This window comes from Clavelina lepadiformis, chromosome 1 (genome assembly GCF_947623445.1).
Source record: "Clavelina lepadiformis chromosome 1, kaClaLepa1.1, whole genome shotgun sequence".
Lineage (NCBI taxonomy): Eukaryota > Metazoa > Chordata > Ascidiacea > Aplousobranchia > Clavelinidae > Clavelina > Clavelina lepadiformis.
This window is the reverse complement of record NC_135240.1, coordinates 21,328,456-21,467,242: the sequence shown is the minus strand read 5'-3', so window position 1 is coordinate 21,467,242 and position 138,787 is coordinate 21,328,456. Positions and strand designations below refer to the sequence as shown.

At 35.6% G+C, this 138,787-nt stretch overlaps 19 protein-coding genes across 32 annotated transcripts in view; 11 read left to right on the top strand and 8 right to left on the bottom strand.

Annotated features, from left to right (window-relative positions):
• LOC143444221 (uncharacterized) overlaps nt 1–3,364 on the top strand; it is a 4,752-nt gene extending 1,388 nt beyond the window's left edge. For 2 of the 3 annotated variants that reach the window (XM_076943383.1, XM_076943382.1), the window contains exons 2-4: nt 448–569; nt 743–831; nt 1,108–3,364. In XM_076943383.1, the coding sequence (XP_076799498.1) occupies nt 500–569; nt 743–831; nt 1,108–1,257 (309 nt within the window). In that variant the 5' untranslated portion in view covers nt 448–499 and the 3' untranslated portion in view covers nt 1,258–3,364. Of the gene's footprint in view, nt 10–447; nt 570–742; nt 832–1,107 lie in introns of all 3 variants that reach the window. The other variant, XM_076943381.1, reaches the window with a different exon arrangement.
• A 1,698-nt stretch (nt 3,365–5,062) lies between these two features.
• On the bottom strand, nt 5,063–29,180 carry LOC143447572 (uncharacterized). Its single transcript, XM_076947758.1, has 16 exons — nt 25,608–29,180; nt 25,359–25,474; nt 19,992–20,108; nt 19,210–19,400; nt 18,914–19,016; nt 18,495–18,540; nt 16,649–16,753; nt 15,401–15,590; nt 14,853–14,929; nt 14,167–14,308; nt 13,055–13,232; nt 12,801–12,903; nt 12,468–12,650; nt 11,896–12,081; nt 10,782–10,905; nt 5,063–10,335 (listed from the first exon to the last, which is right to left on the bottom strand). Exons 2-16 carry the CDS (start codon nt 25,445–25,447, stop codon nt 6,398–6,400), a joined length of 5,772 nt encoding a protein of 1,923 aa, XP_076803873.1. The 5' UTR covers nt 25,448–25,474; nt 25,608–29,180; the 3' UTR covers nt 5,063–6,397.
• Nucleotides 28,157–28,552, bottom strand: LOC143449501 (protein FAM200C-like). Its single transcript, XM_076949735.1, has one exon. It carries the CDS (start codon nt 28,550–28,552, stop codon nt 28,157–28,159), a length of 396 nt encoding a protein of 131 aa, XP_076805850.1.
• A 3,798-nt stretch (nt 29,181–32,978) lies between the features above and the next one.
• Nucleotides 32,979–33,487, top strand: LOC143468438 (large ribosomal subunit protein eL14-like). Its single transcript, XM_076965655.1, has one exon. The coding sequence runs from the start codon at nt 33,021–33,023 to the stop codon at nt 33,432–33,434; it is 414 nt and encodes a 137-aa protein (XP_076821770.1). The 5' UTR covers nt 32,979–33,020; the 3' UTR covers nt 33,435–33,487.
• Nucleotides 33,488–37,189: 3,702 nt separating this feature from the next.
• Nucleotides 37,190–40,344, top strand: LOC143460147 (uncharacterized). Of its 2 annotated transcripts, none has more exons than XM_076957559.1 (7): nt 37,190–37,852; nt 38,233–38,328; nt 38,423–38,601; nt 38,724–38,827; nt 38,984–39,173; nt 39,359–39,590; nt 39,975–40,344. In XM_076957559.1, exons 1-7 carry the CDS (start codon nt 37,601–37,603, stop codon nt 40,110–40,112), a joined length of 1,191 nt encoding a protein of 396 aa, XP_076813674.1. In that variant the 5' UTR covers nt 37,190–37,600; the 3' UTR covers nt 40,113–40,344. The 2 variants fall into 2 exon arrangements, with proteins under 2 accessions (XP_076813674.1, XP_076813665.1); XM_076957550.1 differs by having other exon boundaries at nt 37,199–37,852; nt 38,191–38,328.
• Nucleotides 40,345–41,913: 1,569 nt separating this feature from the next.
• LOC143461728 (uncharacterized) lies at nt 41,914–44,645 on the top strand. Of its 2 annotated transcripts, none has more exons than XM_076959578.1 (4): nt 41,914–42,824; nt 43,368–43,584; nt 43,705–43,886; nt 44,028–44,645. In XM_076959578.1, the coding sequence occupies exons 1-4, from the start codon at nt 41,928–41,930 to the stop codon at nt 44,082–44,084; spliced, it is 1,353 nt and encodes a 450-aa protein (XP_076815693.1). In that variant the 5' UTR covers nt 41,914–41,927; the 3' UTR covers nt 44,085–44,645. The 2 variants fall into 2 exon arrangements, with proteins under 2 accessions (XP_076815693.1, XP_076815685.1); XM_076959570.1 differs by having other exon boundaries at nt 44,021–44,645.
• Nucleotides 44,646–45,763: 1,118 nt separating this feature from the next.
• Nucleotides 45,764–53,359, bottom strand: LOC143468461 (acyl-CoA dehydrogenase family member 10-like). Of its 2 annotated transcripts, XM_076965693.1 has the most exons (21): nt 53,166–53,359; nt 52,818–52,966; nt 52,270–52,461; nt 52,037–52,195; nt 51,609–51,743; nt 51,320–51,492; nt 51,012–51,135; nt 50,570–50,696; nt 50,267–50,417; nt 49,867–50,012; nt 49,254–49,427; nt 48,919–49,104; nt 48,497–48,663; nt 48,229–48,369; nt 47,845–47,982; nt 47,608–47,755; nt 47,219–47,409; nt 47,057–47,140; nt 46,742–46,885; nt 46,316–46,409; nt 45,764–46,210 (listed from the first exon to the last, which is right to left on the bottom strand). In XM_076965693.1, exons 1-21 carry the CDS (start codon nt 53,320–53,322, stop codon nt 46,092–46,094), a joined length of 3,099 nt encoding a protein of 1,032 aa, XP_076821808.1. In that variant the 5' UTR covers nt 53,323–53,359; the 3' UTR covers nt 45,764–46,091. The 2 variants fall into 2 exon arrangements, with proteins under 2 accessions (XP_076821808.1, XP_076821817.1); XM_076965702.1 differs by lacking the exon at nt 45,764–46,210 and having other exon boundaries at nt 46,316–46,421.
• Nucleotides 53,360–54,566: 1,207 nt separating this feature from the next.
• LOC143451341 (radial spoke head 14 homolog) lies at nt 54,567–56,521 on the top strand. The gene is made up of 6 exons (XM_076951822.1): nt 54,567–54,846; nt 55,072–55,217; nt 55,315–55,390; nt 55,496–55,656; nt 55,778–55,982; nt 56,114–56,521. The coding sequence occupies exons 1-6, from the start codon at nt 54,648–54,650 to the stop codon at nt 56,353–56,355; spliced, it is 1,029 nt and encodes a 342-aa protein (XP_076807937.1). The 5' UTR covers nt 54,567–54,647; the 3' UTR covers nt 56,356–56,521.
• On the bottom strand, nt 56,517–77,087 carry LOC143451317 (von Willebrand factor A domain-containing protein 3B-like). 3 transcript variants are annotated; one of them, XM_076951778.1, is made up of 41 exons: nt 76,919–77,087; nt 75,986–76,243; nt 75,720–75,811; nt 75,354–75,476; nt 75,057–75,184; nt 74,508–74,667; nt 74,212–74,381; nt 73,831–74,084; nt 70,773–70,972; nt 70,467–70,621; nt 70,196–70,334; nt 69,928–70,051; nt 69,602–69,708; nt 69,455–69,484; nt 68,126–68,308; nt 67,632–67,751; nt 66,683–66,813; nt 65,520–65,680; nt 65,285–65,419; nt 65,156–65,216; nt 64,879–65,035; nt 64,531–64,703; nt 64,161–64,282; nt 63,017–63,261; nt 62,401–62,510; nt 62,037–62,190; nt 61,732–61,824; nt 61,424–61,566; nt 61,116–61,254; nt 60,854–60,949; nt 60,659–60,748; nt 60,486–60,532; nt 59,611–59,792; nt 59,413–59,484; nt 59,125–59,242; nt 58,828–58,951; nt 58,577–58,714; nt 58,281–58,401; nt 58,037–58,162; nt 57,675–57,783; nt 56,517–57,557 (listed from the first exon to the last, which is right to left on the bottom strand). In XM_076951778.1, the coding sequence occupies exons 1-41, from the start codon at nt 76,992–76,994 to the stop codon at nt 57,458–57,460; spliced, it is 5,466 nt and encodes a 1,821-aa protein (XP_076807893.1). In that variant the 5' UTR covers nt 76,995–77,087; the 3' UTR covers nt 56,517–57,457. The 3 variants fall into 3 exon arrangements, with proteins under 3 accessions (XP_076807893.1, XP_076807909.1, XP_076807901.1); XM_076951794.1 differs by lacking the exon at nt 59,413–59,484; XM_076951786.1 differs by lacking the exon at nt 69,455–69,484.
• On the bottom strand, nt 77,038–78,583 carry LOC143451336 (dynein regulatory complex protein 9-like). Its single transcript, XM_076951808.1, has one exon. It carries the CDS (start codon nt 78,507–78,509, stop codon nt 77,379–77,381), a length of 1,131 nt encoding a protein of 376 aa, XP_076807923.1. The 5' UTR covers nt 78,510–78,583; the 3' UTR covers nt 77,038–77,378.
• A 2,785-nt stretch (nt 78,584–81,368) lies between these two features.
• Nucleotides 81,369–85,152, top strand: LOC143470445 (vesicle-associated membrane protein 7-like). The gene is made up of 6 exons (XM_076968588.1): nt 81,369–81,752; nt 83,097–83,273; nt 83,359–83,471; nt 84,049–84,116; nt 84,271–84,363; nt 84,620–85,152. The coding sequence occupies exons 1-6, from the start codon at nt 81,607–81,609 to the stop codon at nt 84,716–84,718; spliced, it is 696 nt and encodes a 231-aa protein (XP_076824703.1). The 5' UTR covers nt 81,369–81,606; the 3' UTR covers nt 84,719–85,152.
• Nucleotides 85,153–86,565: 1,413 nt separating this feature from the next.
• LOC143463231 (4-galactosyl-N-acetylglucosaminide 3-alpha-L-fucosyltransferase FUT6-like) lies at nt 86,566–88,518 on the top strand. The gene is made up of 2 exons (XM_076961663.1): nt 86,566–87,346; nt 87,556–88,518. Exons 1-2 carry the CDS (start codon nt 86,901–86,903, stop codon nt 88,397–88,399), a joined length of 1,290 nt encoding a protein of 429 aa, XP_076817778.1. The 5' UTR covers nt 86,566–86,900; the 3' UTR covers nt 88,400–88,518.
• Nucleotides 88,519–93,608: 5,090 nt separating this feature from the next.
• Nucleotides 93,609–98,107, top strand: LOC143456609 (4-galactosyl-N-acetylglucosaminide 3-alpha-L-fucosyltransferase 9-like). The gene is made up of 3 exons (XM_076955182.1): nt 93,609–93,734; nt 96,580–97,069; nt 97,173–98,107. The coding sequence occupies exons 2-3, from the start codon at nt 96,609–96,611 to the stop codon at nt 98,008–98,010; spliced, it is 1,299 nt and encodes a 432-aa protein (XP_076811297.1). The 5' UTR covers nt 93,609–93,734; nt 96,580–96,608; the 3' UTR covers nt 98,011–98,107.
• A 2,148-nt stretch (nt 98,108–100,255) lies between these two features.
• LOC143458909 (uncharacterized) lies at nt 100,256–103,942 on the top strand. The gene is made up of 5 exons (XM_076955818.1): nt 100,256–102,008; nt 102,200–102,294; nt 102,697–103,165; nt 103,401–103,477; nt 103,568–103,942. The coding sequence occupies exons 1-5, from the start codon at nt 100,312–100,314 to the stop codon at nt 103,663–103,665; spliced, it is 2,436 nt and encodes an 811-aa protein (XP_076811933.1). The 5' UTR covers nt 100,256–100,311; the 3' UTR covers nt 103,666–103,942.
• Nucleotides 103,943–104,170: 228 nt separating this feature from the next.
• LOC143471874 (uncharacterized) lies at nt 104,171–106,085 on the top strand. The gene is made up of 3 exons (XM_076969923.1): nt 104,171–104,887; nt 105,057–105,210; nt 105,358–106,085. The coding sequence occupies exons 1-3, from the start codon at nt 104,208–104,210 to the stop codon at nt 105,847–105,849; spliced, it is 1,326 nt and encodes a 441-aa protein (XP_076826038.1). The 5' UTR covers nt 104,171–104,207; the 3' UTR covers nt 105,850–106,085.
• On the bottom strand, nt 105,986–111,341 carry LOC143471837 (PDZ and LIM domain protein 3-like). 3 transcript variants are annotated; one of them, XM_076969920.1, is made up of 12 exons: nt 111,134–111,341; nt 110,931–110,998; nt 110,566–110,717; nt 108,864–108,932; nt 108,583–108,621; nt 108,452–108,487; nt 108,125–108,346; nt 107,624–107,839; nt 107,399–107,495; nt 107,060–107,097; nt 106,750–106,953; nt 105,986–106,427 (listed from the first exon to the last, which is right to left on the bottom strand). In XM_076969920.1, the coding sequence occupies exons 1-12, from the start codon at nt 111,198–111,200 to the stop codon at nt 106,274–106,276; spliced, it is 1,362 nt and encodes a 453-aa protein (XP_076826035.1). In that variant the 5' UTR covers nt 111,201–111,341; the 3' UTR covers nt 105,986–106,273. The 3 variants fall into 3 exon arrangements, with proteins under 3 accessions (XP_076826035.1, XP_076826037.1, XP_076826036.1); XM_076969922.1 differs by lacking the exon at nt 108,125–108,346; XM_076969921.1 differs by lacking the exon at nt 111,134–111,341 and having other exon boundaries at nt 110,931–111,097.
• Nucleotides 111,342–113,120: 1,779 nt separating this feature from the next.
• LOC143469736 (synaptotagmin-15-like) lies at nt 113,121–124,349 on the top strand. Of its 4 annotated transcripts, XM_076967545.1 has the most exons (11): nt 113,121–113,344; nt 113,509–113,653; nt 120,214–120,412; nt 120,520–120,631; nt 120,802–120,943; nt 121,663–121,771; nt 122,196–122,345; nt 122,544–122,711; nt 122,877–123,003; nt 123,168–123,323; nt 123,535–124,349. In XM_076967545.1, exons 1-11 carry the CDS (start codon nt 113,176–113,178, stop codon nt 123,762–123,764), a joined length of 1,707 nt encoding a protein of 568 aa, XP_076823660.1. In that variant the 5' UTR covers nt 113,121–113,175; the 3' UTR covers nt 123,765–124,349. The 4 variants fall into 4 exon arrangements, with proteins under 4 accessions (XP_076823660.1, XP_076823675.1, XP_076823668.1 ...); XM_076967560.1 differs by lacking the exons at nt 113,121–113,344; nt 113,509–113,653 and adding an exon at nt 118,310–118,449 and having other exon boundaries at nt 123,535–124,344; XM_076967553.1 differs by lacking the exons at nt 113,121–113,344; nt 113,509–113,653 and adding an exon at nt 118,522–119,620 and having other exon boundaries at nt 123,535–124,344.
• A 63-nt stretch (nt 124,350–124,412) lies between these two features.
• On the bottom strand, nt 124,413–127,989 carry LOC143469760 (QRFP-like peptide receptor). Of its 2 annotated transcripts, XM_076967579.1 has the most exons (4): nt 127,530–127,989; nt 126,592–127,018; nt 126,144–126,298; nt 124,413–125,893 (listed from the first exon to the last, which is right to left on the bottom strand). In XM_076967579.1, the coding sequence occupies exons 2-4, from the start codon at nt 126,986–126,988 to the stop codon at nt 125,057–125,059; spliced, it is 1,389 nt and encodes a 462-aa protein (XP_076823694.1). In that variant the 5' UTR covers nt 126,989–127,018; nt 127,530–127,989; the 3' UTR covers nt 124,413–125,056. The 2 variants fall into 2 exon arrangements, with proteins under 2 accessions (XP_076823694.1, XP_076823686.1); XM_076967571.1 differs by lacking the exon at nt 127,530–127,989 and having other exon boundaries at nt 126,592–127,068.
• An 815-nt stretch (nt 127,990–128,804) lies between these two features.
• On the bottom strand, nt 128,805–137,270 carry LOC143461820 (very long chain fatty acid elongase 6-like). The gene is made up of 7 exons (XM_076959713.1): nt 136,386–137,270; nt 136,009–136,156; nt 135,690–135,895; nt 135,483–135,593; nt 133,968–134,089; nt 131,476–131,658; nt 128,805–130,381 (listed from the first exon to the last, which is right to left on the bottom strand). Exons 1-7 carry the CDS (start codon nt 136,405–136,407, stop codon nt 130,259–130,261), a joined length of 915 nt encoding a protein of 304 aa, XP_076815828.1. The 5' UTR covers nt 136,408–137,270; the 3' UTR covers nt 128,805–130,258.
• Between the last annotated feature and the right edge of the window lie 1,517 nt (nt 137,271–138,787).

Here is a 138,787-nt window from a genome sequence, read left to right as displayed (position 1 = left end):
CGATCGCAGGTGACAATTGTTCTTTTTCCGACAACTCCGATAAAACACATTGCTTCTGTCACTTGCAGGTTTCAAAACATCAGCGGAATACTTCACTTGCTTCTCCAGCACAAACCGTTCACACTGCGTGTCTTTTTCATTTACCACCACAGTGGTAACAATCCTACTTCCCTGACGTCCCAAACATTTTGTAGAATCGACATTAAAGATCTTAAAACATTGTGGTAGACGACCCGGTATAGATTCTTGCACGTTCCATGCTTTGCATTCGTATTCAGTACAATTCCATAATCCTTTCCCGGCCCCTTTTTCACTCTCCGACAGAGCCTTAAGAATCACTCTATCATTTTCATCCATTACTAAAAAATTTCCCCATATACCTGCTTCGCCAATCTTGATCCTACAATTAAAAGTCATTTGCTCATTTGCTGATCGCTTTACTTTCAGGTTTGTCGGCTCATCTTTGACGTCTCCACGAGGTGCGGAGTCGATCACACTAATGCACAGAGCTGCTATCGCCAACCACATCATAGTCGCTGCCATATTTTTGGATACAGATATCGTTTTCTGTAAGGATCAATATAATCTTTATATAAGTGTTCTTGGTGTATCTTTGCTAACTTATAACACTGTATAATTAATCAAGCAAACCCTTACTAATGATAGCGAAGATTGCAAGCCGTATTTATATATTGTTATTTTCATACGCATATTCTTTTTTTTGTTGCAACAATTACGCAAGTGAAACTCTCGATCTCTATCCCAATGAAGAAAACTTCATCATCGACGGTTACCGCAACTGAAGATTTTAATTTTTCGAAGATATGGCAAGTAAGTACGCTATTAATCGTATAACTCTCATTCTGTAAATTTGCAGCCTACATGAAAAGTGAAGCAAGCTGGAAATTCTTTATTATCGTTATAACAGAGAGTGCAAATGCCTTATTGATTATGGAATGATTATGTACTTCCTTCATGACTTTTCAAAATCAAAATTATTAAATATTTCGCATTTAATGCTCTTTTCCAAACATGTGATTAAGAATTTTCTATAAATTTACAAATATTGAATATTTTATAAATTCTCGTTAATTCATTTTTTCCAAGATCTCGTGCAAATTCGCACACATGAGAAAAATGTTGCACTCTATCACATCCCATGGCAGTCATCCGACATGTGTTGAAATAAAGCACAAAAAAGTTTGTGGCAATAATGTCCAGCAACAAAGAGACGGACAAATACGTCAAGAAATGTGACGGCATTGTATTTCAACGATTTTGCAAAACTGGTCAAGTGCAACTCCTTTTACAAGACCCTTCAGGAAGATGGCGATTACAAACTCTGCATACTGCAAGTAAAACAAATTTTTCATGGGGCATAATAATTGCATTATGCAAAGAAAAATATTTTCGATGATGTATAGTGGACCCCTTGGTTATGGATCTTAAGCCTATAGTGTATAGACCTTTTCCGCGCCTGACATAGCCTACTATACTCGGTCAAAATCTCGATCAGTCCATATACAAATTGGTAAATTTTAGTGTCAAAATTATGTACAAAAGGCTGTTACCCCAAACGTTTTATCTTGATTGTTATATGTTTGATGTTTGCCGTAACTTTATGGGCTTAGTGGCTATGCTAGTTGTTACCAGCAATTATTACCTTATAATCACTTTTGAGCATGTTTTAAGGCTTCTCGGCTTTATCACTCTTTCCCCGTTCATTAGCGCATGCTAATAACAACTGGCTTGATTTTTCGTCCCCGCCGCGCTTTTGACGAAAAATAAAATAATTCATTGATCCACATTGTTTAACATAAGAATGAAAATGTTCGAATAATGTTCCGTTGTGCAGATTTTTAATTAACAAAATTTGTAACAAAACTTATGATCGCAGAAAAAAAGTAACCACGAAACACAGCAAGACGATAGTTACCGTCGGACTATCATAAGTTCAGTTAAGCATTTATTACCACCGGGTTTGATATTTGCCAGGGCGTCAGTTTTAACCGGCGACTGCGGGTGATCTGTTGCCAATCAATGCCCAAAGAGCTACCGCAAAAATAAAAACAACAATACAGATGATATTTCGATGACCATTCGTGCGAAATCGTTTTTTTTTTCAGAGAAAAATTGCAACCTTTAGCGTTTCATCATACAAACGTATGGCAGTAAAGGCTTTTTGAAAAATTGCAACAACTAATGTTGATAAATAAGCTTTAGGGACGCCTTATTTAGGATTTTTGTACTGTGTTCTAAAGGGTCGTTTGATTTCTTGAAGAAGTAATTTAATATCATCGTGTTTTAACGCCCATGATGCTTGTCGGAGCCATTGCTTTATACTTAATGCCTTATTGGTTAAGTCACATTTTCTTGTGCGTTACTTTAATTATATTTCACACAGAATTGCAGCTATGCAAACCTACTCATTGTATGATAAATCACCGAACAAAACTGCAGCAATTTATCTCGAGCTGCAACACCACGTAAAACTCAAACTTCCTGCTGCTTAGACATTCTTGCGCCATTTAAATTAAATTAAATTTTTTTGAATTAAAAATTGTAGTCAAGAATCAATATGCCTAAAACCTGTACGAGATTATTTTTTTAAAGACCCAGTAGAATGTGATATTGAATCGACAGGGCTGTTTGAAAACATAAAAGTATTATAAACCCGACTAATTATTTATAGAGTAACTTCATCTATCGGGAAACGCTTTTGAAAACCACAAAGCGCGGTTTATTTATTCATAAACTGAATTGTGAACTTGCCATACAGTCTATATGAAACGACTATAATAAAAGCATTTATAACGATTCTCGCTTGCACTGGAAACTGGCATTTACAAACTTGCTTCTGTCACAGCGCGGCTTTGCTATGCTTTTTCGATTGTTCAAAACCGAGTTTTATATGCAAGATATATTTATAACGAAGTTTATTTATATTGTGCGTGATTTATGCTTACGTAAATTGTTTCATTCATTTTCCCGCTAACGGACCACCTACATAATGCAAAAAATATTCGGAAACGCTGGTTCCTGCAGCTGTTTTTTCCCAAAAAGCGTGGCGTCGAAATATTGCACAAACGCTTTACATTTTGAAAACGCCTTTACGTGGTGTCTGTAGTCTATTGATAAATCACTGAAAAGTTGTTGAATGGCCTAGCCTAGAGGTGGGGACAACTAGGCTGGGTCACTTCTTAATTGTGCATTGCTTGTTGTACTAAAATTATGGACTGATTACACATTCACATAAGCTCGAAATATATTAGTTTTTACGTAAATTGGTTAAATTTAGCGCTCTGATACCTTTATGGACTGGGCGTCTATAAGTAAATCATCTGCTTCATAAAAACTGCTTAGGTGTATGATAAACCCTCACATGTAACCGGTGATTTATTTAAAACAAGCGTTTACGTTTGGCCCCTAGAAAATTTACGGCATGTGATTGTATTTGCTTTCTTAAAACCGCTCTTTTATTTAACATGTAGCATTCAAGCAAACAAGATATTAAGAATGTCTCAGAATTACTCGATATAGGACCCAGAACCTTGCATGCCCCTAAAATAAATATAGCTCAGTTGGTCCATAAATAGCTTTGCCAGTGCTTTAAATTAGTAAGTGTGCGACCGATTGGTCACTCCTTTTAGCAATATGTGTCATATACGTGATTGAAAGGAAACTTACGTATTTCTGAAACCGAAGCATAGCTATATCATGAAACATCTTTACGTAAAGGGTGAATGTGACGTCACGATCATAGGCCTACGGCTGGTTACATGGAAGAAAGAATAATTAAATTTGAATCATAAAGGAACTGGATCAGTTTTATTTTGAAAAGTTCATGCTCTTATAATTGCACTTTTTCACGAGAAATTTCTGAGAAAAAATGCAAAAGATATCTTGACAAATCTTGCAGATTTTACATCCAAAATTTGATTAACCCTTGTTTAGGCCTATGATGCAATCGAAATTGGATTAAAGAGAACTTAACCATTGATGGTGTGATTATAAGTTACAACTTAGCTGAAACAAATCGACGATTTTTTTACCACGACGACGAACACGCACTGCTGGGATTCAACTTTTCTTTAAATAACGACACAAATAATAACGAAATGTGTGAAAGTGAAAAAAAACGTTTTTATAACTTTTAACGTTTTTGAAAAAAAATAACTTTTTCAAAAAAGTTTTCAAAGATATATTAAAAACTATTTGGCTATACAAAGCTTTAAAGTTTAAGATTTTTTTGACGCGGTTTTAAACAAAATCCTGGTTAATTCAAATACCATAGACGCATGTAAAATAGGAAGGACATGCGTGTTCTCATTACAGTAAATTAGCGCCAAAATATCTCCAGACAAAACTGACGCGGAAGTCAAACAACATTATTGGATGCGTAAGCCTACTTTAACAACTCACTTGAGGAACATGAGAAAATAAATTGAACAGTAGTAAATTATATAAGCTATAACGTATAAGTTTACGCAAATATGTAATAATATAATATATATGTAATAATACAATCACCATGCCATTACTCACCTGGTATACAATACTCATAAATGACAAAAACGGCAACTAACTTGACTCAATTTATAATCATACGCAAGCTAATTAACATACGTCCGACATTGGTCATAATCATAACACTGTAAATAATGCTTGACCAGCGGTTAAACCTTTAATTCTGGGGAATTAAATTTAGGATCGCCCCAGGATTTTCCCTACAGGGCAGTTTCATCGAAAAACTTAAGAAGCAGGGAATGAAGAATCCAGGGTGTAAACAAACATCGTGATGTCTTAACTTGCATCGGCGTGAATGAGCGAAATGTAACCGATGCGACAGTCTTAATGAATGTAGACCTACTGTAATAGAAGCGGGGCTGTCTCAGACAATGCAGAATAACTTTTGTCACCGCTTACACCACACAACTACTGTGGTAGGTAGTAGGTTATGTCGCAAGACCAGTTAAAAAATTTCCAATTTTTCGGGAAGGTTCAGCATAGGCCTACTTCTTATGGGAATCGAACTACCTACTTGGTGAGGATTATACCGACATATTTGGAAGCATTGGTTTATTTCGTCATATAACAATTTAATCACAATATTTATTCTGCAAACGAAAAACTTAAGCGGAGGTATTAGTAAACATAGATGACATTTTCATGGTCATAGGGGAGGGACCACTTGATCCTACGCAATAAGATGGCGAAACGTTTCTATACGGGCAAGTCAGAATACTGTAAAGAATGCAAAAATAATGGTTAAATATGATAGGTAAATTAAAGTGATTAACGAAAACGATATAAACGCTGTTTATCAAACTGTAATTCAGGAAATATTTATGTACACGACGCAAAGAAACACATTCACGGACATTAGCGATGGAGCTGTATGTGTAATAATAAAGGGTCCTTTCTATTTTATATACAGGCAAAATATGATCAATTGATCACGTAACTGCATATTGAATTTCAGCACACAGTAAACATTCCATTTACACGAAAAATACGCTTCGGTTACAAAGTGCAACTATTAGTCCAGCCTTTTCAAGTTCATTTTTGGCTTCAAACGGCAACAATGGAATTACAAAGAAGTTCTAGTGCAAGATTGGTGGCAAACGAGATGAAATAAACTAAGTCAAAAAACATTGTAACGCAAAAGCCGACATTCCATAAGCATTTCCTTGCGAGGTATTTCGACAAAGTTTTATTTAAATTAGTACCGTCTATGACAGATAAATAACAGCATTCTCAAGAAACTCAGTGCCAACACAAAACACACTTATAGCTTAATGCTTTGAAAGAATTGTTAGGCGATGTGCATACCTGTAAAACTGTAAATACACAGAAACCAAAAAGAATTTATACGATTGAAATAATGACATATAATTATTTATGAAGAAAGTTTGCCTGTTGACAATAAACAAGACTTTAGAAATTATGTTTTCTGTACCAAGGCCGGCGATTACCACGCGATTACTAAATGAAGAAACTTTCACAACAGCATTGGATGCATAATTAATTAGGTAACTGAAGAGGGCCTGCAACGCAAAAAGAACAAAATTGAAGGTAAATTACAATAACACAATGTATTTCAAATACAAAAATGAAGGACATGGTAAGAAACCTGATGACAAGACCACTAGCACCGGTCAATACTATTATCACGTTGAAGAAATTTACAGTTTGTAAAGAATGGAGAGATTCCAAAGCGACGTAATACACACTTCGGCCTAAACTGTCTGTAATTATTGTATGGCGACAATGAACTAACGAGATATGAACATTATCTATAGATCTCACAATATAGCTCAATTGTGAGTTGGAATGAAATGGGGCAATATGTTTTCAACACTTTAAGCGAAAAAAAAAACGAATAGGATAAGTTTTCTTACGAAGTTAATATCGGTTTCGATGGAACGGGCGGACGAACCGAGCGGAAATTTGACGTAGGCCGTTGATATTTTGCATTCGAATTTTGTCCGTTTTTATCTTCGAAGTCCGTTTTACGGTTAACCCCGTCTGACGGCAAACTTTGTGGCGTGTTTCCATTTGTTTTGCTTGCAATGTTTGATGGAAGTTTTATCTTGGAGAAGGACTTCACTTCTCTCTGGTGGTCAAATAGTCTTGGCGTAATCAATGAGTGATAAGCCGTTTTGTTTGGACTGACAACTTGGTTCAAAGCCTTATCACTTTCCAAGCAAGGTTCAGGCACATTTGCTTGAATCCCTTGATTGGCTTCAATATCCATTTTCCGTTTTTGGCTTCCACACTCCGACTCCAACGACTCTTGCTCAAGTAAGCAACATTCGTCTTCTAAAAAGCCGGCTGCTTCTTTGAAGATTTTGTCATTTGTCCTTGCGTGAGGCAAAACATCCGGATGTCCATTTACTGAAGTATTATCATCGCATTGCCTTGATGGTTCGTGAAACTCGTCTGGTGGGGGTGGAAAATCGGTGAAATCCAGCTCGGTTTTATTGGTCGTTGTAATCGGAACTATGCGACTTACGTCAGGTATGGTAACATGCCCGTCTTTTTCCAGGTCAACTTTGCCGGGAATTTCTCCCTGAAGGACCCGGTTCATAATTGCTTCAAGCGTGTTGCCTTCTGTCGGGGAGGATTTATCTGCTTCCACTGTGCTGCAAAAGTGGCTTGATGAATCAGGAAAGGATGAAATACTTTCGGTTTTGGAAAATTTTGCATCATTGTCGTGATATGCAGTGTCGGCTTCCATGTGATCAACTGCATCGTTCGTATCATCGGAATCAATCACCTCTACATCCCTTATGCTGGAGAATTCGCTCTGGTTGATTTTGTCTGCAAGTGTTTCCACCTCCTCTTCATATTTCGTTGATGATGCTTTATCACTTTCTTCTTGTACAACATCTGCAAACTCCGCAGGTATCTCTGAAACAATGGTGTCCAAATTGACGATTTTAGCAGATGGTGGAACAGAATTAGCACTTGGCTCTTCCTGGTAAAAACTTTGCTCATTGTAGAAAATGTCGTTTTTATTTGTGCCATCAGGATGATCTACTCCTTTAGATAAGGCAACAACTTCAGTAAAAGTCGCACCCTTCTCTTCAGCAACTTCTTTCACTGTAAGCTCTCCATCATCAGATGCTTGTTGTGCAGATGAATCATTTTTTGTGTTAGCTTTCATATCTTCACCTTCTTCTGTGGACTCAGCTAGAATATGGAATTTATCAGGAACTTTTTCCACTGGAAGTTCGCTACTCTTAGAAAATTTTTGCTCTGGTACATCTTCTTTTATCTCCAATACATCATGTTTACCTTCCTCCTCCAATGAGGGCTCTGCATTATTCTTAAGTTTATCATTGCGAAAAACATCACTAATGGATAAAGCAACGCCCTCCTTCCCAGTACCAACATCATCATCTTCGTGAATAAAATTGCATTCCTTTACTTTTTCTGTTGAATCGCTTTCATTCATTTTGTGCAAGACTTTATCTTCTTGACATTCGTGTTCCTTCAATGACAGCTCGTCACCATCTATATCCTGCACATGTTCTTCTTCATTATAAAGTGTGACATCTTCTGCTTCACCAACTGCTTCAATCACTTCTTCCACTTTGCTGGTTGATTCTGCAGAAACCAGTGAAACATCCATAGCTGGACCGTCAGTAACTGATACATCTTCCAATTTATCCATGTCCAGGGATCGTTTCCTGGGTGACGGTATCGGCCTGATTTCAGTAGAGATGCTGTCTTCCTCTGTTAAAGAACCATCTTCTTCTTTACTATGTTTTTCTACCAGAATATCAGCAACAGCCACGTCATTAAGGCTAGAACAAGTTGAAGATGATGTACGAAGATGTTGGCGTATCGGCTTTGTTGGGCGAGTTGCTTTTGAAGGAGTACCATCAGATGTTGTACTGCTTTTACGACTGGATGATGGAAGTTCAGTTTCAGATAAACGAGTGATGAACGTTGACACTGTGTCCTCCACTTCTTTATCATTTTTAGAAACTGTTGAAACCAAGGGTGGATGAATTTCTGCATCAATCGGGAGATTGGGCATGCGTAACTTTCCAGGAGTGTTTTCGATTGATTTCGGACTTTTGCCTGGTGAAAGCTGAGGTTGAAAACCACTGGGTAATCGCTGGAACGTCGAAAAACTCACTGGTCTCAGATTATCAGTCTTATCTCGTGTTCTCATCTGTACATTGCCTAAAGAACTTTGGATAGCAGTAGGATTGGGGTTTATTTGGATCTCTAGTTTATCATTATCAGAATCAAGGGTTGAGTACACACCAGCTGGCATTGAATCACTGACCACTGGAGGACTGACATTACCAGGAGATGAAAAATCGTGACTTCGTTTTCTCCGACTGAAACGTTTAAAAAAGGAAAAACCTGAATTTTTTGAAGAGTTAGATCCTGTGGGAGATCTTAAAAAACTGATAAATTTCCACCGGCTGCTTGATTCCGGAACTGATTCTGGAAGAGGCTCGGGATTGCTTAAAGCAAACACAGATGTGCTCTTTTCCTTGCCCACGTTATAGCTACGTGAAGTCGAAAAGAAGCGAAAGAAAGATCGCGACTTTGGACTTGGTGCCGACTTCCCCAAACCTTTGTCCAAGCTAACACTACGTGATAATGTGGATCCTCCAAACCATGACATTCTATTTTTCTGCTTTTTATCTTTAAGGCTTTTATGTCCCCTTGCAAGGTCAGTAACAGGAAGAGGACTTGCGACAATCTCTTCTTCCTTATCCTCCTCTTCAGCTCCTAACTGAGATGCAGCAACATCCAGCTTCAAAGGCTCTTTTCCCAAATTAGCAGAGAGTTCTTCACTCGTGATACCATTACCGCTGCTAGGGTTAGGAACATCAAAACGATCTGCATCTTGTGCAGCGGGAACATCAGTTTCTTCATTGGGATCAAGAGGTTTAAAGGAGGAAAATCGAGGTCTTTGGGAAGAATGCAATTGTGTGGATGAGGAGGCGTTAGAGCTGCTGTCAACTTCAGTTTGTGATCTTTTTTCTTGTTGTACTGATCCAGATTCTCTTTCATCTACTGTATCAGTACTTTTGTTGTCCGCATGTTTATTAGCACTACTTTCATTTTCACTAACAATGCTGCCTGTCTCATAAACATCACTTCGAAACTCTTTTATGTCTTCTGTTGCATTGCTTTCCTCATCCGTTTTAGTATCATCAAGGACTTCTTCAACTGCATCGTCGGAGGCCTTTTTTTCGTCAATTTTGTTGGAATCTCCTTCCTGATTGGTATGGGGACCTTTATCAGATTCTTTGCTATTCCTTGATGAATTGTCAAAGACCTTATCGTTAATATGAGCAAGATCATCATTATTATACACAGCAACCATGAGCTCATTCCAATGGTCTTCTTCTTCTGGACTACTATTTTTAACATTTTCTTCGGCAAAGATATCTTTAAAATGTTTTCCATCCTGTTGTGATAAGACAGAACCAATACCGGAAGATGGCGATGTTGACGTCGTGGATGCAACCGATGGTAAAGGTGACAGATTATCCAGTATTACAGCAACTCCCTCATCGTCTGTTGTTGTTGATGATGAGGGTTTCGAAGACTGTGATTCTTCCACGCCTGCCGTTTCACTTGCAGAAGAATGATGGCGACTCAATTCATCTTCGTTCATCTTGCTCTGCTGATACATTGCTCTCACAGATGCAGGAATTTGGTGTGACAACATGGAAGAGCCGACAACCTCAGAAAAATCACAATAAAAGAAAGATGGGGAAACTGAAAGATCAGACTTGTCTTCAGGTGGATAATTCCAATGAGAAGCGCGGACTTTATGTAGTCCAGAATAATCTGGAGCTAAAATACAAAAGCTACAATTAAAACCAATTCCAATTCATTAATCCAAGTTTCACTTAACCTTAATTAATTACTTTATCCAACTAACCTGATCAAGAACCAATCATGCATTTTTTAATGAATAGACCATTATAAGATTTATGATACATTGACGTAGTTAAGCCTGTGCTTGTTTATATATATTCTGGTCGAAACTTTAGCTTTCAACACGAATTCCGCAGTGCGACTATTTCAGCACGAGTCGCAAATATTTATGAGCAAGGGTTCAGTGATTTTAATTAAAAAATATACTTATACTGTATTTGTATAAACCAGTTCGGGCTTCAAAAAGCGTTAGACTGGTCATTGCTAATAAGCCTGACAAAAGTCAGAATTAAAACACAACGCGGCTGTTTTAGGTTAAAACGGGTATGGTATATGGTGAAATGGTAAACTCAAAAATTTACCTGTAGCTGAGTCAGCAAATGGTAAAGTAAGCATCATATCGTTGTTGTCCTGAACGCGGCAATAACCGGATATCATGAAGGCGAAGTTCTGAGCAGAAAGTGGATGCATGGACAGCACCAAGGGCTGAAACCAAAACAGGACACCAGTTCATGTTGAGAAATTTTACCATCGTTAATATTTTGGGGGGAATTAATGTGGAAATTTTCACTCTTTCAAGACAAAATTACCTGTCTAAACGCTTATAAATACAGGATTGAGCATCAAATAATATTGTTAAATTATTTAAAAAAAAACAATTGCAATCGAAATCCTTTTTTAATTTTTCCCATGACACCCAAAAATTTATCTTGCAAAGTTCCAATTTACAAAAACTCGAAACAACATAATTTATTTCTGGAAAATGACGATATGTTGCTATTGTTTGTGAAGTTTGCATTCTATTTAAGTCAAGTGATAGATATGCAAATTAGGTGACGTACCAACATTTTATAGAAGTTTGAAGAAATGTTGTTGATCAAAATATGTGTCACATGAAGCAGCTGTTCATGTATTACACAAACAGCTGAAACTTGACGCAATTTTCGTGCGAATCAATTTCGCCTCCAATAATTACGCCACAAAGCAAATTTATGCAAGTGACGTCAAACTTTTGGTGTCTATTCACAAGTTTCTGGCAAATCGTTTCCACATAATTCCCAGGCTGGGTTGAAATTTTTCTACTTGCGCAAGAAAACCTGGGCGAAACCGATTGTTAAGCTAGACGAGAGACCGCCAAACTCAAGAAATGTAGGAGTAGAGATTGCATACAATACACGCAGCATCCCTCAAAAGCTATTGCGATCCTATGTAGTATGCCAGTGGTGGTTAAGCGGTTAAACAAAAAACAGGGTTTTTCTTTAAAAAATAAATAAACCATGAAAAACTAAACGAAACTAAAGCTCTTCTTGGAAAGTTTCCGTACACACAAACGCCCGGATATTTCCAGATCAAACGCAATTCGGTTAGTCTGCAATTTGCATGGCGCCGATAATGATGTTCTATCCAAGCAAGTAAGGAGAATTAACAAACGCGCAAGTGTGATGATCAGGAAATAACTATTTATAAACCACTTACCGCCATGTCCTTGAAGTCAACCCTCACATTGGTTTTGATTGCGTTCGGCTGGAAAGGGGCAACTTCGACCGATTGCACCAGCGGAAAGTCAGAAAAAATCGAGGCCATTTTTGTCTTGCTGTTAATTAGCTGACTCACGCCATAGTGGTATCCGACTATTAGGGTGACGTCAGATTCTATCAACGCCTGAATAAAAACAAGCGACGAATTGAAAATATTTTTGTATGACGTAATAACCGAATATGTAAAAAGCAACCAAAACGTGCGCAAGGAAAGACGAGAAGAAAATGTAAATTAGCATATCTATGAACGGCATCAGATCATGGATATATGCCAGCATTTGACATGCTCAGTGGAAGTAATAATAATAATATAAAATGGATGTGGACTTTCCGTTTCAAATTCCTAACAACAAGCAACCTTCTGAGAACGTTGCCTTTAAATATATCTGTCGTCTGTTGGACCAACTCAAGATAGCGTATTAAAGCATGTAAAACAGTCAAAAAAGTCAGACGACGTAGCATTAACGTATCCTGCCAGAATCGATCCAAGTCACGCACGCGATTACTGACCAAAATAGTCGCCTCGAAATAGCGACCTCCGTAAAGGTGGTGTGGCGACAAAAGCTTGATGTACTGCATTTGGAGCTTCATCGAGAGCTCTTGGGAATCTCTGCTGGAGTTGGGACTCACGGGGGGCGCCGAAGCAGAGCTTGAACTCCCGTTTGCATTCAACACAAAATTAGTGTAGTTGGTCTGAAATAAAAAAAAGATTAAATGCAACAAACTGTAAGTCAAGGGAACAAACTTTGCAAGGTCAATGGAAAACCGAGGAGAATGGACACTGGACAGTCCGTTTAAGAACAACCGGCAATTTAATTTAATGTATGTTGGTTTAGTAATTACCTTCAGAAATTGCTGTAATATCTTTCTATGTTCTTTTAAATGATTATCCTGGACCAGTTTCAAGACGTGTGCTGGTAGAAAGCATGCTAACCCGTAATCTTTTCTGGAATAAAATACTAATACAATAATACTGCAATTCCGCGCGGATGTTTTTGCATAAATATAACTAGTACGAGAAAGATAAACCGCACACGGTAAAATACCTTAACAGAAATGTGTAAAAGTTAAAAGTAAAAAGCTCTAACTGAACTTACTCGATTTGTTTGAGGTTAACTTTATTCGAAACTTGAAAGGAGTTTTTCTTGCTAACGCGTGGGCCGATTTGCTCTGTCGATCCACTGCCACTAGAGTGCACTAGAGTCGTGACCAACATCTGAAAACTGGCCAGTCGAAGAAAATCGTCCGTGGATAAATCGTCGTCATACAAACCATCTAAAGTGTAATATTTATTCATTTTAATATTTAATTTCTTAATACTTAATTTGTAGATTACGTTACGGTATTTTACTCATTGCAACCTGGATCCTTGAAATTAGATAACACAGATCAATATCAAAATTTTTTGGGGGTACAGGATGAATACTTTTTAACGTTTTAATTTAGAAAACAGTATCGGTGATACGCAACCAATTCTACAAATACAACAACTTCAATGGTCTCTGTTTCCTGTATACGTCGTCCGTATATACGTTAGGATTTTCAAAATATAGCGTTTTGTCTGAATTTTAATTTACCTTCTGGCATTCCCTTTCGTTATTCGCCGAAAAATAGTAGAACTTATACCAATGGGTTAAACTAATGGGTACAGCACAAAATAACAGCAAGACCATATATCACGTATTATGTGTAAATAAGACAGGTAATATTTGGAAAATACACGCACGAATACTTGGTGACATAATGTACTGACATAAGGTTTCAGTTTGCCCACGCTTTAAAACGTCTTAAACGAATTCGATTATTTTTAACGGGATTTCTGATAAAGGTTTGAAAAAGTCAAAAATTCTTTTTAAAAAATTCAAATCAAGTATGCAAATGTTGTTGCGCTAATCATGCGTTGCGATAAAATGCATTTTGCACAGATATCAGTATCTTGAAGGTATAGTTATTATCTCATAAATAAATATTCACAACAACGAAGAAACCTTTGACCTTTTAATTCCCTGGCAAAATAAAACTTACTTCAAAAAGATCGTTTTTTGACGTTCAGTGTTATCAAAATAAATTTAGATTTGGCTATTGTAACTTTCCTCCGCTTTATCAGCGCCGCGCCAATCTTTATTTGAATGCTTACAATACATATATAATTACACAAATACATTCTTTGCACGTTACATCACGTTTAATTACATTTAAAAGCTCTTACTCGTCACGACGTCGTTTAAGCATTGCTGGTAATGGTAAGTAAAAGAGACAAAGTCCTCTCGCGCCAACTTGTGGACGTCTTTTGGCACAAACGTTAGCCTGAAGTGGCATTGGTGATGCTTTAGAGCTGGGTTACTTAAAGTCTGGAAAAGAACGATAAAAAATGACTTTAATAACAACAAATAATGGTAATAAGAAAATACTTTAGTGTTCTATGTAGTGTTTGTAGGAGCAATCGTATCGTTTGTATTTTCAACCTAAAGTAATTAGGCGAACCATATGTACATTGTACAATGTACATCAGTCTTGGTTTCAAGTTCCTTTGAACTCTGTTCTTGTTGTACGAAGCAAATGGAGAGAAAGTATTGCAGTGGCAACTTAATACGCAAGCAATGGATAAAATAATCCATTTAAAATGAATACGAACATATGTCTTGCGACAGCCTAACTTAAAATGGGAATAATTACTACTTTTAGCTGTCCAGACTCGGTCTTTGTATAAGGCCTTCTATTATTGTGACATCATATAGTACGTGTAATCATACTTGGAAATCGCTGATATACAGGTGTATAAAATAAGTTAATAAATGAAAGTTTTGTAGTTGTATGTACAGTAAACTACATGTTTGGATAAAATATAAATAAAAACACTGAACGATGGCAAGTTTTGGAATATATAGCACCCACCTTCCCAATACAGTCCCAAGGTGCGATTAAAACTTCATCTGATGTCTTGCGTTTTGATGTTTCTCTCTCGTTAGGTGCTAAAATTAAAAAAAATTAAAAGTGAAAAACAAAACACAAGAGATTGTCATGGCAAACAACACCAGGTGACTTATTTGAAGACTTGGCCTGCAGAACATTCTTGTGATAATTACAATCGTCTAGGATTTACAGTAATTTAATCGCTATAAATAAATTGAACCGATTAACATAACACTTCAACGAAATGATGACAACATAAATTTTAACTATAGACATTCCGTCGTGACAATAATAAAAAATTATCCACTTTTCACTTAAGCATAACACAAACCAGGAAGCTAACAGGGTAAGAAATGATATTTGGAGCAGGAGGAATTATATATCAAACAATTATAACCAGAGCAAAAAGGATACCCCGACATTAAACAGGTCAAAAGATATGTTTTCTAATGTTTCGCCTCTCCGGTTTGTTTCAAAATAACTACACTTTCTGAAAACGTATGGTAACTGAGAAAGAGTTATGGACTTACATTTATCCTTGGCGGGAACGAAAACGAGAGAGTAGAACTTCGAATCTTTGATGTCTAATTTGTCGCAGAGAGCAGACACGATGTCCCCAGCAGTCGTCTCCGGATTAAACTGGAACGAGCGGGATTGCCCTTCTTCCAGAAAAACACGGAGTACTCCGGGAACAACAAGAAGACGACTGGATCCAGCAGACTGAGTGGAGATATAAAATGAATGACAACTTTACCCTAAGCATTGATAAAATTTTACAAAACAAAAATACACATTTCATCACAAATTAGTTTGTAAGTGCCAAGCTATAAGCTCATAAAACGATGTCATTCTTTAGCATATAATGACGCAATGCTGGTAAATAACCAAAACTGATTTTGGAGCCATATCTAGTCAGCAAACATTACAACTATACCTTGCACACACCAACCATTGCAAACACGGTTTGCGATCTTTATTTGACTGCCCAGATAACAACAAATAAATGCAGGTCGACTTGTTTGCGAATAAAATGGGCCGAGAATCACAAACAACAAAGACAGATATGCTGCAGCTTGCGGGCATATTAAGCTCGGGGTGCTTTCCATATCCATTAACTATAGTCATGGGCCATGGCACTAGATTACTGATTCTCGAGTTTTTCATTTTTTTATCGGTTTGCTCAATAAATTTTACACTTCACTTATTTCGTGAGAAGCGCCGAGTGAAATCGAAATTAAGGAATATTTGAAGTATGCAGCATATGCGAAAAACTAGCTTAAGCAGTATCGAATGATAAAAAGTATCAGCGAAGCTTTAATTTTTCAACTTTAGATACAGAGAAAAACGTGCAGCGTTTTGAGTTTCCCTTTATAATCAATTGCCAACAGCCAGTGAAATTCATAAAATATTCATCTAAGTGAGAAGTTAATACATGAGTTATCCAAAACGCATTTTCATTGTGGCAGCAGCACGCAATAAAAATAAATAAAAGACAATAAAAGCCATTCTGCTGCGAACTTGTAGGAAGCTGCAATAAGCTGATGCGCACTTTGCTATTATTTTGAATTTGAAACAAGTTTAAACACCAGTATGAAAAGCTTAAAAAATGTTAGTTTTATGTGCAAATCCCATTACAACTAAACTGTGATATTTAAAATGTATCCTACTGTGTAACTGTACCAACTGTGCACTCTTTTTCAAAATATAAATGAATAGCAACATGATTATTCGCCAAGACAAAAGTGTACAGAAACAACAAGAACTTCTATGCATCTTACCTTGTCCTCGACGTCAAATGTGTTGTCATCTGCAAACCTCACTCTTGGCCTGTTCATCCCTTTTATTAATTTCTTGCCAGGCTTCAGGAATGAAGAACTAGCGACCTAAGCCAACAGCAATATTACCAACAGAGCTACAGTAAAATACGGGTTAAGTAAGTCTGCAAAGGTACGAAGTGGTAAGGTTCTGTAAAGCGTTCAAGTTTAAACGGTAGCACAAAAAGCTATCGATCTTGTGGTATATACGTGATGGTTTCTAAAAATAGACAAGCTTTTCGAAAATAAATTTTAAAGCCCAGACTTTCGAAATCTGACTAAAAGTAAACTTAATTTTGACGAAAGTGTGTCACCATTCATAAATAAACGCAACTACCCATCCCTTTTAAATCTTTTCTCGCCACCTAATCTAACACAACACTACCACAAGCTACTCCATGTTGCACCATTGGAGACAAAGAAATATTGAATACAGGATCATAAAAGATAAAAGGTTCTTTCTAATCTGAGTGTCACGCATGAGTAGACAATCGAAAATCGCATCAACTCGGACGCACAAGTAATTTTTTTAATCGTTGACCTGCTTGATTGCTCTGATGATCATAATGCAATTTGCTCATGTGCTTGCTTAGTTCACAACGACAAGCCAACACATCAATAGTGATGAAATATTTATAACTAAGCGTTGTATTCACAGCAATACAATTATCAGATCTTTGCAAGATTATGTCCTTCTAATCTAAAAGAACACGCATTCAAAAATTTACTTCAAACATTACAAGTAACACGAAAACTGCAATCTTTATGACATAAGGGCACACCGATAAGCTGATCGAGACTGGCATAGGCAGCTCGTGATATTATATCGCGTTAAACATTAACGTGTGCTGCAAGGGCCTGGCACTTGACGAGGCATTTAACTGGTGCCTCTGGACGCACATAACGAAACTGTAAAAACCCGAAAGGAATGTTAACTCAATTCATAGAAAACTCGATGGCAGCAAACAAACTCTTTTCCATGAGCAACTTTTCAAGATAGCGGGGGGCAGTTAACAAGCAAGTCGGTATGTCGTTGTTAACATTGTTTAAAATACACCCAAGTGACGAAGGAGAAGTTTAAAGGATTCCCGACGAGTTATTTGTTATACTTTCGGTCCTTTTTCTTCAACCGACCGTCCAAAGAAAACAAACAAATCCAAACTACAATATTCGTCCTAATACGACGACAGATGTTAAAAGGTAGGACTATCTGCCCAATCGTCATATGTAGCAATTAGCAAATCATTACACCTTTAAATGTATTAAATTGCACACTTACAATTGCGAGCTGCATGTTAACTTCACCTTCCATGTATTTAGCGCATTAAAACAGATGTACGCAGACAAACAACTTCAAATGTAAAAAAACTGAAGTACTACATCCACAAACACGAAGTGTAAACAAGTCGGGCGAAATATTAAAAAAAGGACCTGTCAAGTGAATGTATGACCTTCGTTCAGTTCAAAGGAATAGGTTAACTGCAGGCGAAATGGTCACATCAACTTGTATCATTCGCGTAGGTATGTGCATATCATAAAATATCGTACAGGATGTAGATCTAACAGGCTTATTCGAAGTATGCTGAGAGTCAATACAAGTAAACACGGACCTTAACACTGGTTACTGTTACATGGCGCAATAAACTGTCGTAAACGCGGTTGTTAAATTCTTTTTCTAATGACACTGTCAGCTATTAATGTCTAGTAAATATCTTTCAACATAGTTCTACATGTTCATGACTTGCTATTTAAAATGAAAACTTCAATTTGACGTGGATATTATTTCATGAAATTAGAATACAGTACTTACCCTACGTGGTTGAAGAACGGTCATTGTAACGCTTTTGGTACATCCCCTGCAAACAAAACAATGGAATTGATGCAACAAATACATAAAAGCCTACCCTGTTCTATAATGGAAAACTACGTTTGCAGCAGTTAGTAGCGATTATGTAGATTGTACAAAATACACGAATCAACAAGAATTCAAAAAACGCGTTTTTTTCATTTATGTCAACATTCAACCCTACCAAGGTTGTAAGTAGGATAACACACGAAAACCCAAAAGACAGTGCTTAAGAGGCCGAACAAAACGCAATGTGCGAAAGCAACACGCTCTGGCAAACAGACGCATTTTGTAAAGAATTGAATACGCTTCGGTGGACAGGAATGCCAAGGAGTTGGGATGTCTACCAAACTCATGCTACGAATCGCAACCGGTTTCGTTACCTGATGAGATCTATCACCCGTTCCCTGGGAGCGTTCTTCACATCTTCATCGCCGATCTTTATGATCTGATCCCCAGGAAGCAATCGGTTTTCAGAAGGACCTCCTGTTCAAAAACAGCACAAAAGTTTGCTAGAAAAGCACATACAACAAAAATTTAAAGCTCCATGGTCTGCTACCCGCAGATAATTGCTATGAGCTATACTTGCATTGTGGTTTTGGAAAATACTTACCACTTAGGTTTAATGAATTGCAAATTACCTATTAACTACGATAACACAAGTTTTTTCAGCAAGTACCTGGTGACACTGTTCGTATTATTACTGGTTTTTCACTACCAGCTATAAAACCAAATCCAAGCCTTTCGTGTCGAACTATCTCGTATTGTCGGGGAACAGGCGGGTCCTGTTCGCAAGATGTGGTTTCAGAGCCGCTTGTGCCACACTCAATCATTCTAGGATCTTCGTACGTCACTTGCTGCATGATATGACTGTAAAACGGATGAACTAAGGTTAATCACCTGGAATAGTAAGACCGCGCCCGCAAGCGATTACACACCACGGAAAATTTCTAACAGTAGCTGGCGCAAAAGTCTGCACTTCACCCAGAAGGTATTTGTAAACAATTGGATGGAATTGACATGGGTGTTCATTTGCCGAACAACATTAAAAAGCCTATCATCGCCATCCCAAAGAATGCGATTAGTAATATTGACATAGCGTACTTGCGAAAAACTTCCTGTTCTACAATAATGATAAAATCAAGCGCTTAATCTAATAATTCTTTCCATACCAAAACAATTAATTACTGGGTAATGATATACAGTATCACAGTATACGATCAGTTAATCACAGGTAAGTAAACAATCCTTAAATTGTCAACGAAAGGTTAATTGATAAAAGAGGTTGAAAAAAGCAACTTGCCACAACTCATAAACAACAAGCACCACACGCGGTCCTTTTGACAAAGCGTTTGTCAATGCGAAATGCAATATCAATCTTAACTGTTAATTCAAACTTTTAAAGGGTGTAGAAAATACCCACTAAGCTATAGAGCAGCTAATAAAAGTAAAACCTCTCACTTTAAGTAATAAGGCTTATCGGCGTGATCTATGGCACATTCCCAACCGTAAGGAAGATCGAAGGCACATGACCAGCTTTCCGGTGGCGGAAGAATTTGAACCGTTTTACTGTGGTGGCTGAAACAAAAATATTCGTAATTACAGTTATATTTTATGCATATTTTGAAACTTAAATTCTCAAAAAAGAACAGACATTTATAATCCAACTTGGTATTGACATTCAATACGCATATCGGCACATGCTATTATGATAATAACAACAATGCAGATTTACACGCATGATAAAAAATAAGATATAATTCATTTCTACGTCACTAAATATTTCAGCAGTTGTTAACAGGCATTGCCTGTTGTATATACTTCAGGCGGAGCGCTGAATTCTCACAAAAATGTACACACAGACCAACATTAAACTCGAAATTCTAAGAGGATTTTCTCAGGTACAATAGCAAAAATTTACAATGATTATTACCTTCTCACCTAAATAAATATTAATTTCGCACTGACCACAATTCACATGGTTACAACACATGACGAAAAACAAAAAAAAATCGAAAATCCATTCCATTCGGCCTCTATTCCGTGAACTTTATACGTTTATCACGTTCATGACATGATAAAACTCCGTAAAAACTTACACAACAAAATTTATGCCCTAACTTTAGAAACCAGAAGTCCATTCTAAGAACCCAAAATGAAAGTTTTTTTGATAAAAAAATGAGTGTATTCAGACGTCTTTGCATGTTCGGTAAGATTAAAATCTCTTAAACCTAATTATCAGAGAACATAACACACAGTCTTCTAGTACCTTTAACTGAATACGCGAATATTTGCAAATTGGACGACCATTAAATGTATCCAAATCGATGTTACCTTATCAGCACTTCGCTGTTTTATCACGTTTGTGGTTTGGCATTTAATTTTTTGTGCGGCAGTCTAACAAATCATGTCTAACTTCTATGTATAATGAAAACAGCCGTAAATGACATAGCAAATTGTTTTTCCTTACTTCCTAGAAATGAGTAACTAATGACGAAATCTATGCAATTGCATTGCATACATTGTACAAAATGTTTTAAAAAAATGTAAATAGGTGTGTATGCAATAAGTAAATTAAAAGAACTCTATTCATCGTAATAAGCTAGAGCGCAAGACGCAATACAAATTCTTTAACACAAGAAAGCTTCGTTTGGTAAGGTTTATATGAGATTGGTTGACTGCTTGACACGTGAAAGTCAATCATATTTAAAATAAAGATTCGATAGTCTATTCTTAAATTTAATTATTCTAACCAGATTTTGGATCATAACAATCTGAAGTATTTCGGTAAGGGCGTCCCTATACCGCTGCAACCAACTGAAATACAGTATAGGCCGTTTTAAGAACAAAAACTCTTGAAAAAGTTTTACAAAAAAGATAGTAAAGTGTCAAGTGTTTGAATAAAATCGATTCTAGAAATATGGGGAGATGGCAAAACAGCGAACAACTATTACTCGCTGATATTAAAACTATAGCCTACAAAGCAACGTATCTACCAAAACAAATTTTAAAGTATATATGCATAACAGTTCGAAAAAAGCTTCATATACCAGGAGTTATTTTCACACAATATTACAGAACCAATGCCGACCTGTATCTAAAAACATTTTTGGACAAATTGAAAATTAAACCTAAACGGCTGGAGAGAAAAATTGAGCGATGTATTTTATATTTATGCAAAACGAATGACAAAAAATTTTGTCAAATGTTACGATCAAATGTTACCAAAAATTGTAACATAACATGCCCTAAAATACTACAAAGCCATAAAGCATGATAAAAGGCTAAACCTTCAGTCGATTTTAAACTGATGTTGGGACAATTTCACACTTTGAACCAGTAACGCAAGTGCACGCCTATGTTCGTGCGAACGGATCGATAGCCCTTTGCTCGATACGCTTGAAGAAAATCTTACGTGTTGGTCGTACGATGTCAGCTTTTGTAGCATATGACTGAAATTCTATGGCAGAACTGTGGCAGAAGTTCGAAAAACTGAACAATGTGTACAAAACGGCTATAATACAACACAAGTGTTTGCATCCACAATTTATGCAATCACAATTTATACGATCCAATTATTTAGAGACATCTAACTTGCACTGTATTTTGGTATATTACTTTGAAAATTGAAATACAACGTTTTAAAAACATATTGCATGGACTGTGGAGACAGTCAATGATAAATAGTCTTTCATTATTAAGTACAGTACTCTATTTCATCAAATCCCATGCGGCCACATAAGATTGCGAAAATAAGTGTGTTGTTCACTGTAAATTGCGGAACGGCGAATGCACGGTTTTGATCAATCAAAAATTGATTGATTAAAACAAAGGTTCCACGTCTGTCAAATCTAATTTACAAATTGCCTTCAGCTTGGTCGACAATTAAATCATAGTTTTCATAGGCCTAATGACTTAGACGCCATTGTGCAATGGAAGCTTTATGTACAATCATTCTAGCTTTATAACAAACGGAAGTAATTTGTAATGAAGGCAAAATATTTCGAAAAGTATGAATTAGTGAATGTACAGGTTTTGCAATGCAACAACACTCCACACTTGCAAGAGTCTAGAAAAACAAACAATCTTGATTCTAGATAATAAGGCAGCACGAGAGGAATACTGTAGTAAGTGGCCGTTAAAAATGTTTTTCAACCCAGTTCAGTCATAATCAACTCAAGCGTTGAATATCGTAACTATAAATGTATTGACATTAGTTCGAAATTACACCAGACAGAACGCCGCGGTCCTTCTGTTTCATGCGCAGTTACACATTAAACTTAAAAACTCTTCTGCCCATGATAAGTCACGACATTATCTGCTGCTTTACTGCGCGGCTGCGGACATTGCATAATTATATAGTTTTTTTTTACATTTAATTGTTTCTGTATACAACAATTGAACGCATTGTTTTATTCATAACAATTTGCGGGTCTAGTTCACTTAATCACGCCAATATCAAGACCGAGTATTGAGAGATTATGACGTCATAAATTCCTTCCCTTCAGTCCTTCATAATAATTGGCAAGCATAAGTGAACTAGCTCAATCACTCGACCCTAGTTTGTTTTTTGTTGTAGGAAAAGGCGTCAAATATGTTAAGGGCCAGTTTGATCACTCTGCACAGCAATTTTCAACTTAAGCCACTTGAAGTAATTTAGCACTTTTCCGTAACAAAAGTATGAATAATAAACTGTACAACATTAAACTTAAAACATACTACAATAGGCCTATAAGCTTCTGCAAAGATCATTTAAGTTGTGGATTACATAGCCACATCGTTACCGTGCAAAACCAAATGTTTACAATGGGCATCAACTCCGAGGTAAACTAAATGGTCTCGTTCAGAAATTTGTTGTCAATAATTATAGTAAACGAACCTAATCTTTTACGCTTCATGCAATAGAAATGTCCAAATTAGAAATTAAACGCTAATTTAAAATTAGTTAGGTACAGATTATGGTATGGAGTAAAGCAAAAGCTGATTTAAACGTATTTGAGACTTGGGGGCTAACTTCGCCCAATACAAAGTAATAAACAAAGATTCCTGGATTTTATTCGGAAAGCTGTCTACTAACATGACTTCCACGCGAAATACGAAGAGAAAGAATGTGATAAATGAATTTCACATAACGTCAAAAATAAAGTATATATTTATATATATATTGTATAACAGACAAAAGTAACATTCAATTGTAAAATCCTTCAGTTCGCTCGGCTGTATACAGGCAACTTTTAACCAGCCAAAAAGAAATTCACTTTCAAACTAATGTGTGCACATGCAAGAACGGTTTGCTAACACACGTGCATGCATACAGGGGAATTTACCAACGACAGGAGCAGCGCTCTTACGTCAAAAAAGCGCATTGGCGGTAATGTAGGCCATTAATATTTTATATTAGATCGTTTGAAGGCTTGTAAAGTATCTGGGAAACCTGTAGGATAACCTTCATAAGAGTATATTGGTTTGTACGCAAGGTATAAAAAAGTAGTCTACATTACCAACGTTCAAAAAGGGCGAATTGTAGCGCATGAGATGCTTCATGCATGTACATATTACTGAAAAGACGCGGTTCGCAAAAGGTCTGCTTTTCTGAAGGCGAAACAATAAAAAAATTTGCTTTCCGATGTAAGTCTGTGAAAGCACATCGCGCATACCCTGTCGGATTCAAACCAAATCGCTCCGTTTCTGAAATCCTACGCGATTACGCGAACAACCACGCAGATACAACATTATTTCCTACTAGTTTCAAAATTTCTCCGCAAAGAAGATATGCACATAAATCAGTACAACACCTTTTAAGTTTTCCCGTAAGATATCCAACGAGTTATAGTTTTTCGAAACAAATTTCAGTACTAGTAACCCGTATGTTTGCATTCAAAAAACGATGAGCACATGCACTTCGAATAATGAAAGATGTATCAGAACGTGTCGTTATAGGAAAACTAATTTTGAAGTTACCACAAAAGTTTTATAACGTTGAGTTTGTAAAACCCATTCCAAACAAGCGTAAGACCAGAATAGTGATCGATAAACTGTTACAAGTGTTGGTGCAAAGACGTGTTGGTCGCGTATAAAGCCGTGCAATGTCAAAGTACATTTTTTTGGATTAGTTAAGTCTGTATCTAACTCCAAAATACGATTAATTCATTTAGACAAGACTTTTTTACTAACACGCTACTTGTCAAACACACCTCGTCAATACGTAACTTGCCATTGTGTAGGTTACGCTACATTCAGTTTTCGTATCGAATTGCACAGTCGTTGGCGATTTCGAATAAATGGTAGATGTTCTTATGAAGAAATAAGAACGTCTTATTTGGGTTGGTAAATACATGGCTAACCGAGCAAAAAGCCTTCAATTCACGGACAGGTTACTGACAAAAACGCTGTTGATAAATCATTTACGCCCCAGTGATTCGTTTGTTGAGGTTTCTTTGACGCAGACAAGACAAAATCAAACTTGCTCTTCAAAAACATTAGATAGACAATCCAAGAGACTCTTTGCTACAAAAATATCTAGTCTGATATGACAATGGAATGTGTGGAATATTTAATTCTGAGTCGTCACTGGACGCATAAACTTTCCAGAATGGCAACTTGCATGCAAATAATAAAATTTGATGAGTAATAAAAATAACCAAAAAATGAATAGAGGAGAGCTATTGCTGCATAAACCTAAGTATCCTGTAACGTCGGTAAAAACGTGGCTTTATTACATACACTGTATTTTCTCGACTAGTGAAGTTACCAGTACACGCACTTCGCTCTTTATATTAACATCATAAGTACTATCAATTGTTATTTGTAGATAGCTACTGAGGATACCTGATATAATAAACTCTCCCGTTTAACCCCAGTCTTGCTTCCCAGCCATGTGGCAATGTTTTAATATCTTGTCTGCATGTAGTAGCCATAACCTCCGTTCACTAATCTTGCGATCACTACAGAAAAGCAAGCCAAAATTTGTAATGTTATTACAAATAAATTTATTATAACAAGATCATCAATAAACTAAGCATTGAAAGCATTGTGTAAAAATAAGTAAACATACAGAAATATGAAAACATTCTATACCAAATATCTTGAAAGACAGCTACTTGCGACTATTCCTATTAACAGGTGAAGTTGTTTTGATGCTAACTGAGTAAAACAATAAATCCATTGTATTGCAGTTTCAATTGTAAAGAAGCTTCAAATGCCATTGGAAAACAAATTCAGAGAATCATAATATCATACTTTCATTACATTTTATTCCACACAACCGTACACTTCTTTTCACAACAAAACAAAAAACACTTCCTGTCAGGAAAAAATGTCAATTGCACTTGTTAACAGCAAATTTTTGGAAGATAATGAAACCTCTGAAGGGAAAGAGGTCTTTATAGTAAGTTGACAAGATGGTATTATGTACATGTACTCATGTAATGTACTTCTTTACTATTATTATCAGATATCAGTTATAAATATATTCACAACCACAATCATAATGCAGCAGAGGTTGGTCACGGATATGCCGACTCATGTATTTTGGATCTAGATATTTATATTTCGCCTAAACGCCATCACCAGTATCCTATTCAAATAGAATACTGATTCATTCATTCGAATAAAATCATGATTCATTCATAACTAAGCAAATTTGCTTTTTATGTTAATTAGGTAGAGCCATAAGTAATATTACTGTAAGGATTCAATTTTTCATGTGTATACTTTCCACAAAATTCAGCTAAGATCAATACTTGTAAAAAAACTCAAATGCTATGAAATTTGCAGAAAACAAGTTGCACTATTATTCGTGATTTTAGAAGAAACTAATTTCAATTAAAAAATGACAAACCACATGGTTTCGGGTTTCCCTTACTTAGTAGTCGCCAGTTCTTCCACCAGTAGTAATAAAAAATAATCTCGGCATTTTTCAACAAAGATTTAAAAATTTGTACTGGTGGAACTAATTGCGGACAAGACAATTTAAATTGTCAGTAGTGGAGCAGCCGGTAATAATTTAAATTGTCAAGTTCAAAAAGGACAATAATACTTCATCACGTAACGTAGGTTTATTAATCAATCTAAAAGATCATTTTCAATTTAGAAGCAAGATAGGCCTATACAGTTCTACTCATCCGTGGTTAAACTAACTACAGTATAAACATGAGCAAAACTAAGCAGTGTAGCTCAAAAGACGACAATAAACTAACTAACTTCACTCCAGAGCTGTTTTCTTCTTTGTCTGCATGTCAGGACAATGGCTGTTACTGTTAAAAGCTCTTCCTTGCTGCATGAGGATTTATAACTTCTTTCTATCTATGACTCCGAATAATCTATTCTGGTTGTTGCAACTTTTATGAAAACAACCTTTTGTGAGCTAACAATTGTACATGGCTCTACCAGTGACAAAATTGAATTTTTACTTTTTGATACAATAATTTTTTAGCTTAAGAGCTCACTGGTGGAGCCACTTTTAAAACACCAGTAATTAACCAGCTCCACCATAAGTAATTTACGGTAAAAAAATTGTCTCTGCGAAAATTATCACTGAAGGTGATATGAATGCTTCCAAAATACATAAGTATGTATACCGGATCACTTAAACCAGTGGTTCCCAACACGTTTTTAAGGCGAGCATTTTTTGAAAAAACTCAGATTTTTAAAATCTTGCGACCCAAGTAAATTGTTGTAAGATTTTAAAAGTTACACAAGATTGCGTTGCAAACACACAGCACTTCAAAAGCAGCAATTTTTTCTGAAAATAATATGTTTATCAAATCACTTCATATATCACACTAATGAGATAACTGTGCTCGCTTGCTGTCATTGAGTTTTTGAAATCGAGGCTTTATTTTACTTAAGCATAGCCGCATACCGGCTTCAACTTCCAGCCAGGTTTCGCTGTTTAGTTTTCAATGCACATATGGCACTAAATCCAGTCTCACAAAGCCAAGTTGTTGCAAATGGAAGCAGTTTTTGAATCACAAATTTTGAAACTGTGGGATACACTTTGTGCATGGAAGCCCAAAAGTGGATATTTGCAAAATATTTAGGGTATTTGTCTTTAAAGGACGCAAAAGAAATACGATTTGCTGCTTCTGTCGTCATGTGCATAAACTGTTCTGCTACATGGATGGGAAGTTGAGGCAGGTCCTTTCCAGCAAATGGATCAATTATCCAATCATTTTGGCTATTAGGTGTGTCACAAATATATTGCGTTAGCTCAGGAAACATATTGTACTCATCTCTAGTGACATAACTTTTCCAGAGTATGAGTTTTTTGTGGTAAACAGAAACTTTGGCGGCGTGATCAATCACCGTAAAACAATTGCCTTGCATAGATAAACTTGGAGAATTCAGAGAGTCAAATATATCGGCAAGGTAAGCAACTTTTGTGTTGAAATCTTCTTGCAAAAACTTCTCGGCTAATCCTACATAGTTCTGTTGCTTCAGGAAGATAGCAATCTCCTCCCGCAAACTACAAACTCGCTTTAGGACACGACCTCATGACAACCATCGCACTTCCGTGTGCAGCAGCAGAGCTTGATAATCCGCATCCATGTCAGTGCACAAAGACGAAAACAAACGCTGATTTAGTGGCCTTGCTTTGATGAAGTTTACATACTACACTACATCATTCAACACTTCGTGCAGCTCTTGAGACAGTTTTCTTGCAGCAAGCAATGAGTCCACACAGCATTTGGGGCTTTGTCTTTGATTCGTTTTACCACACCAGACTTGATGCCAGTACAAGCTGCTGCACCATCGGTGCAAATGCCAGCACATTTATCCCAAGGAATGGAATACTCCGTAAAGAAATCATCCAACAATTGAAAAATATCTTCACCTTTGGTGTGCAGTTTTAGTGGTTTGCAAAGTAGCTTATCTTCTGATACAGCCTCATTGTTGATAAAGCGGATAAAGACGGAAAGTTGGGGCAAATATTCAATGTCGGTAGATTCATCTAACTGAATGGAATAAAAGGGAGACTTCTTCACTTGGATAAGAATCTGCTCGAGAACATCATCAGCCATGTCTACTATGCGTCTTTTCACTGTATTGTTGGATAAAGAAATCACATTTAACTTTTCACTTTCTTTCTCAGCAATCATTATTTTTACTACTTCTTTCATAACTGGCATTAACAAATTCTCACCATCTGTGTGAGGTTTTTTTCAGCTTAGCAATTTGATAGGACGCAACATACCAAGAGTAAACAGCTAATTCATTATGTGCTGTAAATGCTGTCATAATATTTTTTAGATCTTGAATCGATTTCAACTTTTCAACAAAGTTCAACAGGCTTATTCACAAAGTTTGAATGATTTTTCTCTAAGTGTCGTTCCAATTTGTTCTTTTTCATTGATTCTGCCGAGAGAACTTTCAGACATACTATACATTTTGGTTTCCTGTCTAGTTCTGTGAAACCAAGTTTTAAAAACGCTTCATTGAATCATTGTATGATCGTTTTGCCATTCGTAAACATAAAAATTAACAAAAATATAGTTCACTCTGCAATACCTAATGCAAACAATAACTGTCAAAAGTTCTTATACTACGAACATGCTACAAAGGTTTATAGCGAGCTGCTGAAGCTAGCAAGGCAAAATTGCATGCAACTTGGCTATTAACTATTTTCCCAACGAGTCTACCTTCATGAAATAAGTCTGCGGTTTTCAGTGTTCACACGACGCGCTCAAAACCTTTTCACTGCGGGAGCTCTTTGTACGACAAAATGAAACTGATGCGAAATTACTCAAGCGTTACGCAGAACAGCTTTCTGATGTCTCGACATGAAACGCTTCATGACTTGCAGTTTATATTTTCAAGTTTTCAATTTTTTTTCTTTTAATTTTTCGCCCAAGATGCAATATGCCTGAAAAACTAGAGACCCAAAAAAATAATCTGGCGACCCAACTTTGGGTCGCAACCCATGCGTTGGGAACCACGGACTTAAACTACTGCTTCTCAAACTACCTTGAGTTTCCAAGATTATACGGATAGGTCACAAGTAGAATTAGTCTATGTTTTACCTAAGTTATTGGCTATCAAAGTTATTTTAGCTGCTATAGAAAAGGAGAGATAAACATACATACTCGAAGTTTTCACATTACTCCAAGGCTAATAGCTAGACTGCACAAAATCATTATTTTGGGGTCACAGTCGCAGTGTCAAACTGTTCTAGAAATGATTATTATGGGTCATGAAACAATTTGGTGAAGAAACGCTGGCTTAGACCACTGATATAATCATATAGATCATTTGGAACACTTAGAATGCAAGGGCACCAACAATTACTTTGCTCTATTATCCTAACCTAACAAAAGGTCTGCAAAGGGTCTAAACAATCCAACTGGTATTCAGCCCAGATTAAAAAGTTTTTATTTTGGAGGAAAGTCTACCACAATGCAAGCAAAAGTAGTATGTATTATTTAAGTCCCTAACATAGGCTAGTTTGTAAATTTTCAAATCTGAAACTTGACTATATTGATTCCTGCTTGTGTTCGTACCAGTTTATGTGTCTTGGAGGTACCCTAGTAGATCAGCATAAATGCACTTCAGTGCTATTCACTTATTCGAAGTCATTATTTCACCGTATGTAAGTCACGCACCCTGTTATTAAACATAAGTGGTTAGGTTGTGAGAATGGGTATGCAAAAAGTTACTTTCAGCTATTTCAGGTTTTATTGGAGTTAGGTTTAGATTAAAAACTAGATTAGGGTTAGGTTCAGGTTACTCTCATATATTATGAAATTTAAGTTAGTTTAACACGAAGCTGTAAAAAACAGCTTTAAATGGACAATTTTTCCAGTGAAATAGTGGCAGTCTAACTTTTTTATCAATAAATCAATGAAGCGGCCATTTTACTGGAAAACTGTGTTGCTTCCCCAGCCTAAAATAAAATCCCAGGGAACGAGATCTCATTTTTGTGACCTGGAATCCTGGATGAGGGCGTGTTATTGAAACCCTTAGTAGCTGAAAAACATATAAACAAATGAAACTAAGCAACCTAAAACGAAATTCCGGGAGCAAGCATCACCATCGTTTAAGTCTCACCCTTGCCCAAGTCTGCAAGCGAATCACTGTTAATAATGTATTACTGTACAGCAGTACAGAAGTAAAACCGTAGGCCTGGGCCCTGCTGGGGTAGCCTAGTACCGTCGACTATAGGCATAGTTCTTTACAACAACATTCAGACGTTACCGGACTTTACATTTACCACTATTACCAAGACCAAGACTTTCACATTTAACAATATTACCACCGTGGATCACGGTAGGCTACGCCTATACAAAAAGTGAAAAAATCTAGTCTAGCCTAGTTCCCATGCAGCATGAGGAATTGGGAGATTTCTTGTTGTCTTTCTAAAGTTTCGAAAAGTGCGGGGATCTAGCGAAAGCAAATATTACGCAAAAAAACAAAATATGATACTAAATCATACAAACGAATCAGCAATTCGTTTCTTATTTCAGTACAAATGGTTCAATTAATTATAATTAATTTATATATAATTAATTTTTTTATTAGTCTATTTGTAAATTAAAATTAGAGCATAAGCACGTAGAGTTGAAGTATATATGGCTGGAATAGATGGTATTTTTTGCCAATTTTATTAACTATTTATCGAATTTAATTTAAATTTTATGGCATTTGGTTTAATCGCTAGGCCACAACCATACCGGTAGCCTTGATTTTCTGGTAATTGTCCCAAGAATTTTCAAATAGGCTAGTCTTGCCGATATCAAATAACTTATAATAATATATTTTTTATATAATTTAATAATAATATAAACATATTTAATAATATAAATAATAGTAATATATTTTTATGCGTAGTGCCGTATTGGTACTCTGCAGTTAGCGTTGTATCTACATCTCTTTTTTAACCTTTACAATAAGCAATTCATTTGGGGCTTGGTTGGCAGCCAGAATTGCATATATTAAGCGTACCAGTTGAATACTTTTATTGTAAGTAAAATAATATTAATAACCTAAGCCAAATAAAAACTTTGTGCAAATCGCTCTTTCTTCAACTAAATATTTTTGGTTAGTTGCCAAACGGCCAAGACTATGTTAAACTTATTCTTTTGGTGAAATTTATACGTGCCTATATAGACAACCATACACTAATAAGAAATTCGCAAAGCGGTAAATATTAGTAATGAATTGAACACTTTAAAACTTCATACGAGTTCTTATTTTTTAATAAAAATGGTTTAATAAAGGCTTGCTTGAAATGCAAAGTAACGGTTTCTGGCTGTAAAAAAATCTGTGGAATCCAATAAAATGAGGAATAAGTTTATTTGGCAGTGCTCTTTTGAAAACATTATATTTCGGTAATGTGTCGTTTTTTGTTGTTTGCATTCGTCTACGGAACTTATCGCAATTATATTTTGTTCATTAAAACTAAATAGCTTATTTCGTGTGTATTTTGCGTTCCATTTAATATTTCTTAAGTTTTGTGTGGTATCAGACTATCTATCCTCGGACGAAGGAAACTATTTGCGCAACTTTAAATCGGCGATTATTTCTCATCGTTCGAAACCCAGTTCCTGAAACGCATAACGAAATGACATATCGCTATATCTTAAGCTGTTCCTGGTTTATAACTGAAGCTAACTTGAACTTATTCTATCGGCAGAAAACATAAGAACATACATAACTAATAACTTAATGTGAATTAAGAAACGTCTCCGAAGAGCATCTGTGCGCCCCCATGTTTATAACCGATGACTTTTAAAGGTTTTAATACAAAATCTAAACTGTAAAAAATCAAAAATAGGTCTACAACAAACGTATTATCTTGCTGCTTCCTAGCAATCAATATGTTCAAAGCTAGAACTGACTGGTCTCTATACAAGTTTTGATAATGCTAGACAAGGCCGGAAAAATAAATTTTGGGAAATTTAAAAAAACTTTGATATTCTAACCACTCCGTAGCCTCCGCCACCGGACTGAGCGTTCAATATTGTATATTTGTATGTTTGTTGAATATAACCATAGTTTAATATGATCAAATGCAAAATGTTTAAAACTAGGAAGTAGCTACTATTGTAATATTGTCAACTTGTACACTTATTTCGTTAAAGTTTTGCCGCTTTTTCACCTTTTCTGCCTGTTCATGAAAAAAAATAAAAATATTAAACTTATTGATTCTGTAAGTTTAACAAAACAAATCATATTCATCATTTAAACTATATCAAACAGCTAAAACGAAAAAATTAAACTTAGACAACTATACATTCAATTTAAGTACCATAAATTCCTTTTTATGGTAAAATTAAAAGTTTTGCTGTTTATCAACACAGAGAAAATAATATATAACATTCAAAGTTCAGAATTCAGATTTATGTAATATTATTTCATAAAAAAATACTATCCTTCAAGCGTAGAAATAAATTTTACTTGAACAATTGTGAGAATATTTTTCCATGCAAGCAGCTGACGCGGAACGACTGTATGGGTCTTTTCAGAACGGAGGTGTGCTAGAAACAGACAAAAATGGTTTACAAAAAGTTTGTTGAGATTGGTACTGTTGTTTACATTACCCTTGGTCCAAATTCGGGAAAACTCGCTGCGATTGTAAATGTTGTTGATCAAAATCGACTTTTGGTTGATGGCCCCTGCAGTTCGGTGCCTAGATGTGTTGTAAACTTGAAGCAGATTCAACTTACAAAGTTTCGCATCACTATCCCGTTCGGTTCCCGTACTGGCACTGTAAAGAAAGCCTGGGAGAAGGAAAATGTGAATGCTCAATGGGAAGAAACAACATGGGCAAAGAAGATCGCGCTCAAGCAGAAGAAAGCATCTTTAAGCGATTTTGATCGGTTCAAGGTGATGAAACTCAAGCAAAAGCGTAGTAGAATCATTTCAGCTGAAGTTGCAAAGCTGAAGAAGCAACAGAAGTCTACCTAAAAGCGTTGTGACTTCATTTGCCTTACTGAGCTCAATACAGTAACATCATTGAATATTTTTTGTGCTTTCTTCGGCAGTTTACCAAACTAAAGTTTTGTATAGCTTCGTAGTTCTGCCCAGAAACCAGATTGGAAAGTTTCCGGCTTTTGCGTGAGAAATTCCTCGCGCAACAAGATGAAACAATAACTAATAGGCCTATACACACAATTTTTAACCACTGCACACTAAGCAAACTTTCCAATCTGGCACTGGAAATGCAGTTGTCTTCACATAAAAATTGTGCGCAATGGAGTTTTTTAAGTTAAAGATACATAGTGTTAAAAATTTAATATCGATAATATCACTTAGCTATGTTTATGATCTCCAAAGGCTTTAAAACATGTTAAACTTTTCTTTGAGCTAGAAAACAGCTTAGGTGGTTTTGGTTAATAAGTTTTTTGTGTGAAGGCTGTATTACCCTTAGAGAAAAAATTAACATCTGAACATTTTACTGGTATTTGTTTTGCAGGACTTTTGCCAAATTGCAATGAAATGAGATGCAAAGAATGAATGTAATATAAAGTGCACAATGCTTTTACATATTACACTATTAAGAAAACTAAGGGACATATACAACACTAATTTACGGAGGGTGAAGAAATGTCAAAATAATAGTTATTTCGACCTTTGCAGTGATTGATATTGGTATATACCTTGCAACCATAATGAAATCAGCAAACTTTGTCTGCCGAAAATGTATGCCAGTTGGCAAAATTGTTTTAAGCCATCATCAATACATCGAAGTAGTTTATTTTAAAAATCTGCCCACTTAAAAATACACATGTACACTGAAAAGTTACATATGCCCAAAACTGCTGGCGTAGGAAGTGCATTTGATTTCCGCTGTAGATCTTTGGCGGAAAGGCCCTAGATTTCAGTCTAGTCTTGCAATATTAAGCATAAATTGGTAACTTTGAAAATTTTTTGTTTCGTTGCTTGTCACTTGTTCAGTTGGCTACAAACACTAAATTAGCTCTGTTTGTCAGTACAATGCATTAGTAGACTGTAGACATACACTATACAGCACTGAAAATATGCAATATCAGCCACTGCAAAGTTTGAAATGCTAAAATTGGTTACTATACAGCATTAATATCAGTCTTCCTTGGTTTTTCTAAATTAGTGTTGCTTTCTTTGTAATGGAATGATCAGTTTTCGGTTTCTGTCAAGTGGTGTTGCTAATTCAGACCTGTAGACTGTGTTAAAATAACATAGCCTATGTAAAACAAGAAGCAGGTTTGTAATGAAGTCAATACTTTTTTTCTGATTCGAGTCAATATGAGTTGTGACTTGCTTTGACCTCAAAAATTTTTCTGATATCACTATGTAGTCGTTAAATTAGTTATCTTAGCGTCTTGGTTGTCCCCAAATAAGTGTGGTTGGTTCTTTCAGAGAAAAATATCTGTGTTTGTTACCTAACGCTAAATTCTTGTCTTTGCAGCTATCATACTGTGATTCGAGTCATTTTAAGTCATTGGAAAATGTGAGCCACTACAACACTAACAAAAAGTTTGGTACTTCATAAAATTAACACCATTAGTGATCAATTAGTTCTTTATTCCTTGCTCAGATATAGGATGCATAGATATGGTCTAGTGATAAGCTTTAATCAATTTCCTATGATGTAAGAGTGGATAACATAGCCTTGGAACTGGTTTATGGTTTATGTTTTAAATTTTGTGTGCTGGATGTTAGAAAAAAGCTTTGTGGACATGAATGCTTGTAAAATTTAGAAGTTTTTAATTAATGGGAATGTGATTGGGTAGCTCATGAAATGAATGCTTGAGTTTTTGTTGTGTTGCAACAATATTTGAATCAATGTACAATTGTACATACTGTCTCATTAGTGTAAACAAGGAATCAGCAATATCAAGTTAAAAACATTGACCTGACTTGACTTATGTCATAGTTTAAAAACTTTAAATTGACTCGAGTCAGAAAAAAATGAATTCATTTCAAACCTGATATAATGTCCTTTAAAAATTGTGAAACATCCAAAATTTGCCACCATTGTATCGAAATGCCTGCACCTTTTTTTCTAAAATTGTATCAAAATACTTTGTCAGTATAAAATTATGGTAATGCAGCCACTTAACCAATTTATGGTTATCAACCCTTGTCCACTAGCTTAATGTTAATTAAATCTATTGTTTAAAGTTCTTATGAATGCATTAAAATTCCACAAGATCACTGCAAGCAAGACATTCGTTTAAAGAAATTATTTATGCAATGTTATATTATATCCCAAGGCCTAGAGCCCTAGACCATGACCAGATATCACGCAAACTCTTACGCATTTTACATCACATGCTACGCTGACCACGTAACGTGACTTCGTATTGAACTAGTTCAGTGCGTAGGATTCAAACCACTGTAAAACATAAACTAGGCAACATATTTTTTAATTTTTTTTTATCGCATAAAGAAGTTGTATTGCAACTCACCTGTACGAGATCTTTCCAATGCCCAGAACGCTTGTAATTTAAAAAAGAATCAAATTTTCTATTGTTAAGTTTAGGCGATCGAAGAAATCTTGCCACGCATACAGCAACTCGGAAAGGGTGTATTATGGTGGGACAGGTAGAATACAGTATATGCAACCTTTGCAAATCCATGTGAATTGAATTTTTCGTAGCACATTCTAAGCCTAAAAACTTGACTTAGAAATTCAAAAATATCAAAACATGGTACTGTAACAACTATTTTCTTCTACCCTAGATTTTCGCTAATGTTAAATGTATCTGCAATAGGCCTTCAGTCTAAAAGTCATTTGTGTATGAACCTAAATTTTTCTTCAATAGTTAGCTACAGCAGATCTAAATAATGCTATACTACGAAAGAACAAAATATGTATCGATAAAGCATGGTGTGGTATGGCAATTTTGGATGATTGCTCATCGCTCGAGCACCGGTTACAGAGCTTGTCCATGGTGAAAGATCTGATTGATACGCATTTTTATTTCATTTATTGTTGTGTTGCCCGAATTTGAAACTGTTCAACGGAAGCTAGCATCGTTCATACCTTACTGAAAGGTAATACAACGGTAGCGCAATTGAGATTCTGACCCGGCTCGCAAATTTACGAGCCAGGCATAACAACCGATCCAGTTAATAAAGCAGATGAAAGAAAAAAATTTTATTTTGACTGTTGATGGAGCTAGAGCGCTTTTATAACAGCTAAAGTTAATTGAGAAAAAATTGGCAAGTTACTATCAAACTGAGATAAAAATAGGCCTACGTCAAATTTCGAAAAATGCACGTAACGTTTCGCCTGTAGGAACGTTGTTGGTATTGTAGCAGAGATGATTCTCGTCTGGCGCTGGCAAGTTAAAGTAATGTGTCTCATGCCTTTAGGAGGGTCATAACCAATGTGATTATGAATTGACCTTTGGAAATAACTTTGGTTTGTGGTACCAATTATAGAGCCTATACTGTACTTGTAGAGACAAGCTAAGCGCTACAGTACAATACTACAAAAATGCAGGCTATCTACGGCAGAGTGCCATTATTAGGATGACATTACAAGAAATCATATGAAACCATTTCGAAATTATGTAAACAAATAAGCCGAAATTAATTGCGAACAAAAATTAAGAGAATAAAAAATACTGTATAACCAAACCAAGATAATCGTAATTTTGCTGAAGTTGCCCGCAGAAAGTCCCTGTAGGAACGAACACCCAACAACACAAGTGTCCATAACAACGTTGTTTATGTCCTGATCAGCGACAAGTGGCAATGAGCCTAATGACAACCACCAATTTACGTCAGCAAAAGCACTGTCCAATTGTAACTGCAAGACGGATCACGTGAAAATGACCGGAGGTCCAAAAAACAAAGATAAATTTCAAGTGATGCCTTTTGAACCCACTTGGGTAAAGTGTTTTCTTGAAAACTATTTTGTTTCTTACCTCAAGTGGCCAGACTTGGCACGAAGAACTTCCTTCGTTAGCACTGAAGTATACATAACAAATAGCATTACACGCAAAGCGTAGTATAGCTGATTAGTCCAGTAAAGTATTGCAACAAAAGTTTCGTGCTAAAATGAAGAAGTAAAAGCTAAACACACACAAAAGTGCACTTGTTTGCTGCATAGCGTTTAAGTGGAAATAAACTTCCAATAAAAAATGTCCCGCGTTGATAATGCAAGCACTCGTGCGCCGTCAGTTATTAGTAAGTTTGAAAGTTGTGAAATAGAAGTCGAAAATACGGATGATGTTGGCAAGCCTCGCATGGGTCTCGGCTCAACAGCAAATGAAAATATCGCCCTGCGGAGAAACTACAGAGAAATGGAAATGTTGTGGAGAACGCAGAAGATATTAGGCGATGAACAAGTTTGGGTCCTAAAACTTATTGATCTTTACGAAAAAAGTGTGCAGGTAGGACAAAACGTAATTGCGTTCGAAAGCAAAGCTATACATTTAAATATTTGCAATGATACAATAGAAAGTTTTTTTCAAGCATCCAATTAAATTCCGCATTAATGCAAGGTTGGCTAATAAGTTACAATTTTGAAAGTGTTTTATATGAATATCATTTCTGTGCAAATAACTTTGTTACGTCTTCAGAGTGTAAAATGCATTTGATATCAAAAAGCTTAATTAATTATTGTCAGCTTAAAGTCATTGGAATATTTATTCAGTGAATAACACGCTGAGTTAGGCTGAAATTTTGCTTAACTTTGCCAAACAAATTACTCTGAGTTTGCTCAATTTAGGTAAACTACAAAAGGTTAACTAAACGTGTCAATCGAATTCAGTCTCACTTGACAGAAGAAGAAATTATTGAAATGGAAAACGATCTGAAAAAGAAGGAATTTGCAAACAAATACAGGATGATTCTACACAACCAGCAGGTAACAAAGAAAACCTGTAACAAAGCGTCAGTACATGGAAACTTTGCAAACATAATCATAACCGGTAATTATTGGATTTCTGTCGTCACAAAAGCATACTGAAAACGAAAACTCAAGCAACAAAACGAAGCGCGCGTGTCCTATGGATGTTATACGCGAAGATACGGAAGAAATCGTAAAGGACAAGGTTGTAGAAGCTTCTGTGCAAAAAGTAGACAGCCAAGAGCTTTCACAAAACATCAATTCGTCGCAGACAAATACCATTAAGCAAAAGTAAGTTATGCGTCAATTTCTACACAGCGTAACTTGCAAATGTTTTAGTTAGTATAATAAATACATAGGTTAAACATGTTCGTATCGAACTTACGGAATTTCTTAAATTCTTAAAACTACAGTTTGACACAACCGATTCGAAGTCAAACTTGTCAACCTCACTCGTCAAGAATTAACTCGATGTCCAACAGCAATAAACGACGGCCAGAAACGTCGCCCGATCTTGGTGGGGTCAAACATTTTTCATATTTCAAACAAGTTTTGATATTTCAGCAACATATTTTACAAACTATTAAAAAAATGTACATTTATAAATAAGTCTGTCAATAAGCAAACGTATATGAACACGTATATGTTTACGAACAAGTGATTATGTTTAAAGAATCTAGTGAGGCAATGAGCGATATCATTCCGAGTCTAGAAGGTCTGCTGGATCAGTTGCATAATATCAAACCCCAACAATTTTATGACAACCAACGAAAGCTCAAGTTGTACGACATAAGGTTACTCGGAGAAGAACTGGAAGCCCGAAAAAAGAATTTTTACAAAACTGTGGACAGGATAGTAAACTGGTGAGAATATTCAATTTGGTAATTGCTTATTCTACTTTCTTTATATGAGTATTATTATCTAAATTATTGGTGTACTCATGTTTTCTCATTATAGTAACATTTCATTAGCTTTATTGTTGTAAAAATGAGTATAGATCGCTAAAAGTTTATTTGTAAAAGTTATATTCGTTTATCGTCATTTGTAGGGATAAAAAAGAGCCGGAAGAGAAACCAGAGGAAGAAAAAGAAGAGAAGCCACGAGAGCGCAAGACTTCTTTCATGCGATCCGTTTTACGAAATTTTTCGATGGAACTTATGATGAAGACCATGCAGTACGGATGGGCGGATCTAGGACAATGCCGGTACTTACGAAACAGGGGAGGTGAAGATGATATCGATCCGTCCGGCGTAAACACCTTGGCTAAAGATACGATGAAGGTGAGTCGTTCTTGGTGAGTTGTAACCAGTAGTGGGATTAAAATATTTTAACATCCGGTTCTCTCACTAGCAGCATGCCATATTGACCGGGGGCCTATACATACGCTTGTTAACAACCGGTTCGCGGAAGTCATTAAAATTCCAAGAACCGGTTTGCACGAACCGGTGAGAACCGGCTGAATCCCTCCACTGGTTGTAATCAACGTCCAACAACCGTAACATAAATAACATTAACCAACCTAAATTTGAAGTCTATATATAAGCTATAGTCTGTTAGATGATTTTCGTATTAAAGTATGGGTCTCCTACATTTAATATTGGATGTTTTATTAATATTGGATTGTTTTATTTTTATTTACAATTAATATAAAAGATTATTTACAGATAAGGCTTGACCCAGAAGCAAAAGCGAAAGCTGAGACGGAGTTATCGTCAGGTGGCGCTGCAAATAAGCAAATTCAACCCGGATTTGACGAAAACGGCAAAATGATTCGAACTGCAGATTTGCTCGGCTTGAAATGACCTTTAAAACGTGTGAAATAGTTTTATGAAATTTTTGCACGGAAATTGCTATTCCAGTGTACAGTTACGTATCAACAAAAAAGAGTCAAAGGAAGTGTCAACAAAGGCATGAATCCTAGTGTCATATCCTAGATTGTTTGGATGTTTTTGTTCGCTTGACTAACTTTAATTTCATACAAATACGCGTGTCGACGTGATGTTTATAATACCTGAATTAAATAAAATCAAATCCAAAAGATCTACAAAGATATTTCAGAAAATGTATACAGATTTATTAACTGAAACACCGCAACGCTAAAAAACTTCAGACAAATATATTAAAATTTTAAAAATCTTTAATCATATATTTAGTTCAAAAAGTTCGTTATTTACATTAAAAAGATGTGTTCCTTTTCTCTTGACGAATTACAAATGCGTATTACCTGCCAAAAAGAGAGAAAATATAAGCAGGCCGATAGCGAAGAGTTATTAAAATAAATGAAAGGGCAATAACGACTCATTAGTGGGCTTTATGTCACATAGTTAAGAGAATAATGAAGTGAGATGACTTGAGGGTCGCTGGGAGATTCTGACAAAGTGTACCTTGGAAAAATCGACGATCGATTATCCGATTAGACGACATCAGAACGCGAGAATAAAGTATTGTTTAACGAAAAAATAATAAAACCATTTTTTCCCAGCGAAAACTGTGAGTAGAAGTTAGCAGTGCTGATATAGCTTTAATGTAGCAAATTTTAAAATATTACGCTTAAATACTTTCGTACATTCGTATTGAAGAAAAATGGAAGCATATAGCCTATAACCTATTATTTAAATTTACATTTTTCTACAATAACGCAATAGAATAGGTCAACAACGTTGCCAAAATATTCACTTAATGGCGTGCGGAGTTTTGTGCTTTGAACTTTTTTAAATGCGAAAAAATTTCTTCACAGTGCGCTAATTAGCATTTAAAAAATCGTGCCTTTTGACCAATCCGCTTCCTTTCACCACCCCAATGGTGGCATCACAAAGCGCATATGTCCGACACTGTTTGTTACGTCGTGGCGTCAACGTAATATTTTTTCTCTAAATCCAGCCCTAAAAGAAGTCTTCTTTGAGTTTTAGGGTGTGCTGAATGCGATTTCCGGCGTTAATCACAAAAGTAAGATTTTATTCGTTCAGCTAGGAAAAGAAAGTTCTTATGTATAGCGTTATTTTAGCAGTTAGTAAAACCTTCAGAGATTATTAGTTTTACTTAATTACTTAATTTAGAATTAATTTGTGTTAAACAATCATATACCGGTAATGGATTTTAAACAAGCAATAAACCCTCTTATAGATGATTGAAGTAGAAAAACTTGAAACATTATCTATTATTTCAGACAAAAAATCCATTTTAAAAATCCAGCAAGTGTAATGATGTTTTGTCAAAATAGTAAAGTCCTTTTGGCCATAGAAAGAGTATAAAGATTACATTTACCTACAAAAAGAACAAACTGTATAAAAGCAAGATAATTATAATTTATTTCTTCTTTAAAATATTGGTCCCTCGTAAATTTCAGCTTTTGCTTCGACCAGTGAGGTTCGTGTGAGCAAGGCAGGAATTCTTTTCACAAGCCTGAATTTACGAGATACGGGGCAAAATATAAATTATCTAATTCTGTTGCCATATAACTAAAAACTTGTTCGATATAAAATCAATGGAAAAAATGAGAGTGCGCCTATTTTGAAATGCTACGATTGTGTGAAGTCGCACCGTGAAAAACTAAACAATCACCATCGTGTAGAAAGTAAATATTTTTAAGATTTATAGCTTTTTTGTAGTCAGTAGAAATGTGCAAAGCTGGAGTTACCTCTGGTCAATCGCACGAGAGTAACTCCGCTTGTAATGAAAAGTCTTTTTGCTACGGAAACCGAGTAAACAGCCAAAATTGGCCGAAGCCAGTACTGTCTGAACACGGAGAGGTGGAACCAAGCGGTCAGAACAGATCTTGCAAACATATTGACTTTTATAATCTTGCTTACCAAAGTTGTTCATGGAAGCAGGATACCACAAACTCAAGCTCAACGTCATCATCGAATGATGTCACTCAAATACCTTCTGACTATTACGGACTTGACGAAAATTGTGGAAGAAGCTTTGATCCTAACTTCGTGGAGGCATCCACAAGTTTGACTGCGATTGATCGGGGATCAGCTCAACTTGAGCAGATACCGCTACCGGCCAACTTTGACAGATATGATTCTAAACTCCGCAGCTTGCAGAAGATTGTAGAAAGATGTGGAAAAGAGACCAGTAATAAATGGTGCAACTCCGAATACACCTGGGCAGACGACACTAGCTTACATGGAGTGCCAAAATTTTACGAAAAGCATCAGATCCAAAATGCCAAGTCCAAAGCCGAAGATAAAACGTCACCGGGCAATGAGAAGTGTGAAGTCAAAACTCGGAGTCTAAAGTATCAAAAAGAACAAAAGAAATCATTGGTCAAAAAGTCTAAAGATGGAAAGCAGGACAGAGAGGATGACGAAACAAAGGAAGTATCCAATAATAAATCAGACGATAATTCCGGAAGCTGTACTACTCCGAAAACCAAACGCCACCGTACACGATTTGCTCCTTCGCAGCTAACAGAACTAGAAAGAAGTTTCGCTTCCACGCATTATCCGGACATTTTTATGAGAGAAGAATTGGCTTTGAGGATTGGTCTCTCTGAGTCCCGCGTCCAGGTGTAAATTTTGTGGCTTTTGATAATAATGTTTAAATAATTTATAGTCACTTTTAATCAAAACATTTAGACTCTTAAGAGTAAATAATTTAACAATAGAACTGGTTTTAATCCGTACCAAATCCTATTTAAATTTCCCACTTCCCCATTCGGCTTTGAAACTTACAAGTTATTATTTTTTTTAAATACGACGCAAAAAATTCGCAGTAAATGTTACTTAGTATAGATCAGGGGATCGGTAATGGGAATCTTATATTAACGTCAACATTGATTTGTTATTATTCAAGTCGGGAGGCTATCCATTACTAACCAACCTGTCAGGCAGGACTGTTTCCTGTCACAGATGATGCGTTCATTTTAACTAAAACGGACTGGAGTAGATGTTACGAGATCAACAGCCCAATTAATAATTCATAAAACATTGTGGTTTTCCAATGTTTACTGTATGCTATTAGAAAGTAACGTAAAAATAATCTACTTAAGCCATTTGACTGAAAATTTACCTCATGAAGTTAAATACTGTTTTGTTTCAACTTCAATTCAGGTATGGTTTCAAAATCGAAGAGCAAAATGGAAAAAGCGTAAAATCGCTGATACTTCAAGCAACCCTTGGCCGTTCCAATCGCCATCGACCGCATCCGCGTTCAATTTTTCCGGTCAAATTTATCCGAGTACCCCGAACGTGAACTTGCTTGGTTGCGAGGGATTTTATTCTCTCCCAGAAGGCAACACGAATAACCATTGGCCTAATTCTATGTCAGGTTTGTGGAAAAGAAATTTGAAAACAATAATACTTCAATCCAAGATTGCTATATAAGAGAGCATAAAGCAAAAAAACATTTCCAAAACATGTTAAGTTATAACAATTTTTTATCTCTCAGGAATGGGAAGAGAATTCTCTTCAACGGTAGAGCCCTATGCAAATAGCTATATGACGTCGTCAACATATTCAGCGAACCCGCATCACGGCGACACGACGTCACGAATGTCAAACAGTCTGACCCCGAACGGTTTACAACAATCATCTTATCAGGAAAATTACGTTGAAAAAACGCACAGTTGTGTGAGTACAACATGTCCTGAGATAGTATATATAAAAACATTATAATTAAGGCAAAAAAGTATTGAGAAGAAGTTACAGTAGATATAGGCCTACTACAAACCCTTTCGTGGTCTTAATGCAACGTACATTTTCAGAACACAGCTCCTTTGTCATGCTTTCAGATGGACGCAAGTCAATCTGCTAGTTCAAGCCATGTGACCAGAAATTCCTTCAGCGGTTTTATTCCCTCTAATATATCTGGATACAATGTAAAGCCGATGTGATCCTTGTTTACTGCAGGCCAAAATACAATAAAGTACGAAAAAATCACATTTAAATGATTTGAAGCCATAAGCCGTTTAAACCTTTATTTGCAGATAGCGCTTGCAGTTTATGAGACTAAATATTATTAAGCGTTTCAAACGTATAAACCTTGCGTATTGTACTGTATGCTGTTCAAAATTTGTATATTTAAATTTTATTTGTACGCATCTCCGTCTCTACTAAATCTCCGTAGTCAATGTCAATTGTCAATGAAAAATCAAATTTATCTTCTAAAATTTTATTGGTAAAATGCAAAGGTATTTAAAGTGATTAAAAGTGTTTAGTGTACACCACAGATTCTTTTGGAGATTTTCGTTTTTTACCAGATCTTCTTCACACACAATAGCGCTTTTTATTGCCAACTGGAGACCTTGTGTTTTGTGGCATATGTGTGTTTGTGATTTATTTACATTATTTTAGACTTGCACGGTAGGTTTTATGTGCAAAGCAAGAAATTACCTTGTACGACGTACATGTTTCAAATTTGATGTCTTATACAAACAAAAAACCATGTTAGCAATAAAGTTTTGTAAATTTGCAATTAATTGTAAAATAGTTAAAATTGAAAACGCAAGTTACAAATTAAGAAGCATGACTTGATTGTTACAAATCACCCTTCTAGAGCCGAGCAATTTCGTGTCTGTGTGAAGAGGTTCCAAATTTGGCTTAATTTTAACTACAGCTCACCCGCAGAGTTGTTTTTCGCATCAAAACCGCTAAGTGCAACGTACTTATCTTCGCCTTCCCTAAATACGCACGATTGTGATAAAAAGAGGTTTCTACCATCGCCTTTAATTAGGAAAAGTCGCGCCCGAAGAAATAATGCAAAGAAGAAAGGTGAGAAAAAGTTCCGTTTTTTACATTTTTCCGCGTTGTGTCTATGAAAGTGTAAATGTAATATTATTATTAATATACATTTACGTATACAATCAACTTATGATAAAATACAATTATGGGCAGGTGAAGAAGATCCTAAAATTTTGAATTTTTATAAATTAACTGATTTAAAAAAAATGAATAATCGATGATATTATAAAGCAATGCAATACAGCAATATATTTTTTTGCAAACTCTAATTCAGATCATGTGCATCATAGTTCGTTCTTCAGTCAAACTAAACTATTCGTTCCAGATAATAATAATACAAACCGTGGTTCCGTCAACTTCTACGACGCAATAAACAACGTACTTGAGCGTAGCCGAGCGAAGCGATGCATCGTTTCATAATTAAAAGATGTCGCTTATTTGATTGGGTTTAATTGATGGATAAGCGATTTTTTGATAGCTGAAGATTTACCCAATATGCCATGTTTACACGTTGCAAATGCTTTTGATAATCCGGTTATCCGCTCCGCTACATCAAAAATTAAAGTAAACCGGTCAACTTAAACCACCAGCGCCAATCCTGTGACATATTATTACCTTCATAATATTAATATGTACTAATAGCAGGCATTTACTTTTACTGTAAAATATCCTGATGCGATAGCAACCCACATTTAGTCATACAAATTTACTCAAGGTAATATCTAGGCTACTAACTCACTTTCTCCGCTATAAATCATCGCAAGCTGTGGCATCAGGAAGAAGTTTAATTCAAGTCACATTGCACAGATATATAATTAGGAGTACCAAAAGCAATTATCAAACTTAAGCTATATTCTAAAAATCATACGACACGCGATAGGGAGCGTTTGAAATGTCATAATTGATATAAACGCACGTGTATATTTCTCAAACAATTTGCAACCGGTAGCATTTGACGAGGCTGAAGGGGAAATGTAAAAGTTCACTGGACACAGAATCCGGACCAACAGGGTTGGCAGAAGGTTTTCGTCATAAATTCATAAGTAAGTTTAGAAATACTGTATTACGGCGGTTATCAATCAAAAATCGCACTCTTCACTTCGTTAGCTCTAATTTCGCCAGTGTCCTCTCGTGGACTTCGTCAGGTCCATCTGCTATCCGAAGGGCGCGCGACCAAGCATAGAAACCAGCCATTGGAAAATCTCCGCACAAGCCTGGAAAAAATTTAACCGTTACTGTACCAGGCGTGGCAACATTACATCTGGAGTGACAAAATTGGCTATTGTCAAAACGAGAGCCTGAACTAGTTCAGTAACTACCTGCAGCACCAAACGCTTGCATAGATCTGTCAATAACACGACTCACAGTCTGTGGAACCGCAATCTTTATCATTGCTATCTCCTTTCTTGCCTCCTGAAAACATCACTTTAAAAACAGTTTGCTTTTAGAGAAATAATAGAAACACTAGGAAGAAAAGAGCTTGCTTTCAAATACCTTGACGTAACCTTTGCTATACATCAGTTGCAGTTAAAAATATTTCTTAAATGTTAATAAATAATCAGTAATGTAACTAAAGTATGTTTTAGCTGCAACTGTCGTATCCAATGTTACTTCATCATATATGAAATAGTACTAGTTCAATATGACTCGAAAAACAACAGTAAATATACCACACGTCGATAACAACGTGCAAGTATTTCAATAACTACAAAATTAGACAATAATTAGTTCTAACAAAACCGTACCTTATTTCCAACCGTGTCCATCATATGGGCAGTTTTCAGAACAAGCAAACGAGATTGTTCTATTTCAATCCGCGAGGTGGCGATATCGCGCAGAATAGTATCGCGTTCAACGAGTGGTCGGCCGAAAGTGACGCGCGTTTTAATCTGTATTTTGTCAAAGTACAGCGTGAAACTATTCAAAAGCGACAAATACTTGACGGCCGACGCCAAATTAAGAGGAGGCAGTAAAACTTTATGTTGGCTTTGCCTTAATTAACGTACTAAAAGATTTGAAGCCCAGATCCAAAAATAATTTACCAGTTACAACTCACTTACTCTTTCTTTCATCAAATCCAAGCAACGCTCAGCAGAACCGATCAACCTCATGCAATGATGAATTCTTCCTGGACCCAAACGGGCCTAAAGTAATAACATTTATGTTGGCATCGCATCTACAAACAACTAGAGGGAACGTAAATGCAATGTCGGACCCCTTACCTGTGCAATTTGGAACCCCGCGCCTGGGGCAAGTATGACGTTGTCTTTGGGGACTCTGACATCATCAAATATGAGTTCACCGTGACCAACTGGAGCGTCATCAAAGCCGAAAACGGAGAGTGGACGAAGAATCTTGATACCGGGCGTATGGGCAGGTACAATGACCATGGATTGTTGTTTGTGACGAGGTGCTGCGAATTTTAATAATGATGTTAAAATCGAGATATGTTTTACATATTAGACCGCTCATGAAATCCGTACTCGGATCTAAAGATCTGTTACATATAAACCCAATCAACTTGAAAAAGATATAATTGTAGTTGTATACAAATCGGTTTGATAAAACTTGTCATGTAGCAATACAATATGGATTAAAAAACATAAAAAACCTCCAACATCAGTTTTTCCCATAAAGATGATCACTTTCATCCTCGGGTCGAGAGCTCCCGATGTCCACCACTTTCTTCCATTAATCACGTATTCATCACCATCGCTACGGATCTCAGATGTAATGTTGCTTGCATCCGAAGATGCGACCTAATTGAAGAAGAATTCTCAATGAAGCAATGCACCCCAGATTAGACGGTATAGCAATCAGATCCCGGACATAATATGCAAACACTAACATCGGGCTCTGTCATTGCAAAACAGCTTCTTATCTCGCCATCCAAAAGCGGTTCAAGCCATTTCTGTTTTTGTTCTGTTGTCCCAAACTGTGCAAGGACTTCCATGTTTCCTGTGTCTGGAGCAGAGCAGTTGAAGACCTTGAAAGCAATTTACATGAAGAAAGACAAAAACAATTTCCAGTAAAAACAATACTTCCAGGAAATAACAGAATTATTGACAAATATGAACACAAACTTAAAAGCAGCAATGTTCTTTCCATTTCAACTTGAAGCAACTATGCAGCGTACAAAATTTTGAAAAATATCTAACATTTAGTTTTTCAAAGTTTAGATTTCGTCCATAAAGCGTTAAATACTGATGATGGGTAAGAAAACATAAGGTACCTCAGGCGCATAAAGCGATCTTCCCATAATCTCACACAGATAAGTATATTCAGTATTGGTTAGTCCAGCACCATAGTGCTCCTCGGAATGATCTCCTGGAGGAAGGAACAAGTTCCAAAGTCCAGCGTCTTTCGCTTTATTCTAGAAGATGAGAAATTAATCAAACGCAATGAAGAATTAGTAATATAAAGGTTACTGATAAAACAAATGTAGGAGTTATATCTAATAGGTATTTTTGAAAACTTTGCACAATCAAAAGCACCATTACTTTTATGTCTTCAAGATCAGGATGAGGTGTCCACCTATGTTGTGACTGATAATGGTCCCGGAATTTTTCTTCAGAAGGATAAATATGATCATCCATAAAAGCAAGCAACTTTGGATGAAGTTCTTGCACCTCATCACGTAGTGATTTAATATGGATCGGAAGCAAGCCTAAATTGGCAACAGAGAAAAAAATTGACAGCTAACTTAATTGTATTCATCATGCAGGCAATATACTACATTAAAACAAAAAATTGGCATGAAGTGCGCAATATGTGGAGCTTTTGATTAAAAACAGCACGACTATAATGGCAAACTGTTTACGACAGTCATATTTTCCGAATGTTAAGGTAATTAAGTTTTACTACTCAATAAACATTGTCAACAAAGCAACAATCAGAAGTCATGTATGATGTTAAAGTTTACCTTGATATGCTCGCGTACTGTAACTGCGTTTTGATCCGCTTGGTACCCCAGGAACATCTTGTAAAGGGTTTGGATTGACTTTGTTGAAAAGTCGGAATCCTTCTTTTGAAGCAAATGTCCATCCAATATCAGCCATACTCTCTGCTAATTTGCCGGCTTGTGATGCTTTATGTGAACTTGCTTGGCCTTAATCACAGGTGAAAATGCAAAGATTGCAAAAGATTTTTTTGTTATACATTGCTACAAATAACAATGTTACATAAGATCTGAGTTTTAACTGGTTATTATCTTACGGTAATTTTCGAATAGCTTAATTTTAAAATTTTAATTCTTACCCTGGGTAGATCGCTTATAAACACCTTGCAAAATAGCAGCAACTCTAAAGAATGAAAAAGCCATGTAAAAGTCAAAATTATCAATCGACTCAATCCCCATCTCGCGGCAATATTTTGACACAAGTTCATCTTGAGAAGGAATTCCAAGCTCATGAATGTTCACTCCTTTTAAGCCTTTAAAAAATCAGAAAACATAAAATACTATGTTTAAACTTCATTCTCTTAGTCACAAAACATTTGTAGAAGAAATGTGTTATCTAAGAAAGCAGTAGCTTAAAAGTAATAAATGCTAAGCAAAGAAAAATAGAAAAATAGAAAAAAAATGAATAGAGTGTAAAATAGTTAGATAGTAGAATGTAGATGTTTAATCTAGAAAACTTGCAATTGTAAACACTTCAAATAGCTAGTCAACTGATCCGCAAACAAAATTGATGCATTTGTTATGTCATTTTAGTGAATTCCAAAATATACCATTTCGTCAATTACTTGGATCCACAAGTTACAACTAGATCAAGAAACATTTTTTAGGTTAAAGCAGGTGTTCTAAACTGCGGGTAAACTTACCCTTTTAAAGTATATTTTTATCTATCTGAGCGGTAAATTGTTCATTTACCTGCTAGAATCGGAAAATGTTGTGGTAAAGAATATGGCAGGCAGCAATACGCAAGATCAGAAATGGGATCCCCAAGTGTCGATAACTCCCAATCTAAAACTGCCAAAACTTCAGGTCTATCACGACGATAAATAAGGTTGTCAACTCTGCAAAATAACAATGTGATCGCTCTGCAAAAGCTACAGAATATTTTGCTTTAAAAATTCAACCATGTGCAGAAACAGAAGAAGTAGATGTTCTGTACATAAATTAACAAATATGTAACATTACAAATGAAAAAATGCAGAAGTTGGTTGCATTTTATGTTGTATATCATTATTACGTCAGTTTAAAAACTGTACCCTGTTCATGAAAGAAACAAATATGGAAACCTGCTTAATTGTTTAACTATAAGCAAAACCTGAAATCCCCATGAACCACTGATGTTGTTTCATTTTGTGGAATATGGATTGGAAGCCATTCCATCAACCTATCCATGCTTGGTATGTTGTGTGTCTCACTTGCATTGTACTGTTTACTCCAGGTTGAAACTTGGCGTTGAACATAGTTACCTTGGAAAGCAATCATACTTTTTTATTATTTTTGAAAGCACTTATGCAATTCCTGTTGCAACCCAAAAAAACAACACATTTGCAAAAAGGATTTGCAAATCAAATTGCAAGAGGTGTCATTCTCAATTGCAAGTAAGTAAAATTATGCTCACCTATTTTGCCATAGTTGCTCAAACCAGCTCTGTCAATGTCCACTTGGTGAATTGCACAAAGTGTTTCCATCATCCTGTCATAGATTTGACTCCGCATTGCAGGAGACATCCCTGGCAAAGAGGGGTTCTACAAAAAGTCAATTATAAAGAATAAATCAATTCAATAATTTATTTACCATAAGGTGGGAAAAGTTGAAGTTGTGCAATTGTTACCATGATTGCAACCAAGCGGTATTTATTTATTCAAATTTCAACGCCAATTTCCGAACCACAAAACCTCTTTACAGAAGAATTAAAAATAGACCATAAAAGTTAAAGTTTAAACAAAACTAAGTCATGTGGAAAAACAGGTTACGTTATAAAAACTAATCATTATCCACATGACAAGAAACACCAATTAATGGAAAAAACACTGAACTAAATTTCACAGCTACAGTATTACAGTGTATGTGTTGCCCTCAACAAATTCCATAACATAGAATGGAGTCCCAATAATGCTGCTGTCTTCACAGAGATCGAGAAGAGGAGGAACAGGAACTCCATGTTTTCCAAGTGCATCCATGACTCTATTTAATGTACAGAAATATGGTAACTTTGTGTAACAAAAACTTTAGAAGTTTAAAATCAAAACAATTTGCATTAAAATCAAAAAAACGTTCCTCTGAAACTTTTAAATTTTAATTTGGCGTTAAGATATATCTTTACAGTCTTACTGCAGTGTATTACAGAAAAATGTTATAAAAACTGAACCTGTACTCCCTTTCTACTGCATGTGCAGAAGGTAAGAGTTTGCCTGGTGGCTTCTTTCTCAAAACAAGTTTCTTTTTATGTGGACCAGGGTCAATCAGATAGGTGGGGTTTGATTGTCCATGACTAAATTGCCTGATTTCAGGTTCATGGGTCAAGTTTAAGCTTAGCTTATCCTTCATGCAAAAAACACAGTAATTCAAACCAACAATGCCAACTTAATACTTCAATAAAACAACATGAATGTGAATACACATTAACATATATAGACCATAAACAAAAAATTACTAACATTCAGGTATTTGGTTAAACTTTTTAGTGGAATCTCCATATCTTTTTTGACAGATTTTGTCCCTTTTCTAGTACTATTGAGAGGTATTTTAAGAAGTTCTTCCAGTTCATTGATAGCAACATAAGCATCTTCAACCTGAAAGAGTATGAAAAAAGCAATCACTCATTTTTCTCAAACTGCACCTTTTGTATATTTGACGAGTTTATAAAACGTGAAGAATAAAAACCCATGTTCTTGACATTGTTCTTACCGACAATTTGAAATTTTGGTTTAAATTGTATATGCAGCGTTAGGTTTTTTGTGTTAGTAGTCAATTAGGTGTTATAGCTCAGAGTAGGGTTTAGTTTGATGGAAACGAGACCAAATGGCTCTGTCAATGCTAAAGGTTGCCGACACCTGCTCTAAGTGGTAGCCTAAGTTGCGCTTACCTTAATGCAATAAATTCCAAGGCTCTTAGCGGCAGTCAGATTTGGCTGCATGTCATCCAAGAAAATACTTTCTTCGGGCTTCACTTGCAGCTTATTCAAGCACAAATTATAAATAGGATAGTTCGGTTTATTTACGCCAGCCAAGGCAGACTCAATAACCTGCCAGAAACAAAATTTCAATTTGAATAATAAGTCATGTTAAAATAAAGGCGACAATTTGAGGCAACACTTACAACATCAAATCTGTTTTTTTCAAATGGCAACAGTGTCTCCCCACTTGCAGTTTTCCAGTTATTTGTCAATAATGCTGTTTTGTACCCATATTGTCGAAGACAATCCACAGCATCTAAGACTTCAGGAATGGGAGATTTCATGCCATCTTCTAAATATTGCAGAAAATCCTTTACATCAATTGGCCTTCCAGCCTGCAAGGAAACAAAAAGTTGATCAAGTATAACACCAATAAGCTTCTCTTTTAGAAAAAGCACTCTTGTGAACATAGCACATTTAACCAACAGCAGATATACATCTTTTATGATATAACTGGGTTGCAACATATATACATACTACACACGATAAATGCACAATATGAACACAAGAGCCAAAACAACAGAAAACATACTTAATATCTTTTCTAAACGTTTGTATAATAAATAAGTTTTCTATTGTTTAGCTATAGTGTGTGTTCAGCGTATGAGTCATAACGACCAACACTTTCTCCTTTCTGATACACATTGTTAAATGATTTCTCTGTAAATATCATGCACAAAAAAAGGCTTACTGTAATTGTACATTCTTCACTAAAAACTTCACCAAACCGAGCTGAATTCAGCACACCAATTTCCAACTTAGGCCATGCTCCCTTTTCACCATAATCTTTGATGGCTTTCCATATGGTACCAGCAGGAATGTTTTTTACAGATTCGTATTCTGGGAGAATGCACACAAGTTAGTTATATCCAAAGTAAAACAAAATGTTTAAAACGAAAATGAATCAACCGTGACTGTAAAAATCACAAAGATACCTCCAAAGTGTTCTAAAGGTTAAAATTAATGTAGAAATAGTTTGGAACAAAAAAATCATGCAAAGAATGTTCCTTGATAAATAATTTAATGTAAAAAATCTAACCCTTTGTCATAGGAAAGGGACTTGGAAGCACGACACCACCCATGTCGAAGATGACTGCTCGAAATTTGCATCTTACGGATTGAACAGAATGGCTGTACAAAACACGACTAAGAATGCTCTTGTTGCCAACTGTAAACACATGCCGACTTATACTCATAGTCACCACAGTTTATATCCACAACAATTTAGTTTCAGTTTCTATAAAAACAGATAAAAAAATACAAAAATAAAACAACTACAAACACCAACGCTACATGCAGATGTAACCAAAATATTCCATTCACATGGGTAAGACAAGGATAAACAAAGAAAAACTGCAATATATAATAGCTGATACTTTTATCACTTTTTTGTCTAAACATCCATTACAAATTAACAAACAAAATTTGACATCCACCCATAAACAATCAAGAATTTTGTATAAATTTTTTACTTTTGCATTGTCAGTTTTCGTCAAAAGCAATCATGCTTATGGATGGATTGTAAGAACAATGAGTGCGCAGACAAATCAAGTCTCTGTTTGTTATTAACTAATGTAAGATGTTTATGAATACAAGAAAAGCGCTAACGGGACTTACCCATTGTTAAGAAAATTTTAATCAGCTGTTTTAAAAAAGAAATTAGGTGAAAAATTGTTTAATTCCGTTATATTTAACCTGGGCAAAAAATGTTGGACTCAAGTTGAAACTCAGCATTACAAAAAAATTTTTTAAATCTTTTTACTTGCTCACAAAAACAAGTGGCTTGTAATACGTATTTCTATTTATTGATATCTAATATAATATTTCACCTTTAAAGAAAACAGTATTTGTATTCATAATTACAGTTTTTCCATCTAAAAACTTTTTCAACTACGCAAAATAAATATAAATTTTTAAAATCTTGCAACATTTCAGATTATTTTTATTAGCTATTGATAATATTAATATGAAACGCATTCAACCATGATGGCTACCGCTTCATATAATGTTTTATATTGTTATAGCAACAGCATAGCTTTTGTGTTACAAAATGTTTTTAACTTGGTTGGGTCGTGAGGAGGTAAATTGATCATTGTTTTCTAATTTTATCAGAATTTAATGGTTATTTACATACTTTGCAGTAAAATTTGTAGGTGTAAGAAATTTAAAAGGTTTTATTTTAACAAGCTAGAATTTTTTTATGTCAATACACGGCGCAATTTTACTTTTTCGCTTTGGAGCTTTTAATCGGTTTATGCCTTGGCCTCCATTAACATTAGACATGGCCTACAATGCTAGTCTACCGTATTATTTTGAAATAGATCCTTAAATGTAAATATCTCTCATATCTTGTATCAAACTCTCGTTCTTTGTAATAAAGTTGTATGATAGTTTATAAATATTAGCCTAAATGAGCGTGTCTGTAGATTGTTACTGTAGTTTAATTTGTGTGAATTCTTGCTTAAACATTTCGGACTAATAAACACTGTTTTATCATATAATTACAGAAATTTTTAAAATAATGGCAACAACTAGGATTTCGTATTCCTTGCCTCCCAACATTGATGCTACCAAAGCACCTTTAGCTTTTGGAAGTCGAGCTTTGCCAAAACTAAACCGTGAGCTATGTGATGAAAATCTTGTTACTCGACAAAGGGCTTTGATGTCACTTTGTGATCTTGTACATGATCCCGAAAAGGTTTACGAAGCAATAAGAGTAGGTTAGTTGCTGTTGCTTCAACTTAGTTGTAATTGGTGGGTTTCATGGAATGGTTTTTAAATATATTTAAGTCATTGTGATTAGGCACAACAAGGAAAACTAAATTCATGAGATGTGAAGTGAAATTGATGCGTTTCATAACATTTAGAAGTTCATTTTGTCTTCTGTGAACAAACTTGAAGAAATATGTTCTAAGCAAAAATAAATTTTACTGTTTCTGTTTTAGGATGCATTGACAGTTTAAAAAAACTTTTAACTGATGCGGACAGCACAGTCAGACACAAAGCAACAGAAGTTCTCTATATAGTTGCAACACACAACATAGGAAGAAATGCTTTTCTTGATTTTAAAGTTATTTTACCTGTTTCAAATGTAAGTTAATCACAATGTTCAGTACTATTCAAATGAAGGTTTTTTTGTATATTGATTAAGCAAGATATCAACTTTGATTTGCTGTTAATTTTTACAGTTATTTGATGATGATGTTGAAATTGTACGAAAAAATGCCCATCAAGCTATTAAAATGGTGTCAGAAATCCCATCAGGTATCTATAAAAGTCTCAAGGATTCTAAAGCCATTGAACTGCATTATTCATGCAAAACGTTAAATAATTGACTGTGGGCAAGCACACAAATCTTGTCTTGTTTAGGCGCATTGGGAATCGTAGATGGTAAGCTCATACCATGTCTGGTAGAAAAACTCAAGCAGGAATTGGATGAAATTAAGCACTTCATTTTAGACACTCTGCACTTTTGCATGCGTGTAGATGCTGAAAGTGCACTAAATTCTGGTATAATGCCAGTCCTCAAGGTAGACTTTAACCATTCAACCAACTTTACTTTTAAGTTGATCGGGTATATGAGTAGAAATGTTGATATTATCCAAACCTAACCGAAGTCAAATAATAATTAATAAATGCTGGTACCTCTAGGCTCTGTTGGGACATGACAGCCCCCAAGTCAGAAGTGCAGCTGCACGAGATCTTATGGATGTTAGTGTCCCATTCAGCGGAAAAGAAGCGGCATGCGATGATGTGGAGATTGTGCCATTGCTGGTTAGGCTTCTCTCTGACCCAGACTATGATGTAAAAGCAAATGCTGCAGGAGCGTTAATGACTATCGCAATCACAACAAAAGGTAGTAAAGTTGAAAACAATGAGCATTAGGTCAATTGGTGTAAGCGTTTTAATATCCACAGGCTAAACACATAATGTTGCTTATCACACACTTGAAAATATTTGTCTAATTCTGTAATAAAATTAATTCAGGGAAATATGCCGCTTTGAAAGCTAATGCAATTCCATCTTTGTTACGACTTGTTAACGCAACCACCACGGAAACAAGGTTGTATGCAATAAAAGCGCTCACAATGCTGTCTGAAGCACCAGAGGGTAGAAAAACGTTGGAGAGATTTGTTGATGATGTAAAGGAATGTGAAAGAGATCCACAAAGTTTGGCCGTTTCCAGAGCTGCCCAAATTGCATTAAAAGTCATCACATGGAAACCCTGATTGTTTTTCTAATGAAATTTTCACCATTTATTGTTATTGTGTTACTGCAAATTATGAATCTTTTTCATGATGGACGTATTTATACTGCTAATGTGTTCTTGTCATTGGTTACATATTTTCTGTTGCACTTCTTTTCATAAACCACAAACATGTATAGAATAACACGCATGGTTTGTCTAAATATTTAATGACAAGCGATATACAATTAACGTGATCAAAACAGAACGTTTTAGAAAAGGAGTGAACAAGAAAGAGCTAGCTTTTTTATTACTGGAAAGAGTCAAAACGAAATATGAGAATGTGACGATGACATCTACAGGGTTGATATCTAATAATATCATTAAAGATAAACTATTAAGCAAGAACATAAAGATGTAGGAAACTACAAAATTTTCCGATCGGTAATACAAATGCTAAAACTTTGGAGCTCTCAAAATCATGCACTTTGTTTTATAATAATTTTAAGCTGTATCAGTTTTTGCTTTGAAACAACGAGGTCAAACAAAAGTAAAAAACTTAAGTGCAAAGTATCAACATGCAGTGAAACATAAATTAAAACACAACCAAGCCCTGTAGAAGTGTAAATTAACTAGACGATTTTTACACATAAGATGACAAACATTCGTCAATTCTTTAATTCAAATTCCAATGTATACGGATCAAAACAAAATATACCGCCGACGCACAAAATTAAAACAATGACATAAGCAACAAAGCAGTCATATATCTACAACATTTTTTTCTAAGGTACAATCAACTGATAAGGTAACTGGAATAAAAATTCCATTAAGACTTTAGGACAGTGAACAACACACTAGATTGGTTTTAGCAAGTTTAGCAATGCATGCCCTTACATATAAACCTAAAAGACAGTGACAATTACTTAAAAAGAACAAATATGCTTATACCTAGATTAAAACAATGAAACCTACAAACGGGTTAATAATTTAATTAAGTACTTTATTTTCCTACCACTGCCATTTTAGCCTGTGTAACACATATACTACATGAAAAGTATCTGCCAACGAAAAATGAATAGTAAAACAAACAGTTTTTTGCAAACAGCAGAATGATTACATTTACCAATACGCTTTAAACTTGGCTAATTCTGATGAACTTGTTTACTGTTATAAAATGCAACAGATAGGTCATAATACTGCCTTGATATCCAGTAGCATTGGTTTGGAAGTACATGATGTGATCTAAAACATAAATTGATGATAAGCAAAAAGAATATGCCAGGTTCAAAAGTAGAACTTCATAAATTTGAGCACACAAAAAAGTCATAGAAGAACAAGCAGGCAATCTTTGATACAGACCTTTTCTTGTTGCAAAAATTGACAACCAATTTGTCACCGTTTTCTGCCATCACACGTCCAGGCAAATAGATAAGATTTTCAACATCATGTATTGCAAGCACAAAATCTCCTGACATAATGTAAAATAAAATATAAATTTTTCGACAACTATACCATTGACAACATACCATTTATTACTTTAACATTGATAAATTCAGATTTACTTCGTACTCATACAAATACCCAAACCTATTATTTGCATTTAAACCTAACCAAATGTTTTCCAATTTTGCACATCCCTAACATGTTCATCATGACATTACTGACATCAATAAACCTAAAACGCAATACACATTTATATTTTATATTCTGATATTACAAACCAATATTTTTGGGCCTTTGCTTGGTATATTTGCCAAAAATACACGACAATTGTTGTACACTTGTGCTTCCATCTGCCCACTGCAAGGCATACTCATGTCCAGTTCCAATTTTTCTCCGACAGGAAGCTGTAAAAATTCATTAGTATTTGAAGAAAAGAAAGACCTTACTTGGCCAATACTAACAACGTGAGGTTATATAATCCAACCTACAGAAAATTTAATGATCATTTTACTCGTCATTCACCTAAGTGATACTGTCCATCCATATCACTGCGTGCCACAACTGCTTGTCCAACCCATCTATTTTCATACTCGCTGATATAATCAATATCTTTTTTGAACTTTTCCATGTGAATTAAATAGACCTATAAAAATGTGAAGAACTAAATAAATAACAAAATTTTTTTTTTAAATGTGAATAATATACAAAATAATTCCGGGTAAATAAATTAACAATGCTTTTATTAACTGAAGTGTAGGTAGATTTTTCGGAAAATATTCACTAATTATCAGGCGTCATCAATTAAAACACATGTTCACCTCTTCACGTGGGATGCTTGTAACAGAGTTGTCATAAAAACGCACGCTGAACCAGTTATTTGGTTGACATTCGAGTGTATAGGCTGGTGCGTAGCTGTTTGGATAGTTGGGGTGCAAAGCAATTAAAGTGCTATTGACCTGTACAATACAAAACAAAATCAAATACTGTAAAGTGACAATACAATTATAAAAATAATCAACATATTAAGAAATCCAATTAGCTAAGAAAAGTGGTAGTGATGTAGCAATACAGTGATAATGTTATTGGCATCATCTTCGTCAGTAATGATATCCTCTCTGAAGGTATTCTGAATAAGGTCAGTGCAGTCCAGAATGTCATAGCTGTCATTGGGGTAAGTTGCATGGACAGTACCCCTGTAACAGCGACAAAAGTAAGATCTATCATAACATATACAATTATACATAATAACAGGGATACAATATTATACGTATAAGTTCATTATTGCCAATCTATGAAATAATGGTAGGTATGTTAAGCTTTATATTGTTCAAGGGGGCCTTTTCTCTTGTTTCCTTGAAAATCTTACCTGTAATACCATCCATCATCAGTGTTCCTGTATAGAACTTCCTGTCCAACATCCAGCTTAGGAGATAGCTCTCGAACAAGAGCGCTGCCTGGTGATATGATTTCTGGTAGTTTACGGGCTGCAAAACGCAGAGAAATACAGCATATTAAATATTTCAATAAATGCTTTCGACACCATACTCTTATCATTCTACTAAATGATACAAATTCTGAAATATATGGAAGGCAGTTGGGATAGTGTGGTGTTAGGCCAGACCATGTTAAGTGCACAAATTGAATTGCTACATACAGACAAGCACTCCTTTGTCCTCTTTGGTAATCATTACGGAATCATTTTTTTCATCAACTGATACAATCGTTCCTATAACAGAAAGTACTATGAACAGAAACGGTTCTGAAGACAAGCTTGATCTTTACAAAAGTTTGAGAGAGAAAACAGAGAAAAAGCATGTGGAAGTATCCATCACGGTTTGTATCAAATACTTACTGTTAGTGTCGGGGTCAGGGTCATCACTGCTACTACTAACACTAGATGATCTTCTTGATTCACTGCTAGTTGAACTAGAAGGTTCCGGAACTGGAGTAACTTCAGTCATGGTGCTGGCGCTCTGTACTGGTGTTGTGGGTGAAACTTCTGTCATTGTACTGGCACTGTGCATTGGTGTAGTACTGGAAATGGGCATTTAATCTTTAGTTCCAAAAGTAATGAAGAACGAATAAATGGTCCATAACAGGAGCAACAAAAAGAAACTCAAAATATTCTGCTTATTTAATTTAATATGTTAAATTTCATACCACAAAAAATTCAATAAAATTGCAAAGAATTTAGAGTCAAACTACACCAAGACGAAAAAAAATTTCATTGCAAACATTGTAGCAAGTCAGTTAAACAGAATCAAATGCAAATTGAAAAAGAAGAAATGGAAAAATAAAGGAATCACATGCAAGCTGGTATCAAATAGCTACAAAGACGTTAAACTTATGCACACTATACACATCATTAATGAATAATAAGTAGTAAATTCAATAGAGAAAACGGTTGGCAAAAATCACTCAGTCAAACGCCTCTGGATGTCTTTACCATTATCCAATTGGCAGTGACTATGTTTATTAAAGGTAGCATGCAAATGAAATCAATGTCTTAGCAACACATGCAAAGGAAAATCGATTAAGAAAGATTATGATTTTGTCATTAAGTCTGCAAAAGTTAGTTTAAAATTCAGCTCTTATTTTCTGAAGAAGAAATGATTGCAAAAAATGCAGGGTAAAATTACTTGTTACTGTGAAACAAATATGTGAATTTTAGCAACTACTGATTGTTGTGCAGTTAGTTAATGAAATTAATTCATCAGGGACACTTACGTAACAGGAGTAACAGGTTCAGGTGGTATAGATAAACGCAGAGCTTCCTAACATATTGCATAAGAAGTTTAACGTTTACAATAATACCTTTACACTTTGTACTGCCGAAAATGTTTCTTTAGTTGAGTATAGTGTTACAACTCTAAAAGTCACATATATGGCTGAAAACAAACCAGGTCCTTCTGTTGCTTTTCTTCAGCGAGCGCAATATCTTTTATTTCCTTCCTTGCATCTTCAAGATCAAATTTGTGTTGGTTTAAAATCTAAAAATACACCACAGAGAAACAATAATCATCACTGAACAACATACAACTAACTTTTCACCAGCAAATTTCACGGCGGCTAATGAGAACTCTCAAGATCCTTACCAGCAAAAGATCCTGTTTTGTTTCTGTAGCTCCGCTGTGTTCATCTTTAATTTCTTTTTTCACATTTTCAATTTCTCGACATTGTTGCTCCAAGATCTGCAGACAATAATTGAATAGAAAGATAAAAATTTAATTAATGAATTCATAAATAAAGATTTATTAAATTTCTAACTAATAAATTATTTAATAGCAAAACAAAAATAAAATAAAAAATTTATTACTCAATCATTAGGAAGCGACTGAGTACTCCGAATAACCTCACCTCCCGTTGCTCTTGTTGTTCCCTGGAGCTATCGTCAAGTGTCGTCTGTAAACCTTGCAGTGTTCCCCTGATCTCTTCTACGTCTTCTTTAGTGATTGGTTGCTCACGCCTTTCTGGTCGCACGAAATCAACCGGTGGACTGCAAACATGAATCATTTTAAAATAAACCTAAAAAACTTCACAATGAAAACTTCACTCATACATACCAATTATGTTAAGCTGAAGCCACAAAATTGTAGCATTTATAAAAATAAAAACTCAAGGTATGAAACATACTAAAATTGTAGAAATATTACATAAATACTTACACACTAAAGTCGATTTGTGAAGCGTGTTCTATGTATCTCACAATGAGTGAATATCTTTCTGGACTTATTTTGACCATTTTATTTCGCAGCAGTGCGGTCTTTGTGTTGCTATATTTCAATATGGTGTAGAACTTGTCACGGACCTTGCAAAACATGTAACGATTGAGGGCGATGCAAAGATTTACCCAAACATCCACAAAACCTATAACTTATCAGTGCAAGTTGGAATGGCCAAATATGTGTTATACATTATACAAGATAATGGTTGCATCATAGCCATAGCTGTGCGCCTGGAAATATTTCATCACCTGTGATCTCCTCGGGGTTCCTATTACAATACCGGGTACATAGCAACTCACATTGCTGTCCTTTCTACTGAAAGCCAATACATTGTCCCCAATCTAATGTTACAAATAAATCATTACAAGCATTCATACAATTCAAACACAGAATGGTTCTCATAAATATTTTACATAACAAAAATATAAGTAAATAAAACAGTTGATAAAACATGTAAACAAAAATACATAAAACAGTTTATAAGAAAAGTACAACCTTTGGCTCAAACAGAAATTAAACAGGCCTAACATAAAAATTACAAATTTTTTCTTACTTTAAGCGGAGGGCAAGATACTGCACCAGATCTTTGAATTACAAATCTGGTTGGGATATTTGCCTCATCACCATGCTTGAATAAAACTTGTGCATGTCTTGCATCAGTGGATTTCACAACAACACCGGTGTAATAAAATCCATCAATTTCATCCCTGTTAAACATAAAGCAAAATCATAGCTACACATGTGAAAACCATAACATTACTATAACAAAAACAGTTCTAGTAAAAATTTCTGCATACATCGCAAATATGATAGAATCAGTTAACTGCAGTGACAGTAACAATAAACAAGAAATCTTTAATATAGAACCCTAAAAAGTTCTGTGGCAATTTACAAGTAAAATAAATGAAACAGTTTACCTGGCAATCACTTTCTGGCCTTTTAAACGATCAATGTTATTACGTTTAATAAGTTTATGTTTCTCTGGTTTATCTTCTTTTTCTTTAACTTCATTTTCACTTTCTGAACTCTAAACCACAAAGGCAACAATGGTTAACAGACTTATAGTGCAAATATGTTAGTAGGTAATGTAACTAGAAACATAACACAGAGTAAACATCATTTAAGGCAGGGGCGGGCAACTTCTTCGGTCGGCGGGCCTGATATGAGAAAATGAAGTACTTGGCGGGCCGGATTCCTGAATAGATTGGAACGCAGCTTTGTTTTATTAATGTTCATGGTCGAAAATGTTTGCTCACAAATGTATGTAGACCCGAACAGAACAAGTAGATTCATGGCCATCTTTCTCAGGTTGGCAAACTTGGACTTATTCAGTGAAGCAATACAGGGATTGCGGCAGAATTTGGCCGCAGGCCACATTATCATGTAAGACCGGAAACTGTCTGCGGGCCGCTCAAAATCCCGTCGCGGGCCGGATCTGGCCCGTGGGCCGTATGTTGCCCGCCCCTGATTTAAGGTAATTCATTTCCCTGCTAAAGTTAATAGTGTTCAAAAAACAAAAAATTACAAAATTACATTTTCCGATGAATATGTCGATTGCGTTGAACGTGTTGTTACAGTTGATTCATCAGTTGCTCTATTCTTCTTTGGTTTACTTTGCCTTATGCGGTTTGGTTTTCTATTCTTAGCTGATTGAACCTTTTTCGGACTAGAATTTCGTTTTGAGCAAACAGAACCATCTTCGCTGGACTTTCTTCTGCCCATGGCAACCTTCTTTGCCGTTCTCTGTAGGTCCTTAGATTGTTGCAGGTACTTTTCACCTGCAATGTGATAACAACAATAACACCATGAACGTGCATCACAAGAATTATACGAATTTAAAATAAAGCTATAGGACAATGCGAACTTGCAAAGGCACTCCCCAAAATAAAGTTGTCATACTTGTTGAACAACTATTATTAGGTGAAGTAATGAATATTTCATTCATGAAACATATTCAATGATAATACCAATAATGGTATTGGTAGTAACCTGATGATGCTATCACTTATAATACAAATACTGCACCAAATAACGTATTGCACTGATGCCACATAAAATCTTGCACAGCTTTTATTAAGAGGAAAATCAACTTTAAACACGACCCCAAAACAAATAACACAACACTATCCAAGCATATAAGTGAGAACCAGAGGTAAATCGTAAATTAAAGGCTGGTTACAGAGAGTGCAGTATGAATGTAGTGTTGGTTTATGTAGTTATTCCTTGAGCAATCCGTGTTGGTGGTAAATGCAAGCATTGAGCAAAAGTTTACATTGTTGAAGTTTAAGCAAATGCAAAATATATATAACCCATATAATCGGTAAATATATCTATATCTAGTAAAATAAAAAAGCAGCATGGTACTCTAGGGTTAACTTTTGTTTTTAACTGCTCTACACAAGCTTTTGCAAGCATCAGATTGATTGATCAGGTGTACTTAGAGATGGAAAAAAATTACTTCAAAGTTGCTAGGTTAAAGTCTGCTTAAAAACAACAAACGCAACAGTGATGTCATGTCTACATGCATTCAAGCAATCACCAATATAGCTGTATATAATCAATAACCATATATACTGTTTATATAGATACATATAATATAATAAATAACTAGAAATAACTAAATAATCATAGAAAACTAGAGGCTAAATGAGAATTAGCAAAAATTTATCACACTTACCTAAATGAATTTCATCAGCCAATATCAGAAGATCAGTTTCTTCGATGGGCCAGCCTAAATTATCTAAGGCTTGGTGGATAGCAACAGTGTTATTCATATATGAAACAGGTCCATTATCAAACCTGAAAATTTGTAAAAAGATGCATATTATTGTAAAAAGATGACAAACTTCAGTAAATTTTTAAATTAAACTGAAGTTTGTCATAATGCATGTTTGTCTAAATGTCCATGTACAAAATTGACAAAAATCATTTTTTCCCGCAAACTATATTGATCATGGGAAATATATGGGAACACATTGACTCGAAGGCAAGTGAATCTTTAGCTTGTGCACTTTAAAAGTCATCGGACTTGTTATAAACAAACTTACTTGTCTCTTTCTTCCTGTGACAGCTTTCTCCAGACTTGGAGATCGAGTCTTTGATGATATTCATCGATTGCAGCTCTTAACCTATTGTCATAGCCTGGAAGGTCAACAGCTGCTGGATTAACAAGTCTGACCTCGCGGCGACTTCGAGGTGAAACATGAGCAATGGGAAGAACCTGTGGTAGGTTAGATTTATTTCACCATTCAAGCAGTGAATGGTTGTCCTTGATTGCAAAGAGCTAGGTTTATCTTGTTTAACAGTCACTTTAAAATTGATAACTTTAATGATTAAGCCACAAATCAAGCATTTTGAAATAGCTGTGTGCACGTTTTGTGTGAGAAAGAACTCACTTCATCGAAGACCTTCGACACAACATGCGAATCAAGCACTGGTATATACTTTGGTGTCACTTTCACAGCAGTTGGGGTGAGAATGTCCATTATTGATAGCTTCCTTGGAACAAGACCATTTTTCTTCAACCATACTGAATTTGGAACATCCAAAGGACTGAAAACACACAAAAAAAACAGAAATAACAGTGACAGTTCTTAAGATTACAGCACATACAACATATAACTTTCTTAAAGAAAATACATACCGTATGTTTACATAAGTAAACAAACATACTTTACTACTTTCTTCTTCCTTTTAGGCTTTTTCTTTGCTTCCACCTTCATTCTCATGATGTCTGTAACACAAAGTGTAAAAGAGAATTTCATTGATATTGATAACGTACAAAACAAGAAAAAAAAAAACCTTGATATGCCTCCATGGACTTATTAATCTGACGACTCATGAAATCTTGTGTTTCTGGAAGCAACCAACCGTGAGTTTCACCCTGATTAGCCAACCGTAACACACTTGTTTTGGTATGTCCGGCTTGATGCTGACCTATCATTTACATACACAAACAAATAACATGGGACCTTGTATCTGATATAAACCACAAAAAAAACAATAAAATATCATAGATTTGAATAGGTTCTAATACCTTGGTTATGCGATTTTGACCTTCTATGCAAAATAGCAGAATCGTTAACACCAGATGTGCCTCGATGACTTTTATGGGCCACTGCTAAAAGTGGGCTAGTAGGTGGGGAAGGGCGTTTGTAGTATCCAAGGCTTGAATGAGGCCGTTTGAAAGAACTATCACTATACAGAAAACAATAATTATTATTAGAATTTGAAACTCAAACTCAACTTCTCATATTCTTTGCTTGAGCAATAGCAAGTGTGTATTTCCAATTTCAACTGACATGTGTTATGACAATAATGAGACTGTCATGAAATAATAACACTGCTATCCCCTGCATACACCTCAACATAGCTTGAGTGTAGGTAAGAATGGGTATTTCAAAGTCAGGATATTTAACAGGAATTAATATATCCATGATTTGGTCTTGTACAAATTTTGTATCAGCAACCAGATAATAACTGATATAATCTATTGTACTAATTGTTTACTTCCCTTTTTCAACTGATTAAAAACAGCCTAGTCTCAAAGTGCATGCTTATTACAAAATTATAGTTAAAGCAATTTCTTTGTTTAGTAACACTTTTGACCATACATTACTTAGAAACCAAATGCAGAAACTAAGTCCATATGCTAAGGATCCTTCAATTACTTCCTTTCCTAGCTGTATACTGAATTTTCAAGTATGTTAATTGTTTGAATAATTCGAAAGTGGATCTACTTCCACCTTTCTCAAACATTTACTTTCAATAAATGCCAATATAATCAGACAAGGCTACAATTGCTTGAAGTTTCAATCTTCCCTCAAGGCAATGAACAATGTTAATAAAGACAGGTAAACACCGCGTTGCTCTTCAATTGTGTGAATACAATATTACTAAAGCTTTATCTGAGCAGGATAACAATGCCATACAATTCGAACAGAAACATAAGGTTATTAAAAGGGTGCTTTGAAATCAATTCAAGTGTGGAAACAAATGGAAGATTTGTTGGAAAGAAAATATAAAGGTATATATAAAAACAATGTTAAGCTTTTGAACATCTCAGTCAATTGTGATTTTACCCAAAAGGCTTTCAAACACGTATTTATATTCAAGACATAGTGATTGGTAGGCATTACTGGTTACTATGGAAACACATAAACAATGTCGCTGACAACAACCAAGTGCATCATATCTTACCTGTCATATGTATTTTCTCTTTTCACACCGGCACTTTTGGGTCTATGAGCATAAGTCAGGGATCTTGTACGACTTCTTGATGATCGTGATGACACCCCAGATGAAGTTGACAAAGTATCAAGACTGGTGTTCTGGGCAAGAAACGCTACGTTATGCTGTTTGTGATGAGATAAAAACCAAAACCAGCCAACGTTAAAAATAATGCTCTTGAGAAAAACAAGTCTATAGTTTTATTCCCAACAAAAATAATAACTGCCAAAAACTGACTTAGTTTGGAACTTATAACGCAATATCACAAAAACAATCTTAGTATGCATTTTGCTTTGAAACATTATCTACAATCAACATAATGGTTTATCCACATTTTAGTTCAAGTTGGGTCACCAGAATTAGATAAAAAATTAATTTGAATTGTCTGTGCCTGGGTTTACTTAGAATTAAAAAATTCATAATTGTCTATATACCGGTACCTACAAAGTGCCCAATGTTCAGCTACAAAATGGCAGTTTAGTCCTGGAGCTATTCAAATTATGACAACAACTAACTTAAGTCCACTTAGTTACGAGTACTTCGTGAAATTGACCATTTAACTTCCAAGGGAAAGTTGAAATAATTTTGTCGTATCAAAATGTTGTAATTAATACAACGGATGCAGAGATATTCATAGTGCATCGACTAGAATATCTCTACATTTGTTGTAATGTTTGCAACATATTGGTAATTAACTATTTATGATAAGTGCCAAGTTTCTTATGGCACATTATTGTTTGGAGAATGAGTTTTAATTGACCCGACAATATTCAGTGATTGGTATTAGTTGAACAAATTTTTAAGAAAATTTGACATGAATGTTATTCCTATCAACCCTTATAGGAAATTCTGAATTTAATTATTTTTAAAGGGGTTACATATAAAAATAAGTCTACTTACTACTGTTACATCATTTTACCTTGTGTTTTTTATTGTGGTACCAGTCCAACATAACACATCTTGCACGTAACTTTGACACTTTTTCCAAGTCACGTTTCCCATTTTGCAACTCCTTTCTCAATAAGCTAACATCTTCACTCTAAAAATGACAAAAAATTAATGCAAAAAAATATTAATATAAAGCTAAAACTAAAAACAAAACATGAGTAATGTTTTAGTGCAAAGTGTCACGACCTTTGTTACAAGCAAAAACTACATTTACACACAGTACAAAGATCGGTTATAACTTTATAAGTACAAATAGAAAGATTTCAAAATATGTTTTTCCCTCTACTATCAAAACTAGTTGTTCATTAGGTTTCATTGTTAAATTTAAAAACTGATTATTGCTTTTTTAAACATTATTCAAAGCAAAACTATTTCTGAAAAATTTTCAATAGTCATATCAATCATTGGACAATATTTAAAAATACAATGCGAAATTCAACTCCAGGTAAATTGTGAAACAACTACCTCAAAAGGTGGAGGTGCATCGGGCATGCTTCCATTGCTTGTAAAATTGTGATATCGTCCACCAGTGTCACTTGATAGTTGATGAAGAAATTTATTCGCTTCAAGGTCATTGCAGTTGAATGCAATTGTATGAATCGGTACTGGGTGTTGCAACTGGACTTGTGCCAATATTGATCGGGGTTGCTAGAAAAATAACCAGAAAATAAGATCTTATTCATAAACTTAACAATTATGCAGTTACTATACATAGACAATATGTGATTAATATGAATAAAAAACAACTTCACCAAAATAAATGACAAAAATTATACCAACAAAATATGTGACGGCTTGGTGCACAAACACATGCCAAGAAAACAATCTTGCTCGCAAAAAGAAACAAAGTTTAATAAATATAACTAAGCATGGGAAAATGCATAGTTTATCATCAATAGAACCTATAGGCTTGGCTGTCAACAAGGTGTGCAATAGAACCAACAACCAATGGCTGCAATTTGTTATGCTCAGATGTAAAATGAAAGATTTTATGAAATATATTGAGTAATAAGTTAAATTGCATTTGGCATAATATGGTTAAATGCGCATAAAATGGAAGGTTATTAACTCAAATGAAAAGGACCAATTCAATCACATCAACCTATCCGAACCAGGTAAAAATGAGTTTTTTTATACTGTTGCTGAGTCTCTACAATCTTTTCAACTACAGGATCATGACTGCCATGCTGCTATTATGTTAAACACTGTAGTCCAAATGAGAGTTTTGAAGTGATGATTTTAAATGTATGAAATCATACAACACAAAACTAACGTTTTATCATCCTAGCTTATAAAATCCCATTAAAGAAGCAAACTACGATAGTGTTTACATCGCAACGAATAATTTATCAACTTAAGTCGAGATAACAGGCACTAGTTCTGTCATGAGCACTACAAAAACAGTTTGAATTGCTGAAATTTAGAGCTAAAAAGCTTTGAGTTATCATTAGTTAGTTACATACATTTTAAAAAGGATTCCCCAAGTGCAACTATTTATTTGAAAATATGTATAACACGAAGTTGAGTTAACAAGCTTTCATTATAAATATCCTAAAACTTAAAAGCATATATCAATTTATCATATTGTGTTTGTTCAACACATTCTTCAAGTATCTAACCAAGCAAAATAAAAAACAAATTTAATTGTTTTGATGACAATGAGCATAAAATGTGATGAACTAATATACGATGTACAAAGCGTTGAATTAAATGTATGCAAAACATGAAATTCATGAAGGAATAAAATGCTACTAAGGGATGACAAAACAACAACATGCAATCATGCAAACAAACCTGAAGAAACTTCCAAATCATCTGATGGGACTTAAAATTGAAAACTTATTAGATCAAACCACCAAACGTAACAACTACAGTAGTTACTAAATTAATCACAAATGCAACAACAGCCCAATTTCCCCACACTATACTACACACAATTACCTGATCTGGTCTACCATCCGTTAGCAGGTAAATTGCATGAGTATGTGGATCAGATAAGGCAATTCTCAAAGCAGCCAAAGTGTTGGTGCTACCACCAACGCCTATGTCTGTAAATGAAAACGTAAAAAGATATTCTAGTAAAACTTTGTAAACTATCGAAAGGTATTTAAAGAAAACAACAAATTAATTTGCATATAGTTCATAAAAGCGCACCATAACACAAAAATTGTTGGTAGTTTGATAACATATATCACAAACTTCTCAATAAGCAAACGTTATTCAGTAAAAAGTAATATCTTGTCATAAAAATATCTAATTTCTTTAACCTTTTATCCAACTCCAAGCATTTAGAAGGTTTTGTTCAGTGACATCACATGCTCTGTCTTTCCAGGCAACAGCTTTTGTGTCAAATTTTACGACATTAAACTTGCTTTTGTGCCGCAGCTGTTCCTATGTTATTAATTTAAGACCTCACTTAGCACATGTTTACAATAGGAAGTGTGCAGTGGCATGATAAAAATATGCAATATTAAAGCAAATAAAAATGTTTAAGTTTCCTAAAACGTAATGTAATCCATGAAAAGGTCCATTTACTTGCATTAACTGGAATAATTTTTCTTTGACCATTGAAAGTTTGTCCTTCATGGACTGTGACGTGTCAATCAAAATATAAACCTGTTCTTCCAAAATCGTTCCGAAGACCTCTCGGCTACCTTGTTGTAACCAGTCAATCCTGCAATAAAACAGAAACATTACAAAGCATTATCATAAGAGCTAGTATTAACTAAACACAAACTTACAGTTTTAAGCAGGTTAACGTTTAGACCGAAAGCAAAATACGATAGCATACAAATATAAACCAAACCTTTGTTGAATTGCATTTAGAGCAGTGGTCATTCGCTTTTCATAAATTTTATGCTGTTCAGCAGTAATATGCACATGCACAAGTGTTCCATCTTTCCACTGAGTATGTGCAAAGTGTTCACAATATTTGGCATTTACCAGCTTCCTGACATTCTCCTAAAATAAGCAGTTCAACTTTTCAAATCAATAATAGTTAAAAAATTTCTCATTCACCTATTTACAAGTACTACCACCACAAATGCAAAATCACAGAGTTTACCACACTTTAGAATATTCACTACCACTAAACTAAATAAAGTAAATTTACAGCGTCAGATGAGTCATTATTACGGCCAGGTTTTCCTTTCAGATCAACAACACCATCCACGTGTTTAAATGAGCAGCTTGCAAGGGCGTGAAATGCTGTGAGTTTCAAAGCTTCAAGTCCATGACGATGTAGCCATTCCTTTGAACTCATATACTGCTCAGGTCTTGCACCATCAGTTATAGCTGGGCGATCCACAGAAGCTACAAAACGTAGTACATAAAAAACCATATAAACAAGATAATAAGCCGGATTAATTTACATAGGGCAGCAACTGCAAGGCAATCAATAGGGTGTTAAATGAATCAAAATTCGCTTAATAATATTAAGTAATAACAATGAAAAATTCACCAAGTCATGAAAAATTAGAAAAAACTAAATGTCTCATATATAGGGCCATTTTTATTTTGACCTAAAAAAAATTTTTTTTGACTTTATTTTTATCAAATTTTGACTTTATTTTGACCTAACGAAATTGCTTATTTGTAGAGGCCACAGTTCTTCCTCCAGTTACCCAAACATAACATTTTGTCGATTTCAGACCCAAACGTAATATTTTGTCGAAAAGTCATGGTGTTTTATGGATTATAAAAAGTGCGTCGTGTTTTTTGGCGATAGATTTAGGTAGCTTGTGTTATTTTGTCCTTGTGAAAAAGGCACTTTGCCTCGATTTTCTCTGCATGGTAAATTCTAATAAACAGCAGATTAAACAATTAATCAGAAAAATCTCGACAAATCTGTCTAACTTTTGCTGAAAACGATTTAGCTTGCTTAGGCATTTTTGTAGCCTAATACGGAATGTCAGTAGGCTATTCCTAAAATCCAAACTGTTGATCTTCGAAAAGACCACGTTTATGAAGAGGAAGTGTTTTATAAGAATTATTTAAATACGCAACAATAAATAAACAATGGACAATTTGCGATAAAAGTTACTGCTGATCCAAGTGGGCATTGTGACTTATTTCCTGTTTTTATGGGTTATATGGTTTAATTGTGTCGCAGTTCCTGATTTACAATGCTTCCACGAGGATTTTTACAAAAATTATTCTCAAGAAACACAAAAACTTTGTCAAAAGCCATAATTTGACAAATTTTGACTTTATTTTGACCTATAAACTTCTTAGTAACAATCCCCTAGGTGCTGAAAACAACTTTATTCTTTGATTCGTGGTCAGACGAGGTCCTTAAAAAATTTTGACTTTATTGACTTTTGCGGGCCCTACTCATATAGTTTTCTACTTATTTCAAAAAGACAAGCCCTTGAACATACAGTTACTACCCAGTTAAGTAATCAACTTGAATGTTACCGGTAGATGCTTCATGCATTGACTGCCAAGTGACTAGCTGCAGTGTAACACACTGTATTTTGAATTAGGTGTTGCAAAATATGCCACTGTATCGCAGTGCACTTTATTTTAATCTGCATTTGTAAGTTCAGTGTTTCTAGGCAAGACTAGATTCTCTGGTATTTGGGACCTTAGTTATCTCAGGTATTTTGCACTTCTGACTTCAAGCTTGTTTTGGGGTCAAAATTTACAATTTTATTAAAATTATTTTTATCATGTTCAGGATTACTGAAAAAAATTTAGATTAGAAAATACAAATTTTGTTTACGTTTATCATACTAACTTATTTGTACCACTGATTGTACAGCAACATCAGATATACCTTAAATACTAATAATAGAAATTATGAAATGTAAAATTGCTATGTAAAGTGCAAAGTAAAGTTAAACTGCGTGACATACCAGTGGGCCACACAGAAAACGAGTGATCTTGTATCAAAGTGAACCCAGGTGACACACCGGCCAACACAGCAATTTCAGTGAAACATGATTTAGTACAGCATCATGTCAAAAATAATGTAGCAAAATAATTTCAATTTAAATTTTTATTGAAAGTGTTCCAGTGTCAATGACACATAAAGTGTAAAAATATCCTTCGGCAGTCAATGTGTTGACTTTTAACAGTTATCTGTCATATTATAGTTAAGTTACACTGATAACAGAACTTGTAAATGGCAAAGTTCTCAGACTTTTGTTTCAAGTATAGTATAGTATAGCCTGACTGTACGCTGTCTTATACAGTCAGGCCTCATTTATCTGCAACCAAAGACGGAAATCCTGAATTCCATCGACTGTCAAAAAAGTGTATCGAGCTTGTAGTTTACAATACTTCAATTGCATTATTTCTGAATAGGAATTGAAACAAATTTTGTGTATGGTTAAAAAATGGTGCAGTTAGGTTAAAACTTCAAGCAAATAGGTTTAAAACTTGGCCCTGCTAACCTACAGTACTAATCTTTTTGTTTTTTTTGGTGGGGGGGGAGGGGGGGCAAGATTACAAGGAAATATAACTTACTCAAAAATTGCATCTTTGTGATGGTGAGCGAGGCCCAGGAAAAATCTCAAAAATTTAAGCTTAAGTAGTGATAAGTATTGCCATGTTTAAAGGATTTTCCAATGGTCTGGGAATAAGCATTTGGATACAATACAATATCAAGAATTGTTGGAGTGTGAATTGCTCACCTTTCTTTTTTAGGAATATACAACTGCTTAAATGCACATTATCTTGCAAAACTTGATTCAATACCAGTACAAATTATGTGTGTTTTGTTTCTCAAAGTCGGATATTTCATCTGTTTTGTTTTGTGTCTTGTCTAAGGAAAGTTCTTCCTTATTCAGCTCATCATAACGCTTTGTGGAGAATTTTACAGTAATATTCTTCCAATTTTTATATCTTACTAAACTAACATTTTATGGATTGTATACTGTACTACACATAAAAAAATTAGAGTACAGTACAGAACTGCAACAGAACCAGTTGGCAAGAAACCACAAAAGTGCACTTTTTCTACTTGCACAAAAGCAAAAGTAATATTTTAATCTCCATTGATGACTTATTGCCCTGTTGTAATGTCCATTACAAACAACTTGCTTACAATCTTAAAATTAGAATTTGTGAAAATTTTTTTACATACTTATGGAACATGTTTCTTGTTTCTGAATAGGTTCATATAATTGGGAGGTCCCTGTAGTAAAAGATTTTATGTAACCACACACCTGCTTCAGTTTTAGGATCAGGTATTTCTGTTAATAAAGTTTCGATTTGTGCGTGAGTGTTGCGACATTCTTCCAGCTCCATCCAGACTTTAAAAACGTCTTCGCGTACACCTGCACCTGGTGGGAGTCCACCACGAGCTTTTTGAGCATAACGAACCGATATTCGACTACCATCACCACCGGGAGGTGCTGCCGAAGCTGGTAGTGCCTCAGCATCTTCTTCGTAAACGTTTTTCACCACAAATGCGTGGAACCTAAGAAGAAATTTAATTTACAAAAACATTTGGACCTCTTTTTTCAATTTAAAGCTTTTAACTTTAACAACACATTTTATTCTTGAATACTTAATATTGATTAATATAATTAGGAGTGTGCTACAACCTTCCAGAAGTTTGAGCTGCAAGTTCTTTCAAAAAAGTAATCGTGGCTGATTTAGCTGCATTAAAGGAGATAGTGTGAAGTGGGTGGGGCGATTCTGCCAACTTCTGTCGAAGCAGTTCTTTTGACATTTCACAGGAATCCCCCTCAGCAAATAGATAGACACTTTCAAGCTGCAAACATGAGTTATGACTAAGAAGTAAATACCCACATCAATTGCAAGCAGGAATAAAATCGCATCGACAAGGAGATGTAAACATTGTAGAGCTTAACATTTAAAAAAAGATTGTTGAAATTACCGAATCATCTTCCATTGCTTTTAAAAGAGCTTCAGTACAACCTGTTCGAGAACTTTCTGCCATTCTGTCCAATTTATTTACCCACTCAATGGCATTTCTGATGGTCAGTTCAGTAACCGGCATGGCTTGCTCATGCCACATTTCCATATTTGCTTGAGCTCTGAATGACGATAAGTATGATGAATAACAAAATACTTTTTGGGGATAAATTAAAATTTATCATGTAAGTACCAGACAATGAAAATCTTTTCAACTATCTGTTAGCGATCTCAGACTAACAACTACAATGGTTTATAAATATTTTACTATTTCAATGATAGCAACTTATCGTTGGCCATGACAGATACAAATATTTGGTCTTTTGCAATTTTCAAAATAAAAGTAATTTATAATTTGCACAAAAGTGGTTGGCAAATTCACCTCCAGTTGAATAAAGCAATAGTTTGTCTAATTGGCTAAGGGTTTATTTGACCAGATATGGATTGACAAGAAACTATTCTTGAAATTATTTTGCTGTAAAGAAACGTTATATCTAATTATATACATTACTTGATCATATTAAACTTTGCAAGCTGTGAAACTTGATTTCTGATTACGTCGCACAAGCATTCCCGGTATAAGTCAAACTGTGTTTGTGACATCGTAGTTACATCAATAACAATACAAATGCAATGTTCCTAAAATATAATACCAGGATAAATAAGGGCTACTGATAATTCAAATTAACAAGCAATTACATAAAATATATGAAGCTATTTGCTGAATACTTCATAGAAAAATTATGTGAAACAATAAGAGTAGAATAAACAGACATACAAGCAATCAATATGGATTTAAACAATAAACCTGAATGACACCAAACACTCTTCGGCTTCCAGTTGTCAGCCACTGAAGACGTCGTTTAAACAAATGGGATGCCCGCAACAAACTTTCTTCAACCTTTTTCAGTTTTTCTCGGCCAACTGTAATCTGAACATGACATCAGGAAAAGTGGAACATCGATGAATTTACAAATAATTTTAACACAAAAACAAACGAAACACAACTTCATATTAAAGAAATCCTTAAAAAGTTAACACAACAATTATACAAACTACATAACATTTAATACACAAAAAACAAGAAGAAAGACAATATATTTGCAATCTATTGATTGTTAAATTGTAAATTTGAACAGCTCATCAACTGCAACTAGCAAAGATGCACATTTACATTGTAAAGCTGACCATCCTTTCTTTTAAATTGTTGGTATAAGCTATGACCATAAAACGATCCAACTGGTCTTCCAAGTGTCTGAACGTATTCTAAACATATTCAAGAAAAAATTTGCAGATAAAAAACATTTTATTAACTCAATATTGCTTGACTATACCATATAAGACTTTAACTTATTCTAAAATTTGTATCTTGGTACCAGTGTTTTATGTTGGGCAATTGTTTAAAATGAGTAAAACAAACATAACTCTAACAAAGCCAACCTTCTGCATGCTTAAAACCAATGGAAGACAAGATTTGTTGCATTGTTAATCTATTTCTCTTCAAACCATGCACTTGCAACCATTTTATGGAGCTTATCAATGGCTTTACATCAAGTTCCCATTGTTCACCACTGGCATTCCCTTCAGCTCCAATCATTTCATACGTGACATTCTTTCCTCTTTCTTTATCGGCCCAACCAAATAAATCAACAGGTGGTTTTTCATGTAGATGCCCAATATGAAATTTCGGTGATCCCTCTGCAACATAAAAATGCAAAATTAGCTTTATTTCATTTTATGGTCTCTTGATTTAACAAAGGATCTTTAATGCAATAAAAAACATATCTTGCATTGTTTTCCATAAATACAAAAACTTCTAAATATTTTCAAAATAAAAAACAAAATTTAGTAGGCTATACATCATACCCTAACATGTCAAGGCATCTTTTTTGTTAACACTTTAATAATGAAAAATTCCAAACCCTTAAAAAAACAATGATATCCAGCTAATGGTTACAAGCCATTTACAAAGCTATCACATTTAGTTAAAAATCAGAATAAATAAATAGTGGCTGAAGTCATAGTTACTTGACCAACCCCTGTATTGTTATCTTTTTAACTAATTACTTTTGCTAAACAAACATTTAAATGTCTGATAACAAAAGGCCATTGTAAAAAATACACTGGCACTGAAAGTCACCATTGTTTCAAAAATAGCAAAGCGTAATTTAGTTACTTGATAGGAGTGACGCGTGTTTTGAGCCAGAAATATTTCAACCACAAAGTAATATAATTTTTAACTATATTAAAAAATGACAATACATTCTAAAATCCTTCTTCTTCAATCCTACATTTTTAAATTGCAAACGTATTGCTACAAAAAATAAACAACAATTCTTACATTGTTTAACAAAAGGGGAATTTTACACTTACCTTCATCATACACAGCCTTTCTTATAGGATCAATGTTGCGAAGCAAATCAGGATTGCTCAAGTCCACTTGAGCCATATTTAAGAATTATGTTACAAAGTATGATTCTATTATCAACATCTCTAAAACAACCATAAATTTCATTGAGAACATCCATTCAGTCATTCAACCAAGTGCTAAACAAACAATATATCATACTAGTTATGTTGAAAATTGACAACTCAGCACAAAAAAATGAGTAAAAAGCAATTGTATTACTATTGTATACTATATAAACAAAAGCTAGTAAAAGTTGAATCAGAAAAAGTTGGTTTCATGAAAGGTTTATATAAAAAATTGTGTCTGCAAACATTGGAGTACATAGTCAAAATATTTAAATCACACAACGCCAGCACAGGTATATTGGTAAACAACAAAGCAAACAAGTGAATAAAAGCTTTTTGAAAGTCGCATTGATCCTTTTTACTTTTTCTTTTTCCCTTTCTTGCCTTTTTTTCCTTTGCCTCCCTTCTTCTTTTTCTTGTTAAATGGTCCCATTTGCTTGACAACCATTGTACCACGCCACCATGCCTGCAACCGAACAGCAGAATTAAGTTCGAGTTCCTCCTGTTCTTTCTTCCTTCTCTCCTTTTCTTTTTCGATGCGATCCTCAACAACAACTTTTTCGTACTCAGCATATTTTCGAGTTAGCTCTTGCAGTCGCTCAAGATCATTCGCCTTAGAGGTTTTAAGAACGCTGAGCTCATGCTGTTTCGCTTCCACGTCCTTGTCATATTTATCCATCCAGTACTCAACCTTCTCCTCCAAAAGCTTTTGATGGTTCTTCAAATAATTTTCAATTTCGTGATGAGTGCGCACTTCTTCATCCAAGGTTGTTTTTAAGGTATCCAATTCTTCTTTCAACTTTTGTTCTGAGAGTACGCATCGCTGTTGATTTTGGTGCACTTGATTTTCTGCATTCTTCTTCACATATTTTCCCTCCATGTTGCTCTTTGCTTTCATTTCCTGAAGTTGATCTTTAAGATGTGCAATCATCTCATTCCTCTGTTGTATTTCCTGCTCCTTTTCCTTACGAATATCTTGAACCTGACGCTGCAGTTGCTTTATTTTTCTTCGCCCATGCTCTTCCTTGATAATAGTTTGCTGTAGGTCAAATTTCTTCTTGCATTCAGCATCCACTGCATTCACTAAAGATGAAAATCCATGGGAGACAAGCAATTCTTTGTGTGTTTCAACCAAGACATCTTCACAGAACTGACGGTCCTCCTGAACTTTAAAGAGGTTGTCCTTTGTCAGCGGACTTTGTCTCATGGATTGATCAACAAATCGATTACTTGATGCTAGCGATTCAATTAAATCTTGAACACCTGAGCGACCTTTGCCTTCGCTTCTAGCTGTCAATGCCTCATCCAGCTTAGATTCCACCATCTTTTGGCTGTTTAAAACCGTACCAATATCTCCCGACACAAGCTGTGATGCCTCCGGTTTTCCTTGAAAAGAGACAGGCATTATTTTGCCAAGAATGGAAAGCTGATTGATGCAGTCTTCATAAATGGCAGCTAAATGGACAGCAGTTGAATGGCTGAAAGCCATGATGAACCTAGCTCGAAAACACAGCTAAATAATTGTTCTAACTGAACTTAGTACCGCTAAAAAGAGTAGATGTTGTAATCATAATAAGGAAACAACAAGCAGGTTGTTCTTGTTGGCTCCTTATCCTTTTTGTATGTAACAAATGATAGACTAAGGCATATTCATATCAACTTTCTGTGCCCAAATGTATCTCATGTATCACATAAATTCTTCAGTAAGAACACATCTCCAATGTAATATTTTAAAGTGTACTCAGTTTTATGAATTCAACATTAGCTGTGCCTATATGGCATTGATATATTTCTCTTCGCATGGAGGAAAGTCTTTGCATGCCTTAAACTTAGTGACGATTCCTCATTGATTCAGTCCCAGTTACCGAGATCTTTGTGTGTTTCAAAGATGATGTGTTTATTTGTTTTTTTAATTTTGTGTTGTGTTATCTAAATTGGGAGCTGTTCACCAGGGCCACTAAACAGGAAAACTGGTTGTTAATGCCAAAGTGCCTTGCTACAACCCAGACTGTATTCTTTGCATACGGTGCAGCAGAGATAAAGTTGGAATTTTTGCTATGTGGGGTTGAGGGTTGACCAATTTGTTTATTGGTCTTGGGATAAAATTGTCTGGATATGACTTTGGTGTAATATATTTCTGGTTCCTTTTTCTGCTGAGCATTATTTTGCGCGGCTGAGATTTTAGGTAAAAGTCACTGGTGTAAATATTAGCTTCGGCCTCTCTGACATGGTGTCACAAAATCATATCACGAGAAACACGCATGCAAAGTTCTCTTGAATATAATCTCTTGACAGTTGTTACTCAACAGTGGCAGTGCCACGGATGAGCAGGACAAAGCCAAAGGTTTTAGAATCGACTCAACTTTTTAAAATAAGGAATTAGTTGCAGCAGAAAATAATTACAGTTTTAATACTGGGGTGGCATAAACACAGACCCGAATTATTTCAGATTAAATCACCCAGTGATAAAAAGCGAGCTTTCCATACAAGGATGCTAATGTTGCCTACTGGCAGACTGGTACTTTTTGCAAACAGATTAAATACAAAAACAATATTAAGCTGTGCTCCGTAGTGGAAAGTGTGGCACCTACATGCACGAGATTCACCAACATACATGCCGAATATTTTACTCATCACACCAATTTATAGGCTAATAAACAGAAAAAGAAGACCTGGCTGCTTGAACGCAAATTTTAATAAATAAACAAACAATTGAGTCAGTGGATGCCATCACGCCAAAACTTGCGTGTTTGCATGCACGATTTCTCATCAAAAACTGCCGTATTTTTCTGTCCGGGCCATGCTGTCCACTCTGTTTCTAGGCTTTACAATCTGAATTAGCAACTTATGGTGTCAGCCTGTCAGAAGTATGGTGTTATTCTTTTGGAAGGCTGCACATAAAGCAAGTATTTATTAGTAGTTAGTATCAGATTTTCGACGGCCAGACCTGTAGACTGATGGCTAGCCCCTAGCCTGATGTGCATTGGTGCACTAAAAAAAGGAATCTAGCATACAAACGTACAACCACAAGATGCCTTTGTATACTAGATCGCAACTGCACAAATTGTGACGTCACCAGTTTGTGCATTTGTATACTAGACCCAAACAAAGAAAGTATGCCATAAGTATGGTATACCATAAGCTTAGAAAACTTGTATGGTTACGTATCTTAGTAAGTCTACATAGATAATAGTTGATACAAATTTTAAAACGGAATCGTCTTCATGTTAAACGACCAAAGGAAATAGTTTGGCAAAATCATATATTTTGATCGGATACTGCGAAGCTGCGCGCCTTTCCTGTATACTCAAAGCTATTTATGTTGCCGTACCAACAAAACTAGGTGGCAGCATATAGCCAAAAGTTTGACCACACGCTGACTACAGTGCATTGTTGAAATGGCAATTTCTACTAAGATGATGCAAAATAACGCAAATTTAAAAAAAACGCCGTTTTACAACTTAATGCGTCCCTTTGGCATTACAATAATAAAATTTCTGTTTAGAAAATATAACAGTTTTACTTCTGCTAATTTATGGAATATCGGGAAAGAGGAACTAATAATGCTTACTGTAGTCATTAGATTATGTAATGTGGAAAATAAGTAAAGAAAAGGTGATATCACAATAGTTGTAGTGAATGATTTTTAACATAAATTGGTACAACTCTTAGAATAAGCGCTTACCTCGCAATTACGCCGCTCGTGTTCTGTGTTCCATACCCACTGGGGCTACAGTTATATTACCATTTGGCAAGGTATTAACGACGCTTGCTCCTGGTGAACAGTTCTAAAATTCGGGCAATGCAATACAAAATATAAAAAAAAAACAGATGAAAATGTGTGACAATCGGAATTTATACAAAAGTTAGCTTGGTCACCGACCCTATTTGGTAATGAGAAATCGGAGCCGGGCTTAATTCACACAAAAGGCTTTGCTCAGCCCGAGGATAAAGATTATCATACGACACCAAACTATAAACTAAAACATACACCGTGTAATTTAATTTTTCTAAAAAAATGTCTTCGTTTAAGAATGGAGTTAAGACGGATAAAATTTGCTTTTATTTGAAAAATATATTTTTGCCAGGAGATGTTTTGCTTTATTTTTAACTTTTGAAATTGTTTTATCTGAAAAAATATTAAACCAGATTATTTAGTAATGTTTGCTAAACAAAGCTGTTGATATGCTTTACGATTTCTCATCAATCACTGCAAAGATTAAAGTAAGATTTCCCGCAATTCCTCACTCTTATACCTAATGTAAAATCCCGTAAACTGGCACGCTTTGCACTGTTTTGCTCCGTCTAGTGTCAAGGATTCGAATCTCTATTATGTTTTCCCTTTTATTGCTGATATGGTAGTGTTAATGTGTGCAGTGTAACTTTCACGTGACAAGGAAATCGAAAAACAACATAGGCGTAATTGGTCTAATTTATATCTATTTTGAGCTGTGGGCTTGTTTGAAGGTTAGTTGACAGGTTTTTCAGATGAAACTCATCGAACTGGAGTTTCTCTTGTGACATTAAATCAACTAGAGATCAGGTTGATTGTTATATGTGAATTCAGTGGCACATATTCCTTTGTTATGGCCATTTTATACACAGTTATTGCAAGAGGAACAACAGTTCTTACAAGATATGCTTCTTGTGCTGGAAATTTTCAGCAAGTGGCTGAACAAATCTTGGAAAAAATTTCCAGCGGTGATGCCAAGTTGACATACTCTCATGGAAAGTAAGATTTTTATCACCATTTAAAATGTTAACTTTATTATGGTATTGCATATTTACGGTATCTTGCAAATACTGAAACATTCTTTACACTGTCATATAACTTGTGCAGAGATCATAATTTAAATTATGTGTAGTCTGTGAAACTAGGCTATATTTTGACAATTTTATATCTGTGTTTTGTATTGAAATTTACTGTTATTAAATGCACTCATTTGTCTTGCTATTTATTGATTGAAATATAGTCTAAATAAGCTTTTCAGCTGTTATTAGGTTCGTGGTTTAATAACTGTAGCAATAAAAACATCGGAAAAAATATACAAGCGTTTGCTCCTACTGGAAAGTTTGCTGTCAGTGCACTTAATAAATGCGCCAATAAATGCAATGCCAAAATTTGCGCCATAACAAAGTATTTTATAACTGAAAATATAGGGCAAAACGGCAATTCTATGGCAGAAAATTAACGCAGAAGCCAACTTTCTCTAGTGCAGTGGTTCTCAAAGTTTTTTTTTGATTCCTCCCTTACCAACCAAAACATCGTCAATTCCTCCCCCCCCAAAAATCACAAAAAATAATTTCCAAAATTTTACACTACCTGAATATTGTCCCTGGATGATGTCTTTTGAAGATTTATCTCAGGAATAAAATTCAAAATTGCAAAAGAATGCTCTTACAAAATAACCAAACAAATCGTTGCTCATTGTTAGTGAGAACCGTGAGCCTCATGTTGACAAGTTAGTAAAGAAAATCGAGGAGAAAAGCGTGTGAGTTTTGCTCAAAGGTCTCCGCAAATATCGTGTGTTCCTCTTTTTTTCATCACTAGCTTACTAGCTAGTTCTATAAGTACCTTACTAACAATAAAGAGAAAACAATAGCCATTATGAACCAAACAGGCACGTTTATAACGTCAGTCACTTAAGGAGCTTGTCCTCGCGCACTATTATAGACATCTAAACAACCTCTTCGAGAGGATTTTTCTGTTACAAATAAAATTAAAGTTTTTTTCATATACAGTTTTTCCTCCCTGGAATTAAAAATTCCCCCTTTAGTGAGCCAAGTGGCCCGGTTTGAGAACCACTGCTCTAGCGCATCATACAAACTTTCCAGTATAGGAGCGCTTGTTCACTATGAAAGTCACATTAAGCATTTCGACCAGCATTCACATCATAATTACGATAAAAGCATGTCATGCAAAACTAACCATTGTTTCCAGATGTGCATACAACAAATGAAAGTCGATTCCATTTGAATTATACCCGTATACATTTATACTAACATTATCAGGTTATAGATTCGGTTTGAAATTTTGTTTTTATTCATATTTAATTGTTACAAAGTACCTTTTCAGTTTTTTATTTCACTATGTGTGTGAGGATCGCATCGTGTACATGACAATTACTGAAGATGACTTTGAAAGGTCCAAAGCATTCAGATATTTATCAGACATCAAGAAACGTTTCCAGATAAGTTATGGCAAGCATGCTCACACAGCTTTGCCTTATTCAATGGACACTGAGTTCTCCAGGTAAAAGTAACTGAAAGAAACTCGATAAACACACCAATGTCATGTCAGAGGTAAAGTTTACTCTAATGTATTTGTTTTATCGAAGTGTTCTAATGGTTCAAATGAGAAAATACAGCAAATCAGAAGAAGAATATGGCAAGATTGATCAGGTCCAAGGTCAACTTGATGAATTAAAAGATATAATGGTGAAAAATATCGGTATGCATCCTTGCAAACTCTCATTATAATGACAGTGATGGAACAAATGATACCTAAATTAAGAACTCATGTGGTGACTTAAATTTAAAACATGAGTCAAATAAGAACTTTAACCTCTGTGGTTTGGTGGTATGGATTGAAATGGTATTATGGTAATTTTTATTTCCGTACTGAGAAAAGTCTTTGCACGACATAAGCCTGGTGATGATTCCTCGTCGCTCGGGCCCTGCTTACAGAGCTAGCCTTTTTGATGTTTTGTTATTTATCTTGAATTTAAACTGTTCACTAGGTCCACTGAACCAAAGCAAGCATTTTTAATGCCTTGCCCAGTGGCATTACAACAGTAGCGCTACTGGATATCTAACACGAGTTGCATTATTGCGAGGCCTGCACCTGCCTGTAGAAAAAAGATGGTCATTTCCCAGAATTTTGTGATAACCAAAAACTATTTGCACTAAATTGTGTAGTATTGTTTCATTGGTTTGTGTTTAATGAGTAATGGTGTTTATTATTGCAGATGTTTAGTTTGTAGCTTGTTACTGTCATCATACTCTGAAATGTTATTTCCACTTTGTAGATAGTATTGCAACACGTGGTGAGAGTTTGAATTTACTTGTTGACAAGACTGAAGGATTATCAGAGTCTGTAAGTGCCTCGTTTTGCATAATAGAAAAGCCGCTTTAGTTCCAAAGTATGGATTTTTTTACCTCATTGCTTGCTGATAAATTTGGATTCCTTTGCCATGTAAAACTTTACAGTTAACTTTTGTTGCATTTTTTAACATGGGAAAACTTTTTAGGCGGTTACCTTTAAGAAGCGAAGCACAAACCTGGCTCGTGCACTTTGGTGGAAGAATTGCAGGTGGAAAATATTTCTTTGTATAGGTGGAGTGGTAAGTGAAGTACCAGATGAATAATAACTTCCCAATTCAATGAAACAAAAACTGGTTGTGTATAATGCATTTAAAATAATATAATATGTGAAGTAAAGACTGATGAGGGATGTGTGTATGAAGAGATTTATCTCAATGAGAACAAATTATAAAACTGTTGCAGTGCCTAATCTTGCACTAATTACACATTGATGGTTACATTATCCCATTGCATCTTGTACCTATTAGCAAGCTCACTGAAATAATATAATTTCAGGTTATCTTATACTTTCTCATTTCTGCTGGCTGTGGTGGTCTCAACTGGCCAAAGTGCATTCACACAAATGCCAACAAGAATGGCACCAAGACGCCATGATAGTGTGGATTTATATTTCATGGTAGTATTATCATGATTGCTTTCACAGATAGATTCGCACTTCTTCAGCCTGACCACGTTATGACAAGATAGCTTAACTGCAGTGTTACACCTAGGTTAAATAGGCCTATATGTCTGCTTGCTGGATTCATCAACATGCATCGCAATACGTTTGCATAAACGCTTATTTTACCTAACATGAGAATCAGACATTACTGCGTGATCCTTAATGCAAATTTCACAAGCTTTAGTTTTCATTGACCTGATAATCATTTAACGTAAATGACATAATCCCGCCCTTTTCATTTTTCTGTTTTAAGTTTTCTTGTAATATTCTCAATCGATTGCAGCAGTTGGCGAGCTTGGAGAGGTCGTTCAAAGTGCAATTGTATATTTTTTCAACTTGTATTTCTATTAAAGTGTTATTCGTTGAAGCAGGGTGCAGTTTATGTCGTTATTAGATTGAAGAGTATTAACGGCTATTAAGAGTATTAACGGTATTGAATTAGTATACCCAATATTTTGTGGATAACTGAAACAACAACCAATATAAGTTTTCCCAAATATTATACCGTATTTCTACAGTATTAATGTAGTGTATTCAGGGCTGCCATCGGTCTCAACTCCGAAATATGGACGACTAGGAAACGAAAGACGAATACCACCTTAAACAGTGCACAACAGGAGAAAGCAACCAATGTTCCTAAAAAATAACAAGACATTATCTGTTCTTAATTTTGGTATCTCTTTTGTACAAAATGGTATAGCCTACTATAAAGGTGTCAAAATGCCCAAAATACGAACCTCTGCCCTGAAAATAAGGTAATTTCTTTAAAAAAAAAGGACAAACGTATTTTCTATGACACGTCGGACCTTTAAAATAAGGACAAATCTTAGAAATAAGACGGTATGGCAACCTTGAGTATATTAGCTGTTTCAGTAAAAATAAAGGAAGGTTTGTAACTTTGACTCAGATGCATCAGAGATATGTTGAGTTGTATAAAAGAATTATTTCATGCGTTATTCGTACATTTGCTCAGTCACGTTCAAACAGATTGCTTAGTGAAGGATTCGTAGGCAGGGAATTCCATTTCGGAGTATCGAATCAAAAAAGGTTATCTAATTATTGAGAATATTTTTTTATGGAAAAACTATTAGAAATTTAAATACTTTGTTTTTGAAACAAAATGCTGTAGTTCAGACCTCAAAGTGAATAGAACGGTAAAAAGTTTACAAACGAAAACGCTCGAACTGATTCCAGCATGACGTTAGTGCATTTACCAAGGTCAAACTTCGACCAGTGGCCACGCACGTTCAGCGCTTGATATGATTGACTGACAGATATGTTCCAAATTAAGTAAATAGATATCTTTATTTCTAAGCATTTTGGAAGAAGTAAGCTAGAATTTAACAATATTTTGACTGTATCATGGCTTCTTCTTTCGTATGAGGTCGGCTCAAGTATATTCAGCTACCAATTGCAGTCATTTCTTCGTCAGGGGTCTTCAGGTCCTCTTGGCCTATGGGTGGGTGTAGGACACGACAGTCGAAGATGATGTGTTCTGCTGTTTGTGATTCTGCACCGCAAATGCATGATGGTGATGTTTTGAGGCCCCAGCGGTGCATGCATTCGCCAAAACGGCCTACTCCAGTTCTGAGGCGGTTCAGGGTTGTCCAGACCTTTCGAGGAAGGTCTGCGTCATGGCTGCTGTAGTATAAGTCTGGTGAATGTAGATTCAAAAATAAACCGATTGGAAATTTTTGCCTTCAGGCGCCAGGCAATTACGTTAGAATGTTGTTCGACGCGTATTTCGTGTTAGTAAGGAATAGGCCTATGACACACAGTATGCTGATTAAGTTAAACTTTGGAGATATTTCATCAAACCGTTTGGTATAGGCTATTTAGCGGTATACCTGGTACCGAAAAGAGTTTAGATGTGACTTAGTTTTGTTTATTTAGTAATGAATCGGTTTATGACGAAAAACTGATGTTTTCCTGAGCTTGGATGTTAGACAACCGATAGCCTAAGTAATACAGTTTCATCAAAATGTAACCGACCAGGTTTTGACAAATTTTGATTTTTACTAATAGGCTACTCGTTATGTACGGAATGTCGTTTTAACCGACAAGGAAAGATATAGCAACGATGATCACTTCGTTTTGACACCTGAAGTCGAATTTATGATGGTGCTACGTAAAGGAATAAGGTGCATCAAAAAGCTCCTTTACTGCCTGCTTTGTTTCCTTGTCTTACACACATTCTTATGGCTTATGAGTGAACACTCGTCAAGAACACTCGGTGGATTAAGATCAAACATACAAGTCGTTGATGAAGATAATAGCTTAGTTCCCCAAACGAGATTTGCAAATAAATTTAAAGCATACCGTCTTAAAGAGCTGCCGAACGATGTAACTTTTGATAAAGAAGATATGCTTGATGCAAATGGAAAACCTTATAAGATTATACTATGGACAAATCGTAACCTTGGTGAATATACTGCTAATCCAGAAGTGTGTTTTGCAAATGTAAGTTGTGTGATTACTTATGACAAAGAACTCTTAAACACGTCGCACGCTATAGTGTTTCGAGCTGGAAAATTTAGTGGCCGCCATATGCCGCTAGAAAGGTAAGTTTATAAAGCTTGGAGCATAGCAAATGTTTTGCCCCAAGACAAGAAACGTGAACATTCCCTTGACAGTTTTGGTGTTCATTTTATCCTTATTTTGTTTGCCATTTAAAACGCCGCAATACGATGCTCAGGGAGCATTAAATATCAAGGATTATCGTAATTTAATATCATACTTGCAGTTACATAAGAATCGTTATTATTTTTAGAAAATCTTATCAATTGTTCGTTTGGTGGACAGTAGAAACTCCTCTTCATACTCCGGCAACAAATGGAATGAATAACTTTTTTAACTTGACATTTCACTATCGTACTGACGCCGATGTTTACGCGCCTTACGGGAGTACTCAACTTATATTAAGAGAACTTGAAGCAAGAGGAGAAACTGACCTGGAAGAGTTGTTAGCAAGAAAATGGAGAGCAAATAAAACGGTGATTTGGGCAGTCAGTAATTGTTATGAAAAGAGAATGATCTATGCCAAGTCGTTGATGGCGGCAGGATTGGAAGTGGATGTTTATGGAAGCTGTTTTGGGAGGAGAAAAGAATTGGGAGAGGGACGTTATAGTCCACAAATGTACGAAACAATAAGCCAATATAAATTTTACTTCTCATTTGAAAATTCAATCAATTGTAAAGATTACATTACCGAAAAGTTTTGGTTCAATGGTCTCAGGTCCGGGGCTGTCCCTGTTGTTTGGGGCCCTCGTAAGTTGGATGTACTTAAAGTCGCACCGACAAAGTCTTTTATCCACACTGACGACTTCAGCTCGCCGGTAGAACTGGTGAGGTATCTTCAGTATTTGGCAAACAACCAAACAGCGTATGCTGAGTATTTACAGTGGAGAACCTGGGTGAAACACCCTGAAAATATCGAGAAACACTTGCAGGAACTTGCTACGGAGAGAAACGATTTAAGAAGTTTTTGCCCTCTCTGTAGTATTATTCAAGCGAACGAAAGAAGGCGTAAGTATAATCTGAAATCACCTCACAAAATTATTAAATCTCTCAAAGAAGCTTGGAATGGGCCAGAGAATGGAGAGTGCCACCAATAACACTGTAATTAATCCATGTGCTGATGCTTCTACCTTTATAATGTCAAAAGATATAATACTTCGAAGTGCTTTAAAATCTTTAAATTTCATTTGCAATAACTTACATGAGACAATTGTGATCGGCGACTCTAACTGGTCCACTTATTTTATTTTAGGCCTACTAACCATATTTCCCGATTTCTTAGAGACTTATAACTAGGGCCATTTTTATATGACCTTAAAAAATCAATAATATGACTTTATTTTTTGGAAAACATGACTTTATATGACTTTATGTGAAAATCGTGTATTTTTACATGCGAACAACGTCACTCACGGAACTAAAGAGTAAAACATACGCAACATAACAGTAATACACATCCATTTTTATTTTAAACCACTGTTGTAGTACAGTTTCATGTAGTGTGGAATGTTAGAGTCTTTGAAGTTACGATTTGGACGTAAAAATGACTTTAGTAAGGAAAATGAGCGCTCCACAGACGCTGATGTGTTTTTGCATAAAGCGCTGGTGAAATGTCTTGTCTTTGTAGCTCCATAATTTGTTTCACATCGTTTTTGTCAAATCGCTTCTTAATGTAATTTTTGAGCTCAAGCGGATCTTTTCCGAAATCAAAGGCATTTAGATCAGCATGGGCCTCTTTGATGGTGTACGTACAACTTTCCATTTTGAGTATTAAGTTTGAAATATTGTTGTAGTGGAGGCATATTTCTGTTAACTGACTAGTCAACTTTGGATCGTTGACTGAATTTTTGACGCTCTTTACAATAACTCCTTCACCTTCCCATGCATTGACTATTTCTTTCACTTGTTGCCTCTTAAATCTGTTTCATCCATCACAAAAAACAATTCTTTTTCACTCAATTTATCCAGCAGTTTTTGATTGTCTGCTTCACTCAATTCAAATACTTTTTGGCGACAGGCTGATTCAGAGGGTACAGTTTTTCCCAAATCTACAAACAGCTTTCTAATTGATGGATGTTGTACTTTTACCAATGGAATGTCACTTGATGCAAATGCCCGAACAAGTTGACTGGTAAAATCGTTTAGTTGCACCTGGTGAATGAATGCTTGTTGCAGAGCTGAGGAGCGGGTCGTTCTTGCTTCAATCCCTTTCTTATGCTTGAGTGTTGCAAGATGCTGTTCAACAAAAAAACGTTTCTCATGCTTCACAATGCAACTGCATACCTGACAGAACAGTTTCTCTGTAGGGGAGATTGTGAAGTCCTTAAATTCATTTACAATCGCTTTGACTTTCGCTGCATTTGATTCTTTCACTTTTGGCATGCTGAACCAGATATTCTCTCTATGTCTAAGTCTCTGTATATATTTAACTGTTATATTCTTCAGTTTGCTACTAGTTGTACTGTATTTGTATATAACTAGTTACTAGACCAAGGTTGAGCTTTTTAGCTTGCCTACCCACTGACTGAACTTCACATGACGTCCCACTTCAATGCACAGAAGTAGAACAGATTGTGTTGCAACACAATGCAATGTGTGAGTGTGACCTCATAATGCAATCTGTGACCTCATAAAATATAGGTCTGTGACTGTAAGTGTTATGTTCAGGGGTGGGCAACATACGGCCCGCGGGCCGGATCCGGCCCGCGACGGGATTTTGAGCGGCCCGCAGACAGTTTCCGGTCTTACATGATAATGTGGCCTGCGGCCACATTCTGCCGCAATCCCTGTATTGCGTCACTGAATAAGTCCAAGTTTGCCAACCTGAGAAAGATGGCCATAAATCTACTTGTTCTGTTCGGGTCTACATACATTTATGAGCAAACATTTTCGACCATGAACATTAATAAGACAAAGCTGCGTTCCAATCTATTCAGGAATCCGGCCCGCCAAGTACTTCATTTTCTCATATCAGGCCCGCCGACCGAAGAAGTTGCCCGCCCCTGGTTATGTTCAATCAGAAATTGCCTTACTTTCTTAGTGCTTCATTGCTTCACCGCTTAAATTGGTACTTTTTATTTAAAGTATACAACGATATGACTTTATAACTCAAAAATATGACTATATAACTTAAAAAGCTGATTTATGACCTAACCAGGAAAATATGACTTCATAACTTTTTTAATATACCTCATAGGGATGCGATTTTTGCGTTAAAGTTGATTTCACGACTTACTGATGCATAGAAAAAAATATGACTTTAATGACTTTAAATGGCCCTACTTATAACTCAGAGACGGTTTATGGTATTGTTATTACAGTAAATGGGGCAGATCAAGTGTGTCAATAAAAAGGGTATTTGCGAAAGTTTTTAACAGCCAACGCGACGTCGTATTCTATATATCATAAAAATATATTCTATATTCTGAATAAGTGAATGGTTAAGTTGTTGTTTAATTCTAAGAAGTACTTTGCTAAAAGATATCTTGCTGTGTTGTACTGCTATAAAGTGTTTCAGTGCAAGATATTGGCATTCATAAACTTCCGACATTAGTTGAATAGCAAGTCGTGATTGTCAACAGCAGACGTGTTTACGTATACTAAGCAGTTTTTAATAACACGACTAAAGCAGAAAGGTTCATAACTCATTTATTTACAGATAAAAAACATGGACTAGTTTCGGGCTGGCATAACGAAACGACTATACTATACTGTATATAAGTACTGTGATACTGTAGGTCTATATACATACGAGAAAAGTAGAAAATAATTAAGAATTTTTCTCGTATACGTATACACTAGTACTTAATTACGTATTTACAGTCACTTTTCGTTCTACTACACAGTACAGTATATTATTATTCGGAAGAAGGTGATGTCAATCTTAAAGAACGATGTCAGCTTGAAATTAGTCAATATTTCTTTTTCCTGCAAATAAATGAGTTTTTAGCCTTTCTAGTTTAGTTGTGCTATTAGTAACATAGGCAACTTGGAACTTAAAGTCAATTGCGTCTCTATCTAAACTAGATGTGGTTATAGTTTTGTGCATTTGTTAACCTAAGACCTTAGCTAAAAGTAAGCCGAAACGCATATTTCAAAAGTTTTAAGTTACAAAAGAGTCGTAAGTCATTTTTGTGATTGCAGACAAATTGTTAATACGGGTAACAGTATTAGCAAGGAAAACATAAACCGATTTATCCTTATATTTTATTTCGCGAACCGTCATGTTGCGTTTTTGCTTGTGGTTGCTGCGGTCATGGTCTTTATTATTGCTGCCTGGCCATGAATACTGAGCATCATATACGAAATATAGGCTATATACTGTATCTTTCTATGAATATCCTTCACGCTATTACTTACAAATAAGCTTGTCAGGAGAACTGAGCAGAATGTTTCAAACATTCTTCTGATGGGTTTTCCAATCTAATGTGATATTTCTTGTAGAGAAAACGTTTTGGCGCAAGTTTCAGTTTTCGTGTGAAAATTATTCGTAATGTTTTTAGTTATGTATAAGGTGTTAGTACCCAAGAAATCCTTTAGAAGTTTGAGAAAGTAGAAATTGATTTGTCAAGTAAATTAGTGGTGAAATAGTCCTATGCTGTGTTATGAACTATATTGTTTTAACGTCATAAGCAAAATAGTTGGAAAGAGCATAAGACTTTGTTCTGGTGCTGTGATAATGAATCACGTTGACTTCCTGTAATAAAAACTACAGCCCTTAACGGAAGCAACAGCCAAGCTTAGCTAAGTTAAGCAACAGCGCACTTATTCCTGACCCAAGTCTAATTACAACGAGTTTTTGTACTGTATATAGCTGCATGGAAAAATTTGGTCGTTAAAGTTACATTGCTATAAATTGTATGATATGTTAAAATTAATCTTACGATATTAGCAAGCGTATATATGTTGGTTTGTCTAAAGACTCTTGGAAACCAATAAATGAAATTTGCTTGAATTCATTTATTTCCTCCATTGATCAATTTATACGTATGAACAGTGAAAGCTCATCATGTCGTGATTGACGGGGTCCATCAAATGGCAGCACAAAGATGCTGGGTCTCGTTTTGTCAGGGTGGAGAGCATAACCATCTGAGGGCAAAGTGCTATGATTAGCAACCCATACAAATCCAAGAGTTGAGAAACGCATTGATAATAACTATCCCGACGTGTCGGCCGATATTAGAGTACACTGCTACCATTTCAAGGCAAGCACTTCGCGATCTTGTTTGCGCTCTATCGCTTTGTCACCTTATATTCTATTTCAGTCCAATACCGGTCGAATTTCATCGAGATTTCACAGCTTATTTAGTTCTACAAAAACCTGTCGTGCATAACCGTGAAAATGATGACCACTCCCAGTGGTAAATAAAAATGTAAAAATCATTGGGTGTACACAGATGTAAAAGTCATTGGGCTTGACAAGTGTGTGCTAAAATCTAGTCAAGCATGACAGTGTGGCTTTAATCGGGGTTATTTCAAACTTTGCGTTTTTCCATCTAAAGGCGAAAGCTTTGTATGTGTCAGCAAATTTCTTCAACGTTTACTTCGCTTAATCAGTTTAATAATAAATCTTTGATTTATTTTCTTCGTTTTTCTTTTGCAAACAGTGCAAACGGTTTATGCATTGTCAAAAAGCAAAGCATGTAGAGGTGTTCAACAAAAGCGTTTTAGTAATTTTTGCGCACAAAGATAAAGCTTTTCCAGTTTTGAGTGCCTTTGCAGTGAATACGATAGTTAAGCGGAAAACGTAGGAAATTGTTCCCAAAAACTTGTGAAAGCAGTTCAAAATCTAGCACTTATAAGAGTAGGTGAATTCCGAAGGTTTTATTTATTCTGTAGTTTATTGGGAGTGCTATTTATCAGAGATACGTCTGGCGGTCGAAATAATCACAACCAACAACTTAATTTCGATTTTTCCTTTCAAGAAGCTCATGTTTCATCAGTTGGCTTTATTTCAGAATGTTCTTTGGTGAAACCATATCGTATACCATTAGGCTGTGCTGTATAATTTTATGTTGACAACAAAACCCCACGGACCAGTGGCTCCCAAACCAGGCTACGATAAGTGAAGATCTTCCAGGTGGTATGGAAGACACTTATTTAGGTTTACAATAAATCAGTCAGAATAACAGTACATGAACGTAAATGATCATCTAGTAATCTAGTAAACGTCGTTAGCAACATTTTACTAAAGTGACTATTTTACCATAAGTAAAAAACACGCAGCCCGTTGTTGAGGATAGGTGGTTAAGTTAAGAGAATGGGTATGCGAAAATGATTTGAGCCATTTAGGGTTTAACTGAATTTGTTTTTATAGATTAGAAGGTAGATTTAGGTTAGGTTTGAGTTAATATATTACTGGTATACCGTTGCATTTAAGTTAGGCTAGCAAGAAACTGTGAAAGATAACTTCAAACGTATACAATTTTTCAGGTAAATAGTGACAGCCTGGTTTTAATTGACATAGCGCGTTGTCTTTTATGATTGAACAAATTTCAGCTTCTTCCATGGCGTATTCGATGTAGGCTACTGGATTGTAATGATAGTACTGGATTGTATTTTCTTTGTCACGTCATATTTTCGCAGTTTATTACTGGAATAGTTTTGCAATTAGTTAGTGACATTGCAGCATCGAAATTAAGTAGGTCTATTGGCAGACTTTGATTAATGAAACCTCAGAATAAAACAATAAATAACTAAATTTTTCAAAGTTAATGATAGTACGACAACTCATATTTTCTTTGATATAGTCAAGTGCATTTTTTAACATGCCAAATTATAGCCCGGCTTGCATAAAGTAAAACCATGGCCTCAAAGCTATCGAAAACAAATGAGAATCTCTGTCGCAACGTGTAGTTAGCACCAATCTCATTCAAACTAAGGTTTTTGTTTTTTTTCTTATTTTTCATTTGGAGGCTTTCAACCCTTGGCTGTTATCTCTTTCAAAAGTATTTATTCAATATCTTTGCTTGTGGTGGAGTATTTGTCATTTGTGAGTTTTCTAAATGTATATATGGGGACATATGTGGTATAGTACAAGAACAGAGTGTTTGTACTAAACGAAAAACACGGTAGATCTAACTAAAGTAGAAAACGTTTAGGAGCCACTGCCATAGACTATTGTTATTTGGCAAACAATAGTTCTTTTCATCAGAGTGGGTTTAGTGCCTTGATCTCTGGACTATTTGGCTTCGATGAATGACTGCGTACTTACCTTGGATGCTTTAACCGAGCATTGGGCAATTGATATGTCATTGTCATGAAGTGTATTTGGGCGTCTTCGGATGTGCTGCCTTTTACTGGTTCAAAACCTTAAAATCCTAAATTGTGCTAGTACCCCAATATTACATACTACTTGTCTGTACTATAGTTGTAAAATGTTTTCTGCAGTAGAATCTCATGCAGGAGTAATTAGCGGCGGTTTGTGATATAGCTAGATATTACTGCTGGGTAATAAAGGTTGGTTTTCTGAGATCTGAAAGGTTGTTGCTTAGTTTTTGCAATAGATCAATCAAAGGCCTTTGGTGGCCTCAGTCCCATAGTAAACCATTTAGTTCTTAAGCTGGGTTCGACAGAGGTCTCCTAAACTGCAAAAAAATAGCAAACGCTTTTTGTATTTCACTTGCAAGAAGTGAAATAAAACGAGTTTTAGTCTCGTGGAACCCTGTTTTAATAAGAAGGGTGACATTTGGATATTCCCCCGGGTGTGACCGACCCAGCACGGTAGTTTGCAATCGCTAATTACTATAGAGTAGGTTTTTTTCAATAAAGCAAATTTTTGGAGGTAAAAGAGAATGGCGAGAAAACCGTATATTGTTCGAAGTTTGGTGGTGGTATAGAATAAAAATATAAATTCAATAAAAGGTTAATTTATTATCTTCAGGTAATATCGTCAATTTTTTATTTTAAATACGATTGGCGAAACTACTGGTGATAACAAATGTTTTTCTGTTCTTTGCGGAGTACAGATTGGTACTTAGTGTCACTATTAAATAATTGTGGAGCAATATAATCAACAAAGTCAGACAAAGTTATCTGTGACAGTGTTGCAATCGAATAGTAGCGATAAGAAGTCTAAACACTTTACTTCGCTTAAAGGCAAGTTTTTTTTCATGAAAATGTTTGAAGCACAACGCAATATCATCTCATGTTAGTTTATACCGACCTTTGGTTGATTTAGTGTTTTTTTAATAAAAATACTCAAGAAACATTAAATTATTTTGTCAAATTTTTTGTTAAGTCAATAAAGTCAACTTTTTTAAATTCTTAAATCAATTCTTTGGATTTTTATATTTTTTTATTTTATAAAAACATATACAAAAATTTGCTCTATACTAGTCACTCAAAAACTAGTTGTCGTAAAGTTATCGGACTTTCAAAAGTTAGACAAAAACTATTTTTGGCTTTCGGTTATTGAAATAATATTTATGTTCGAAAAAGCATATATTTAATGCAACACTCTTATTTTGGCAACTTATACACAGATATATAATGTACCCATTCACGTGACCAACTTGACTTCCTAAACGCTATACGATAATTTTGAAAAGTTGCGCGTATGAATGCGAAACATTTCGTTTTTCTTTCAAAAAAGCATATTGTCTAAGAATTAATTTGCCAAAATTTGCTACATTTTTGTATCACTTTTGCACAACTTGACTACATCTCTTTGAGTGTCTTAGAGATTGTGGCATATATGACATTTTTATAGCGACGTATTTCATAGATATGACACATATTTCAAACTGTCATATGAAATATATGACAGTTGGTCACCCTATAGACATATGTCAATGATTTTTGACATGCTGTCACTCCCGCTGTACCGAACTGACCTAAATAAATACCGACAAGGAAAAGGGAAAGCGCGCCTGCGTAGAATACACTAAAGTAACAAACAATCGATAATCGCGGAAACAATATGCTAATATAATATATCTAAAAACTTACAAAGTCAAATTTTATAAAACAAATATTGACCGATAGCTGAAACCTTTGTAGGAAGCGTCAAGAAACATCAGGTTTCTACATTGTAAAATGCAATTAACAGCAGCGTTCTGGTTTGACTGAGTGCAAGGTTGCAACAGCCAGAAAAGATTGTTCTTAATGTAACCTATAATAGTCTAAGCCTATATCTAAATTTTATTGCATTTCCCATATTTTGGTTAATATATTCGTTGTTTGCAAGAGTGTCTTCATTTCCAAAAATTACGAGGTTTAATTCCCCATAAATAACACATTGTTGTATTACTCCTAAAATATGGTTATTTATTTACAGTACTAAGTTGAACGCATACCTGCTCAGGAATGATTAGAAAAACTTGGCGTTTTGCAAAGAAGGCATTGGGTCTAGGCCTAATCTCAACTGTTATTTTTACGTGCGTGCAGTTTTCTTACCACGAAAAACCTGATTACTTCCAAGAAGAAAGGCGTCTTCTCGTCAATGTTCAAAAGCTTGGTAATGCCGCTGAAAATGGCGTTTTTCTGTCGCCGCGAAGCAAAGTTACAGTTCGCGCCGAAAAGAATGCTCCAATTATCCCAGAAGACATAATTTTTAATGAAGAAGACATGCTTGATGAACATGGCCGTCGATACACAATTATTATATGGGTCAATAGTGCAGGCAAACCCGGATATGCAGCAAACCCGTTGGAATGTTTGGCCAACATAAGCTGTCAAATCACATACGACAAAAGTCTGCTAAACAAAGCACACGCCGTCGTTTTTAAGTCAGATTCGCTTAATCGGGGAAACTTGCCCTCTGAAAGGTACAGTTGACATATTTATCAAATTAATACAACAAATTTTTACATGGTTCTCTTGTCATATTTAGATAATGCTTAATTTAAAACTTAATGATGCGTTATTCAGGCAAGGTTACCAACAGTTTGCTTGGTGGGCATCGGAGAGTCCTATTCATTCATCTGTATCGGGCGGATTCGATAACTATTTCAACTTAACTTTTCACTATCGGACTGATGCAGATGTCTACGCGCCTTACGGTAGCATCAATCTCATCCTTAGGGAGCTGAATGCAAGCGGCGAGACCGAGCTGGAACCTTTGTTGGCAAAAAAACGAAAGGCGAATAAAATGGCCATTTGGGCGGTCAGTAACTGCTATGCAAAACGTATGGATTATGCCAAATCGCTGATGGCAGCGGGCCTGGAAGTGGACACATTTGGAAGATGCTTTGGAGGTAAAGAGATAGGAAGGGGAAGATACTCATCGCAGATGTATGAAAAAATAGAAAACTACAAGTTCTATTTTTCATTTGAAAACTCCATCGATTGCAAAGATTACTTCACCGAAAAATTTTGGTTTAACGGCCTTCGTTCGGGTACAATCCCGATCGTATGGGGGCCGAAAAAGTCGGACTTGTTGAAAGTTGCCCCAAGTAAGTCCTTCATTCATACTGGAGATTATAAAACGCCCGAAGAGTTGGTAAAATATCTTCAGTATTTAGCAAGCAACGAAACAGCTTATGCTGAATATTTTCACTGGAGGTCCTGGATAAAACATCCAGAAAGAATCGAAGAACATTTAACTATGACCAATAGGGACCATGATTTAAGAAGTTTCTGTAAGCTCTGCAGTATAGTGCAGGCTGATGGGAAGAGAAGAAAACTCGGACTTGAATCCCCGAAAAAAGTGATAAACTCTTTGAAAGATGCTTGGCTCGGTGAGGAGAAGGGACAGTGTCATGGATAGAAGCGATGTTACGATGTTTTCCTGAAGGTGCGATTATTTTTGCACGTAACGTTGGGCTTGTTTGTTAATTTTATTCTTTCGAATACATAAGACCCGCTTAAAAGAGCAGTGATTTATAGAGCAAACTGCTTATTAGAACAGATTTCGTTGATAAGAAACGACTGATAATTAATTAATAATTCTCTTATAAGTTTACCGCTTATTGGAGCAACTTGACACATGCTGGGGACACAGGTAAGGCATTGAAAGCGATCGAAGAGTGGTACTTCTTTCGAAGCACTCTGGTAAAATATTTTTGAAAGATGATTCGTGTAGTTATCGACAAAAGAAAATCGCAAAAAGTCTCAGATTTCGGTCGACGAGGAGATTAAGGCTTTTCTGATGTCATTCATTAGTCAAGTTGTTTGACAGCATGCTGTTGCTGTTGCTTTCCTTACGCAGTAGTCAACTGAAGTCAGAAGTGTAGGTCATAGGAGTTTAGCCTATGTCCAGTAAGGCGTCATTTTAAGAAATTAGCAATATGCAGTATTGTCACTGAATATATAACGATTGTTTTAAACTTAAATACTCCGGCAGTTTCAATCATTTGCGTCTGTGAAATTGCGATATCCTTTGGACCTCATAGGCTACCCCTCAAACCGGTGCCGTACTGGTTACCGTATTTGCGCTGTAGGCTATCACTTTTCAAGCTAATGGCAGTTAGAGCAATCTATACAGCTGTAACGTACATACGTGATATATAGTAGGTATTGTTAAATTTATAAATTTGCGACTGCACTGTCGAAGCATGACCGCGCTGTGCACTACTCATCCAAAAATGAAATCAAACAGTCTATAACTTACCCATTCTTTTTTCTAAACTCCGAGTATAGGGCAGGAATGTACAAAAAATGAAACTACCAAACATCAAATTCAATTTCAGATAATTTTATTATGGTTTTAGTCCAAGTTAATAGTGGAAAAAATAGCAAACTAATTAACATCAATTTACATTGGTTTTAGCTTTAATGTACAGTACTATATAGTTACATGATTTCTTATCAGCTAGATTATATTGATTATGACGTGACAATAGTATCATCTACGGTAAAACAGGAACGAGTATAACTAAAACGACAAATTGTATAATGTAGGCCTATTGCGCTAGTTTTTCAAAGTTTTAAACAGTTTGCGAGGCAGAAACGCGGCAGTGTGGCAGATTATGCAATTAGGATGTGGAGTCGCCTACCAACTGCTTAGTTTGTACAGTAGAATCAGCGTTAACAGTTCAATACTCTACCATTTGATCTAGATTCCTATTACCGGTGCGCCAGCAGGTAATTAGAGTTTGAACTTAGAAACAAAAACAACAGTTTTTTGCGTTTCTAACAAGGTCGTTTTAAGGCAGAAACGTTTTAAGCAAAATTCGTTTCGCTTTTTATCACTTTTTCCCACTTATAGCAACAACTGGCTCTGTTATTGGCTGCCACTATTCCATCAGAAAAAAAATCGTGTGTTCACAGTTATTTTTCATGGTTTCTTGTAACCCTAACTTAAATGTTATAACAGTAACCTAAATCTACCTCTTAATCTAAATCTTGCTTCAATTAAACCCTATAACTAAAATTAAACCCTAAACAGCTTAAAATGACTTCTTGCATACCCATTCGCCTAACCTACTATGTTTAACTATGGGCTGCGTGGCCTACTTAGGGTGAAACAGTCACTCTGTTTATTTTTTCGTCTCCACGGCGCTAATGACGAAAATATAATGATTGATGCAGTCTTGTGCTGTAACCATGTCGCTGTTTCACCTAAAACAGCTTTGGGCTTATAGGTCAAAATCGACTTTGGCGTGAAGTTCGTGCGGGCTTACTTGCCTTCCCACATTAACCTAACCTATGCTTGTCAAAAACGCAAGCTGTAAGAGATTTTAATAGTGGCTTTAACTAAACTGCACACAGAGGTGACTCTTTTGTGGTCTACTGTGAAACTAAGTCGGACAAGTCAGTCAGCGAAGCCAGCATTTTAGATTAAGGCCGCTTATAATATTTGAATGAGGATTGGAATGATGCGATTTTAAGTTAACTGATAACGCAGTAGTAATTATTATGGAACCGGTTAACCGTTAACCGTTAGCGTTTAACGTTTAATCGAAAAAGTACAGGTAGTTTGAAAACGATATACTGTCTTGATTTAGTACCATAACACGAACAGCTATGATCAAGTCAAGACAAATTCATTTCTTCTTGTAAGTTCGGTAAGCAATACAATTTCAATTCAGATTACTTATGCAATTTAGGGCCCATTTCTTAGTGTATAATGTTGTCAACATCGGCGATTTTGGACTACAGCCTTGAAACTGAGCTAAACGCAAAGATATGTTTAAAGCGTATTTTGGATGCAGTGGAGGGATTTTCTGAATTAGGTTTATGGAAAAGTCAATGCACGGAAAAGTCAGAGGTTCTTCAAAGTGTGATTTCGTATAAGCAAGGTCTTCCATCTGGAGCTTGGCCACTGTTGCATGTGTGCCAATCTCCAGATACACCTAACTCTCCAAGCTTTCGAGAAAAAGGAAATCAATCAATGGCCAAGTTAGCGAAAATTAACAACGACGTGGTGAGCATAAAAGCACAGCAACGTACAGTGAAAAGTTTAGGGATTGGTAACGCTGATACTGACGCGCTGTTAAGGGTGGAAACTGTTGCCGAACAGGTTTTACACAACCTTGTTGGTGTGGTGTGTGCAATGGATAACATTTTGGACGACGTTGAGCATTTTTTACCGGAAACATCTCAGCCTAGTTGTAGAATGTCTGTCACAAAGGATCTCAATCGAACCAGAAATGGAGGTTACGATTGTTTTCCATCCGAGTTTTTTAATGCTGGCGAGAGAGCCGTGGACGTTGACAGTGTTCAGGAAGGTTCTGGTATGGTGGAAAGACGTAGTTTTAGTTGTACTAACGATGACCCGGAAAACGTTACGAAATTTTCAGATTCAACAATAATAGATTGTCAGAAGTCAAGTTACCTTTCTTCAATCTATCAGAATCCAACAGAAAGAAAACTATGCCCAGAAACGATTTATAAACCTCCGGCTGTGGAACCTGTCGCAATGAGAGAAGGTCTAAATATTTCACCAGTCAGCACGGAGCAGAAGAGAAAACTTAAAGATACGCCCTGTGATAATGAATCTTGGTTTAACTTTATTAATATTAAGCCGGAGCGGAAGCGTAGTTTCTCTACCGATAGTTCGCATTATTCGAAGCTTAATTGTAGTACAAGTGGTTGTGTTGAAGAAATCCATGTTTCAGATGAGGAATTGTTTAACGATCCGTATCCAGATGATGCCCTTGTTCCCGTTGATAAGATTTTTTCACAGAAGTCCATACATTCAAGTGTTGTACCTGAGAAAAAGAGCCGGGAATCAAGCATTTTTATGGAAAATCCTTCAAACATACTTGACGAAAAAAACGAAGAGTCAAAAATCCGTAACTCCCAAGCAGTATCCGCTGCATCCGTGTGCATATCCTCAATTGGCCAGCAGTCAGAATTACAGCAAATGGACATTTCGTTTTTGAATAATAATTTTGATGACATGATATCAACCGATTACGTAACTACCATAGTTAACCAAGCTAATACTGAGCAAAATAGGGAAAATTTTCCATTAGCCTCAACACCCTCAGAACCCAAAAACTCCGATTTTGGATTTCTAGCTGTACCAACTATCTCGAGCTCATCTTCGACCGACTCCACTAGAGCAAAAATAGGTATTTTGAATGCAGGCGAGGAAAATACGACAGTTGTTAAAGCTCGAAGCAACGAATCTGGTAGCAGTCAAGGACAAGAATCCCAGATTGGTTTGTACCCCAGTCTTTCTCCGATTCAACATGACAGCAATATTTCAAATGAGGACAGATGTATTCATGAGAATATAAGCGAACGTGAGGGCCAGCCCAGCAAAAAGCCAACAAGCATGGCATTAGTTAACATCGCTTCCGGTCAATTAATTATGAGGTAAACAAAAAATCTCAGCTGCAATAGTCAAGTAGGCTTTTTCATATTTTTTCATTTGTTGACTGCTTTCCTACAGCTTTGGTTTTCACTAGCTAACGGCCTGTAATAGTTATTTCGATATGAATAATAGATATGTGAAGTGAAGTGCTTTTTTAACCAAGCTAACTAAAACAGTTCGAATCCAATTCTAGCTGTCCTAGTTTGGACGACATAAAGAGGAGAAGGATTGTTGAATGGAGGCCGTGGACATGGAAAAACGAAGGCTTCGCCGTTTCCTCCATGAAAGGTAAAAAATATTTTTTAAAGGTGAGCTGTTTCCTTGGCCGATGAAAGCAATCACGTAAAATATGCAAATGCACCCATTCCCGATAGATTTCATGCACACCAATGCATGAGTACTGGTACAAGTGGGACTCCTTATATCTTGTAGAATTACTGGTCTATACTATCTGTTTGCTAATAGTAGCAAAAACGTTGAATAAAGCCATGGCAAACTATTCGTGTGTCCCTAAAAGCGTTTTCGTTAATGACGATGGTAACACTATAGCAGATCAGGCAGGCCTATAATTCAGCGATAAACGAAACCTTTGCTACATAATACTCAAAGTTCCGACTATAATAGTTCTATTATACTGCACTACCACTAAGCCATTCAAGCAGATGTTTAGCAATTGAACTTTGTGTACAGAAAAAATAGTTTCCCCGGAACAACAAGCGTTGGAGAGCGTTGATGAACACGAAGCATCAATGACATTACATCATGATAATTCGGATGGTGTTGACGATGGGTTATCTCCCAGCGTTGTCACACCTTGTGTGCGCCCGCAGAAAAATCTTTCAGGATTTGAAGACCAAATTTTACCTATGTCTCTTGGATCGGAGAGAAAATGGTCTGGAGAGGATTTATCTCCTAGAAACAAGCGTCCTGTTCCAGAATTTGTCGATTATCCTAAAAAATTACCTCGGTTATGTCAAGAGTCGTCTTCAGAAAGTCTTTACGTTAACGATCAAGAAGTGCCACTTCAACACGAAAGCCTTTCATATTGTAATGAGCTACAGCTCTATGATACTAATGATAAGTGTCGAATTAATCACGATGCGCATGTCTCTGAAGAAGAGGAAAAACAAAATGATAAAAAAGTGATGCAGGACGACGGGTGCGTACTGTTTTGTCTTAGTTAGCTTTTTTCAGTTATATTTTCTACACAGAAAGCATTTGACCAAAGTTATAAGTTATTTCAGTTGTCAGTTGCCCATAATAATCTGATTATACGGTTTGCCAATGTTGTCATGCTTCATCAAACAAAATGAATATTTTGCTACAGAAAATACGACTGGGGACTCAGTCTCACAGTTGTAATAACATCAACGCATATATTATATTGTATATAGGCTGGAAAACTATGATGTATCGTTCCGTCGAAGGCCGCCGTGCTGCGGGTGCAATCACCTTAATTGTCAAAGCTACGGTACAATTTCTAACTTTGAAAATTTGTACTGATAAATAGTTACAAAAACAAAAGACCAGTGTTATGAACGTGTATTCTTCTGTTTTTCAGATTTGAGCAAGCTTTACCCACTGACTCCTTTAAAAACTTGCAATCGCCCCCGCAGAGTCGGATTGTCTAAGAACAGAAGAGCTCCTCAATTGCGCTGACGACTAAGCAAAGCATGTTTTATTCTCTGAGCTATAAGTTTAGGTGTATTTCGGGCATGAACATTTGATAATTTTTTTTAGTGTTTTGTGTTTGTTTTTTTCTATTCTATTTTCTATACATGTTTTTATGGAATATCCGAAAAATAAGTTAAAATGAAATTCATTTTTTGTTGTTTTTTGACCTTTAGTTAAGAGTTTCCTTTTATAAAATGAAGTTAGTCTTCTTATGTTTTGATGAGGGTTATGTTTTTGCTGAGCCAGAATGAAATACAGTAAACCAATTGAATTAACTTTGCTTTAGCAGCAATTAAACTACTGGTGTTCAGCCAGGTACATCAGGGCAAAGATAGTACAGTAGTTAGAAGACGCACCTTGTATCAGGGTATAGTTACTATAGTATGATGAATTCGACAATTATGAAGTAACTTATGGATTGACATCATAAAGTAAGCATTGTTATCTCGCTAGCCACAGTAAATTTGAAAACTAATCTGACCGAAAACCATCAGTTACAGTCGCTTTTCAGAGAGTTTGACAGAGAAATGGAGAAGGAAACTCAGTTAAACGTGAGCAATTTTATGAAATATGGAACGTCAATACCTCGGTCTGCCAAGGTTAACAGGACGGTTTTTTCCACGACGGAGGTGTTGAGATCTTTTAATGAAAAAGAGAAACTACATTCTCGCATGATGAATGAGTTATTGAAAGTACATGAACATAAAAGAAAGCTGTCATCAAAAAAGAAAGACTTTGCCGAAAGAATGGCAAATTTTGCCAAGAACGAATATAATTACAACTTAAACCAAAATATTCCAGGTTTGAATTCAAACCCTGGAGGATTTCGTGAAAACCTGTTGCAGGCTGCAAAACATCTATATATCGTACAGAATTATGACGACATCAGTCAACGGAGAATAATAACGAAGATACTGGAACCCCAGCAGTTGAGAGCCTATCAACAGCAGCAGAAAAAGCCAGAGTTGGAGGCCAATCTTCGTTATGCTAATAAGTGTGCTCTGGCCGCGCAAAATGCAAAAGACGACCACAATTTTACTTTAAACCAGTACAACAAGAACGTGAACCAGGCGATAACAAAATCGAAACGTCCTGCTGCTTTTATCAGATCTGAAGGCAGTGCGAGATGGGAGGAATCAATAAGCAACGCAAAGTGGCAGGAAGCTAAGAACCTTGCTCAAGAAGCCCTTGTCGACATGAGAGAATTGTAAGACGAAAGTTGAACATGACATATTGATAGTTTTGTTTAGTGGTTTAAATGCAATCTCTTCATCTATTTTGAAGATAAAAATTTATTTTGCCATTGGAAAAGTAAGCTTTTTTATACTTAGTTATGAACCACCCAAAGTTAATAAATCTAAATATAAAAAATGCAGTGTAAGAGGATTGGATTACAATCGAAAGGGTGATATTGTGGGTATGTGTTACGAGTACTCTCTGGTAGAACTAATCTATCACTGCAACGCGGTGCAGGAACTAACTAAAGCCATTAGATACATGATCAAGTGTTTGTCTTGCATTTCATCCAAGGTATGTTATTCAAAAGCCTAAAAACCTATTCAGAAGTGAAGTACCGTTATATATGTATAAAAGGTATATTTGAATATGACAACACTTGTTAATTTCGATTGCAATTTTTCATGTCCTGAAAAAGTCCAATTTTGTTGACAATTTTAGGAGGAAGACCCGGAGGAACCGAAAGTAGAGGAAACAGAATACACACAACCTAAGATATCACGTAGTGATGTTAGTTATTTAGATGAGCTTACGTCAGTTTTCAATGTGTCTCATGGATTGCCAGTAGCCCCAAATACAGAGGAACATCTGAATTCAGCGCCTAAGACCAAGAAAGCAGCCCACCAGAATAACAACCAGCGTCCTGGAAGAGTTGACTCAACTCAAACGAAAAGAAGAGGCAGTGATGTAAGGGATCAAGGTGATTCGCGGATTCAAAGAGGATACGTAAAATCATCCGAGCGTCCTTTTCCGTCGACAAATCCAATGAAAAATAAAAGTTGTGTGACGGAAATGGATGAAATAAGTTATAAAAGTGACACCACAACCACTGTTACTACAACAGCCATCACTGAATATTCAAAGTCGAGTTCCGATACTTCCAGCAACTCCTCAATCGTGAAAAACGAAGAAATTATTCAAACAATCGATTAGAATACAGATGAACTATTAGCTATCCTGAAGAGTATAGGCTGTAGGCTACACTGCATATCAACCCTTTACTTAAATTTACATCTTCCAACGCTTCAATGTGCTACAGTACAGCATCTCGGACTAACAATGTAAACTGAATGATCAGGTTGTGTTTATTTTTAAGATACATGTAATCGATATGCTATAGTATCGAAAACTTGATATAACGGTTCTGCATTTATTTTCGTTTATGTGCCATTTAGCGCTTATATACATAAACCATTACTAATTTGTATGAGCTAAAGCATGCCACATCGAATTTCAAAACACTTGTACATACAAGAGATAACCACACACATCAATCAGTACATCTAAAACTACTTTCAGCCAAGCATTCCAAACAAATCGTTTTACCAAGTTTAATGTTATCATTAAATATCAGCGTTTACATCAGATGATGCGGAAGCTCTTTGCCTCGGTCCAGGAAAGCATCCAAGATGTGAATGGATCGGGACTGCGCTGGAAGAGGAGAAGATCTCTCTTTCTTGTGGACGAGCTTGTAAACCGATGATGACTTGTCTACTTCAATATTCTGCTCTCTTTGTGCAAAAAAGCAGACGCAGGTTAAGCCTACACATCCCAAATTAAGCCCAAAATGTTTCGGTAAATTTTTAACTGAAGTTTGCGCTCATAACACTGCAAAAGGTACAATTATAAGGCTATTATAATTAATTACAGATCCTAAGAAAAAGACCATACTTGGGAACGACTCCCACCCCACATAATACCAAGTCACGCCACAAATACGACATTTTCGGTTCTGAGGGCCCTAAACTTGATACAAAATCGACATTCAAATCACACTAAAAAACACATCGACTACAGAAGTGATATAAGACCACGGCACGGAATGCAACTTACTCAAATGCTTCTGGATCTGGTACTTCCGCGCCTTTAGCAGCGGCTGTGTGGACCAACGTGTTAACTATTTGATTTGCACTGTACATTCCAACTGGTGTATTGTACTGAGCGTGAACAATGGTAGCCGATAATGGACCTTCAATTTCAATGCGTTGACACGGATAGGCCGCAGCAGCTACCTTCAGAGAGTTCCCAGGGTCCTTTCTGCAATTAGGATAGCTGATTAGTTAACAAACTAGGGAAATGTGAACAAGTGTAATATGTGCTATATATAACATTATCGGCACTGGTTATCTAAAATCTTACTAACAGGCCATTGCCGCCTTTTGTTTTAATTTTAAGTTTGTCCTGGTGAATTACGGAGAATCAGCAGCAACAGTATGACGAAGAAAGAAGCAAATGATATTGATGATGAAGTCACAGTAAAGAGGGACCGACAGTGAGAATATATAAGAAAAAGAAAAGCGAGACCGTAAAATAAGCTAAACTGATAAAGCAGAAATGGTGTGGCTAGTGTGGCACTGAATAAAACATACTGAACAAAATGCTTCAAAAGCTATATCCATGATTTAGGTAATTTTAAATTATTATTATACTAATTTACCAAGCGTAATTAAGACGTTCTTATCATCGGAAATATTCAACTTACGTGAAGCCAAGATACTTGTGAGTTAAATTCAGTGGGCAGCGGTTTGGGCGGTTTTAGTTGACGTTTTATGTAGTCGGGAAGCTTTTTCTGCTTTTCTCTTTAAAACAAAACACTTTTAAATACATGGACCGGTACATTTGCAGTATAAATAGAATTTCAAGTTCTCTCGAGACTTCTGAAAGAGCTGCAATTTATATTGTCTGCAACGCTTATCTATAGACTTACTGATCTAATTGGTCTTCAATTTGTTTTATTTCAACCTGCTTTGGTGCTTTCTTCTCCGATTCCGGTTTCAAATTTTCAACTCCTGGAGCTGGCTTTCTGTTTCTTGGTTTAGGAGCAGGTGGTACTTGCAAAGTATTATTTCCTTCGTAACCTAACAAACCATTTTCTTCTTGCGAAACGGGCGTGTTGGGCCTTCTTTTATCGCAGTCCGTTGCACTTAAAATAAAGTTGAAAAAGTTTAGTTAGTTAAATACATGTTACTTAAAGCTGATCCAGCCGTTTTTGTGGTATTAAGCATACCAAGCCGAAAAACTACAATTGTGTTACGCTTTATGACATACTTTGTTTTCGAATTTAGATTCCAGAACATTTGTGTACTGTTCCATATCATTTTACTAGGCTACGTGACACATGCTTTAATGAGTATGTGGGGTGCAATAGTGTGGGCCTATCAGAGCAAAAGAGGTGCAGTAAACATATAATCGTTGTATGAGTTCTAACCGTTTCGAAGTACGGCTTTGCAAGACGTGTTGGGTGTTTTTCGGCTTTCCACCGACTTTAATGACTAGTTTTGGCATTCGAGCTGATTGGCTCGAATCCTTAGCAAAGTCCCCTTGCACGACACCTATGCTGGACACCTTGGACTCGAAATTGCAATTGTTTTCATTGTTTTGATTACACAAATCCGTACAGTTCGAATCAAACGATTTCGGAGATCCTTTGCTTTAATGAAACCGAAACACGAAAGAATTTAACAACGCTACAAGGACTACACTACGACACAACCGACACCATATACGGAATAACCTACACAGTACTCCAATTCACCTTAATTGACTTGATTGTCGACTAGGTGATCTTTCGCTGAAAAATTATCAACAGTTACCGTTTAAAAAGGTTAATGCTATTTCACATATACCAGTATCTTCAAGCTTTACAAATACGTTATCACAGCTTACCTCACTGGGGTCATCATCATTTGACTTCTTGGACGCTCTCTAAAAATTTAACTTGTTTAATTGTCACTAAAACTATACGAGGAGACGCAAAATGCTGCTACAAAAGACTTCGGAAACCAGCAAATATATTGCCCCATTGAAGTTATCCGTTTGGAAATTATGCTGCATAAGCCATTAACGCACTTTGTATAAAGTAGCATACTTTTGATAGCAAATAAATGAACAAACTAAACCGAACACGTAGTGAGGCGTTTTTCTTTCAAGTTTTGCCAATGACTTACATGTCAGACATGCTGGTGATGTTTGCTTCGGAATGGCGCTTCTTTTTGGTTTCTTCTTCTTCTTCTGGACTAAAGTAAACTTAACCAGTAATTCTTTCAAACTCAATAAATTAGCTTAAGCTATACTTTTAACTTTATGTTATATAATGTTTGGGATTATACATAAATCCTTTATTACCAAAGCTATACTTTGACTTTACTTTGGTTTATCCCAGGGATGTCCAACCTGCGGCCCGCCTGAGATTTTTGTGCGGCCCGCTAGTCATTTTCACTCCGAATACTTTGATGACTGATATTGTTAAAGTAGTTAATTTCATCAATTTTTCTTGAAAATTAATAGGTTCTGCGGCCCACTGAATTATTTCAAGTGACAATGCGGCCCACTATAATAAAAGGTTGGACATCCCTGGACTTATCCAAACTATAACGTTTACTTCAAAATAGTTATACCATTATTTTCCTTCAAAAGCAGAGTCATGTCATTGTATAGAAACTGGGAAGGGTGAATGGCATTTTTTCGAAGAAAGCAACAACGGAAAGTCAATAAAGCATTACGTTTTGAAAGTATATACTGCATAGACGGTATAATAGCTGTAGGCCTAACTATGGTAGATATGATAGCTGTAGCTATCAAATATAGTGATTAGTTTCCATTATGCTACATAGTTTGGCGGCTGTAGACAGCTTGTCATCGACTATATGCACTATCACTTCGAATATACATTTGTTCTCTTTACGAAGGTCATTCGAAATGTCTCACTCATAATCGTGGAGGTGAAAAGCAAAAAAGGTTTCTAGCAAGATGACACTTCGTGCAGAAACCGCTAAACTTACAGGAGTTTTATAATTACATCACTTTTATTATGGCAAACTAAAAACAAATTTGATTTTCATGATTTTCTTATTGGCTTTACACGTTGTCGAAGCAATGATATTATAGTCCACATCAACATTGCCATAAATGAAAAATGACGATACTTTAGTTGATGAAGCTTCTTTGTCAAAAATGTGTCAAAAACCACAGGCAATATACCGAGATGTATACAAATGCTCAATTCGCTTTTCTAGTAGGTCGTACAAGCGTTCCTTATTGCATTGATTTAAAATAATGATGTAAACAGAAATTGAATACAAGCCCCTCTAAACTTAAAAAACCGATATTTTAATGTACACAAGGACGGAAAAACTTACGGTACGGTATTTAAATTTTGTTTTGAGTTTTAGTACTGAATAAATCCAAAAACAAAAGTAGCCTTTGAGCAGGGTGTGCAATGAAAATGAATGGAAGATGGAATGGAACGACAAATTCAGTGTGAAATATGAAATTGTTAAAGTATGGAGTGGAATAGAAGATTTTATTTATGGAATGGAACGAATCTTCCAAACTTTCCATACATTTTCTATACTAAACTTGAATGCACATTCATACAGTTGATCTAAGTTCATGCATTCCTGAAACAGTACACGCACACGTTCATTCATACAAGCAGTGCGTTCACCACATACTATTAAATTTGAAATAGTGTTGTTTATTCCATTGTCGAAGGTGTTAGTATCGTACAAAGTATGGAATATGGAATGGGAGAGTTTTGCGATGAAATGGAACGGAATGGAACTTTTTTTTTATAAGAAAATACATAATAGTATTATTTATAGTAATAAAAACCCTCAGGTAAAAGCTGAACCTTCGGTTTTCACTAACCTCATCAATGTAAGGTTGAGAGTCCATCCCGAAATCTTTATCATTTCAAGCAGTTCAGGCAAGTCCATATGACTCACTGAAAAACCATTAACCGCTACCAAGTGATCACCTTGCATCACGTTTGCTTGACCTGCCTTTCCGCCAGGTGTCACCTGTGGATAAAAATCTATGTTTGATGCAAGATTTCTAGCTAATTTCCGATGTGTCCTATTCCCATCAAAATCAATGGAATGACCTCAAGCACTAACGTACCCGATAAAACCCAAGCGGTTTACTTATATAAACTGGCAAGAAATAATGATTCACCTAACGTGTTTTTTAGTTTTAATGGTTTTGCTAAAATAAACAAGATATTTGCTACTAACCCTTGCTATCGTAGTGGGTTTTCCAATGAAAGGTCCACCGGCCAAACGGAAGCCCCATGGGGAACCACCTGAAATGGACACCTCATAAGGCATGGTTCAATCAGATATTGAAGAACAACTTGAAAATGGCCCTAAGTCTATAAATTTTACTGAAGATAAACCTTTGAAATTTCTAATAGAACCGCAAACAGTATAGCACTTACAATCAGTCACTTTACTATGCAACCATTTTTTAATGATCTGATGCTTTCTTCCTAACATCGATCTCATTGTAGAAAAATGTCCTTTGTTTAAATTTTACGTTTGAATGCGAGTTGTAGCTGTCTTAGTTATGACGTTCATCCCAGGATACCTTTAAATCTCAATGTCAATTTTACGGGGCGGCACATACATTCGCCTAAACTGGAATACTTCCACTACACAAGAGGTAGCAATGCATAAATAAAAGGCTTTAAATAATTTCGTTTTTTTTAGAATAATTTTGAAAGGATGGATTGTGTTAATAGCATTAAGTAGAGTTTGAAAAATGTCGATAGTTGGTTAATTAGAATCCTTAAGATTTAAACTCTGAGGTCAAACTGAAATGTAGAAATAGGCAAACAGTTCCCACAAATTCTTGTTCTTAGCTCTTGGTGATTGTTTTGAATTGGCCTTCCGTTGGTATGCCTCACGAATTTTCAAACCTATACTGACCATCTTAGGCTTTGCAAAACCCTCTACGCTCTACAGTACAGTCTACTGCATGTATATTGGCTTAATACGTAACTATTGACTTCACGCAGAAAGTTTAATACAGTAATACAAGACATTCGACTGCCATGATCAAATCACTGCTATAGGCCTGTATGGCTGTATCTCAGATTACATTTAACTAGTCACAGCAAGTGCATAGTACATGTAAATCTGAGGCCTTTCACTTGTCTGGATCATGCAGCTGACACTTATCCTGTGGGTACTTGCATTATCTGTGTTGAAGTAATCAGCGTTAGTGACGTTTTTCTCCCAAGAAAGTGCATATACATACCTTGGAACTTCTTTTCGCCGTCTTCGCCTTCCAAAGGCGCTAATGGTTTCACAGGCAACGTATATAACGCCGACCACTCAGCATATGAGTTGAGGCTGCGTTGACGCCGTTTAGGCTAAGAAGAAACAAAACAAGTATGTAATAGACCTAACTGACCCCAAGTGCATATTACTTTATATGTGGTGCATCAATCTGTGCCTGTAGTTATATGCAAACGACGATACCTAGTTACCTACATATAAGAATAAAAATCCCAAAGTTGTATTTACAAAAAATTAAAATAAAGTTTTACCTTCATTTGAAGTGTAACGTTTACCAGCTAAAAGTATGGGTGCGTCGTGTGTTGCATGTATGTATAATCTATTCATTTACATATCACGTAAAACAAGGCTAGTTCTTCACACCACTGATTGAAACTGAGGTAGTAGTGTTTGGCTACTGAGTGGCCGCCGGAAATGCACGCAATACCTAATCTAATGGAAAAATGCCGGAATACATGTAATCTGTAAATAATTTTTACGCGTCTGACGGCCGACATACATGCAAATTTACCGAGCTCATAAAGGGGCTCTATGGCTGTGGTTTAAGTCGTTTTTTAGGTGTAATCTTAAAACTGCACCATGTGGAAAGCCTAAACTGGTCATCTTACGTCATTTTCTGTGGTTTCCAAAGTGTCTATTTAGAAGATGTTATCACATGCATTTGAAATTCATCCGGTCATTCGGGCCAAAGGTAGAGTGTGACGTAGCCTACGTATATTGTATTTTCGTCAGATTTTTTTCTTTTGCCCCTGGGCATTTTTACTGTGACAAAAATGTCAGATGTTCATGTATATGCACTTTTGCTTACAAGGGCACCACAAGCACATGCTGAGTACTGGGTCAAGACAAGAAGGTGTCTCGCATCAAAAGTGAAATTTAGATTCCGATCAAGGGTTTTCAAGTTTTTGTAATCAAATATGACGTGTTGCCTTGGTGAATTTGTAATCAAGTGTTTGACATCAAAAAAAGATTATATAAAAGATGTAAGGAATTATCGCCAAATCAACTATTCGAAAAGTAGCACCTAGCTGGCAAACCTCCAGGTTTTTGCTTATCCTCTTCGGCATGATTGAGTTGTGTTTATACTTACGGAAAACATTTTTCCAGACTGCACAATCACATTAATATTTCAGAATCTGCTGGAATTTCAGAATTATCTTTCGCAGTTATATCGTGGCCAATGTTAAGAGATATGTATTTGAAGCAATCGTTGCTTGAGTCAGCTGAAGCTGTTGCTGACAAATCTGTTGTGTCAGATCATTCCACGTCACTCACCATCGTGCTGGTTCCAAAAACAGGAAACTTAGAGCAAGTCAGGGGTCCGATGCTAACAGTTTCATTACGTATCGGTGAGAGTTTATATGATATAAACTATATAGTTGACGTCCGTTTTACCCAATGCAATATTAGAATAAAACCAAGGTAATCTTGCATGTATATAATTATTATTTATCAGTAATCTATGTTTGATTTCCAAAGTTTATCAAGTCATCTTAAACCTTTAAACTGTTAGTCATGCCAGTTGCCATTTCCGTCGCGAGTCTTATGGTTGTCTCGTTGGTGGTTTTCTTCCACTCTTGGAGAAAGTATTCGCGCTACGAAAACTTCTTGTTGAAATCAAGCACGATTCGGTGGCATAGATACACAAAAAGAAAGAGGTAACACAAAATTCGCTTTGTATAGCTTCAAGTTTCGAAGGGTTCTCTTATTGCCTACAAGTGGAGCAAAGTAGATTTAGATAAGATTATAATTCGCATCAAAATAAACTTATAATTAGGATTTTATAGATTACTGCATCAATTTTTTAATTGCCATTTATTGAGTTATTTTCTTTTCCCTTTAAATACTAGTTTGTACGATTCCAACATTGCTTATTTTAATGACAAATTGGCATCACTTTTATCAGCCATCCAAATAGAGAGAAACGCCATTGTAATAAGTAAGAGATTACTCGCAATGAAAATTGACAAAAAACTTTAAAATGGCTGCGTTCGCAAATTTCACTGAATGAGGTGCAGAGAGTATAATCAAGATATATGTATAGCCTATGGCCTATAGCATTAAAACGTTCACTTGCAAACGGAAATAATTCTTTAAATAATCCACAGTAAAAGGAACAATATAGCAGCGAGCGGTGAATGATGTAATTGTAAACACATTAAACTTGCTTAAAGTGAGGGGCCAGTCTAAAAACAAGTTGATCTTATATGAAAGAACACTAGTTAGGTAATTATATGCAAAAGAAAATCGCAAAATCGGCCTTAATCGTAACGTAGATCAAGGCTCTTGTATTGTCATAGGTAATCACAGACAACACAGAAATTCATAAATTTAGCAATACCCACCGTATATCAGGTATGCATCTTTTACAGCTGTATGGATTGCTCTAACTGCCAAAAGCTTGATAGGTGACAGCCTATACAGCCCAACCACTGCAACCAGTACGATACCGGTTTGACGGGAAGCCCATGCACTCCAAAATATACCGTAACTTAGCGTAATTTATTCAATCACGATGCTTCACATTGCTAATTTTTCTCCCATGACGCCTAATTGGACATAGACTAAACTCCTATGTCCTACACTTTTGACTTTAGCTGACTAACACCTAAGAAAAGCAATAGCAGCAGCATTTTGTCATGTAACTTGAATATAATCTATGACATTACAAGAGCTTTAATCTATGTGAAAATGAAGGCCAAAAACTGAGACTTTTTGCGATTTTTTTTGCCGATAACTACCTAAACACGACTTATTTTTCAAAAATATTTTACTGGAATGTTCAGTTAATAGTGTTCTTTCATTTAAGATCAACTTGTTTTTGGACTTGCCCCTCACTTTATCGATATGTTTTAGACAAGAATAAAAATGCACAGAAAAGATAGGAAAGTGGATATATGTATTTTAAAATGACTTCCGCGTCGTATCGGATCAGTTTTGGTCGGACTGTTTACCTCGTTTTAACATTTGCATTTACGGTATAATTAAATGTCGTCAGTTCCGTTCCGTGGATATTTTGGTTCAAACGATGTAAGATTATTTTTAGTAGAATCGACGTTTTATTTAATATCTCCTGAAACGTGCCGCGCAGTTAGAGTATAATCGATATATCCATCCTTTTTCTGTTCTGTTCCAACCTTATGTTTCGATGGAGATGTAGTGCAAGTTTGGCAACATGAAAAATTTAGTCAGGAATTTATAGTTATGTTTTTCGGATATTTGTCATTGTGAGTGACAAGTTTGGTTTCATTTTACTAAATATTTTTGTATTAAACGAAGTATTTAAATCGATTCCTACGATATGATAAATGTAAATGTTGAAATAACCAATGCAAAATGCGTTATATGAATGCAACATGAACTAAATGTTTTTGACATCTTCTTCAATTGCATAATCCTATACTGCCTAAATTAACCTGAACTGTCAAAATTATGCTTTTTTTTCCTGGACCTTTTGTGGAGTAGGTTAATTCTGGTGTATATAAGTGAATTTACACGTTTAATTCTCTACGTCAGTAAAGTCACAACACACCCGCTTTGTTTGTTTACTTTTGACATAGCAATTGTTTATAAAAAGCGAAAATGTCCAAACTAAGCAAAAAGAAAACACAATCGCACGTATTCCCTATATTTTTAAGTTTGAATAATTGATGCTGTTATGAGATAGGCCTCAAATAAAAGTCGCCCTTGTTCTAATGGCATACTTTTCAAAAGATAAAATTATATGTTTTTGCACCTCATGTAAGTTGCATGAGGTTTGAAGTGTTTAGTCGCTTAAAATTTTAAGAGGATTTGCTGTGCCATTGTCGTAAAGTTTGTGCCGAAAAAATTAAGAAGTCGAACGTTTTTTTTTGTCATAATCGCATTGTAGGCACTCGAATAAATTTTCTAGCTAAAACGTATTTTTTTAATGTTGTTGCTTTCAAGTATAAGGACTGTATAATGGGAGAAAGGTAGTCTAGGTAAAAGGTAGTGAATGCGCACGTGTATAAGCTCGTAAATTGTTTTTTGTCGCGGTATGTAGGCTGTAGGGTGTTTAGTTACTGTATAGGCCTACGTCACTAAAAGTTAGCATATACGTAAAGACCTGCTCTACAGGAACATCGCAATTAAAGTTTACTCGTATACATTTATTGTTTATTTAAAACAAAAATGCCTATTAACGAGAAACTTTATCATTACGTGATAACCTTATATCATGCCATACTATTACTAATGTTGTATATTTTTATTTTCGACATAGAGGTTGTGTGGTAGACCTGTAATTCTTCTTCAATCTTTATTTGCTATTTTTTTTGTAACCTGTCGTTGTCCTCATTGTCAAGAATGTAAATAGTTTACGCTTAGCCTACTGATTGCGCTCGCAAAAAAGCGCTGACTAAATCTTTGTGATCAAAGTTTAATGACAAAGAACCGTACTTTAAACGTACACCTATGGACATGGTAGTTAGCACGACGTCGTTCTAAATAAAAGGATAAAATTTGTCCTCCTGTGGTACTCCGTTTCTCTTTAGATATCAAAATACTTGGTTTCAAGTGGCATCCTTCAACGCAAAACAAATGCGTTTTTATTTGTAATTCTATAAACGAAAATAGGTATAAAATTCTAGAGCCCTTAAATACCCGGATACAACAGCTCAGGAGATTTGATATATTGCGATGTTCGAGTGGTATTGGTCAGTAAAGCGAAAACGAGGCTATATTAGTTTTGGATTGTAGTCTGTAAAGTTTCTCAATACTCAAGAAATAAAAGCCGCCTGTTGAAATAGGTTTAGCTAAATGATGTTTTTAGACAGTATATACTGGTAAAAGATTAAGCCGAATCTTGTTTAAACAAGTGGAAAATTTACGAGGTTTTACAACGCTACAGGTCCCACATTATTTGAAGAAATAATACACAAAGAAAAAGCCACTCTCAGTCAGTCACAACATGGTAGTTGGACATAAGCGATTTAAGATCTTTAAACGTTTTTATACAGTCGAAGATGATCAGGTAGTTATTAGCTCATTTTGCTCGACAAGTAACTTTTTCTACATAAGGGCACTGATGCTGCGATTCTGTCCAGCATCAGTAGTAAGTAAACTTACTGCACAGTAGGCTTTTGAGGGTAGATACAGATCAGCGACGATCTTCAACCGGTGGGCCGCAAATCATGCCAAAATGTTATAATACAAAAAGGGAGTACCGTGAAATGGGGTCATTGTGAATCTTTGGGAGCAATTTAAAGGCAATTTTTGAAAAAGACTGTTTTTAATTGGACTCGTTTTTACTATGTGACTAAAAACATCAATAAAATTAAATTATGTAAATGAGTGAGCCTCAAAATAAATTGTCAGCACGAGTGCGGGCCGCGAGTTGAAAAAGGTTGGGAAATATATACTGCTATCCAGATGATATTTTTTCAACGTTGTGATCCGGAAACGTTTGTCAATCTTCTCTTTCCTTACCATAAATAAACAGTCGTCCAACTCTGAGCAAATTTGGACATAACTAGGATATCGATTTGCAAATCTGTGGATATTAAACATGATAAAGGTAAAAGGAAGTAGAGGCACGCAAGAAACGCCTTATGTTTGCAATATTTTTAATGCGTTAAAACGGACAAACAAAAAAATAAACACCTTTTGATACGCAGATTTTTTTCCAAAAATCCTTCAAACACGTTTTGAGCTGTACCTGCATAAGCTTGGCTAAAATGACCAAGTTCACCGATGTAATTAAGGTTAATTGAAGGCGAACAACGCAAGTCTGGCAAGGTGAACAGTGACGTCACCGTTGTTAAAAGCGGCCACGACGAAAGACCTTGCTAAAATTAGTTCTAAATTTGGCCAATGGAATTCTAGCAGCTATGGTTTCGGGAAAGAAATCGCTCTAGTTTAAAATTATTATTTTCTGAATGACGGCTTCGCGTAATCGCTTTATTGTTATCGTGCGTCATTGCTTAATGTTTTCCCACCTTGAACCCCTGACTAGGCCACTAAGTTATTCGGGAAGGTTTTAATTGCTTTTAATGATACCTTAGGCTTATGTTTGCCGAGTCACAGTTCTTAATATACTGCGACGAGAGAGCTTTTAAGCGCTTAATGGTGGTGGCGCAAGTAAAAAAGTCTAAATTTACTTAGGAATGTAAGAGAGCGCTGCTGAATTATGTTGACTTCTGTTGGTGCTTTTCATCTTTTGTAAAAGATTGAATGCGCAGACTCGCTCGTCAATCTTTTGAAGTGTTGACAGTGATCCAAGATAAGGCGTTCCTGGCGCTTGGCCACCCGTCACACTTTTGTCTAAACTTCCATGTTTTCGTTTATTGGGATAGTGTTTGGTGCAGCAAGCTGAGAGAAGATCTGCACGGTATTTGGCAAAAAGACAGGTTCGTTGTTCTACGAGAGTGCAATAAAAGTCCTGCACTTGCTTTGCCAATCGTATTACTGGATTTCTAGTACTTAATCTCGACAGGTGTATATTTGTTAGTGAAAATGTTTATGGTGACAGCAATAACACTGACGAGGTTCAGTCTATAGAAATGGCCGGTAATCGGTATCAGCAAGGTTCCTGTAGACGTTCATTTTTATGTAATATAGCTACAATGTATTGTCGTATTGTATGTTTAAGTACGCATTGTAATTGAAACGATGGGTTAGGATAGGGCCTGTTCATAAATCGCAGTAATTCAATGGTTTTGTCACACCAATTCCACAATTTCATAACTCACCGTATTCAATAAAAACCGCAATCCTCTGGCTTCTTATTGTTTTAAGAATTGTATGTTTCACCATATTAGACGACAAATACAGTTGTAAATGATAAGTGGTAAGTCTAGGTGAAAAAACATACTATGTATGTAAAAAGTTAGTTTTCCTTTTTTGGGTTATGTAAAAGTTAATTCAGGTTAGATTTAGGTAAGGTTAGCAAGGAACTGGAAAATATGTTTCGAAAAAAATAAAATTTTGCCAGGTAAACCTAAGTGGCAGCTTTTTCAACGCGTCCGGAATCAGTGTATAAGCGACTGAACTACAAACCGAAATACGATGACTTGTAAGTATCAGTCAGCTATAGGACTTACGGTAGACTGTTGTTTGTCGCACGGGGGTCATCTAACGTTTAAATGATTGTTTACGATTGATTCTTTTTTGCAGTTGTGGAACTTGAAGAAAATTTTCCCATATTTGTTTGTTATCAAAATATTTTCACGTTATCACGTTTCTTCATGGTTCATGAAGTGCAACTCGCTATATTATGACTCTCCGCGTTTTAGTTTGGCCTTCTCGGTATTGTCATTCTTTGCTAAGCGTGGTAGACCAAGGAGGTAACCATTTGAAAATTTCTCAGTGAAGCAGTAACTTCGCTTTATAGTCAAGACTTTCGAGGCGCATATTTAGGCAAAATGAATGAAGGAAGGTTATATATTAACTAACTTTATCGTGTGTCGTTTATGCACTGCAAAAGCTCAACCTAATCAGGCATTATTTTCCTTGTGCAGATAACAAAGCTTTATTTATCGGTTGCTTTGAATAAATTCTTTTATAAACCAGTGAAAATTATTACGTTGTGCTTCTTTGAAGATCATGTTTAAAAGTGCTTTCAGACAAATATGGCAAAATGGCGCGTCTGACGTCATTGAATATGGGTAGGTCAAAAAAGAAGTTATATGTTATTTGTAAAGCATAAAAGGGCAAACATCAACCGATACATACCGCACTGGCACAAGCATTGCAACAATGTGGTGATTTTCGTTTGATTTCATTCCAGCATTGTCAACGCTTATCGATAATTTTCATGGTGCCAGCAGCATAGGGAAACGTGCCAAGGTGATTTAAACAAACAGCGTATATAGATTTTATGGCCACTATCTGGGCATATTTGCTGACGTAGATCCTTGTTTACTTTGTCCCCTGGCATTGCTATTTGTACGTTCCAAATAAAACAGATGTAATTTTGGACTAACTGTTTGACATGCGTCAGGGAGAATTACTGACATATATAATGTCTTTATTAAGTAATTTTTCTTTTCTTTTTATCACCTTTTTAACATTTGTTTGTAGATAGTTGAAAACTCTTTCTATAAAGTAACTTCTATACGTTATTTTTTTCGTAAAGGATCTTTATTACGCGTATTAGTTTTTATTGTATCGACAGCAATAGTTGCTAGTTATCCACAATTTTGCTAAATTCCTGAATAATCTTGCTATGTTTTTACAAAAATCCTGCGACATTTTACAGCGAAAAATCAGACAACGAAATCGGCACCCATACAGGTCATATACCTATCACCAGAATTCACCCCGTTGCAAACAACGGGCAACCGTCAACCCCGCCGTCAGCTCCACGCTCTCCTGCAATCGGTCGGGCATTTCAAGGTGATGTCATTCCGTTCGTGGTCCCCCCACTTTCCAAAATGAGAATAAGTCAATCATATCAGGTATGGTAGTAACTGGTATTTCCAGTCATCACATGACTTAATACTTGAGTGTTAGTTTTACTTTGTGATCTAAATGTTTTTATGGTATAAGATGTTCATGTCTTCAGTTACAACCTGTGCAGCCGACCTTTAAGCGAGACCGCGTTTCCATCGAGTCACGTGGCACACTGAACCAATCGGACGACGGTTCTTCCGTGGGCAGCGAAAATAGTTTATCAGGTTAATTTAATTCGGTTAAAATTATTGATTGTTGGCTGGTTTAATCTGCGAGTCAGTGGACGTAGATTGTATAGGCTGTAAACGTACATAAATATATGCTTGAATTATTTGTAGCAATAAATAATATTAAACTATCGATTATTATTTAAGCATCATTTTTGCACATCTAGGGACGCCTGTCTTGCCTAGAGTAAGCCAAGCAAGCTCGTTGACTGGATTTTCTGTTGACTCAACTTTCTCAGAGTGCAATTCGCTTGCCGCCTTTCAAAGTAGAAATACACCTTTGGGAAGATTTGACCCGAAACTTTACATGTGAGTCATGCAATCCCGCACTGTGATTATAAACATTTTCTTGTACGAATATTGTCTTAAACTCTCATCTATATTTTCAAGTTATGACGTCATTTTGCTACATCAACCAGTACTTCGAAGTTCCGTCTTCTATCGTTTTTTTTTGCTATTCGCTTTTTGAAAAGCTTTGTCGCGATATAGGTCTCGTCACAATTTCCTTAGGACTTACTTTTTCACCAAACGTCTCGAATGTTGACGTCATGTTTTCAAAATAATGGCGAAACATTTCAATACAAGTATGGCGAATGGACGACTTTCGTAAACAATGACATTGTAAAACTACCTAACTTTCAGTAGGAAATTATTACAAAACAATTTTGTAACAAATATACTTTTTGACACTGCAGAAAGCACAATTTAAACAAACCGGAAGAAAATTTGTATTTGAGTAATTTTTCAGCGCAATCAGTCTTAAAATCGCAAGTACATGTATATAGAAAACGGCGAGTCACTAATTTATTATTTTTACCCGCACAAAGATTTTTGAGAAAGAATAAATATCCTTCTATGGCTATATATAGAGGAAAACATCGAGTATGCATTTCTTAACATTTGCCTACTAAGCTTTTGTTTGATTGAATTTAGAAGTCGGTTAATAACCGACCTATTCATAAAACCTAACATGCGCTGAGCACGTGGTTAATCACATTAGCATATTTTTCTAATTACATTTATATTAGATGCTCGGAAGCAGTTGACACCGACCTTCATCAGAGCCGTTGCGGAAGAGTGTGGTTTTCCATGGTCTATGACGGTGCTGTTGAATCTCTTACCGTCAAAGTGCTTAAAGTACGTTGTTTGTTGGCTGAATGCTGATATTTTAGGGTCGTGCTATGTATGTATATGACGTACAGATGACCCGCAAAATTCAATCCAATTATATCGGTTATAGCGTTGGATCATGTTACATCGACCATAACATTGACAACGCAACGTGTCGTGCGCATAGACAGAATATATAACGGAAGCGCGTGCCTCCAGAATAAGGGACTTTTCTTTTTTCCCATTGTCAAATTTAAGCATTGAATGCGTTGCATGTTATATTAAGCGTCAAAAGACTCATCAGTGCAAAAATTTAAATCGTTGCGGCTTTTGTAATAAACTTTGTTACTATATAATTAGATATAGCATATTACGTCATATGTGAAAGGCTTGTTACTGCATGGTGAGCTATTAGAAAACTATTAGTCAAAATCTTTCTTTTTTACTGTAGGTAAAGCAGCTTCCACCCAGAGAACACAACAACAGTCCGAGGGATAGTATTGTTAAGCTATTTTTACTTCCAGACGAACGAATTTCCCAGCAAACCAAAGTTCGAATGCGCAACAACAATCCAACTTTTAACGAAACTTTCGTTTTTCAGGCAAGTTGCAGAACTAAAATATTCGAAACCCGTACTATTGCGTTTAATTTTACTGCGGAAATATTTTGCTCATTAGCAGTGGATGCAAATTAGCTCTTTTCATGGTAAAATGTTGTTGTTGATCATAACCCCTGGAAGTTTCAGCACCGATTTTACAAAACTGTTTACACTGGTTTCATTATATTTACATCTCCACAGGTGTCTAGCTCCGAAATTCGGAAGCGTACTTTGCGGTTGTCTGTTTTTGATACCGACAAAAAGAAGTCCACACGGTCCTTACTTGGTCATGCCCTTATAAGTTTGAATGATATTGATCCATCAAAAGTGAATGAAGTTGTATGGAGGGATTTGGACGATATTGCACACGTAGGTTTGAAACTAAAACTTTTCACATTAATGTTGGCAAGTTTTGTCGGCGTTGTAATTGCAATTTTTTTTCAATTTTTGTTCCCGGATTTGTGTCACTTCAGATGCGACTTTTATAGGCTTTTTTATTTGTAAACATAATGTTCATGCCAAGTATTTTTGCAGCCTGGAGACATTGGCGGTTCGTTGGGTGAATTACATAATGCAATCACTTACTTTCCTAATTTAGACCGTCTTGGAGTTGTTGTTTTAGAAGCCAAGAATTTGTGTAAGCTGGATCTGGAAGCAACAGGTGCGTGCAGACTAATGCAGTTTAATTGTTTAAACCATTTAAAATAACATTAAAACAACGTTAATATATTTACCACATGCGCAGTTGCTTCGGCTGTCGTTTGAAGATTTATATTGCGGTTGTTAAATAGCTGCGATTGATGTTTAACTCGATTTTTATTGAAGGTGTCTACGTAAAGGTATCACTCAAACAAGGTCACCAGGTGATAAAGACAAAGAAAACAACGACGAAGGACGGTTTATCTGACCCACAGTTCAACGAATCTTTTGCCTTCAAAGTGTCTGCAAAAGACATCGACCAAACGTGTCTTTTTTTTAATGGTATGTTTCTATGGCTTATTTGGTGGTTGAATTAGATTTGCGCAATACGTATAGATTTTATCGACAATTAACACATTCCATAGGCTGCTGGGTCCTGAGGGAACAATAACATCAAGTAATGTGCGAACGTTTGCACAGCCTAGCTACAGGCACACATAGTGTGCGCAGGCAGATGGTATATGTACAAATAAACCGTTTCTTTTTATTACAGTTGTTACTACAGGCGGCAAAGGTGCAATTTACAAAATGACCTCCACCCTCAGAAATACTGTGACAAAAGGACATTTTGGCGCCTCCGAACACAAATATGGCAGAGTCGCAATCGGGTCTTACATGTATTGTCGGGGTGGCCAATTACTTCACTGGCAAGAAATCATGGCGCAACCACGAAAGTCAGTTGCCAGGTGGCACACCCTGTCAGAAATCATTGTCAACGAATGAAAGTTTATTCGTTAAATCAAACAGAATTGGATTGGATCGTGAAATTCGAATTACGTTTTTCCTATTAGTTTTGTAACCAGTTAAATTGAGAATTTCAAATGAAATTCAAATCTTAGCGGCTACTCACAAAGTTCCTTACAATTGACAGAAGCCGTTACTGACATGGTTAGTTTGACTGTACAAGGTGTTACTGCTTCGCTAAACAAAATTTGTTATATATTTTTAAAACATTATTGCACAAGAAAACCTTCATTATGTTATTAAAATAATGACAAATAAAGGTTTATTTGATTTTGCTCTTGTTTCAAATTATTGCCGGGTTTTGATTAGACACAAAGCGTATTTTTTCATTGTAGTTTCTAAATGTTAACATGTGCAGTGCACCAAAGAAATTTCAGCTATATTTTCAGCTACATCGGCATTGCTCTAATACACTTCTTGTTCAATCGTCTTAATCGTTTAAAAACCGATTGATTTTACAACCATTGCACAAGTTTCTTTTATTTTTTTTATGTTTTTAGCCACTGGTGTTAGCCTGTATTGTTCTAAGGGTCAGTGCAATTACACGGGATTTAAGTGCAAAAGATTTATTGCAAATAAAGATATTGTATTTGCCGAAGAAAGTGTGGTGCTCTTCAGGTTTTCTCTATTACTAATGCTTTGTACACAACATTGGAATATCAGTGGAACACATAAATAATATAATCAGACAGAAACCAAGTCATCAAACTCGACTCGCAAGTCAAGTCGTTTGGAAGAAGTGGCTGGAGGCAAGTCATTTGATATCTAAAACCAAGCCATAAGCAAAAATAACGTTTGAAATTTTTACAAATTTGCTGCGTTTTGTTGTTCCATACGGGTTCGTAGACAAAACTTTTTTTCAAATTACTTTTTAATGCGTTTGGAGAGAAAATGAAAAATTGATTTTACCTTAAAGCTGAAACCTAATGAACGACAACTAACTCGAGTCAAATCAGATCATTTAAGCAATTTCATAGAATGGGATTCGAATCAAGTCATGGTTTTGCAAAAAGTGATTCGAGTTCGGCCCGGGTCATTACGATTCTGAATATATTCCATTTTAGATGAGATAATTGGCCGCGATTTGGAATACCAAAAGAAGAGATAAAACGTGTATTGCTGAAAACAGGTTTAAATCCATTACAATTCAACTCAAATATATACATCGGTTTTCCCAAGTTGCTATCTAATTACTCAGCAGCGCACATAGCGGTAGCAAAGTTCTTATTAATCCGCTACTAAATGACGCTGTCATACAAACAACAAGCGTATCATACCATGCCAGGCAAATTATTTTGATTTGCAAAAGTAACTGATTTTCTGTTTGTGTTTGGGGTAATTGTAGCCGTAATATCTGTAGAAAGTTCTGGAAATTTGCTGCCACGAATGTTAAGTGCAGGACTATTCGTTTGTGACGTAACAAATGACACGTGACGAAAAGTACGTCGAGAATTTGACATCAAGGGCGTCGTGCCAGTTTGCTGCTGTTGCTCGCTTCTAGCATAGGCTACAGACACTGTATGACGGCGCCGAATTCCATTGCTTCTTTTCAGCTTTCGAAATGTAAACCAGGATGTAATCCGGCGGCGAATAGTCTTCAGTTTAAGTAAAAATTCCTCGCGTACTCGTACGTGTAAATAAGCGTAGAGTATGGGGTCAAGGGCAACGTTGGTATGTCCAAGCCATTGGAAGTAGGAAGTCAGTTCGGGGTTACAATGTCCGTCCAGGCAAACTAACATTGTTACAAAATACGGACCCCAGCATACGGCAAATACCGATGCCAGAAGGATCAGCATAGACATGATTTTCTTTCTTTGAGATCGGGCTCTTTCATTTCCATTGGCCGAAAGTACAACCACTGGCGACGGTCGAAACCAGATAAAGTAGCCGATCCTTGCATAAACAACGACAATAACCATTAGTGGAGCGGAGTAAATAAAAGTGAAAATAGCTATAGAATAAGCTAGACTTTGTTGATTTCCAGCCCACAGCTCCGAACAGATTTGAATTGTCTCTCGGTAAGTTATCTCAGGAATGCCTGAATGTGAAGATAAAACGACAATGTCGTGATGCAAAACTTCTTCACTGAGAACGATAAATTGCGGAATCTACAAATAGTAGTAATTAATAGGTAATGTTTAAAAAATGTTGAATTTTAGTTAATTTTATCTTGAACCAAAACTATTCAAATCACCTTACATCAGTCTTTCAGTTAATTTGATGCGTTTTGATTTACACCACATCACAAATATACATATTATATACGATTACAAAACAAATAGCCCTCGAGTAATGCTATGTAATGAACTGCTGAACAAATTAAACATTTTAATTGTCTGTTACATCCAAATTTCTTGCCTGGAAACAGATGGCAATTACCCAAACCACAGCGATTAACATCCCAATTCTCAGCGGAGTTTTAAACAGTCCTCTATGATGAGGGTGTAAGATTACTTGATAACGCTCTACTGCCATCAAAAGAAGTGCGTAAATTGAGCTCATCACTGCCATCCCTAAAAATATACAGCGTTATAGTTTACTAATAAAATTTTAAAAATAGTACCAAATATAAGCCGTGCTAACTTATAGCTGCTTATAGCTGATATTTCAATTAGGCTACATACAGCCTCTTTTTTCAAAAATTACGCTGGTTAGAGCGCAAATAACTTTTAAATTAGGTTTTGTTAAATGATACACTTCTTCATTATTCCTATAGCGTTATCGTTTTTTATGCTGTAATGTATAAAATGCTGAAACATCAAAATCCAGAAAGCCATTTACAATGTTGGTTAACATTTATAGTTACCTTGTATTGGAGGAATCGCTGTACACAGCCCTGGACCAAGGGTATAGTCGTAAGATATGTTGTAGATCAAAGTCCAAGGCAAAGAAAGTGTAAGAACCAAGTCACTAAAAGCCAAAGAAAGCAGCAAAAAGTTTAGAGTCTTGTGCAAACTGGGAGAGGTGACAATGACCCAGATGACACAGAGACTACCGAAAAGTCCGATAAAAATGATAAGGGCATAGACTGCAATTAAGCTGTAAACAAAACCATTCGAGAGGTAATAGTCGATGGAATCTTCACAGGGATCCAGATTGTCAAGTAAAATTTCCTTGGAATTTGTCACATTGAATATTTTGTTGAACATTTCCAAATACCAAGGGGCAAATATATATTCGCATTTCGGGGGATACAAAGCCATATTTCACGTCAACTAGGTTGATATATGTTCCTAAAAATGATTATAATCAAACGTAAATTCAACAGTAAATACCTATATACAATTACAAGTAGACCTATAGATAAACTAGATGTTTCAAAAGTCTACCAGAATTTTCTGATGACCACAACTGGTGAGTTGTACTTGGACCACTTTGGCTATTTCAAATTTTTTTAAAACTGCTATAACTATAGTTACTTTCACTTCGATTATGTATTCTTGCATCAAATAACCTAAACACAGTAATATTGCGTAACCAAATATCATTGATAGTACATCTAACATCTAACAGTAAATAATATTTAAGTCCTAGATAACTCTCATTTTCAGCTTTACATTATCATTTAAGGATTTCTCAGATTGCATCATACTTCTAAGGCTACCCCAAACAGAAAATGAGGTAAACACAGATTTTTTTCCAAAATGAGCTGTGCCTAGCAACTGTAAACATGTCATTAGTACAGCACACTGTGGTCTGGTATATGTGTGTAATAAATATACCTGTCACATGTAATAGACCTACCTAGGTATCCAGGGAGACAGCAGACTTCATTTGAGCTTTTGTCTATAGTTCAGCCTTTATTGCCTGTTCCTGCTTGGAAGTATAAGTTTTTTGTAAATCAATGCCAGCTTCTGCTCATTTCCTTCTGCCTAATTCCTGTTCATTGTCGTGCTTAATTTTATCTGATATTTTGCACGTTTGTTTATTCCATCTGGTGGTCTATACCATGAATTTAATGGCATAGTCATCTGTTCCGCTTAGGAGAAATATTCATGCTGGTCCTGGTAGGTGGAACTAGTCTACAAATTTAGTCCGCAAGTAACGAAATAAAATAAAACATAACTTCTACTCATCTATAAGATACAAAACGCGATTTTCAATTTCTGCAAGAACTTCAAAAAATGCCTAAAGTTGACAATTCGCATGTACGAGAAGAAATCGTTGGTTTTGTCGATGATGAAGATCTTTATTTGAGCTCAAACCAAACAAAATATTGCTGCTTGTTTACGCAGTTAGAAAATTTATGACATTTTCTTCTAAAAATTTCAAACCATTTGCCCGGCGGTATTAATTCATTTGTACAGTCGGGTGATAACTGGTGGACCTTTGACAATAAATCATCGAAAAAGAAAAGCCAAATGTGGTCAGCACTTAAATTGTCATTTATTGTCACAAATATTAGGGAGTGCGTCAAAATGTACTCAAAGCGAAGTGCTTTTGCGCAATAAATGTATGTCGAGACGATATTTTGCGCCAAGGTATGACGCAGCATCAGAATTTTTTAATGTTGTTTGCATGGTCAGCAGAGCGCACATATATTGTGTACACCAAAGGGCATTTACGCTAATTTGCTTTGCTTGATTTTTTGTTTTTAACTATTTAAAAATGAAGGCAATAAATGCTGGAGATTACACACAATTACCTTATGTTAAGTTACTTAAGAAAGTTCCGATATAGTTCAAGCTTCGGTAAATTCTAGGTAAAACCCTTTTGAGTATGAAAGCTTGCTTTCCCAAAAAACATGACTAAAATATAACTCATTCCTATAATTTTAATTGAAAACAGCCAACATTTGATATTAATCACTTAGCAAAGATCACACCGACCACAAAGGGTAAGGATAGTCCAGTGTGTAGCTTTCATGTCTACCGTCCCCTAGCGGTTTGAAATCGTTGTCAGCACGAAAACCGTGTTGTTGACAACAGTGTTTGCTATAATGAAACCCCATACAATTGAACTTTTTCAAAAATTTGAAAATAAAATCCTGTATGCTCTCCATCACAGATATGGACAACCTTTCACAATGAAAAAACTTGTATTTCTGAACAAATGTATATTAGTATATATTGAAACTACTCAGAAAAACCACGGCAAGCGCAACAAGATCAGAGTTTAAACATCGATTTCAAGCCAATGTCAGGAACAGGATGGCGTGTTTAAGTTCTTCATTAAGACACTAACAAAATAAAAAATACAGCGAAAATGACTACACTATAGTATAACATGATTCATAAATTACAACGCTTAATGCAAGTAGCCAGCTTAAAAACACTCCTCAGTTACTACGGTTTGCATGGAAAGAGATAACAGAAACTGATTAAAATTTTTTCAACGAGTTTAAATAAAACGCTCCTTCAGCACGCTTGGTATCGTTAAATACATTTCAAAGTGTTCTGTTAGTTGGTAATTCTGGTTATGGCAACACAGTCAGCAATACCGTCATTCTGTTGCTACCATTGTAAAATGATATTATTAGGCATATCATACCATAAAGGTATATATTATCAACATTAGATCAGCTGTAACACAATTATAGCATCATATACGTGACAAGTACTTCAAATAAACTACGCTAAGCAAAGATTTCTTAATAATTCATTAAAAATAGTAGTAGTAATAAGTTAGTTACATCTTCTAAGCGAATTTGGAACTTGGACGGAAGAGCAAAGGCACAACTTAAGAAAAGTTAAACAGGTTAAGCGATACAGCAACAAGCCTTTGAAATGATTAAATACTCTGATAACTTAATATACATAGTCACAACATTCACAAATATGTCCCGAATTAAGCATATCTACTCTGAGAAATAATTGATGCAGTAAAGCAAACACTTCTCGAAATAAATTGATAATAAGCGATTGTAACACATGAGAAATTATACGTTTAACACACAACCGGATAGTATAAACAAACCATATTCAACTCTGCACATGAGCTGATATACTTGGCAAATCTCTTAACGCAACGACTGCTTCTGATAGTCAGGTTCGCATCTGCACTCTAATAAACTGGACTAAATTTTGTTTTTAAAGCGGATTATACTTGCTTGGGGAAAAGTTTCCGGGACGGGACGTAAAATCAATAAAACAGCGAAAAATAGTTAAATTTATAATATGTATCATAGCCGGTATTAGCTAAGTAATACAGATGTATCTAAGTTTTAACAGTAAAAACATTTACTCATTTACACTAGATAAATTTGAATAAGTAATATTTTTGGTAACTATGGCAATAAAAGTTTCCTAATAAATTGCTAAAAGTGTTGCAAAGTTAAGGTTGTTTGCAAATTTGATGATTAACATGATTAATTAAAGCGTTCAAGAATGTCATTATAAAAATTAGAATACCGTAATACACAAAACATAAACAGAATGTGGCTTTGATGAAAAACGATTCATAATTGTTTAACAAAGAAGAAACCGATAACGAGGCGATAAGTAGAAAATACTGTACATATATACTTATATAGCCTATTGTGTGGTGCGTTTCCTTTCACGTAGGCTGTAACCATTCCCGTTAACCGTGTTCTTTTCGTCTTTTTCAAAGACTTTTCTGTTTTCTGTTTCCTTTTCTTCCGGTTCAGGAACAGGTTTCTGCAAACACAAGTACAAAAATGCGGAAGGGTCTTGTAATGGTATTTAAAAAACATTAATTCCGCTAAAAAGTAGGTAGTAAAAGCAGTATAACGAATAGCGAAAAAAGATACTTAGTGAACTGTTCGTTTTGCAAATTATGTCACACCATATGGAAAGTCAACAACGGCCTTGACCGAAAGGCATAACTTTTTATTATCGTATTTATTAGGGATGTGCCGCGAGGAAGATTATTCGGGTTCGTGCAAACCCGAATATCATGAAGGTCGACACGAACGAATCCCGAATCTATTCGTATTAGAACCAAACAATAAAATTTCATCCAAAATTTGTCAAGTCTTGCTTGTAACATGATGTAATCGATAAACAAATCGCTTTCTTTCGAAAAAGAGTGTTTAAAAACGATTGAAAAAGCAAAATCGTTACGAAAACGACCTTCATGATAAGTACTGCTGACTCTAGTTCAGCTTTTGTCGGAAAATAGATCATCATTTTTAACAAAAGTCAGTAAATTTATAAGTAATATTATATTCGGGTTCGCCCGAATCTTCCATAAAGGCGATATTCGGCGAATCTATTTGGGTTTGGGTTCGTATCGGCCCATCCATAAAATTTCGCTATTTATAAAATACGGAAGATATGTTTGTCTGCAATCACTTCCGTGCTGGAAATTAATGAACAGATCGGTAAATTTAATAGACGTTTTCGAAACAATTTCAATGAAGAAAACAAACTCTTTGCAGAAGTGGATCCCTGTGTCTACCACAAAATGACATCACGTTTCTAATGCAAGTTTGTCCGACTCGGCAATAGTGCGATATTCTTGCATCATCACACACGCAAAAAAGATAACAATGCATTTTTTGCGGCTGGGATTTCGAAACGGATAAGATTTCAGAATCGTATGTAAAACTTTAACAAACAAACACACTTTTCAGGTGTAGAATGCAATAAGGCAGCAAAATACAATCAAGGGAATCAAGTCATGTGAATCAAGCATTTTCAAAGTTTTCGTTCGGCAGCCAAGACTGAAAATCATTAACCACACAACCTGTCAACAAAAATGGGGATACACAATGCAAAAATATTTTTACCTTGGCTTCCTTTGGTCGTGCTTTCAAGTAGGTGTTGTAGAAAAAGTGCATGAAAAGAACAAGGTAGGAGGCATACATTGCTCCGCCCCAGAAAACATAGCTAAACGAAGACCTGCAGTCATTGTCCTGCCTCCATAAATTTGCCAAGGATATCGTTGTACAGCCGATCACCATCTGCATAATCTGCAAAGTATATTTCACATGAGAATCTACTGTTGTTGGAGGCGTGTTCAAAGTTTATGTTGTGTAAATTTGGAATTGATTACGGCTTTATTCTTATGGCAGCCGGCAGCGCTATAATCGTCAAAGTGACATTTTGGTTGCCATATTATGTTCATCATTTTAGCAAGTATCTGTCGGTTTTCCACCTTTCGCTAAGTTTTTCCGACAAACTTTTAACGGTATTAGGGCTTAGAAAGCGGGTAACATAATGAAGGCAAAATTTTTTGCAAGAAATTGTATTCTCACTGAAATTAAAACCGTTGAATAATGTCAACAAACGCTGCCATCCCTTGCACCGGACATGAAAACATACGTATCAATTGCTCGAGGATATATTATGTCGTATGTGCAAACCACCGCTTTACGTGACGGATTAAACGTTCTATTTAACGCTAAGCTATTTTTTATTAAAATTTGCGCTGCTTCTTCTACATTTTCTTAGCCTGACGTTTCTTGAGTTATGGTAAGAGTATTGCACTGAGACTTCGGTTACGAATATATGGAGCGACTTGCAACCCGAAACAGGAATGAAACAGGCAAAAAATTCCTATACATGGTATTAGCAAACGTTTCGTTTTTCTCTTGGAACGGTGTCAATGCTCATGATGGAAACGCATATAATATATACGTGGCGTTAAAGAGGAAAGGGCTGTGACATTATAACTGCTCACGAACTACACTTTCAGATTCTTACATAGTTCATCAAACAATTCGTACTTTAATTGTACTGAAATTACTGCAAGATGGCCCGCTTGCTTTGGTGGTTTTTAATTATGAGCGTACAAATGTGAACCTAACTAAAGTATATTACTAAAGTGTTTAAGCAAAACGGTGTAGATTTACCATAACGCATCCAACAACAAGCACACAAAAACGAGTGCTAGTGACTTTGTTTTTCAGCATACATAGTGTTTTCCTGAAAGGTTACTGGAATTTCTTACAAAACAAAGAGTGCAATGGTATGTTTGCATTGCCTTTACATATATACAAGTACCAACCTTTCTCATAAAATTTATGTCAACGATACACGAAGATATCTCTGCGCTGCAAGCGGCGTTTAGTTAATTGCTTGTTTGCAACACTGTTTGCTAATGCTTCAAAATTCCCGAAACTATCCATGATTAATGCGAAAAACAATTCCCTTGAAACGCTTAACCTATTTACTGTAAATCCTGGTAAAATTTCTGCTAAATATTTTGCGGTAAAATTACTTTTAGCAGTTATCGTAAGTGTCGGGAAGTTGGTCAATCATTAACATACGGTTATACGTCGTGAAAATGGAGAAGTGTTTAAAAAAAAATAAGACTAATCGGTAAACTTCATTTCCGCGGGCGATTAAAAGCAATTTAAAGCAACAAATTAAAAGGGCGGTAACAGCACCACTAGTGGCAAGCGGAGTAGTTATATAACGACAGACCTTTGACCTGCGTTTTTCCTAATTTTCTATTCCAATGTTAAACAGTTTAAAACACAGTATATAGTAAATGTAACCGTTGCAGAAGAACGGTAGGGTTTGTAATCACTATATGTCTATAGTGTCCCGGGCAAAGTCAGCTAGGCAACGCGTTTATCAACATGAACACAACACGAAGGTGAATCAAAAATATTATTGTTAGAGAAGCTAGTAAGTATTGTTGTAGACTGAAACTGTATGCCACACCTTCTGTCCACCGAAACAAACGCTTGGAACACTCAGATATCAATTCTTTAACGGGTCGGTTTAATGTAAGACATACACTAAACCCAATAGCTTATAGCCCTAAAAAACTGTGGGATGTTGCAAATTTTTCACAATGAAGGCGGCCCAAAACAGATAAAACATGGCAATAGTAGATTTGTCATGGTACTTAAAAACTTCCGAGGGCATTTCAAAGAACACATTTTTAGGAAGACATTAATTAAATCGTTCAACTGTTCCAAAATAATTGTTTCTTAATTTTTCATATTAGCAAATGTATAAAATAGATGCAAAGCACCAATGTTGTAACGTACTAATGAGTCGAGTCCAAAGTCCAAAGTGACTCAAGTCACGTTATGACGGCAAAAATATAGCTTTAGGCCAAAAAAACGTATATTTATCTAAAAAATGATACTTTTCTGAAAAAAGTATCAACCAGATTAATTTGAAGACGGCCACGACGTTATAATGACAAGTTAAACACTACGCATAGTTCGACATCAAAAACACTTTTAAACTTGAAAGATATCCGCAGCAAGTACGATTAAGAATGAGGTTCAAACGTGAAACTATAAGCATATCCACACTCTACCTGTGAAACTGTGATGGATATAGCAATAGGCTTTGGCACTGGAATACGAGCGGCTCGCGCGGCGTAGTAAGTATACATGAGGGCATGTACGAACAAATTAACGGTCATGTAGATAGGTCCACCTGAATAATTAAATAAAAGTTGGCATAATAACGCAAGAATTGGTATTCTACATGTAAGATATGATACGCTTCATATTAAGGTTAGCGGCGCTTTTTAACGCATTTCTAAAAAGCTAAAACCGTTCAGTGTGGTAAGACAGGATGTTAAGAATGTTTATAAAGATAAACAAAGCACTGTTTCTGTTCCATTTCGTATAGCCTGGATGGGTGTTTTCGGGCATGCTGTGATACTTCACCAAATAAGCTAATTATATTTCAGCTGTCTTCACATACATGTGTTTCTTAACTTTGGATATTGGTAAAGAAGTTAATGAATAGTTCGTCTGAATTTGATCATTTTCAAATAATTGTCATTCCCGTAAAAGCGAATTTAAATGTTTTGCGAAAGCTACAATGTCAGCATTACAGTAAATCATTAAATGCAAACGGTTGACATCGGCTGGCTTGTAAACATATTGACACAAAAAAACTTGTTGAAATGCTTCCGTAACTTTTTCCCTTTAATCCTATTGCTTACATAAGGCGGCATGTGTAATGACACGTCAATTAAAATTGATATAAAACACATGGCGCGTTGGACATTTAGTCTTTCCGGTAAATCCACTTCACAATTTTATGATAACGCAGTGCTGTAGCTAAAAAATCTGCTATGTTGGTGAAGGTAAATGCAAACAGCACTCAGCGTGTCATTGAATAAACGGGAATTGCCCTTTGCCATTCTGGAAATCAGCTTTATCAAAATGGTAAGGCTAAATGAGGGAGTGCCTTCCACTCCTATTTTAGTTGTTTGACAAAACAAACATACCAACTATGGTATCCAACAATGAGTTTTATTGGACTAACAGAGTTGTGTGATTCAAATCCATAGCTCATTGCAAACAATACTTTTGAGTTCAGTCTTTTTTTAAGTTTTATATAGTGACTAGAGAACATTTTATTCACAAGGGTCACTAAACCTAATGTTGTTTCTTATTTAATTGCTACTTCTATTCTCATGATTTCATTCTTATGAGTTTAACAAAATTAAAAAGGTCTTTAAGTTTCAAGCCTTTTTTAATTAGTGCAGTTTGTACATTCAATTTTTTGATATGCTGGTTTTGAAGATGTCATGTATAAAATGATACGTTTTTGTTAAAAACTTCACACTTAGCTTCAATTTTGCTATTTTTAAAAGCAAAAATGATTAAAAAACCTCTGTCTAGCAAATTTTTGCTTGAAGCAAATTAATGTTTTTAAAAAGGAACTGTAAGACAGTTTTAATTACAAAATTATTCCCAAATTTAAGAAAAAAGACGACTAAGAAGCCAGATGTTACATCAACACAAAGTTTCTTGTAAGACTGAGTGCAGAAGAATAAATAGTGATTAGATGTCATTGGAGCAAACTTTCTTACCAGGAGCACGAGCTGCTAAACACCACCAAGTGAAGAGTGATACGGTAACATGATGATACCAGTGCAAAAAGATCAATTTTTGTTTCCGTAAGACAATAAACGCTGTGTCAACTGCAATAACAAGATGATATTTAAACAAAGAAGAAAAAAAAAGATTAAAGAAAACTTATGGCATTAAAAGTTTATAATTGAGCGTGTGATACTTACTGTATTCCAAGACTTTACTAGGAATAAAGACAGCACCCCAGAATCTCAAAATTGGGTCATCATAAATTTGTGGATGACATATCAATGTTCTTACACCTTCCTTGTTTAAACGTGTTAGCATGTTTATCAAACATCTAACAGTTCCCATTATACTGAAAATGGCCAGAAAAATAGACCACATCAACATTGGCTGGCGCAGGTTGAATCTACAATAACATAAGCATCATCATAAACTGGAAAATTATAGTATAGGCCACCTCCTGAAGCACCTAAAATAACAATATATATATTTCACAATCAAATTATAGTGTATTCATGCCTTGGCTTGCTTTCCATATATTTCTGTCCAGAAAATACTGCAGCAACATAAAAGATGGCACAACCCCAGCAGAGGTGAAAATTTCTTTCTAGCCATTCATAAAGTTCATCATGTTGAACCGACTTCTCAAATTCCCATCCTGTATAATCTACAACAAAGAACAAAATGAAAGGAACCTAAATGTTAAATATCAATTGCATACACAAGCACAAACATAATTATAATTAGTTTCATGCTAACAATTGTTTGAATGTCATCATTTGTATTTTATTTTTAACTTGAAGTACTTTACAATTCAAAGTGATGTCACACATGTATATATTGGTATGTCATACTTTCAGTATAATTAGATTTCCTGTTAGTAGGGCAACACTAACCTGAAACATTCACAACATCCATAATTGTTTAATGAAATAAAAATCTAGTTATTAGCAGGAAAAAATAATGCACAAACAACAAACGATGTGTCTGAAAATGAAAGTACAATTTACCAATCTAAGTGGCCTGTTCGTAACAACATCAGCAGTGGAAAACTGCTGCTAACATGGAAACTTTATGAATAAAATTTGTTATGGCAACACTGGTATACAAAATATACAGCGTGCAAAAGCAATATGCATACTTCAATAACAATAAAAACAGGAAGCCAAAACTGGTTTATATTCAAGTGAATCTAAGGTTTACAATTAGCTGACATACAAAATATGCAGTGATGCCATTGACATATACCAACATATAAAATTTAAAGACAGCCTGAGCTAACGTCATCAACCATAGCCTTATCTAAAGTATGTTTCACACATTTGTAGACGGAAAAATTTATCACACATTTTGTATGCACAACGTAGCAAATTCTAATAGCTATGACAAATTTTCATGCATATACAAACCACTTTATCATAAACAGACAAGGCAAAAGTGGTTGTCTCTACGTCACACAATTTACAATAAACAAACAAAAACATAATTGCTAGAAAGAATGGCCGTTTTCGATGAAAAATCATGCTTTCAAAGGTGTAAACTTTGGCGTGATGGTGTACACTGAAGCCTCAGCTCTCTGAAGCTCACTCACTCACCGAAGCCTCTTCTATATTTTAATTGGTGTTCAAACACCCAGCTTTTCAGTTTGTTGATTATAAATGTGTGTAAAATAACAAAAGTTCGACAAGTACACTCGTGTCCCACGGCTACCCGGCATTTGTGCAGGTAAGGTACAGCCATATATGATAGCAATCAAGGAAAAAATTAGTATTTCCCTTTTTTTTTATTTAGAGATATCGGTTTTAAACACTAATTTTGTAGTATAAAGCGGAGCAAAAGTTAGTGTCTGCTTTTTTTGGAGTTTACCCGGGTGTGCATTGCCATTTAAGAAAAAAATCTCGAATGTGCTCTTGCCATACCCTGCAGTCTGGCTGTTTTTTGCACACTTGCGCGTTAATTCCTCCTCTATGTTTCTTTAATTTTTTTGTAGGCAGGCACATCAGCTGCTTCCTTTCACACCGGAATATTGCTTCTGAACACCCAAGATCTCGGCAAAAACTGCCATACTCTGCAGAGGAAAAATGACCTTTCTAACTTGCTTCTTTCATGAGATATTACAACTTAGCACTGGACATCGAAATTTCGTTTTAGGCTTAAAAATCAGGTTTTTTCGAAGTGGGTGAGTTTGACGCAACGAAAATTAAAAAGTGTTGAACATAGAAACTTGAAATTTAGTATACAGTAAGAAGAGGAATCTTGTTTACTACTTGCAAAAAATCCATTAAATTGGACCAAAAATTAATGTTGAAATAGCATTTTTTCGTAAAATTTGGTACATTTTTAGACTGACACAACCCCATGATATAGCCAGGTCTAGAGTCTGGTCTGCATTAAATGTCTAATCTTTGAAAATTTACGTTTTGTGCCTGGAGAAATAATTTTTTACATGTCTTTTAAATTGGTGATCATAGCCTTCTAACCATTAATCAACATTCCCTTAACCTGTTAATGCGTAGTCTAGCAGCTACATTTTTATAGTATATATATTTCATGTAGGCTATAGCCTAACCAATATGATAGGCTACTTATATCTGCTTAGCCTACATATAAAAATACCTGGTAGTACTAGGCTATACTAGCCTAGGTTAGAGCCCTAGATTATACTTCTTCGAGATTGTTCATAATCTTAATAAACTGGGTCTCAGTACATCACAACTTTTAAACGATGTCCTTTTTTCCTTATGTCTTTTGGCCCTGTGACCAGCATGCTTTGTTGACCGACCCCACCCGTACTGCCGTATCACCGACATACCACGCTCATGTGAGTTCAATTGCACACCAACCTTAGTAACCACCGCTACTACACTATCGTTTTGGTTGAAAAAGCAACGCCGGGCGGTCACGCTCCATTGGTTTGCTAAATTAGGAAATGCCAACGAAATAATGTTTCTCAGAGATATTTTCGCAAAAATATATACATTAGCTAATAACTAGCGTATTGTAGAAAGGGGTTGGGCCATGGTGCCTTCACACCCCCAAATTGTGGGTACCCTTAGCCTTTTTATTCCATACACGTTCTTTTTCATAAACTAGATTCAATCATACAGTAGATATTACAATAATAGCAACATCATGTTAACGTACTATCTATGTTCTGATCAAAGAGATTTAAATTGAATAAATTCTTTCAAAAATATAGAAACCGACTTGAAATAAATTTTTTGTAACTCGAGTCAAGTCAACCGAAATTTTCACTTTATCACGAGCCAAGTCGAGTTTTTTAAGCAATAAAACACAA

Excerpts from the sequence above, each read along its gene's own strand:
- LOC143469760 (XM_076967579.1), bottom strand. The coding sequence starts at position 126,988 with ATGGCTTTGTATCCCCCGAAATGCGAATATATATTTGCCCCTTGGTAT. Across the intron at positions 126,299-126,591 it reads AGCGATTCCTCCAATACAAG|GGATGGCAGTGATGAGCTCA; the intron begins GTAACTATAAAT and ends GTATATTTTTAG. Across the intron at positions 125,894-126,143 it reads TAATTGCCATCTGTTTCCAG|ATTCCGCAATTTATCGTTCT; the intron begins GCAAGAAATTTG and ends TACTATTTGTAG.
- LOC143449501 (XM_076949735.1), bottom strand. The coding sequence starts at position 28,552 with ATGGCTGATGATGTTCTCGAGCAGATTCTTATCCAAGTGAAGAAGTCT.
- LOC143461820 (XM_076959713.1), bottom strand. The coding sequence starts at position 136,407 with ATGGATGTTGTGAATGTTTCAG. Across the intron at positions 135,594-135,689 it reads TAGTAAAGTCTTGGAATACA|TTGACACAGCGTTTATTGTC; the intron begins GTAAGTATCACA and ends TTGTTATTGCAG. Across the intron at positions 130,382-131,475 it reads CACGACCAAAGGAAGCCAAG|AAACCTGTTCCTGAACCGGA; the intron begins GTAAAAATATTT and ends TTGTGTTTGCAG.
- LOC143468438 (XM_076965655.1), top strand. The coding sequence starts at position 33,021 with ATGGTTTACAAAAAGTTTGTTGAGATTGGTACTGTTGTTTACATTACC.
- LOC143447572 (XM_076947758.1), bottom strand. The coding sequence starts at position 25,447 with ATGGCTACTACATGCAGACAAGATATTAAAACATTGCCACATGGCTGG. Across the intron at positions 16,754-18,494 it reads CCGTTCTTCAACCACGTAGG|GTCGCTAGTTCTTCATTCCT; the intron begins GTAAGTACTGTA and ends CTGTTGGCTTAG. Across the intron at positions 10,906-11,895 it reads TTGACTTCAAGGACATGGCG|CCCTTGGTGCTGTCCATGCA; the intron begins GTAAGTGGTTTA and ends TTTTGGTTTCAG.
- LOC143471874 (XM_076969923.1), top strand. The coding sequence starts at position 104,208 with ATGGAGAAGGAAACTCAGTTAAACGTGAGCAATTTTATGAAATATGGA. Across the intron at positions 104,888-105,056 it reads CTTGTCGACATGAGAGAATT|TGTAAGAGGATTGGATTACA; the intron begins GTAAGACGAAAG and ends TAAAAAATGCAG. Across the intron at positions 105,211-105,357 it reads TGTCTTGCATTTCATCCAAG|GAGGAAGACCCGGAGGAACC; the intron begins GTATGTTATTCA and ends TGACAATTTTAG.
- LOC143456609 (XM_076955182.1), top strand. The coding sequence starts at position 96,609 with ATGATTAGAAAAACTTGGCGTTTTGCAAAGAAGGCATTGGGTCTAGGC. Across the intron at positions 97,070-97,172 it reads GGAAACTTGCCCTCTGAAAG|GCAAGGTTACCAACAGTTTG; the intron begins GTACAGTTGACA and ends TGCGTTATTCAG.
- LOC143458909 (XM_076955818.1), top strand. The coding sequence starts at position 100,312 with ATGTTGTCAACATCGGCGATTTTGGACTACAGCCTTGAAACTGAGCTA. Across the intron at positions 102,295-102,696 it reads CGCCGTTTCCTCCATGAAAG|AAAAAATAGTTTCCCCGGAA; the intron begins GTAAAAAATATT and ends CTTTGTGTACAG. Across the intron at positions 103,478-103,567 it reads CCTTAATTGTCAAAGCTACG|ATTTGAGCAAGCTTTACCCA; the intron begins GTACAATTTCTA and ends TCTGTTTTTCAG.
- LOC143468461 (XM_076965693.1), bottom strand. The coding sequence starts at position 53,322 with ATGAGTATAAGTCGGCATGTGTTTACAGTTGGCAACAAGAGCATTCTT. Across the intron at positions 52,196-52,269 it reads AAAAAAACAGATTTGATGTT|GTTATTGAGTCTGCCTTGGC; the intron begins GTAAGTGTTGCC and ends TGTTTCTGGCAG. Across the intron at positions 47,410-47,607 it reads GGGAAAAACTGATGTTGGAG|CACCTCGTCACAAACAACAA; the intron begins GTTTTTTATGTT and ends TAAAATTCGCAG.
- LOC143451336 (XM_076951808.1), bottom strand. The coding sequence starts at position 78,509 with ATGGCTTTCAGCCATTCAACTGCTGTCCATTTAGCTGCCATTTATGAA.
- LOC143469736 (XM_076967545.1), top strand. The coding sequence starts at position 113,176 with ATGTTAAGAGATATGTATTTGAAGCAATCGTTGCTTGAGTCAGCTGAA. Across the intron at positions 120,632-120,801 it reads CAGCGAAAATAGTTTATCAG|GGACGCCTGTCTTGCCTAGA; the intron begins GTTAATTTAATT and ends TTGCACATCTAG. Across the intron at positions 122,712-122,876 it reads ATTTGGACGATATTGCACAC|CCTGGAGACATTGGCGGTTC; the intron begins GTAGGTTTGAAA and ends GTATTTTTGCAG.
- LOC143451317 (XM_076951778.1), bottom strand. The coding sequence starts at position 76,994 with ATGGCTCAAGTGGACTTGAGCAATCCTGATTTGCTTCGCAACATTGAT. Across the intron at positions 69,709-69,927 it reads TGCTTGGAGTTGGATAAAAG|ACATAGGCGTTGGTGGTAGC; the intron begins GTTAAAGAAATT and ends TTTCATTTACAG. Across the intron at positions 68,309-69,454 it reads TGATTTGGAAGTTTCTTCAG|CAACCCCGATCAATATTGGC; the intron begins GTTTGTTTGCAT and ends TTATTTTTCTAG.
- LOC143470445 (XM_076968588.1), top strand. The coding sequence starts at position 81,607 with ATGGCCATTTTATACACAGTTATTGCAAGAGGAACAACAGTTCTTACA. Across the intron at positions 83,274-83,358 it reads ATGGACACTGAGTTCTCCAG|TGTTCTAATGGTTCAAATGA; the intron begins GTAAAAGTAACT and ends GTTTTATCGAAG. Across the intron at positions 84,117-84,270 it reads CTGAAGGATTATCAGAGTCT|GCGGTTACCTTTAAGAAGCG; the intron begins GTAAGTGCCTCG and ends AAAACTTTTTAG.
- LOC143463231 (XM_076961663.1), top strand. The coding sequence starts at position 86,901 with ATGATGGTGCTACGTAAAGGAATAAGGTGCATCAAAAAGCTCCTTTAC. Across the intron at positions 87,347-87,555 it reads CGCCATATGCCGCTAGAAAG|AAAATCTTATCAATTGTTCG; the intron begins GTAAGTTTATAA and ends TATTATTTTTAG.
- LOC143451341 (XM_076951822.1), top strand. The coding sequence starts at position 54,648 with ATGGCAACAACTAGGATTTCGTATTCCTTGCCTCCCAACATTGATGCT. Across the intron at positions 54,847-55,071 it reads TTACGAAGCAATAAGAGTAG|GATGCATTGACAGTTTAAAA; the intron begins GTTAGTTGCTGT and ends TTTCTGTTTTAG. Across the intron at positions 55,218-55,314 it reads TTATTTTACCTGTTTCAAAT|TTATTTGATGATGATGTTGA; the intron begins GTAAGTTAATCA and ends TAATTTTTACAG.
- LOC143471837 (XM_076969920.1), bottom strand. The coding sequence starts at position 111,200 with ATGAGATCGATGTTAGGAAGAAAGCATCAGATCATTAAAAAATGGTTG. Across the intron at positions 110,999-111,133 it reads GCATAGTAAAGTGACTGATT|GTGGTTCCCCATGGGGCTTC; the intron begins GTAAGTGCTATA and ends TGTCCATTTCAG. Across the intron at positions 107,840-108,124 it reads CAAAGCCGTACTTCGAAACG|TGCAACGGACTGCGATAAAA; the intron begins GTTAGAACTCAT and ends CTTTATTTTAAG.
- LOC143461728 (XM_076959570.1), top strand. The coding sequence starts at position 41,928 with ATGTGCAAAGCTGGAGTTACCTCTGGTCAATCGCACGAGAGTAACTCC. Across the intron at positions 43,585-43,704 it reads TTGGCCTAATTCTATGTCAG|GAATGGGAAGAGAATTCTCT; the intron begins GTTTGTGGAAAA and ends TTTATCTCTCAG. Across the intron at positions 43,887-44,020 it reads TTGAAAAAACGCACAGTTGT|AACACAGCTCCTTTGTCATG; the intron begins GTGAGTACAACA and ends GTACATTTTCAG.
- LOC143460147 (XM_076957550.1), top strand. The coding sequence starts at position 37,601 with ATGTCCCGCGTTGATAATGCAAGCACTCGTGCGCCGTCAGTTATTAGT. Across the intron at positions 37,853-38,190 it reads TTTACGAAAAAAGTGTGCAG|GTAAACTACAAAAGGTTAAC; the intron begins GTAGGACAAAAC and ends TGCTCAATTTAG. Across the intron at positions 39,591-39,974 it reads TGGCTAAAGATACGATGAAG|ATAAGGCTTGACCCAGAAGC; the intron begins GTGAGTCGTTCT and ends GATTATTTACAG.